Consider the following 143,845-nt stretch of genomic DNA (forward strand, 5'->3'; position numbering starts at 1 on the left):
ATTAACCTACACAATGCATTTGCTACAACAGGTAGGAGGGGGGGCAGGGGGTACATTTCAGCATAAACAGAAATATCTATAGTTTCATCCAACTTATACAGTTTGTTATGTCACATTTCTCCCCCTTCCCAATAGTGAGCCTGCTGGGGGCCTACACAGGTTCCCAGCAGCCTCACTAGCCAATTCCCATAAGGCAAAATATCCATAATAAGAAAGAAAAATGTTACTTTAGAGTCCTAATTTGTATCTGTCCCAGAGTTACTGTATTCTCTCCCCCTCCCAGACAGCCCTTAGTGGCTGGGCCCCTTACACACAGTAGGGGGCAGCAGTTGGTGCAGTTTCCCAAAGTCACTTAGCAAAAGTCTTTAGTTCCTTGGGGGGGTGCATATTGGCAAAACAGGAATAACAAGATGGGGTGTAAACAGAACCCACAGGATCTAAGAGGGATATTTCAGGGCGGCCATCATTAACCCTCTCTCCTCCATATGGGCGACCCTGTAATGTCACAGTTCTGGCCTCCAGGACAATAAAGGGGCCTTCCAGGGAGAAGGGAACAATCCCAGGTGGTACAGTCTGTATTCCCCCCCCAAGCAGTCAGGCCAAGGTGACTCATCTTCAAGTGACCCCAATGACCAGTGGACCCCAAAGAGTATTAGACAAATGTTTACCCCCCTGTCTTTTCTTTAATTCTAAGTTCCACCCAACCTCTCTCAAGGCCCCGGTCCCTGTAACATTACACAATGGGGGACCCCTCCATCTGGGAGATATTGTAGGGACAGCACGGGGACTCACCAGGGTTTTATTTCTCTGTGGGGTAATTCTCTGGCCTTGTTGTCTGCCAGAGGGGGTTTCCGGAACAACTGCCCTGGTTACACGTTGTGCTTTTGGGGTGCCCCTTACTCCATTCCCAGAACTGACTGCTCTGATAGACATTGGGGAATCCTGAGCAATGCTTTCCTCTTGGTCCTGTTCCTGGTCCTCTCCAGCCAGCAACAACTCAGGTAGTGGGGAATCCTCATCTCTTCCCTCCTTGGAGCTTTTTTCAAACTGAGCAGCTCCAGGCTCCACACAATTAGGGATTTCACTTGGGGAGGCCTCAGCCTCTGCCAAGCCTTTAAAGTGGCAGCACCCACTCTCCGGTTCTGCCAGCCCAGGGGCAACACAACCACTGGACTCCTCATAAACAGGGATTTCACTTGGGGAGGCCTCGGCCTCTGCCAAGCCTTTAAAGTGACAGCACCCACTCTCCGGTTCTGCCAGCACAGGGGTAACACAACCACTGGACTCCTCACAAACAGGGATTTCACTTGGGGAGGCCTCAGCCTCTGCCAAGCCTTTAAAGTGGCAGCACCCACTCTCCGGTTCTGCCAGCCCAGGGGTAACACAACCACTGAACTCCTCACAAACAGGGATTTCCCTTGGGGACCATAATAAAGTTGTTTGGGAAGCTTCTTGTTCCTCCCCCACCCCGGCACTGACTGTACTGGGGGGTAAGTGAAAGTCTTTTGGACCTACAGTACCAAGACATGGCTGTGCCTGCTGAAAACCACAAAAAGATGGTGCACATACCCTCAGTGCTTCCTTGCGTTGGTTTTCCAATTCCTGGATACTCCCATACTCTTTTATCAATTCCAGTTCCTGATACACCAGGTCAGCAAGCCAGTCCCTCCGTTCCTCTGTATCATTCATTCCTATATAAAAGAAGCGCTGTGCATAGAGGGTATGGAATTCCCCCTCTGGGTTACCCACAAAGGTGCTATAGTCACAGAAATTCAGCCTCTCCCATTGGCCGTGCCATTCCGCCAAGCTACAGGGAAGCGGGAGCACTGTATAGGGACTGTGCCAATATCTCCCACCTGGTTGGTGCATGGTGCGCTGCAGAACATAGTACCCATCCTCCAGGTCTGCCTCTCCTGCCACTAACTGCCCTACTCCATATGCCAGCCCTCATCCCCAGATAGTCCCAGTGACTCACATCTCAGCCAGAACAGGGTCCTCTCTCTGGGATCAGTAGGGATCTCTGGAGTCCAGGAGTAATCCATGCGAGCGAAGAGATCCAATGGGTCAGCGTAGAATCCAGGTGGGGTGCTCATGGTGCCTTTTGGGTCCTGGGATCCTATGCCACTGCTTGCCACCAAATTATGTCACAACCTCAGGGCCGTGAGTTCCCAGACATAGGGCAGGACCCAAAGAGCAAACAGTTGGTATCACAGGATGAGGCGTTTATTGGAGAAATGGCAAGTAGCCATCAGCAGGTTCCCATAAGCCAGTAGGTGGTAGCCAGCCTGCACTCTTGTTCCTTAGGGAATAGGGAAATACACACAGTTGGGGGGAATCTTCTTGCCGCAGCTAAGGTAGATTCCAGGGGAACACAGGGGAGGGGGTCCTGCCGTAGCTAAGGTTACACCCCAGACAAAAGGCTCCTTGGAACTCTTGGCAGCCACCTTTGTAGCCAGAAAGGGAACAGCCCCTGTCGTAAAACCAAAACAGGATTTGGCTCCTTCTGCCAACCCAAAGGCAGCTTCCAGAGGGGCCAATCATAGCTAATCCCACTGGGCCTATGGGAAGCCCCCTAGTGAGCATGCCCAGTTCAGTCTTTTGCATTTACTAGACAGAGCACTGCTCTCACAAGGGGTAACTATGTGTATTGTGTCACTATGGGGTCTGGCTCTGTGTGCCCTCACAATAGGGGCAATTACATGGGGAGGGCCAGACAGAGCCGGCTGGCTACACACAATACACACCTAGATGAGATTAACCTACACAATGCATTTGCTACAACAGGTAGGAGGGGGCAGGGGGTACATTTCAGCATAAACAGAAATATCTAATAGTTTCATCCAACTTATACAGTTTGTTATGTCACAAGCGGGGCACACAGTATGGAATGTAGGGAGGGAATGAGGGGAGAGAGTGGGGCACACAGTATGGAATGTAGGGAGGGAATGAGGGGAGAGAGTGGGGCACACAGTATGGAATGTAGGGAGGGAATGAGGGGAGAGAGTGGGGCACACAGTAGGGAATGTAGGTAGGGAATGAGGGGAGAGAGCAGGGCACACAGTAGGGAATGTAGGGAGGGAATGAGGGGAGAGAGCGGGGCACACAGTAGGGAATGTAGGGAAGGAATGAGGGGAGAGAGCGGGGCACACAGTATGGAATGTAGGGAGGGAATGAGGGGAGAGAGCGGGGCACACAGTAGGGAATGTAGGGAGGGAATGAGGGGAGAGAGCGGGGCACACAGTATGGAATGTAGGGAGGGAATGAGGGGAGAGAGCGGGGCACACAGTATGGAATGTAGGGAGGGAATGAGGGGAGAGAGCAGGGCACACAGTATGGAATGTAGGGAGGGAATGAGGGGAGAGAGCGGGGCACACAGTAGGGAATGTAGGGAGGAAATGAGGGGAGAGAGTGGGGCACACAGTATGGAATGTAGGGAGGGAATGAGGGGTGAGAGCGGGGCACACAGTATGGAATGTAGGGAGGAAATGAGGGGAGAGAGCGGGGCACACAGTAGGGAATGTAGGGAGGGAATGAGGGGAGAGAGCAGGGCACACAGTATGGAATGTAGGGAGGGAATGAGGGGAGAGAGCGGGGCACACAGTAGGGAATGTAGGGAGGGAATGAGGGGAGAGAGCAGGGCACACAGTATGGAATGTAGGGAGGGAATGAGGGGAGAGAGCGGGGCACACAGTATGGAATGTAGGGAGGGAATGAGGGGAGAGAGCAGGGCACACAGTATGGAATGTAGGGAGGGAATGAGGGGAGAGAGTGGGGCACACAGTATGGAATGTAGGGAGGGAATGAGGGGAGAGAGCGGGGCACACAGTATGGAATGTAGGGAGGGAATGAGGGGAGAGAGCAGGGCACACAGTATGGAATGTAGGGAGGGAATGAGGGGAGAGAGTGGGGCACACAGTATGGAATGTAGGGAGGGAATGAGGGGAGAGAGCGGGGCACACAGTAGGGAATGTAGGGAGGGAATGAGGGGAGAGAGCGGGGCACACAGTATGGAATGTAGGGAGGGAATGAGGGGAGAGAGCAGGGCACACAGTAGGGAATGTAGGGAGGGAATGAGGGGAGAGAGCGGGGCACACAGTATGGAATGTAGGGAGGGAATGAGGGGAGAGAGCGGGGCACACAGTAGGGAATGTAGGGAGGGAATGAGGGGAGAGAGTGGGGCACACAGTATGGAATGTAGGGAGGGAATGAGGGGAGAGAGCGGGGCACACAGTATGGAATGTAGGGAGGAAATGAGGGGTGAGAGCGGGGCACACAGTATGGAATGTAGGGAGGAAATGAGGGGAGAGAGCGGGGCACACAGTATGGAATGTAGGGAGGGAATGAGGGGAGAGAGCGGGGCACACAGTATGGAATGTAGGGAGGAAATGAGGGGAGAGAGCGGGGCACACAGTATGGAATGTAGGGAGGGAATGAGGGGAGAGAGAGGGGCACACAGTATGGAATGTAGGGAGGGAATGAGGGGAGAGAGCGGGGCACACAGTATGGAATGTAGGGAGGGAATGAGGGGAGAGAGAGGGGCACACAGTATGGAATGTAGGGAGGGAATGAGGGGAGAGAGCGGGGCACACAGTATGGTACTAAAGGTATGTACTTGTTACAGAGTTTTGTTATATACAGATTTCAATTCTAAACTCAGCACTTTATTACCAAAGAGATTTTCATCAATAATGGCTTTGAGGCTGTGCTCTATCAGACAAGTGAATTAGGCTGTTGCTTATATTCTATTTCTGTAGATAAAGACAGTCGTATCAGATAAGTTGGATATGGATATGGTCAGGAGTTCCTATGATGATCAGTATGAAAATTGCCCTAAGGATGTAGAGGACATGATCCCCAATTTATTGAAGTCAGAGTTGAAACATGTGAAGTTTAATGAAGTCTGGAATAAAGCCATTGAAAGATGGATAGATATAAAGGGAGAGACAAATGTTCCCAAGGAATTTACTGAAAAGCATGCCATAGCAACACTGGCCTACACCAAGGAGGTAGGAGGCATTTACACAGAATTCAACACGGCAGTGCGCCAGGCTGGGCAGTCCAGAGACCACTCTCTAAATAAATTCCATTACAAGGCTCTACATTACTACCTGACCAGGGCCGTTCAGATGCTGAAAGCTGAGGAAACAGTTAAATGTTACAGAGTCTACAGAGGAACGAGGGTTCCATTCAGCGCTACGATAGGGAAGGAAGTACGTTTTGGCCAATTTGCATCTTCATCAACAGATGAAAATGAAGCAGTTGTGTTTGCCAAAGACCCTGACACTGGCGCCCCTGGCACCAACTTTACCATCACAACCTGCCACGGGGCCAGCATTAGTGACTTATCCTTCATCCCCGATGAGAAGGAAGTGCTTATCCCTCCCTATGAGACATTCAAGGTCACTGAGGCTATAACAGAAAGTGGATATAATAATATTACACTTGTGTCTGTGGGAACCCATAGTAACTACAATTGTTTTAAAATTAAAGGTAAGATTCAACTTTCCATTAATAATCTCCCCCTGTGGGTCTGACCCACACAAACCCTTCATTCTCTTCTACCTCTAGTAACTCCCTGGGGTATCAATGCTCAGTGTTATGGAGAGTAATTAGTTACCTTTAGTGATTTTAATCTTCAAATGGAAGCTCCGTTCCTCTAATCTATAGGGGGGGCCTCTGGTGCGTTGATTGTTTTTATGGGAAAAAAGATCCCCCCCAACTGCCTATAATCCCCTCTAATGTACTTGTACAGAGTAATCATGTCCCCTCGCAAGCGCCTCTTTTCCAGAGAAAACAACCCCAACCCTGACAGTCTCACCTCATAGTTTAACCCTTCCATCCCCTTAACCAGTTTAGTTGCACGTCTCTGCACTCTCTCCAGCTCATTAATATCCTTCTTAAGGACTGGAGCCCAAAACTGCCCCCCATACTCACTGTTACTGCCCCCCATACTCACTGTTACTGCCCCCCCATACTCACTGTTACTGCCCCCATACTCACTGTTACTGCCCCCCCATACTCACTGTTACTGCCCCCCCTACTCACTGTTACTGCCCCCCCATACTCACTGTTACTGCCCCCATACTCACTGTTACTGCCCCCCATACTCACTGTTACTGCCCCCCATACTCACTGTTACTGCCCCCCCATACTCACTGTTACTGCCCCCCATACTCACTGTTACTGCCCCCCATACTCACTGTTACTGCCCCCCATACTCACTGTCACTGCCCCCCCATACTCACTGTAACTGCCCCCCCATACTCACTGTAACTGCCCCCCCATACTCACTGTTACTGCCCCCCATACTCACTGTAACTGCCCCCATACTCACTGTTACTGCCCCCCATACTCACTGTCACTGCCCCCCATACTCACTGTCACTGCCCCCATACTCACTGTCACTGCCCCCCATACTCACTGTAACTGCCCCCCATACACACTGTTACTGCCCCCCATACTCACTGTTACTGCCCCCCCATACTCACTGTTACTGCCCCCCATACTCACTGTTACTGCCCCCATACTCACTGTTACTGCCCCCCATACTCACTGTTACTGCCCCCCATACTCACTGTTACTGCCCCCCATACTCACTGTAACTGCCCCCCATACTCACTGTAACTGCCCCCCATACTCACTGTTACTGCCCCCTGTCACAACCTCAGGGCCGTGAGTTCCCAGACATAGGGCAGGACCCAAAGAGCAAACAGTTGGTATCACAGGATGAGGCGTTTATTGGAGAAATGGCAAGTAGCCATCAGCAGGTTCCCATAAGCCAGTAGGTGGTAGCCAGCCTGCACTCTTGTTCCTTAGGGAATAGGGAAATACACACAGTTGGGGGGAATCTTCTTGCCGCAGCTAAGGTAGATTCCAGGGAACACAGGGGAGGGGGTCCTGCCGTAGCTAAGGTTACACCCCAGACAAAAGGCTCCTTGGAACTCTTGGCAGCCACCTTTGTAGCCAGAAAGGGAACAGCCCCTGTCGTAAAACCAAAACAGGATTTGGCTCCTTCTGCCAACCCTAAGGCAGCTTCCAGAGGGGCCAATCATAGCTAATCCCACTGGGCCTATGGGAAGCCACCTAGGGAGCATGCCCAGTTCAGTCTATTGCATTTACTAGACAGAGCACTGCTCTCACAAGGGGTAACTATGTGTATTGTGTCACTATGGGGTCTGGCTTTGTGTGCCCTCACAATAGGGGCAATTACATGGGGAGGGCCAGACAGAGCCGGCTGGCTACACACAATACACACCTAGATGAGATTAACCTACACAATGCATTTGCTACAACAGGTAGGGGGGGGGCAGGGGGTACATTTCAGCATAAACAGAAATATCTAATAGTTTCATCCAACTTATACAGTTTGTTATGTCACATTTCTCCCCCTTCCCAAATAGTGAGCCTGCTGGGGGCCTACACAGGTTCCCAGCAGCCTCACTAGCCAATTCCCATAAAGCAAAAGTCTTTAGTTCCTTGGGGGGGGCAGATTGGCAAAACAGGAATAACAAGATGAGGTGTAAACAGAACCCACAGGATCTAAGAGGGATATTTCAGGGCGGCCATCATTAACCCTCTCTCCTCCATATGGGCGACCCTGTAATGTCACAGTTCTGGCCTCCAGGACAATAAAGGGGCCTTCCAGGGAGAAGGGAACAATCCCAGGTGGTACAGTCTGTATTCCCCCCCCAAGCAGTCAGGCCAAGGTGACTCATCTTCAAGTGACCCCAATGACCAGTGGACCCCAAAGAGTATTAGACAAATGTTTACCCCCCTGTCTTTTCTTTAATTCTAAGTTCCACCCAACCTCTCTCAAGGCCCCGGTCCCTGTAACATTACACAATGGGGGACCCCTCCATCTGGGAGATATTGTAGGGACAGCACGGGGACTCACCAGGGTTTTATTTCTCTGTGGGGTAATTCTCTGGCCTTGTTGTCTGCCAGAGGGGGTTTCCGGAACAACTGCCCTGGTTACACGTTGTGCTTTTGGGGTGCCCCTTACTCCATTCCCAGAACTGACTGCTCTGATAGACATTGGGGAATCCTGAGCAATGCTTTCCTCTTGGTCCTGTTCCTCTCCAGCCAGCAACAACTCAGGTAGTGGGGAATCCTCATCTCTTCCCTCCTTGGAGCTTTTTTCAAACTGAGCAACTCCAGGCTCCACACAATTAGGGACTTGGCTTGGGGAGGCCTCAGCCTCTGCCAAGCCTTTAAAGTGGCAGCACCCACTCTCCGGTTCTGCCAGCACAGGGGTAACACAACCACTGAACTCTAAACAAACAGGGTTTTCACTTGGGGAGGCCTCAGCCTCTGCCATTGGCCGTGCCATTCCGCCAAGCTACAGGGAAGCGGGAGCACTGTATAGGGACTGTGCCAATATCTCCCACCTGGTTGGTGCATGGTGCGCTGCAGAACATAGTACCCATCCTCCAGGTCTGCCTCTTCTGCCACTAACTGCCCTACTCCATATGCCAGACCCTCATCCCCAGATAGTCCCAGTGACTCACATCTCAGCCAGAACAGGGTCCTCTCTCTGGGATCAGTAGGGATCTCTGGAGTCCAGGAGTAATCCATGCGAGCGAAGAGATCCAATGGGTCAGCGTAGAATCCAGGTGGGGTGCTCATGGTGCCTTTTGGGTCCTGGGATCCTATCCCACCGCTGCCACCAAATTATGTCACAACCTCAGGGCCGTGAGTTCCCAGACATAGGGCAGGACCCAAAGAGCAAACAGTTGGTATCACAGGATGAGGCGTTTATTGGAGAAATGGCAAGTAGCCATCAGCAGGTTCCCATAAGCCAGTAGGTGGTAGCCAGCCTGCACTCTTGTTCCTTAGGGAGTAGGGAAATACACACAGTTGGGGGGAATCTTCTTGCCCCAGCTAAGGTAGATTCCAGGGAACACAGGGGAGGGGGTCCTGCCGTAGCTAAGGTTACACCCCAGACAAAAGGCTCCTTGGAACTCTTGGCAGCCACCTTTGTAGCCAGAAAGGGAGCAGCCCCTGTCGTAAAACCAAAACAGGATTTGGCTCCTTCTGCCAACCCTAAGGCAGCTTCCAGAGGGGCCAATCATAGCTAATCCCACTGGGCCTATGGGAAGCCACCTAGGGAGCATGCCCAGTTCAGTCTATTGCATTTACTAGACAGAGCACTGCTCTCACAAGGGGTAACTATGTGTATTGTGTCACTATGGGGTCTGGCTTTGTGTGCCCTCACAATAGGGGCAATTACATGGGGAGGGCCAGACAGAGCCAGCTGGCTACACACAATACACACCTAGATGAGATTAACCTACACAATGCATTTGCTACAACAGGTAGGGGGGGGGCAGGGGGTACATTTCAGCATAAACAGAAATATCTAATAGTTTCATCCAACTTATACAGTTTGTTATGTCACACCCCCCCATACTCACTGTCACTGCCCCCCATACTCACTGTTACTGCCCCCCCATACTCACTGTTACTGCCCCCCATACTCACTGTTACTGCCCCCCCATACTCACTGTTACTGCCCCCCCATACTCACTGTCACTGCCCCCCCATACTCACTGTTACTGCCCCCCCATACTCACTGTTACTGCCCCCCATACTCACTGTTACTGCCCCCCCATACTCACTGTTACTGCCCCCCATACTCACTGTTACTGCCCCCCCATACTCACTGTTACTGCCCCCATACTCACTGTTACTGCCCCCCATACTCACTGTAACTGCCCCCCATACTCACTGTAACTGCCCCCCACACTCACTTTTACTGCCCCCCCATACTCACTGTTACTGCCCCCCCATACTCACTGTTACTGCCCCCCATACTCACTGTTACTGCCCCCATACTCACTGTTACTGCCCCCCATACTCACTGTTACTGCCCCCCATACTCACTGTTACTGCCCCCATACTCACTGTTACTGCCCCCCATACTCACTGTTACTGCCCCCATACTCACTGTTACTGCCCCCCATACTCACTGTTACTGCCCCCCATACTCACTGTTACTGCCCCCCCATACTCACTGTTACTGCCCCCCATACTCACTGTTACTGCCCCCCATACTCACTGTTACTGCCCCCCATACTCACTGTTACTGCCCCCCCATACTAGTCAATACCCTTTTTTATGCAATGCATAGAAAAAGGAAATAGACTGCAGTTAAGCGAATTTTGGCTGGGGAGCTATACTCATTTATTCTGCTAGTGTACCACACAAAATCAGCGTTTCGGGGGGCCCTCCCTCCCTTCGTCAGGAAGGAAATTTGCTTCAGTCCAGTCTCTATTTCCTTTTTCTATGCATTGTTGGTGCGTTACCATATGTACCACAGAAATTTGCTTAGGGTGAAGCAGCTTGTTACATGCCATCCTTATAGATGCCCTGCCTCATACCTGCCATGCTTATAGATGCCCCGCCCCATACCTGCCATGCTTATAGATGCTCCGCCCCATACCTGCCATCCTTATAGAGGCCCTGCCCCATACCTGCCATCCTTATAGATGCCCCGCCCCATACCTGCCATCCTTCTAGATGCCCCGCCCCATACCTGCCATCCTTATAGATGCCCTGCCCCATACCTGCCATCCTTATAGATGCCCCTCCCCATACCTGCCATGCTTATAGATGCCCCGCCCTATACCTGCCTTCCTTATAGATGCCCTGCCCCATACCTGCCATCCTTATAGATGCCCCGCCCCATACCTGCCATGCTTATAGATGCCCCGCCCCATACCTGCCATGCTTATAGATGCCCTGCCCCATACCTGCCATTCTTATAGATGCCCCGCCCCATACCTGCCATGCTTATAGATGCCCTGCCCCATACCTGCCATGCTTATAGATGCCCTGCCCCATACCTGCCATGCTTATAGATGCCCCGCCCCATACCTGCCATGCTTATAGATGCCCTGCCCCATACCTGCCATTCTTATAGATGCCCTGCCCCATACCTGCCATGCTTATAGATGCCCTGCCCCATACCTGCCATGCTTATAGATGCCCCGCCCCATACCTGCCATGCTTATAGATGCCCCGCCCCATACCTGCCATGCTTACAGATGCCCTGCCCCATACCTGCCATCCTTATAGATGCCCTGCCCCATACCTGCCTTCCTTATAGATGCCCTGCCCCATACCTGCCATCCTTATAGATGCCCTGCCCCATACCTGCCTTCCTTATAGATGCCCTGCCCCATACCTGCCATCCTTATAGATGCCCCGCCCCATACCTGCCATCCTTATAGATGCCCTGCCCCATACCTGCCTTCCTTATAGATGCCCTGCCCCATACCTGCCATGCTTATAGATGCCCCGCCCCATACCTGCCATCCTTATAGATGCCCTGCCTCATACCTGCCTTCCTTATAGATGCCCTGCCCCATACCTGCCATCCTTATAGATGCCCTGCCCCATACCTGCCTTCCTTATAGATGCCCTGCCCCATACCTGCCATCCTTATAGATGCCCTGCCCCATACCTGCCATCCTTATAGATGCCCCGCCCCATACCTGCCATCCTTATAGATGCCCTGCCCCATACCTGCCTTCCTTATAGATGCCCTGCCCCATACCTGCCATCCTTATAGATGCCCTGCCTCATACCTGCCTTCCTTATAGATGCCCTGCCCCATACCTGCCATCCTTATAGATGCCCTGCCCCATACCTGCCATGCTTATAGATGCCCCGCCCCATACCTGCCATCCTTATAGATGTCCTGCCCCATACCTGCCATGCTTATAGATGCCCTGCCTCATACCTGCCTTCCTTATAGATGCCCCGCCCCATACCTGCCTTCCTTATAGATGCCCTGCCCCATACCTGCCATGCTTATAGATGCCCCGCCCCATACCTGCCATGCTTATAGATGTCCTGCCTCATACCTGCCTTCCTTATAGATGCCCTGCCCCATACCTGCCATGCTTATAGATGCCCCCGCCCCATACCTGCCATGCTTATAGATGCCCTGCCCCATACCTGCCATGCTTATAGATGCCCCGCCCCATACCTGCCATGCTTATAGATGCCCTGCCCCATACCTGCCATGCTTATAGATGCCCCGCCCCATACCTGCCATGCTTATAGAGGCCCTGCCCCATACCTGCCATGCTTATAGTGCCCCGCCCCATACCTGCCATGCTTATAGATTGCCTGCCCCATACCTGCCATTCTTATAGATGCCCCCGCCCCATACCTGCCATGCTTATAGATGCCCTGCCCCATACCTGCCATGCTTATAGATGCCCTGCCCCCATACCTGCCATGCTTATAGATGCCCGCCATACCTGCGCATGCTTTATAGATGCACCTGCCCCATACCTGCCATGCTTATATAGATGGCCCCGCCCCATACCTGCCATGCTTATAGATGCCTCTCCCCCATACTCTGCCATCCTTATAGCATGCCCTCCCCCATACCTGGCCTGTCCTTATAGATGCCCTGCCCCTATACCTGCCATCCTATAGATGCCTCCGCCCCATATCCTGCATCCGATTATAGATGCCCTGCCTCATACCTCCCTTCCCTTATAAGATGCCCTGCCCCATACCTTGCCCAATTGCTTATAGGATGCCTAATCCGCCCCATACCTGCCATCCTTATAGATGCCCTGCCTCATACCTGCCTCCCTATAGATGCCCCTGCCCTCATACCTGCCATCCTTAATAGATGCCCCGCCCCATACCTGCCATGCTATAGATTTGCCTCCGCCCCATACCTGCCATGTTATAGATGCCCTGCCCCATACCTAGCCATCCTTATAGACTGCCCCGGCCCCATACCTGCCATGCTTAATAGATGCCCCGCCCATACCTGCCTTCCTTATAGATGCCCTGCCCCATACCTGCCATGCTTATAGATGCCCCGCCCCATACCTGCCATCCTTATAGATGCCCTGCCCCATACCTGCCATCCTTATAGATGCCCTGCCTCATACCTGCCTTCCTTATAGATGCCCTGCCCCATACCTGCCATCCTTATAGATGCCCCGCCCCATACCTGCCATCCTTATAGATGCCCTGCCCCATACCTGCCTTCCTTATAGATGCCCTGCCCCATACCTGCCATGCTTATAGATGCCCCGCCCCATACCTGCCATCCTTATAGATGTCCTGCCCCATACCTGCCATGCTTATAGATGCCCTGCCTCATACCTGCCTTCCTTATAGATGCCCCGCCCCATACCTGCCTTCCTTATAGATGCCCTGCCCCATACCTGCCATGCTTATAGATGCCCCGCCCTATACCTGCCATGCTTATAGATGCCCTGCCCCATACCTGCCATGCTTATAGATGCCCTGCCCCATACCTGCCATGCTTATAGATGCCCCGCCCCATACCTGCCATGCTTATAGATGCCCTGCCCCATACCTGCCATGCTTATAGATGCCCCGCCCCATACCTGCCATGCTTATAGATGCCCTGCCCCATACCTGCCATGCTTATAGATGCCCTGCCCCATACCTGCCTTCCTTATAGATGCCCCGCCCCATACCTGCCATCCTTATAGATGTCCTGCCTCATACCTGCCTTCCTTATAGATACCCTGCCCCATACCTGCCATGCTTATAGATGCCCCGCCCCATACCTGCCATGCTTATAGATGTCCTGCCTCATACCTGCCTTCCTTATAGATGCCCTGCCCCATACCTGCCATGCTTATAGATGCCCCGCCCCATACCTGCCATCCTTATAGATGTCCTGCCTCATACCTGCCATCCTTATAGATACCCTGCCCCATACCTGCCATGCTTATAGATGCCCCGCCCCATACCTGCCTTCCTTATAGATGCCCCGCCCCATACCTGCCATGCTTATAGATGCCCTGCCCCATACCTGCCTTCCTTATAGATGCCCTGCCCCATACCTGCCATGCTTATAGATGCCCCGCCCCATACCTGCCATCCTTATAGATGTCCTGCCCCATACCTGCCTTCCTTATAGATGCCCCGCCCCATACCTGCCATCCTTATAGATGTCCTGCCCCATACCTGCCATGCTTATAGATGCCCTGCCCCATATCTGCCTTCCTTATAGATGCCCCGCCCCATACCTGCCATCCTTATAGATGTCCTGCCCCATACCTGCCATGCTTATAGATGCCCTGCCCCATATCTGCCTTCCTTATAGATACCCTGCCCCATACCTGCCATGCTTATAGATGCCCTGCCCCATATCTGCCTTCCTTATAGATGCCCTGCCCCATACCTGCCATGCTTATAGATGTCCTGCCTCATACCTGCCTTCCTTATAGATACCCTGCCCCATACCTGCCATGCTTATAGATGCCCTGCCCCATATCTGCCTTCCTTATAGATGCCCTGCCCCATACCTGCCATGCTTATAGATGTCCTGCCTCATACCTGCCTTCCTTATAGATGCCCTGCCCCATACCTGCCATGCTTATAGATGCCCCGCCCCATACCTGCCATGCTTATAGATGCCCTGCCCCATACCTGCCTTCCTTATAGATGCCCTGCCCCATACCTGCCATGCTTATAGATGCCCTGCCCCATACCTGCCATGCTTATAGATGCCCTGCCCCATACCTGCCATCCTTATAGATGCCCTGCCCCATACCTGCCATGCTTATAGATGCCCCGCCCCATACCTGCCATGCTTATAGATGCCCTGCCCCATACCTGCCATGCTTATAGATGCCCTGCCCCATACCTGCCATGCTTATAGATGCCCTGCCCCATACCTGCCATGCTGATAGATGCCCCGCCCCATACCTGCCATGCTTATAGATGCCCTGCCCCATACCTGCCATGCTTATAGATGCCCTGCCCCATACCTGCTATGCTTATATATGCCCTGCCCCATACCTGCCATGCTTATAGATGCCCTGCCCCATACCTGCCATGCTTATAGATGCCCTGCCCCATACCTGCCATGCTTATAGATGCCCTGCCCCATACCTGCCATGCTGATAGATGCCCCGCCCCATACCTGCCATGCTTATAGATACCCTGCCCCATACCTGCCATGCTTATAGATGCCCCGCCCCATACCTGCCATGCTTATAGATGCCCTGCCCCATACCTGCTATGCTTATATATGCCCTGCCCCATACCTGCCATGCTTATAGACAATGTTTTTTTGTAGTTACATGACACATCTGCTCTGTACAAATGCAAGGTCTGTATTAAACTGAAATTCTTTCATTCCCAGCCAAACGTCCCCAAGAGGATCTGGATGTTGAATTTCCCCAGAAGAAACAAAAATATAGTGCCTGTAGTCTCCGTGATTCTGCCCCAACCTGGGAGCAAGACCAGCGCACTGAGTTGCTATTTGGGCTCATACAGGAGGTCAATGAAATGAGGCAGAAGCTGCAGGAGATAAAGGACACCCTGCTCACTTTCAGGGACAACCCTCCTCCTCCTCCTTGTTTCTAAATGTTTATGATTAGCGCCATTGTTTTTCTTTATTAAAAACGTTTTCCTGTCTTCTGCATTTGGAGTTTTTTCATGTAACTACTAATCAGATGGAACGTGAAGTTGTTGGGATTATATAACACAAGTGTGACTATTCCCCATGTCAGGCATGTAACGTTACATTACATAGTATTCTGGATTCATTACATTTACACTATAAATATACGGGTTATTCATGTTAATGTGGGATACAAAGCACCCCGATATTACCTGTTCATACTAATTACTAGTTGTGTCTGTGTCTGTAAGCTAGTGGGAATATATAAACTATAGACGGTACTTTTAGGTAATATTTTAGTGCAGTAGTAGATACCATTACCTGTCAACCAGAAGTAAAGTAAAAAATCACAGACATGTTTATAACAAACTGGGAAAATGGGAGCTTTTTCCGCCGAGCGGATAGGAGGTTCTGTAACAATGTCGGGCCTGTGTGTAGCAGGCAGTATACTCTGCCAAACTTCTAAATTTAACACATTGAACAAAGCTGGAAAGTAAGGGAAATGGTTTATTGGTTGTCCCAAAGCACAAAAAGGTGCCCCCCACAAACAAAACTCCCCTAGAATCTAATTTAATTTCACCCAAATGCTTTGCACAATGAAAAAAGTATTTCCATTGCAAGAACCTCTAGCGCCGTCTGTCTTTATCTGTAAAACAGAAAGGAACCCTCACCCTCTGCCCCTTAGCCAAGCCCCATTCTGGGTGAGAGGGACCAGTGTGACCCATGTTCTACTGGTACCAGTCCGGGAAGGCAGCTATTGGGCTGAAATAGAGGTTAAATGTGTAACTAGAAAGGGACGTTTGAGAACAAACAAACATGTTGGTTTGAAAAACAAGTCACCGAGTGAAATCTGATTGGATGTTGCTGGCTCCACCCAGTTTTTCTAACCTTGGACCCCAGTTATACAGTAAAAACCACCGTGCAAAATTCGGGGACCCTGGTTTTATTAGTGTCTGACTGGCAGCAACTTATATTTCCCCACTGAAAGTCAACGAGTGATGTCTGATTGGCAGTTGGTGGCTGTGAAGTTTGACATATTATCATATATTCATATACTCTGAGGCTTAGCATATCATACTCCATTTTACAATGTATCTCCATTTTGTAACTGCAAACAGCAAGGCTTGAACATCCCTTAATAGTTTGTTTTTTCCCAAATAGTACCCTGCTCGGCTTGCACATTATGAAATACATATTATGTATCTTATCGGTTCCATTCCTGCCCGGTACAGGCCATCCTTGATATCACAATGGTCTCTGTCTATTTACTATAATACACCCCTATGTATTTGAATGCACACAGAAGGTATAAAAGCTATGAGCATGTAACAATAAATTGAACAAGTTTGAACTGCCTCCGTGGTTGTGTCCTTCTTGTTCCGCATATACATTTTTCGTGGCAGGAGGGCTCCTACAGGTCCCTACACTTACAGTCTGCGGTCAGGAACCCTAACAGTGGCTCCACCCACTTTTTCTAACCCGGAACTGCAGTTACCCAGTGACTTACTATGCGAAGTTTAGGGACCCCGGGATTAATAGTAACAGAACGGCAGCAGTTAAAATTTAAACCAATAAAAGTCAATAGGTGAATTTTGATTGGTGGTTGGTGGCCCCACCCACTTTTTCTAACCCGGAACTGCAGTTACCCAGTGACTAACTCTGCACAGTTTAGGGGCCCCGGGATTAATAGTTACAGAACGGCAGCAGTTAAAATTTAAACCAATAAAAGTCAATAGGTGAATTTTGATTGGTGGTTGGTGGCCCCACCCATTTTTCTGACCTTGAGTCAAAGTCACCCAACAGTGGGCACCCTGGCATAAATAGTATGAGAATGACAGCATTTTATATTTAAGCCAATGAAATTGAATGGATGAAATCTGATTGGCTGTTAGTGGCCCAACCCACTTTTCCTATTTTTGAACTGCAGTCCCCCAGGGACCAACTCTGCAAGGTTTGGGGGCTCAGGCATAAAATTATGGGACTGACAGCATTTTACACTTCCCCATCAAAAGTAAATTGGTGCAATGTGATTGGCTGTTGGTGGCTCCGCCCACTTCTAACTTTGAATCGCAAATACCCCCGTGACTAACTCTGGAAACTTTAACAACATTTAGAATTAATACTTAATAATGGCATCAGTTTAAATATAAACCAATGAAATTTGATGGGTGGAAATGGATTGGCTGTTGGTGGCTCCGCCCACTTTTTCTAACCCTGAATATGTAGTCAGCCAGTCACTGACTGTGCAAAGTTTGGGAACCCCAAGATAAATAGTGTGAGAGGCAGCATTTTATATATAAACCAAAATAATTCAATAGGGGAAGTCTGATTGGCTGTTGGTGGCTCCACCCACTTTTAAAAACCTAAAAATGCCATCCCCTAGTGACCCTGGTGTTAATACTGTGAGAATGGCAGCAGGTTGGATTTCCCCCATTAAAAGTCAATAGGTAAAATCTGATTGGCTGTTCACAGCTCCGCCCACTTTTGGGCATCCAACAATCATCACATTTTCATTCAGGCTGAGCCCATGACTGTGATTCCAGTTTAGGGGGTGTGGCCTCAGGGCTGTAAGTGTGGGAGCAGTTTGAGAATCTTCCCTGTCAATGGGAAAATTGGGGGGTTCAGAGGGGCGCCACAAAAAGACGGGGGGCGGGATCACTTAGAAACGCACAAGCAACCTGCTCCGCTATAGGGCGAAGATTTGTGGGGAGTTTGGGAGTTGTACCCCTAAACCTGTAGGGGGAGGAGCGTTTAGAAAATGGGGGGCGCTAAGAATAAGAATAAGAAGAGAAAGAATAGTTTGTGGGTTTTTCACCCCAACATAATGACAGAATATAATACAATGCAACTGTTCCCTTATATGGCAGAGAGATTTGCCCTTCATACCCCTGCTGGGGGTATTATCCTACTGGGATTATCACAGGTATGTAGGAATCTCCCCATGATCAGGGAATTACAGGGCGACCATGATGGAAATATTCTATCTGCCCCCAAGGAACAAGATTAGCCCCTCCTCCCTTTGTGCCCCCAGGGGCAGTGCCGGATAATGGGTGGGGCGGGGGGAGCCTGTGAGGGGCGGTACTTGGGCAACACGCAGGAAATGGACCTCACTGGAGGCCAAGAAGCAGGGTGCACCAGTCTATAGGGGAGCACAGGACAAGGTTGCCTTGGGGTGGCAGGGGCAGAAGCTCAGTTTGCCCCAGTCAGACCTACCCCAGGGCTTCCATGGGAATTGCCCTGCTTGTCTGCACTGACAAACACTTCCCTGGGGGGGCTATTGCACCATTTCCATTACAAAACATTAACTGGCAGAGGCTCTCCAGCTCTTCCCACCAGAATACAAAGTGCTTTATAGGGGGATATGGGATGTGGGGGATAAGCCCCCCAGTGGGTCAGACCCTGTTATACACTTTGGCCAGTTCAACTCGCTTATCCATAATACTGCCCCAGGGTTTGGCCAGGATTCATTCTTTCACATAACTACCCCCCCTGGGGTGAACATTGGGTTCTAATGTGGCCCCTCGTTCAGGATTGTCTGATTTCCACTAGAGGTACGGGAGCCTGTGAGGAAATGCTCAGGCTACAGCAGAAATACTTCCAGCCTGGAAAGAGCCAAAACCTCAAGAGCCAACAAGATCTCCGTCTGGCTAAACTGATCGCTGAGGATCATATTGAATCCTATATCACCAGGTCTGAAAGAGTTGCCAAATGCCTTTGGCCCAAAGACCAATGGGTGATACGTCTTGCTCCGTATTTCACTGGCAAAGCGCAAAAAGCATAAAGCAGTTTAAATGCCACAAATACTCATGGTTATGACTGTGTGAAAAATGCCATATTCAGGGCCGCCATCAGAAATCATGGGGCCCTTCCCAACAAAATTTTCTGGGCCCCCCTCCTCCCACGCCCTGCCCCCCAGTGACCCCTCCCATCAGTACAAAGGACGCACAGACATTGGTAGCCAGGGCCCCCCTAAAACATTTGTAGCCAGCATCCCCCCAGCATCCTCCAGTTACCCCCCTTTTTTTATGTTCTTCAGCTCCCCCCCCAGCATCCTTCCCATTATCCTCCAGCTGCCACCCCTCCAAGCATCTTCTGGCTCCCCCCCTGCTCCCACCAGCCTTCTCCAACTCCCCCAGCGACTTCTTGTGGCTCCCCCCTCTTGATATGTGCTCCGGCTCCCCCCTGCATCTGCACAGCTCCCCCCAGTGTCCTCCTGTGGCTCCCCCCAGCATCCTCCGGCTCCAGCCCCCCAAGTGACTCCCTCTGGCTCCCCCCAGCGGCTTCCTCGGGCATCCTCCAGGTCCCCCCACCAGCGAATTCTTCTGCGTCCTGTAGATGTGTGCCCGGCTCCCCCCTGCATCTGCACAGCTCCCCCCAGTGTCCTCCTGTGGCTCCCCCCAGCATCCTCCGGCTCCAGCCCCCCAAGTGACTCCCTCTGGCTCCCCCCAGCGGCTTCCTCGGGCATCCTCCAGGTCCCCCCACCAGCGAATTCTTCTGCGTCCTGTAGATGTGTGCCCGGCTCCCCGCTGCATCTGCACATATTATATGGTTGCGCCCTGTGCGTACGGATGCAAGGGGCGCAACCAATCGAATTTCCCGCTGGCCACCAATGACAGGGTCTGTAGTTCTTTAAAGAGCCAAAAAAAAACAAACTGTATCAGGGCTGGGGTCCTCAGACAAAGATTCAGAGGCTACAGGTACAGCAACTCTGATGGTCCTCGCGAGGCATATGCCCAGCTGCATGAGCTGCTCTTACAATGGATTCAGCCAGAAAGGAAAACTGGTGAGCAAATCCCTGAAATGATTGAACTGGAGCAATTACCACGCACAGAAATGCACTGTACTCCGGTGGATGGGGCCGAAACCCCCCAAAAGAACACTGTGCATTAAGTTAATGGGGTCCTGCCCTCTATCAAACTAACATATCAGAGACTGGACACAGAGAGCTCTGAAGCCTGTAGGATTCATTAATCTTCTGAGCTAAATCCATGGTTACATAGTTACATAGGGTTGACAAAAGACCATTGTCCATCAAGTTCAACCCTTCCAAGTAAACCCAGCACACAACCTATACTAACCAATCTATACACTCACATACATACACTATAAATACAACCACTAGTACGAACTGTAGGTATTAGTATCACAATAGCCTTGGATATTCTGATTGATCAAGAACTCATCCAGGCCCCTCTTATAGGCATTAACAGAATCTGCCATTACCCCATCACTAGGGGGGGCATTCCCCAACCCCCTCACTGCCCTCACCGTGAGGAACCCCCTACCCAACATCCCCCGCAGGGCATTCCCAACCCCCTCACTGCCTCACCGTGAGGAACCCCCTACCCAACCATCCCCCGGCAGGGCATTCCCCAACCCCCTCACTGCCCTCACCGTGAGGAACCCCCTACCAACATCCCCCGGCAAGGCATTCCCCAACCCCCTCACTGCCCTCCCCGTGAGGAACCCCCTACCCAACATCCCCCGGCAAGGCATTCCCCAACCCCCCTCACTGCCCTCACCGTGAGGAACCCCCTACCCAACATCCCCGGCAAGGCATTCCCCAACCCCCTCACTGCCCTCACCGTGAGGAACCCCCTACCCAACATCCCCCGCAGGGCATTCCCCAACCCCCTCACTGCCCTCACCGTGAGGAACCCCCTACCCAACATCCCCGGCAGGGCATTCCCCAACCCCCCTCACTGCCCTCACCGTGAGGAACCCCTACCCAACATCCCCCGGCAGGGCATTCCCCAACCCCCTCACTGCCCTCACCGTGAGGAACCCCCTACCCAACATCCCCCGGCAAGGCATTCCCCAACCCCCTCACTGCCCTCCCCGTGAGGAACCCCCCTACCCAACATCCCCCGGCAAGGCATTCCCCAACCCCTTCACTGCCCTCCCCGTGAGGAACCCCCTACCCAACATCCCCCGGGCAAGGCATTTCCCCAACCCCCCGCACTGCCCTCACCGTGAGGAACCCCCTACCCAACATCCCCCGGCAGGGCATTCCCCAACCCCCCTCACTGCCCTCACCGTGAGGAACCCCCTACCCAACATCCCCCGGCAGGGCATTCCCCAACCCCCTCCCCCGGAAACCCCTACCCAACATCCGCCGGCAAGGCTTCCCCCCCCCCTCACTGCCCTCCGTGAGGAACCCCCTACCCAACATCCCCCGGCAAGGCATTCCCCAACCCCCTCACTGCCCTCACCGTGAGGAACCCCCTACCCAACATCCCCCGGCAGGGCATTCCCACCCCCTCACTGCCCTCACCGTGAGGAACCCCCTACCCAACATCCCCCGGCAGGGCATTCCCCAACCCCCTCACTGCCCTCACCGTGAGGAACCCCCTACCCAACATCCCCGGCAAGGCATTCCCCAACCCCCTCACTGCCCTCACCGTGAGGAACCCCCTACCAACACCCCCGCAGGGCATTCCCCAACCCCCTCACTGCCCTCCCCACCCAACACCCCCCGTGAGGAACCCCCTACCCAACACCCCCGGCAGGGCATTCCCCAAACCCCCCCTCACTGCCCTCACCGTGAGGAACCCCCTACCCAACATCCCCCGGCAGGGCATTCCCCAACCCCCTCACTGCCCTCCCCTGAGGAACCCCCTACCCAACATCCCCCGGCAAGGCATTCCCCAACCCCCTCACTCCCCTCCCCGTGAGGAACCCCTACCCAACATCCCCCGCAAGGCATTCCCCAACCTCCTCACTGCCCTCACCGTGAGGAACCCCCTACCCAACATCCCCGGCAGGGCATTCCCCAACCCCCTCACTGCCCTCACCGTGAGGAACCCCCTACCCAACATCCCCCGGCAGGGCATTCCCCAACCCCCTCACTGCCCTCACCGTGAGGAACCCCCTACCCAACATCCCCGGCAAGGCATTCCCCAACCCCCTCACTGCCCTCACCGTGAGGACCCCTACCCAACACCCCCCGGCAGGGCATTCCCCAACCCCCTCACTGCCCTCACCGTGAGGAACCCCCTACCCAACACCCCCGGCAGGGCATTCCCCAACCCCCTCACTGCCCTCACCGTGAGGAACCCCCTACCCAACATCCCCCGGCAGGGCATTCCCCAACCCCCTCACTGCCCTCACCGTGAGGAACCCCCTACCCAACATCCCCGCGGCAGGGCATTCCCCAACCCCCTCACTGCCCTCACCGTGAGGAAACCCCCTACCCAACATCCCCCGGCAGGGCATTCCCCAACCCCCTCACTGCCCTCACCGTGAGGAACCCCTACCCAACATCCCACGGCAGGGCATTCCCCAACCCCCTCACTGCCCTCACCGTGAGGAACCCCCTACCCAACACCCCCCGGCAGGGCATTCCCCAACCCCCTCACTGCCCTCACCGTGAGGAACCCCCTACCCAACATCCCCCGCAGGGCATTCCCCAACCTCCTCACCGTGAGGAACCCCCTACCCAACATCCCCGGCAGGGCATTCCCCAACCCCCTCACTGCCCTCACCGTGAGAACCCCCTACCCAACACCCCCCGCAGGGCATTCCCCAACCCCCTCACTGCCCTCACCGTGAGGAACCCCCTACCCAACATCCCCCGGCAGGGCATTCCCCTACCCCCTCACTGCCCTCACCGTGAGGAACCCCCTACCCAACATCCCCCGGCAGGGCATTCCCCAACCTCCTCACCGTGAGGAACCCCCTACCCAACATCCCCCGCAGGGCATTCCCCAACCCCCTCACTGCCCTCACCGTGAGGAACCCCCTACCCAACACCCCCCGGCAGGGCATTCCCCAACCCCTCACTGCCCTCACCGTGAGGAACCCCCTACCCAACAACACCCCCGGCAGGGCATTCCCCAACCCCCTCACTGCCCCACCGTGAGAACCCCCTACCCAACATCCCCCGGCAGGGCATTCCCCAACCCCCTCACTGCCCTCACCGTGAGGAACCCCCTACCCAACATCCCCCGGCAAGGCATTCCCCAACCCCCTCACTGCCCTCCCCGTGAGGAACCCCCTACCCAACATCCCCCGGCAAGGCATTCCCCAACCCCCTCACTGCCCTCACCGTGAGGAACCCCCTACCCAACATCCCCCGGCAAGGCATTCCCCAACCCCTCACTGCCCTCCCCGTGAGAACCCCCTACCCAACATCCCCCGGCAGGCATTTCCCCAACCCCCTACTGCCCTCACCGTGAGGAACCCCCTACCCAACATCCCCCGGGCAGGCATTCCCCAAACCCCCTCACTGCCCTCACCGTGAGAACCCCCTACCCAACATCCCCGCGCAAGGCATTCCCCACCCCCTCACTGCCCTCCCCGTGAGGAACCCCCTACCCAACATCCCCCGGCAAGGCATTCCCCAACCCCCTCACTGCCCTCACCGTGAGGAACCCCCTACCCAACATCCCGCAGGGCATTCCCCAACCCCCTCACTGCCCTCACCGTGAGGAACCCCCTACCCAACATTCTCCCCGCAGGGCATTCCCCAACCCCCTCACTGCCCTCCCCGTGAGGAACCCCCTAACCCAACATCCCCCTCAAGCATTCCCCCACCCCCTCACTGCCCTCACCGTGAGGAACCCCCTACCCAACACCCCCCGGCAGGGCATTCCCCAACCCCCTCACTGCCCTCACCGTGAGGAACCCCCTACCCAACCACCCCCGGCAGGGCATTCCCCAACCCCCTCACTGCCCTCACCGTGAGGAACCCCCTACCCAACATCCCCCGGCAGGGCATTCCCCAACCCCTCACTGCCCTCCCCGTGAGGAACCCCCTACCCAACATCCCCCGGCAAGGCATTCCCCAACCCCCTCACTGCCCTCCCCGTGAGAACCACCCTACCCAACACCCGGCAAGGCATTCCCCAACCTCCTCACTGCCCTCACCGTGAGATCCCCCTACCCAACATCCCCCGGCAGGGCATTCCCCAAAACCCCTCACTGCCCTCACCGTGAGGAACCCCCTACCCAACACCCCCGGCAGGGCATTCCCCAACCCCCTCATCCCTCACGTGAGGAACCCCCTAACCCAACACCCCCCGGCAGGGCATTCCCCAACCCCCTCACTGCCCTCACCGTGAGGAACCCCCTACCCAACATTCCCCGGCAGGGCATTCCCCAACCCCCTCACTGCCCTCACCGTGAGGAACCCCCCTACCCAACATCCCCGGCAGGGCATTCCCCAACCCCCTCACTGCCCTCACCGTGAGAACCCCCTACCCAACAGCCCCGGCAGGGCATTCCCCAACCCCCTCACTGCCCTCACCGTGAGGAACCCCCTACCCAACATCCCCCGGCAGGGCATTCCCCAACCCCCTCACTGCCCTCACCGTGAGGAACCCCCTACCCAACACCCCGCGGCAGGGCATTCCCCAACCCCCTCACTGCCCTCACCGTGAGGAACCCCCTACCCAACATCCCCCGGCAGGGCATTCCCCACCTCCTCACCGTGAGGAAACCCCCTACCCAACATCCCCCGGCAGGGCATTCCCCAACCCCCTCACTGCCCTCACCGTGAGGAACCCCCTACCCAACACCCCCGGCAGGGCATTCCCCAACCCCCTCACTGCCCTCACCGTGAGGAACCCCCTCCCAACATCCCGGCAGGGCATTCCCCAACCCCCTCACTGCCCTCACCGTGAGGAACCCCCTACCCAACATCTCCCCCGGCAGGGCATTCCCCAACCTCCTCACCGTGAGGAACCCCCTACCCAACAATCCCCCGGCAGGGCATTCCCCAACCCCCTCACTGCCCTCACCGTGAGAACCCCCTACCCAACACCCCCCGGCAGGGCATTCCCCAACCCCTCACTGCCCTCACCGTGAGGAACCCCCTACCCAACATCCCCCGGCAGGGCATTCCCCAACCTCCTCACCGTGAGGAACCCCCTACCCAACATCCCCCGGCAGGGCATTCCCCAACCCCCTCACTGCCCTCACCGTGAGGAACCCCCTACCCAACACCCCCAGCAGGGCATTCCCCAACCCCCTCACTGCCCTCACCGTGAGGAACCCCCTACCCAACCACCCCCGGCAGGGCATTCCCCAACCCCCTCACTGCCCTCACCGTAGAACCCCCTACCCAACATCCCCCGCAGGGCATTCCCAACCCCCTCACTGCCCTCACCGTGAGGAACCCCCTACCCAACATCCCCCGGCAGGGCATTCCCCAACCCCCTCACTGCCCTCACCGTGAGGAACCCCCTACCCAACATCCCCCGCAGGGCATTCCCCAACCCCCTCACTGCCCTCACCGTGAGAACCCCCTACCCAACACCCCCGGCAGGGCATTCCCCAACCCCCTCACTGCCCTCACCGTGAGGAACCCCCTACCCAACATCCCCCGGCAGGGCATTCCCCAACCTCCTCACCGTGAGGAACCCCCTACCCAAGCATCCCCGGCAGGGCATTCCCCAACCCCCTCACTGCCCTCACCGTGAGGAACCCCCTACCCAACATCCCCCGCAGGGCATTCCCCAACCCCCTCACTGCCCTCACCGTGAGGACCCCCTACCCAACATCCCCCGGCAGGGCATTCCCCAACCTCCTCACCTGAGGAACCCCCTACCCAACATCCCCCGGCAGGGCATTCCCCAACCCCCCACTGCCCTCACCGTGAGGAACCCCCTACCCAACACCACCCCGGCAGGGCATTCCCCAATCCCTCACTGCCCTCACCGTCGAGAACCCCCTACCCAACATCCCCCGGCAGGGCATTCCCCAACCTCCTCACCGTGAGGAAACCCCTACCCAACATCCCCCGCAGGGCATTCCCCAACCCCCTCCTGCCCTCACCGTGAGGAACCCCCTACCCAACATCCCCGGCAGGGCATCCCCAAACCCCCTCACTGCCCTCACCGTGGGAACCCCCTACCCAACACCCCCCGGCAGGGCATCCCCAACCCCCTCACTGCCCTCACCGTGAGGAACCCCCTACCCAACATCCCCCGGCAGGGCATTCCCCAACCCCCTCACTGCCCTCACCGTGAGGAACCCCCTACCCAACACCGGCAGGGCATTCTCCAACCCCCTCACTGCCCTCACCGTGAGGAACCCCCTACCCAACATCCCCCGGCAGGGCATTCCCCAACCCCTCACTGCCCTCACCGTGAGGAACCCCCACCCAACACCCCCCGGCAGGGCATTCCCCAACCCCCTCACTGCCCTCACCGTGAGGAACCCCCTCCCAACAATCCCCGGCAGGGCATTCCCCACCCCCTCACTGCCCTCACCGTGAGGAACCCCCTACAAACATCCCCGGCAGGGCATTCCCCAACCCCCTCACTGCCCTCACCGTGAGGAAACCCCCTACCCAACACCCCCCGCAGGGCATTCCCCAACCCCCCACTGCCCTCACCGTGAGGAACCCCTACCCAACATCCCCCGGCAGGGCATTCCCCAACCCCCTCACTGCCCTCACCGTGAGGAACCCCCTACCCAACATCCCCCGGCAGGGCATTCCCCAACCCCCTCACTGCCCTCACCGTGAGGAACCCCCTACCCAACATCCCCCGGCAGGGCATTCCCCAACCCCTCACTGCCCTCACCGTGAGGAACCCCCTACCCAACACCCCCGGCAGGGCATTCCCAACCCCCTCACTGCCCTCACCGTGAGGAACCCCCTACCCAACATCCCCCGCCAGGCATTCCCCAACCCCCTCACTGCCCTTACCGTGAGGAACCCCCTACACTGCTTCAAATGGAAGCTCCGTTCCTCTAATCTATAGGGGGGGCCTCTGGTGCGCTGATTGTTTTTATGGGAAAAAGAACCCCCCCATCTGCCTATAATCCCCCCTAATGTACTTGTACAGAGTAATCATGTCCCCTCGCAAGCGCCTCTTTTCCAGAGAAAACAACCCCAACCCTGACAGTCTCACCTCATAGTTTAACCCTTCCATCCCCTTAACCAGTTTAGTTGCAGTCTCTGCACTCTCTCCAGCTCATTAATATCCTTCTTAAGGACTGGAGCCCAAAACTGCCCCCCATACTCACTGTTACTGCCCCCCATACTCACTGTAACTGCCCCCATACTCACTGTTACTGCCCCCCATACTCACTGTTACTGCCCCCCTACTCACTGTTACTGCCCCCCCATACTCACTGTAACTGCCCCCCATACTCACTGTTACTGCCCCCCATACTCACTTACTGCCCCCCAATACTCACTGTTACTGCCCCCCATACTCACTGTTACTGCCCCCCATACTCACTGTCACTGCCCCCCATACTCACTGTTACTGCCCCCATAACTCACTGTTACTGCCCCCCATACTCACTGTAACTGCCCCCCATTACTCACTGTTACTGCCCCCCATACTCACTGTTACTGCCCCCCATACTCACTGTTACTGCCCCCCACTCACTGTTACTGCACAACCCCCATACACACTGTTACTGCCCCCCCATTACTCACTGTAACTGCCCCCCATACTCACTGTTACTGCCCCCCATACTCACTGTTACTGCCCCATACTCACTGTTACTGCCCCCCATACTCACTGTTACTGCCCCCCATACTCACTGTTACTGCCCCCCCATACTCACTTTACTGCCCCCCATACTCACTGTCACTGCCCCCCATACTCACTGTTACTGCCCCCCATACTCACTGTTACTGCCCCCCATACTCACTGTTACTGCCCCCCATACTCACTGTTACTGCCCCCCATACTCACTTACTGCCCCATACTCACTGTTACTGCCCCCCATACTCACTGTTACTGCCCCCCATACTCACTGTTACTGCCCCCATACTCACTGTTACTGCCCCCATACTCACTGTTACTGCCCCCCATACTCACTGTTACTGCCCCCCATACTCACTGTAACTGCCCCCATACTCACTGTTACTGCCCCCATACTCACTGTTACTGCCCCCCATACTCACTGTTACTGCCCCCCATACTCACTGTCACTGCCCCCCATACTCACTGTTACTGCCCCCATACTCACTGTTACTGCCCCCATACTCACTGTTACTGCCCCCCATACTCACTGTCACTGCCCCCCATACTCACTGTTACTGCCCCCCATACTCACTGTTACTGCCCCCCATACTCACTGTTACTGCCCCCCATACTCACTGTTACTGCCCCCCATAACTCACTGTACTGCCCCCCATACTCACTGTTACTTGCCCCCCATACTCACTGTAACTGCCCCCCATACTCCACTGTACTGCCCCCCATACTCACTGTTACTGCCCCCCCCATACTCACTGTTACTGCCCCAATCACTGTCACTGCCCCCCTACTCACTTTACTGCCCCCCATACTCACTGTTACTGCCCCCCATACTCACTGTTACTGCCCCAACTCACAGTTACTGCCCCCCATACTCACTGTTACTGCCCCCCATACTCACTGTTACTGCCCCCATACTCACTGTTACTGCCCCCACCCACTGTACTGCCCATACTCACTGTTTACTGCCCCCATACTCACTGTTACTGCCCCCCATCCGCACTGTTACTGCCCCCCCATACTCACTGTTACTGCCCCCATACTCCACTGTTACTGCCCCCCCATACTCCACCTGTCACTGCCCCCCATACTCACTGTTACTGCCCCCCATACTCACTGTTACTGCCCCCATACTCACTGTTACTGCCCCCCCATCCGCACTGTTACTGCCCCCCCATACTCACTGTTACTGCCCACCATACTCACTGTTACTGCCCCCCATACTCACTGTCACTGCCCCCCATACTCACTGTTACTGCCCCCCATACTCACTGTTACTGCCCCCATACTCACTGTTACTGCCCCCCATACTCACTGTTACTGCCCCCCATACTCACTGTTACTGCCCCCATACTCACTGTTACTGCCCCCCATACTCACTGTCACTGCCCCCCATACTCACTGTTACTGCCCCCATACTCACTGTTACTGCCCCCCATACTCACTGTTACTGCCCCCCCATACTCACTGTTACTGCCCACCATACTCACTGTTACTGCCCCCCATACTCACTGTCACTGCCCCCATACTCACTGTTACTGCCCCCCCATACTCACTGTAACTGCCCCCCATACTCACTGTTACTGCCCCCCATACTCACTGTTACTGCCCCCCATACTCACTGTTACTGCCCCCCATACTCACTGTTACTGCCCCCATACTCACTGTTACTGCCCCCATACTCACTGTTACTGCCCCCCATACTCACTGTTACTGCCCCCCATCCGCACTGTTACTGCCCCCCATACTCACTGTTACTGCCCCCATACTCACTGTTACTGCCCCCATCCGCACTGTTACTGCCCCCCATACTCACTGTTACTGCCCACCATACTCACTGTTACTGCCCCCCATACTCACTGTCACTGCCCCCCATACTCACTGTTACTGCCCCCCCATACTCACTGTTACTGCCCCCATACTCACTGTTACTGCCCCCCCATCCCACTGTTACTGCCCCCCCATACTCACTGTTACTGCCCCCATACTCACTGTTACTGCCCCCATACTCACTGTCACTGCCCCCCATACTCACTGTTACTGCCCCCCATACTCACTGTTACTGCCCCATACTCACTGTTACTGCCCCCCATACTCACTGTTACTGCCCCCCATACTCACTGTTACTGCCCACCATACTCACTGTTACTGCCCCCCATACTCACTGTCACTGCCCCCCCATACTCACTGTTACTGCCCCCTACTCACTGTTACTTGCCCCCATACTCACTGTTACTGCCCCCCATACTCACTGTTACTGCCCACCATACTCACTGTTACTGCCCCCATACTCACTGTCACTGCCCCCCATACTCACTGTTACTGCCCCCCATACTCACTGTAACTGGCCCCCCATACTCACTGTTACTGCCCCCCATACTCACTGTTACTGCCCCCATACTCACTGTTACTGCCCCCCATACTCACTGTTACTGCCCCCCATACTCACTGTTACTGCCCCCCATACTCACTGTTACTGCCCCCCATACTCACTGTTACTGCCCCCCATCCGCACTGTTACTGCCCCCCATACTCACTGTTACTGCCCCCCATACTCACTGTTACTGCCCCCCATCCGCACTGTTACTGCCCCCATACTCACTGTTACTGCCCACCATACTCACTGTTACTGCCCCCATACTCACTGTCACTGCCCCCATACTCACTGTTACTGCCCCCCATACTCACTGTTACTGCCCCCATACTCACTGTTACTGCCCCCCCATCCGCACTGTTACTGCCCCCCCATACTCACTGTTACTGCCCACCATACTCACTGTTACTGCCCCCCATACTCACTGTCACTGCCCCCCATACTCACTGTTACTGCCCCCCCATACTCACTGTTACTGCCCCCCATACTCACTGTTACTGCCCCCCATACTCACTGTTACTGCCCCCCCATACTCACTGTTACTGCCCACCATACTCACTGTTACTGCCCCCCATACTCACTGTCACTGCCCCCCATACTCACTGTTACTGCCCCCATACTCACTGTTACTGCCCCCCATACTCACTGTTACTGCCCCCATACTCACTGTTACTGCCCACCATACTCACTGTTACTGCCCCCCATACTCACTGTCACTGCCCCCCATATCACTGTTACTGCCCCCCCATACTCACTGTTACTGCCCCCATACTCACTGTTACTGCCCCCCATCCGCACTGTTACTGCCCCCCCATACTCACTGTTACTGCCCCCCATACTCACTGTTACTGCCCCCCCATACTCACTGTTACTGCCCCCCATACTCACTGTTACTGCCCCCCATACTCACTGTTACTGCCCCCCATACTCACTGTTACTGCCCCCCCTATACTCACTGTTACTGCCCCCATACTCACTGTTACTGCCCCCCATACTCACTGTTACTGCCCCCCATACTCACTGTTACTGCCCCCCCATACTCACTGTTACTGCCCCCCGTACTCACTGTTACTGCCCCCCATACTCAGTGTTACTGCCCCCCATTACTCACTGTTACTGCCCCCCATACTCACTGTTACTGCCCCCCATACTCACTGTTACTGCCCCCCCATACTCAAGGTGAGGCCTTACCAGGGACCTATAAAGGGGCAAAATGATGTTTCATCCCTTGAGTCAATGCCCTGTTTATACAAGACAGTAAGTTCATTAGTTCTAATTCAACTTCTCTTTGGAACAGGGACCCAGTTGGATCTGTAGGCTGCGCCGGGTGAAACCTGGACATGGGCTTAAAGTTTTGAATTCTAGTGTCAACTCTGCCGGCACCGTTACCTGTTCCCCTATGTCCAACCTGTTATTGTTAAACCCAACAAACATCTGTAATTGCAGAAAATTCTGACTGTAGTAATTCAGCCGGAAACCTCTTTGGCTCCTTGTCTATTGTGACCTTATTATCATGAACAGAATGTCCCTCAGCCAGGCCCAGAGCCAGGCCCAGATCTGTGGAGAGGCCATAAAGGCCCGGGCCTAGGGCGGCAGGAGTTTAGGGGTGGCATGCCATCCGCCGCAATGTATGGGAGATGAAATGTATGTGCACTGGCGCTCGCTGCTGCGGGGGGGGGGCGGGTCTTGGCGATTCACCCATGTGCACGGGGGGGTGGTGTCATGGAGAAGGAAAGGCATTTTGGCCTTTTACTGCCAATAGATTTGCCACATTAGTGCCACCTAGTGCCCTATATTTATTTTGCAGAAACCATTACCATAGTAACAGCCCTAAAAGCTCCCTCTGATAGCAGCTGCCATTTTAGCTTGGTCTTGGTACAGTAGCTTCCTGCTGCAGCTATAGCCATTGGAAGCTCAGATCACTCATTCCTAAGGGAGGGAGGCAGTTCTTATGCATTCTTATGGAAGGGGGGAGCAGGAGAGGGGAGGGACTGAGCAGACTCAAGTCTGAAAGAGCTCTAAAAGAGAGGAAGTCTGATACTGAAGAACATGTGACACAAAGGAAGACAATAAATCCTGTGTTTCTTTTGATAGAGGACTCAGTGCAGTGTTTCTATGAATGCTTATGGCTGTATTTACATAGACCTTTCTGATAAAGTCTCTTTGGAATTCCCCCCGAGTGACCCATGTATCAGTAGTTATAGCTGATGAGGGATTTACCCTCCCTCCCTGACCCTGTGGTTAATGCCTGTGTTTGACTCTATTGCAGACTGAAGCCCCCATTAAATACCCGGAGGTGCATGGATCCTGGGGTACAGCCTGTAAGGAGTCAGGAAGGAATGTTTCCCTTGAAGAGGATTGACCCAAACATCACAGAGGCTTCTTCATCTTCCTCAGGTCCTGATGCCGCAGAGCCATTAGTCTGATTAACTTGCAGCCAATGGGGTGCAGCTCGTGTCCCCCCAGTTCTATTAATTACCTGGCTTTCTAGACTCGGCTCTGGGGGGGCTGCCGGTTATTGTATGGAAATAAAACTGTGACTCCCATGACTTTATTGTGAGTTGATTGTTTCAGAGTGTGAATGTTCTGTAGAAATGGCCGGTACTGACTGATTTCCTTGTTCCAGAAGCAAACGGAGCCAATGAGACCTCCTGCTTATTGTAGCCATTTCACATTGGCATGGGGTGCCCCCCCTTATATTAGTGGGGACCTGAGCTGGGACACCCTACATTTGACCAATAGCCCCAGTTTGTGTCCCCAGTATAGATCGGCCTAAGAGGAATGTCTAATCATGCAGTAAAGGGTTAATAATAAACAAGTGATCGAAACCTCAGGGTCAGGAAACACAGAGATAGTTAAAAGAGATAGGTCTAGGGGTGCCCCCCCCCCCACACTTGGGTAACAGCTGAGCCTCCATTTCTCAAGAAACAGGTTTAGAGATAAACATCTTAGAAGATTGGCAGGAAACCATAGGTTGGACGATGGGCTTCTCTGGAAATAATTGGGCTTTTTAATGTACAACGGTCACGTATTCACTGTCTATAAAAGCCCAGAGCAACACTGGGGCCTCTCGTATCCGACTGCAGAGAGACCACTCCCACTTGTCTCTTTGCCCAATACCTCAATCAGCCTTTCTGAGGGAACCTTGTCTCGGGGTCTTGTTGTAGGAGAATGTTGGGTTAGATAATTACCAACAAGTTGGGTGATCCCTTCCCTTCTGCTGCAGGACCCCCATCTAATCAGTGGAGCAGAACTGTAACTCACCACCTACTGTAAGTACAACATACACAGCCATGTGGGTCACAGTGCCGCTCCAATGAATGATCAGACCTGGGGCAATTGCTTTGTGTAGGTTACGGTTACCTTGGGAAGGGCCGGGCAAAGTTGTCTCTGCCTTGGGAATGGGGGTACAAATAAACACAGAGTAAGTTGTTATTAAGGGGCATATATCTGCTTAGAACCAGGGATTGAGTGGAGATTAATATTCTGAGACAATTTGCAACTGGTCTTCATTTTTCATTATTTGTAGTTTATTTAGTTATTTCATTTTTAGTCCAGGAGCTCCTCACTTTGGTGTTTCAGCACCTATTTGGTTGCTAGGGTCCAAGGTACCTTAGCAACCCGGCAGTGGTTTAGATTAGAGACTGGTATATGAACAGGAGAGGGCTTCAATAGAGAAACAAGTTACAAAAAGTAACATTAACAAATTAAAAAACTACAAAAAGTTGGAAGAAGGCAAATAATTAAAAACCATAACAAATAAATAATGAAGACCAATTGAAAAGTTACTTAGAATTGGCCACTCTATAACATACTGTACTTAAAGGTAACGTAAACCCCCATTTAAGGTTGGTGTTTGAGATATTCCCGCCACATGAAGAGCAGCTCAATGAGTAACTTCCACGCAATGTTTCTCTAGACTTTTTTCTCTGCTTTTAGATACTTGGGTTCCATTTGGGTTTCTTGAATAGAGACAGACAGAGCGCTGACTCCTATACACCCACAGGCCTCATTTGCACCAGGTACAATGATACAAACGAGATAAAATGGCAACAGATTCTATCAAATGACATGTGTGTCTTCACCAAATCCAATGGAGACCCCAATAGTCCTATCAGTAAATACAGTTACTGGGGCTGTTTCAGTACAACATGTTCCAGGCAAGTGGGGAGTCTTCCTCTTGTACAAGTTGGACCCAACGAAGATCCCTAGTGATCCGAAACATGTTGTACTGAAACAGCCCCAATAACTGTATGTACTGATAGGACTATTGGGGTCTCCATTGGATTTGGTGAAGATACAGTATATCACTGTGTAGCGATGTCTGGGTGAGGAATAAGCTCATTATTGCACAGTGGGACTATGGGAATGATTGGGCAGTACCTATGGGCGGGGCATAAGGGGCTGAATTGGGTTTATTATCTACTAGTAGAGAAATGCTGTGAGTGTAACTGCCCCAAACTCTGCGGCAGGGACATTACTGGGCTCCCAACGCTCCGGGGCCCCTTCCAGCAAGGGTTCCATTGCTCTGTTCATCTGCTCCTCAGTTGTTCTGTATAGTGAGTGGCCCCTCTGGGGAGGAGGGATTGGGGCCTTGGGTTTGGGTGCTGTAACTATAACCCCACCGGCCGGGAAACTGACTCCTCACTGCCTTGTGCTTTTAGAAACAAACTATGAGGATAAGGGCCGGAAACCCTGATATCAGCATGACTTGGGCACTCGCTCTGATCCCAACCTTGGCACTGATGCACCTCTGTGAGGTAGGTTATCCCTGCTCTTGGCAATGGGGCATTACTGATAAATCTGTTGTGGGAATGAGGGGAGAGAGCGGGGCACACAGTATGGAATGTAGGGAGGGAATGAGGGGAGAGAGCGGGGCACACAGTAGGGAATGTAGGGAGGGAATGAGGGGAGAGAGCGGGGCACACAGTAGGGAATGTAGGGAGGGAATGAGGGGAGAGAGTGGGGCACACAGTATGGAATGTAGGGAGGGAATGAGGGGAGAGAGCGGGGCACACAGTAGGGAATGTAGGGAGGGAATGAGGGGAGAGAGCGGGGCACACAGTACGGAATGTAGGGAGGGAATGAGGGGAGAGAGTGGGGCACACAGTAGGGAATGTAGGGAGGGAATGAGGGGAGAGAGCGGGGCACACAGTATGGAATGTAGGGAGGGAATGAGGGGAGAGAGCGGGGCACACAGTAGGGAATGTAGGGAGGGAATGAGGGGAGAGAGCGGGGCACACAGTATGGAATGTAGGGAGGGAATGAGGGGAGAGAGCGGGGCACACAGTAGGGAATGTAGGGAGGGAATGAGGGGAGAGAGCGGGGCACACAGTACGGAATGTAGGGAGGGAATGAGGGGAGAGAGTGGGGCACACAGTAGGGAATGTAGGGAGGGAATGAGGGGAGAGAGTGGGGCACACAGTATGGAATGTAGGGAGGGAATGAGGGGAGAGAGCGGGGCACACAGTATGGAATGTAGGGAGGGAATGAGGGGAGAGAGCGGGGCACACAGTAGGGAATGTAGGGAGGGAATGAGGGGAGAGAGCGGGGCACACAGTATGGAATGTAGGGAGGGAATGAGGGGAGAGAGCGGGGCACACAGTAGGGAATGTAGGGAGGGAATGAGGGGAGAGAGCGGGGCACACAGTACGGAATGTAGGGAGGGAATGAGGGGAGAGAGTGGGGCACACAGTAGGGAATGTAGGGAGGGAATGAGGGGAGAGAGTGGGGCACACAGTATGGAATGTAGGGAGGGAATGAGGGGAGAGAGTGGGGGCACACAGTATGGAATGTAGGGAGGGAATGAGGGGAGAGAGTGGGGCACACAGTGTGGAATGTAGGGAGGGAATGAGGGGAGAGAGTGGGGCACACAGTAGGGAATGTAGGGAGGGAATGAGGGGAGAGAGTGGGGCACACAGTAGGGAATGTAGGGAGGGAATGAGGGGAGACAGTGGGGCACACAGTATGGAATGTAGGGAGGGAATGAGGGGAGAGAGCGGGGCACACAGTATGGAATGTAGGGAGGGAATGAGGGGAGAGAGCGGGTCACACAGTGTGGAATGTAGGGAGGGAATGAGGGGAGACAGTGGGGCACACAGTATGGAATGTAGGGAGGGAATGAGGGGAGAGAGTGGGGCACACAGTGTGGAATGTAGGGAGGGAATGAGGGGAGAGAGTGGGGCACACAGTATGGAATGTAGGGAGAGAATGAGGGGAGGGAGCGGGGCACACAGTAGGGAATGTAGGGAGGGAATGAGGGGAGAGAGTGGGGCACACAGTAGGGAATGTAGGGAGGGAATTAGGGGAGAGAGCGGGGCACACAGTATGGAATGTAGGGAGGGAATTAGGGGAGAGAGCGGGGCACACAGTATGGAATGTAGGGAGGGAATGAGGGGAGAGAGTGGGGCACACAGTATGAAATGTAGGGAGGGAATGAGGGGAGAGAGTGGGGCACACAGTAGGGAATGTAGGGAGGGAATGAGGGGAGAGAGCGGGGCACACAGTATGGAATGTAGGGAGGGAATGAGGGGAGAGAGTGGGGCACACAGTAGGGAATGTAGGGAGGGAATGAGGGGAGAGAGCGGGGCACACAGTAGGGAATGTAGGGAGGGAATGAGGGGAGAGAGTGGGGCACACAGTATGGAATGTAGGGAGGGAATGAGGGGAGAGAGTGGGGCACACAGTATGGAATGTAGGGAGGGAATGAGGGGAGAGAGTGGGGCACACAGTGTGGAATGTAGGGAGGGAATGAGGGGAGAGAGCGGGGCACACAGTATGGAATGTAGGGAGGGAATGAGGGGAGAGAGTGGGGCACACAGTAGGGAATGTAGGGAGGGAATGAGGGGAGAGAGCGGGGCACACAGTATGGAATGTAGGGAGGGAATGAGGGGAGAGAGCGGGGCACACAGTATGGAATGTAGGGAGGGAATGAGGGGAGAGAGTGGGGCACACAGTATGGAATGTAGGGAGGGAATGAGGGGAGAGAGCGGGGCACACAGTAGGGAATGTAGGGAGGGAATGAGGGGAGAGAGCGGGGCACACAGTATGGAATATAGGGAGGGAATGAGGGGAGAGAGCGGGGCACACAGTATGGAATATAGAGTGGGAATGAGGGGAGAGACATCAGGTAGTGCAGGTATGTACTAGTTACAGAGTGTAGTATTATTCAAATTTAAATTCTAATCCCAGCCTTATCATAACAAAGAGATTTTGATCAATAATGTGTTTGAGGCTCAGCTGGGGGAGAAGGGAAACAGCCGGTGATTATATTGTATCTCTGTACAGGGGGACAGGACCCAAATGCCCAGGAGAGACGTGTTCCTATCAGAGGAGATTGTGTTGGATATGGCCCCTAAATCCTATGATGATCAGTACAGGGGGTGCGCTGAGGCCATGGAGGCCAAGATCCCTCAACTCTTTCAAAATGAGAAATCCTTAATCAAGACCTTTGTTGATGCCTGGGGTAACGCCAGTAAGAGATGGATTTCTATGAAGGAAACCACTATGGTTCCCCCTGGATTTAGGGATGCGTACGCCATAGCAACACTGGCCTACACCAATCAGTATCCAGCCATTTACAAACCCTTCGGTGACGCAGTGCGCCAGGCCGGCCAGTCCAGAGACTTCTATCTCAGATACTTCCATTTCAAGGTCCTAGACTTCTGCCTGACCCGGGCCCTTCAGATGCTGAAAGCTGTGAAACCAACAATTTGTCACAAAGTCTTCAGAGGAACGAAGGTTCGATTCAGCGCTAAGATAGGGAACAGCGTCCGGTTTGGCCAATTCACATCTTCATCAACAGATGACAGAGTAGCTGTGGCCTTTGGCCCTGACACCATCTTCATCATCACAACCTGCCACGGGGCCAGCATTGAGCACTTATCCTTCTTTCCCGATGAGAAGGAAGTGCTTATCCCTCCCTATGAGACATTCAAGGTCACCGATGTCAGATCAGGGAGTGGATATAATAATATTACACTTCAGTCTGTGGGAACCCAAAGTAACCGCAACTGTTGGTATTTTAAAGGTAAGATGCAACTTTCCATTAATAATCCCCCCTGTGGGTCTGACCCACACAAACCCTTCATTCTCTTCTACCTCTAGTAAACCCCTGGGGTATCAATGCTCGTTTTACCATTGCCTGTAATATCGGCCTCTTCTCCTACATTTTCAGCAACAGACTTGTCTTGGCTGGTGGCCAATGTACCCCCTGTCGTAACATATATGGATATTTCTAAGTCACCAATTTCATGACCATATAAAGGTTTGAGGCCAAAGGCCGAATGCTTTTGTACAGTGCCTGCAGCTCTGAGGTGACTTCTAATATCCTTATACAGTATTTAACCTGAGGGGGTGCAGTATTTATTATGATAAGTTTCAGTAAATCATGTGACAGAAATGACATCACTAGCCTCCAGTTATAAATGATGACATCACTGAACACTGTTTATATTGTTATTATGAACAAAAGCAGTCACTGGGAGAGGCAGAGGGGGGTCCCCTGGAGTTTCCCCTTCAAGCAGGAACAGAACAAGGGCCCCAGGTCCCCATAATGGTGGGGGGGCTGCTGATTCTGTTCCTCTGCCCTTAGGGCCACAATCAGGGGTACAGGGGGGATTGTTCTCCCAGGCCCAGTCACACTTTGACCCAAGGATGGCCTGGCCAGCTGACACAACTTTGTGTAACTTCTGCCTTGGGGGGCCCTGCGCCCCCCAATGGGCCCCATTGCAGCCTTTCAAGCCCCCCCTCCACAGGCCCTGCACCCCCCAATGGCCCCCATTGCAGCCTTTCAAACCCCCCCTCCGCAGCCCTGCACCCCCCCAATGGGCCCCATTGCAGCCTTTCAAACCCCCCCTCCGCAGCCCTGCACCCCCCCAATGGGCCCCATTGCAGCCTTTCAAACCCCCCCTCCGCAGCCCTGCACCCCCCAATGGGCCCCATTGCAGCCTTTCAAACCCCCCCTCCACAGGCCCTGCACCCCCCCAATGGCCCCAGTCGCAGCCTTTCAAACCCCCCTCCGCAGGCACACCCCACACATTTGACCCCCTCCCCCAGCATGCCTAAATTAAACTTACAGTGCCCTTCGGGGATCGGGTCTGGGCCCAGTCCGGCCCTGTCTACATCCCTGCTTTTCAGTAAGATGATTGGTGAATTTGAATCCCAGTAGCTGTGATTAAATAAACACATGCATCAAGTCCAACCTTTTGTTCTACCAAAACCTATGAGAGGGCCCAAAATTTTGGTTTCCATTTGGGTTCATGGGCAGTCCCAGACCTGAAACATCTGATGGTGGCGCTGTCTCTCCTGATAACACTGCAGGTCTCTCTGGCGTCTGCACCTGTCTCATACTTGTTCCATTGTCTCTTCTCCGAGTCTCAGCCTGGACTAGGGTTGCCAGTTGGCCTGTATTTTATTGGCTGGCTGTGTACTCTATCCTTCAGCCAGTTCTCTATCCAATTACAAATATTATGTTCTAGGCCAATATTCCTTAATTGGATCATTAACCTTCTGTGAGGTACTGTATCAAACGCAAGATCTGTTACCCATAAACCCCTGTGGCACAAACTGCAATGTATACAAGTACCCTATCCCTTATTACCCCTTCCAGAAGCTTTCCTACTACTGATGTCAGACTAACAGGCCTATAGTTTTCAGGCTGAGAACGGGATCCCTTTCTGAATTCTCTAACACCTCAGTCTGAGCTCATAAACAACCTCATTATGTAATGAACTGCTCTCTCTTTGCTCAGGACCAATGGGTGAGATACTCTCTCCCTATCTCTGAGCTGTCTCTCCTACAACCATTGGGCCAAATGGACAATATAAAGCTGATACAATAATATTAATATTTCCCCTAGAAACTGATTTCACTACCTGGGCATTTGATTTTATATCCATTATGTTGGGGAAGATGTTTCCAAGTATCGGTCTTGGTAGACTGCACACATTCTGTTGTTCTGATCCAATGCTGCATTTTGTGCCTGTGGGGATCTTGCAGTTGGTCTTTTATATATTGTCTCATATTTGTATTTTGTTTCTTTCAGCTGCGAGCCCCAGGATGGGAAATCAGCAGATTATTCCAGTGGATTAGCTTCTGCTCCTGTGGGGCCCTGTGGGGTCTCTGCTCTTGCCCCGACCCCCTGATTCCTACAGTCTGGAGAATGGCCCCATTCCCGCAAATGTAACGTAGCAGCATGCGGCGCCATCTTCTGCCCGATTTCCCTCTCATTTCTATTGTTTCTCAGCACATTGAGAATATCAACTGCATCTGCTGGGCCAAAACTGTGTTTTGTTCCTTAGGGGGAGGGGCTTAGGGGGAGGGGCTAAGTGTATATGAAATAAGTGTATTGCATGTTTGCATTTTCATTCCATCCCGTATCACTGTTAGTGAATGAACAATCTCGGGGGCCCCACTGCACCCCTGATATGATGAGAGGGAGCTCATTGGTTGCTGTTGTGCCAGTGGCGCTGCCCAGATCCCATATTACATGGTGATAGCCGGGGCGCCTCCTTGTAGGGGGGAACTCAAGCTCCTAGAGATGCACCCTAATCCTTAGGCTTTGCTGTGGCCCTTAGAATTAATCTCATAGGACCCATTACCGTGACTTCTTCTAGATTCTTTGGTCACAGGGAATTTATTGGAATCTGGTTGAATTCTCTATGCAAGAAACTCTGCATCACTATTTGCCAGATTTGTACCATGTGACTCATGGGGAGGGATAATATGCCCATAATACACCCTGAAACCATTCTTTGTGGCCAGTACTGTAGGGGGCAAATTTGAAACCTTGGTAGAACCTTGATGCCCTGTGGTTGCCCCTTACCCTCCTCTATTAAATACCCTATGGAGTAACCACAGCCTCTGAGACATGGGCATTTCCTAGGGGGCATCTCACATTATTTAGAGGGGAGCCCCGGGTGGGTGGATGAAAATACCCCATCGTTGGGTCTTCTGTGCTTGGCTTTGCTTCAATAAAGTCTGCCCTGGTTCATCCCATTAATGAGTGTCTGTTATATCTGCGCTGAGAGCCTTCATCAGTTAATAGAGCTTCTCCAGCCCAATCCTGCATTGTCATTTGTTTTTCCCATGGGGCTAGTCATATTCTTCATTTCCCAGGGTGCCACAGCCATGTGACCTGTGCTCTGATAAACTTCACTCACACTTTACTGCTGCGCTGCAAGTTGGAGTGATATCCCCCCCCCCCTTACCCCCAGCAGCCGATCAGCAGAACAATGGGAAGGGAGCAAGATAGCAGCTCCCAGTAGGTATCAGAATAGCACTCAATAGTAAGAAACCCAAGTCCGGCTTGGGACTCCTCCAGTTACATGGGAGTAGGAGAAACAATAGGTTAGCTGAAAGCAGTTCTAATGTGTAGCGCTGGCTGAAAGCTCAGACTCAGGCACAATGCACTGAGATGGCGCCTACACACCAATATTACAGCTACAAATACATTTGTTGGTTGAAGAATAAAAGGTTAAATCTGTTCCCAGTATAACTGTGTAAAATGTACAGTGACTATAGGAAAGGACACGTTGTCACAGATTGATTCTCTAAACCGATAGAGAGAAACAACATTTTGAGCCCAGGCAGCCGCCGTACCCCCAGTACAATTAAGGGCACATTTCTGTGGGTCAGAAGTCATGAACCGTTCTGGGGTTTTCTGGATAAGGGGTCTTTCTGTAATTAGGATCTCCTACCTTAAGTCTGCTAAAAAAATTATTTAAAATGTAATTAAACCCAATAGGACTGTTCTGCCCCCAATAAGGGGTAATTATATCTTAGTTGGGATCAAGTACAGGTACTGTTTTACTATTACAGAGAAAAGGGAATCATTTAACCATTAAATAAACCCAATAGGGCTGTTCTGCCCCAATAAGGGGTAATTATATCTTAGTTGGGATCAAGTACAGGTACTGTTTTATTATTACAGAGAAAAGGGAATCATTTAACCATTAAATAAACCCAATAGGGCTGTTCTGCCCCAATAAGGGGTAATTATATCTTAGTTGGGATCAAGTACAGGTACTGTTTTACTATTACAGAGAAAAGGGAATCATTTTTAAAAATTTTAATTATTTGCTTATAATGGAGTCTATGGGAGACAGCCTTTCCGTTATTCTTGTAATAACAAAATTAGGAAAGTCCGAGCCCCTGGTATATAAAGGGGCATCTCCTGCCCTCGCACAGATCGGTGCCAATGGCTCGGTGCCCTGCGGAGCTTGGGGTACGTGAGATCCATGTGCTGTTATTTACAGGCAGAGGGGGGGGGCACCTTTGGCTCCTCATTATTTCTGTGTAATGATTTGTGGGGATTAACAGAACTGGAGTAAGAGGGGAGTGGGCCCCCAAGTTTGAGAAATGCCCCCCAGCAGCTTTAGTAGCCGAGTAGGAACTTGTTTGTCCTTGTCACTATATCCCATAATATGATCATGTGTCCGTCTATAAAAAGAACAAGCCTCAACCCTTCTAAAATATCCCCCCAGCCCAGCAGCCCCCAGTGTGTCTCTGGCACGGGAGGAAGAGGAGGGTTACACAGAGGCAGGAGGAGAGGTAACGGGTGAGTTATTTACTGTATATTCTCCACACCCTGCGGGTTATAGGGAGAGGCCCGGGATTGGGGAACCCCCCCAAGGGCCCAACCTAAACCCCTAAACTAGTGTTCAACTTGTGTGTGTACCCCAGGGCTGGGAACCATAATGCCCCCCTATAAATATACAATGTGCACCCTGTGTATATCTGTGGCCCCCCCGTCTCCTACTGTATGTGCGGGGTGTGTGTACCCCAGGGCTGGGAACCATAATGCCCCCCTATAAATATACAATGTGCACCCTGTGTATATCTGTGGCCCCCCCGTCTCCTACTGTATGTGCGGGGTGTGTGTACCCCAGGGCTGGGAACCATAATGCCCCCCTATAAATATACAATGTGCACCCTGTGTATATCTGTGGCCCCCCCGTCTCCTACTGTATGTGCGGGGTGTGTGTACCCCAGGGCTGGGAACCATAATGCCCCCCTATAAATATACAATGTGCACCCTGTGTATATCTGTGGCCCCCCCCGTCTCCTACTGTATGTGCGGGGTGTGTGTACCCCAGGGCTGGGAACCATAATGCCCCCCTATAAATATACAATGTGCACCCTGTGTATATCTGTGGCCCCCCCCGTCTCCTACTGTATGTGCGGGGTGTGTGTACCCCAGGGCTGGGAACCATAATGCCCCCCTATAAATATACAATGTGCACCCAGTGTATCTCTGTGGCCCCCCCCGTCTCCTACTGTATGTGCGGGGTGTGTGTACCCCAGGGCTGGGAACCATAATGCCCCCCTATAAATATACAATGTGCACCCTGTGTATATCTGTGGCCCCCCCGTCTCCTACTGTCTGTGCAGGGTGTGTGTACCCCAGGGCTGGGAACCATAATGCCCCCCTATAAATATACAATGTGCACCCTGTGTATCTCTGTGGCCCCCCCCGTCTCCTACTGTATGTGCGGGGTGTGTGTACCCCAGGGCTGGGAACCATAATGCCCCCCTATAAATATACAATGTGCACCCTGTGTATATCTGTGGCCCCCCCGTCACCTACTGTACGACAGGCAACAATGTGCATTGGGGTAATTCAGTTCCCTGGGACTGTGAGTTCATCCTGGGAATAAAATGTTGTTACACTGGGTAGGAGGGGGGATAGTGAGTAGTATATTTACTACAGGAGTCTCTATGGACTGAGGTACATTATCCTGAGTAACTGTAGTTGAACATCTATCGTCATCCACTGAGAGCCTCCATCTGCCAGGGAATGCTGGGAGTTGTAGTCAAGTGAGAGGATTGTGTCATTTTTATTATGAAGTTTAGCAGAATGTAAAATCCATAAACTACATGAGTGATGTCACAACGGAATCTCTGAATCCCATATTTATATGAATGATGTCACAAGTGAGACTTTAGCTTGTCCAACATTTACCTGAGGGAATATCACTGGGTAGTGATGTCTGTGTGAGAAATAAGATCATTATTGTACAGTGGGACTATGGGAAAGGCTTGGGCAGTACCTATGGGCCGGGCATTAGGGCACAGGGCATTGGGGCACAGTATGAACTAGAAGGAAGGTCTTCTGATTCTCTAGGGTTTGCTTTGTATCATTCTGGTGCGTTTGTGTTGGGTTTGGACCCGGTACCTGTAAACCAAACAACTGGAAATCTGACTGGTGACTGCCTTGTGATTATAGAATCGTGAGGATGGGGCCCGGGCACCCTGGTACCAACATCAGCTGGGCACTCGCTCTGGTATCAACCCTGTCATTCATCCCCCCCAGTGAGGTACAGTATGGAATGTAGGGAGGGAATGAGGGGAGAGAGCGGGGCACACAGTATGGAATGTAGGGAGGGAATGAGGGGAGAGAGCGGGGCACACAGTATGGAATGTAGGGAGGGAATGAGGGGAGAGAGCGGGGCACACAGTATGGAATGTAGGGAGGGAATGAGGGGAGATAGCGGGGCACACAGTAGGGAATGTAGGGAGGGAATGAGGGGAGAGAGCGGGGCACACAGTAGGGAATGTAGGGAGGGAATGAGGGGAGAGAGTGGGGCACACAGTATGGAATGTAGGGAGGGAATGAGGGGAGAGAGTGGGGCACACAGTAGGGAATGTAGGGAGGGAATGAGGGGAGAGAGTGGGGCACACAGTAGGGAATGTAGGGAGGGAATGAGGGGAGAGAGCGGGGCACACAGTAGGGAATGTAGGGAGGGAATGAGGGGAGAGAGCGGGGCACACAGTAGGGAATGTAGGGAGGGAATGAGGGGGAGAGAGCGGGGCACACAGTATGGAATGTAGGGAGGGAATGAGGGGAGAGAGTGGGGCACACAGTAGGGAATGTAGGGAGGGAATGAGGGGAGAGAGCGGGGCACACAGTATGGAATGTAGGGAGGGAATGAGGGGAGAGAGCGGGGCACACAGTAGGGAATGTAGGAGGGAATGAGGGGAGAGAGCGGGGCACACAGTATGGAATGTAGGGAGGGAATGAGGGGAGAGAGCGGGGCACACAGTATGGAATGTAGGGAGGGAATGAGGGGAGAGAGCGGGGCACACAGTATGGAATGTAGGGAGGGAATGAGGGGAGAGAGCGGGGCACACAGTAGGGAATGTAGGGAGGGAATGAGGGGAGAGAGCGGGGCACACAGTATGGAATGTAGGGAGGGAATGAGGGGAGAGAGCGGGGCACACAGTATGGAATGTAGGGAGGGAATGAGGGGAGAGAGCGGGGCACACAGTAGGGAATGTAGGGAGGAATGAGGGAGAGAGCGGGGCACACAGTAGGGAATGTAGGGAGGGAATGAGGGGAGAGAGCGGGGCACACAGTAGAGAATGTAGGGAGGGAATGAGGGGAGAGAGCAGGGCACACAGTATGGAATGTAGAGAGGGAATGAGGGAGAGAGCAGGGCACACAGTATGGAATGTAGGGAGGAAATGAGGGGAGAGAGCGGGGCACATAGTATGGAATGTAGGGAGGGAATGAGGGGAGAGAGAAGGCACATAGTATGGAATGTAGGGAGGGAATGAGGGGAGAGAGCGGGGCACATAGTATGGAATAAAGGGAGGGAATGAGGGAGAGAGTGGGGCACACAGTATGGAATGTAGGGAGGGAATGAGGGGGAGAGAGTGGGGCACACAGTATGGAATGTAGGGAGGGAATGAGGGGAGAGAGCGGGGCACATAGTATGGAATGTAGGGAGGGAATGAGGGAGAGAGCGGGGCACACAGTATGGAATGTAGGGAGGGAATGAGGGAGAGAGCGGGCACACAGTATGGAATGTAGGGAGGGAATGAGGGAGAGAGCGGGGCACACAGTATGGAATGTAGGGAGGGAATGAGGTGAGAGAGCGGGGCACACAGTATGGAATATAGGGAGGGAATGAGGGGAGAGAGTGGGGCACACAGTATGGGAATGTAGGGAGGGAATGAGGGAGAGAGCGGGGCACACAGTATGGAATGTAGGGAGGGAATGAGGGAGAGAGCGGGGCACACAGTATGGAATGTAGGAGGGAATGAGCGGGAGAGAGCGGGGCACACAGTATGGAATGGTAGGGGGGAATGAGGGGAGAGAGCGGGGCACATAGTATGGAATATAGGGAGGGAATGAGGGAGAGAGTGGGGGCACACAGTAGGGAATGTAGGGAGGGAATGAGGGGAGAGAGTGGGGCACACAGTTGTGGAATGTAGGGAGGGAATGAGGGGAGAGAGTGGGGGCACACAGTGTGGAATGTAGGGAGGGAATGAGGGGAGGAGAGCGGGGCACACAGTAGGGAATGTAGGGAGGGAATGAAGGCGAGAGAGTGGGGCACACAGTATGGAATGTAGGGAGGAATGAGGGGAGAGAGCGGGGGCACACAGTAGGAATGTAGAGAGGGAATGAGGGGAGAGAGCGGGGCACACAGTATGGAATGTAGGGAGGGAATGAGGGAGAGAGCGGGGGCACACAGTAGGGAATGTAGAGAGGGAATGAGGGGAGAGAGCGGGGCACACAGTATGGAATGTAGGGAGGGAATGAGGGGAGAGAGTGGGGGCACACAGTATGGAATGTAGGGAGGGAATGAGGGGAGAGAGCGGGGCACACAGTGTGGAATGTAGGGAGGGAATGGAGGGGAGAGAGTGGGGCACACAGAAGGGAATGTAGAGAGGGAATGAGGGGAGAGAGTGGGGCACACAGTATGGAATGTAGAGAGGGAATGAGGGGAGAGAGCGGGGCACACAGTATGGAATATAGGGAGGAATGAGGGGAGAGAGTGGGGCACACAGTGTGGAATGTAGGGAGGGAATGAGGGGAGAGAGTGGGGCACACAGAAGGGAATGTAGAGAGGGAATGAGGGGAGAGAGCGGGGCACACAGTATGGAATGTAGGGAGGGAATGAGGGAGAGCGGGGCACACAGTAGGGAAAGTAGGGAGGGAATGAGGGGAGAGAGCGGGGCACACAATATGGAATGTAGGGAGGGAATGAGGGGAGACAGTGGGGCACACAAGTTTGGAATGTAGGGAGGGAATGAGGGGATGAGAGCGGGGCACACAGTAGGAATGTAGGGAGGGAATGAGGGGAGACAGTGGGGCACACAGTATGGAATGTAGGGAGGGAATGAGGGGAGAGAGCGGGGCACCACAGTAGGGAATGTACGGAGGGAATGAGGGGAGAGAGCGGGGCACACAGTATGGAATGTAGGGAGGGAATGAGGGGAGAAGCGGGGCACACAGTAGGGAATGTACGGAGGGAATGAGGGAGAGAGCGGGGCACACAGTAGGGAATGTACGGAGGGAATGAGGGGAGAGAGCGGGGCACACAGTATGGAATGTTAGGGAGGGAATGAGGGGAGAGAGGCGGGCACACAGTAGGGAATGTAGGGAGGGAATGAGGGGAGAGAGCGGGGCACACAGTATGGAATGTAGGGAGGGAATGAGGGGAGAGAGCGGGGCACACAGTATGGAATGTAGGGAAGGAATGAGGGGAGAGAGTGGGGCACACAGTATGGAATGTAGGGAGGGAATGAGGGGAGAGAGCGGGGCACACAGTATGGAATGTAGGAGGGAATGAGGGCAGAGAGCCGGGCACACAGTAGGGAATGTAGAGAGGGAATGAGGGGAGAGAGTGGGGCACACAGTAGGAATGTAGGGAGGGAATGAGGGGAGAGAGCGGGGCACAGAAGTATGGAATGTAGGGAGGGAATGAGGGGAGAGAGTGGGGCACACAGTAGGGAAGTAGGGAGGGAATGAGGGGAGAGAGCGGGGGCACACAGTAGGGAATGTAGGGAGGGAATGAGGGGAGAGAGAGCGGGGTACACAGTAGGGAATGTAGGGAGGGAATGAGGGGAGAGAGTGGGGCACACAGTAGGGAATGTAGAGAGGGAATGAGGGGAGAGAGTGGGGCACACAGTAGGGAATGTAGGGAGGGAATGAGGGGAGAGAGAGCGGGGCACACAGTAGGGAATGTAGGGAGGGAATGAGGGGAGAGAGCGGGTCACACAGTATGGAATGTAGGGAGGGAATGAGGGGAGAGAGCGGGGCACACAGTAGGGAATGTAGGGAGGGAATGAGGGGAGAGAGCGGGGCACACAGTCTGACCCGGGTGCAAGGGAAACAGCCGGTGATTATATTGTATCTCTGTACAGGGGGAGAGGACCCGAATGTCTAGGAGAGACGTGTTCCTATCAAAGGAGTCCGTGTTGGATATGGCCCCCTCTTCCTATGATGATCAGTACAGGGGGTGCATTGAGGCCATGGAGGCCGAGATCCCCAAACTCTTCCAATATGAATATTCTCTAAACAAGGACTTTGCTGAAGCCTGGTATTCTGCTACATTCAGATGGGAAGAGAGAAAGGGAAAGATGGTGGTTCCCCCTGGGTTTAAGGACCAGTACGCCATAGCGATATTTAGCTACACCAGCAATGGGCCCCTCCACAAAATCTTCAATGACGCAGTGCGCCAGGCCGGGCAGTCCAGAGACTACTATCTGAGAAGCTTCAATTTCAAGGTCCTACACTACTACCTGACCAGGGCACTTCAGATGTTGGATGCCGTGGAATCTCCAACTTGTCACAAAGTCTTTAGAGGAATAAAGGGGGTTCGGTTCAAACCAGAGCCCAGGAAGCCGGTGCGTTTTGGCCAATTCACTTCTTCATCGAAGGATGACCAGAGCGCCTTGTCCTTTGGAGAGGACACCTTCTTTAGCATCCATACCTGCTATGGGGTCAACATTAGGAACTTCTCGTTCTTCCCCAGCGAGGAGGAAGTGCTTATCCCACCCTTCGAGAAGTTCAAAGTGACGGATTTCAGTACAATGAGCAGAAAAAACATCATCACCCTTCAGTCTGTGGAAAAGTCCAGCGTGTACAACTGTGAGTTTGTGAAAGGTGAGGTTCAACTTCATTCAATGAGGTCAATGAGGCAACGTTGCACCCCTCAGTCTGTATCTTCACTTTAATATGAACCCCTTGTTCTCATCTTCCTACTGAATCCCATGGGTACCAATGCTGGTTGCCATGGTGAGTGAGATGGTGGGCTTAGTGTCGTTACCTGGCAAATACCCAAAAACACATGACTTTATTGGCCTTACGTCCTGTATTTTTAGGATCTGGCTTGGGCATGGCTGGGGGCATTTGTATGCAGGGGGTTATATTAATGTTAAGAACACAGGTGGGGCAAATTCTTTTGTGGTCACTGCATCGGACAGAGAAGGTGCAACAAGTAGATCTTTTCTCCATATTTGCAACTTGTACTGGATTCCTAATGAACATCCCCGTTCCTAATTGAAGGATCCTCCCCCCCCCGGCTACTAGCAAAGCCCCATTTGGGTTTGCCAATAAGTGCCCCCCACACACATTGAGCAGGGGTATTGGGGAGGCCAGTGACCCAGTCCTGCCCCATATAAAGTGCCTAATATCTGCCCTTGTGTTTTGCAGAGAGAAGATGCAAAGCCTCGTGGTGCCCATTCAATTCAGGTAATGGCAGCAGTTTGCCCAATGGAACAGTGTCTCCGCCTTCCTGGAGGGTTGGGATTGGTGGAAAGTTGTTGGAAAGTTACAAATTTTGACTTTTCCCAACTTAAAGTGTTTTATCCCAATAATGAATTAACTTGCTGTCTTCTCACTTTGCTCTATAATTAGTCAACTTTTTTGGTTAAGCCCCAAACATTGGAACATTAGTAAATACATGTTCATCCTAAATTGACCCTATTTGACCTTCTAGCTGAACCGCAGCTTCTTGTTTCCCCCAGGGGGTAGTTGGCCCACAGATTGGCCAATGACTGCCCAGGAGACATCTTGTTCCACTACAGTATTGTAATGGTCTCACCCAGCTCCAACCTGGCAACTTCCCAGTGTCTCAGAGTGGGAAACATTGGTACTGAACCCCCCAATGAGCAGGTTCTATGGGAGCAACATCCAGATTCTAAATGGGCGGAGATATTCTGTACTATGGGGGTCCCAGCACTACATACGTGGGGCAGTTGGTGCTCATAAGGATATTGTCCCACTGCCCCAGGACAGACAGATCACAGTCACATTTTAACTTCCATTTGCCTAGAATTTCCCATTAATCTGTCAGAGTCTGAGCCTTTATCACATGATTATGCCCCCCCCCATGGTCTGTCTCTACCGGGGCATTTGATATGACATCTACTGGGGTAATTAACAAAGCAAGGAAGGGGCACAATGAGCCAATGTTTTGCACTTTACACTTTATTTGCTGATAGAGTCTGACTATATTGTGTTTCTTCCAGCCTCGCACCCCGGGACGGGAATTCTGCAGATAATTCCGATTTGTTGGCTGATGCTCCTGTGGGGCCCTCAGCCTTGGATTCCCCTATTCTGATAGGCTGGAGAGGGGCCCCTTTCCCGCAAGGGCCCCCAGTGAATATAGACGTGTATGTCTTCTGCTGGAATTAATATTTGCTCAACAACCTGCAAGCCTGGAACTGCAGGGTAGTCTCTAAATAAGGGGGACCCAGTGCCTGCCCCATGGGGGGGCACCCCAGTATATTTGTATTACCTGTAATAATGGCACCACAAGGATAAAACAGGATCTCAAACTGATGGATCCCAGATAAGTGATGCCAGTTCATGGGTGGAAGGAGATTCCAGCTCCCGAGGGATTTGGGGGGCACTGGGAGCTCAGAGTATTCCATGTCTATATGCGCCGTATGGCCAAACGCACCCAGAGACGGCTTCTAACGTGTCCTCAAGTTGGAGCGCTCACTGATGGGTTCCAAACTGTCTCCGGAAGGGGTGTCTATGTTTTGGGAACCTGGGCTCTTGATGGGCAAGGGGCCACCCACAAACCCAACATGCCCAATTTGCAATGCCAAGTGTCGCCTGGAGTGGGGCAAATGGTACCGCCATTGGTTTCCCCATCTGCCAGTCTATTGGGAAAGTTTGGGTTTGGGAGATCCCAGGAGAACATGCCTCAATGTATGATGCCAGCGGTAAAGTTTGGTGCAGGAAAAATAATGATCTGGGGCAGTTACCATGGTCTGAGCCCCTGGAGGCAACTCCCAGCAACAATTATCCAAAACCTAATGGGAACTTTCCCAGAAGAGTAGGGGCAGTTATAGCAGCAAAGGGAGGGGCAACCCAGCTGAACCCCTGTGGGATGAATGGGAACCCCAACTGTGAGCCTGATCCCCCCATGAAAGATCAAAAGAACTAATATATGTGGTGTGTTATTCAATAAAACTGATGACTAGAAGGGACCCATGGGTTCTGCAGAGTGAAATTTGGACAAAGCCCAGTCCCTCGGGCCTGCAGTGATGTGTCAGAACCACAGTAAATAGTTGCCATGACTGGGAGCTGCCCTACTGGTCTTTGCCAGAGCTACCAGCCAATAAAGTGCCCCATAGCAGTTGTGCCTGTGGGGCAAATAGCAGGGGAGCTGGTGGTGCAAGTGCAGGGTATTGGGGTTATTATGAGCCGTCTCACCCTTATTGCCCCTGGGAATGTAGCCGGCTGCTCACTTACCTACAGGAGACACCACTGTGGGGTAACTCGGCCTACACCCGGAGACTTACTCCAACATGCAGGTTTTAGTCAGTGTAATGTATCCCCGGCTGAGCTCTATAATGCTTATTATTCATGTCATTATGCCAATTAAACATATTCACTAACGAGCCGTTACTGTATCGTTATTGCAATGTGTGCGGCACTGCCATGTCCTGGTGCCATTTTTATATGTTGGATCTTATTGGCCCTGGTCCCTATTGCCAATCCGGACCCCGGGGAAGCCCAAAGGATAAGTGCTCTGGGGCAGGAAGGCCGGGGGGGGGGGGATTTCCCAGCTGTGACCCTCTACATTTATACTGGGGGATATTTATACTGGGGCGGGAGGGTGAGATAGGGATATTTATACTGGGGGGCGAAGTTTAGATAAGGGTCTTTATATGAGGGGGGGGATTGAGATAAGGATCCCATGGGAGAAAAGCGCTTTACAAATGTTTGTTGTTGTTGTTGTACTGGGGGGGTGAGGGTGGGAACTGTGATAGTGAATGGAAGTCATTTTCATAGCAACTTGGAAGTGAATTCATTTGGGTTCTAATTTATGTTTTTGTTAATTATATATGGGATTGGGGCTGTTCCCATGGCAACGTACTGTTTGGGTCCCGGCAACTGTACAACAGTGGGTGTCTGGGTACCCCGGGGGCTGTACAGCTTCATTTAGGGAACCCTGGATATATTATTTCTACTTGTATTGTATGTGTTGGTACCCCTAAGCCCAGGTCCCCAACATTCTGGATAACAGATCTTGTATTGTATTGACTAATACCCCCAGATAACAGTTGCCTCTTCTGCCTACCCCTAGTTCCTGCCCTGGTTCTCTGCACAGAAAATGTGACCATAACGTCGAACAGCCATTTATTAGGGCCCCTCCCCATTAGGGAACATGGAAGAACAGCAGAGCAATAAGGCACTTCTATATTATAGAACATTCTGGAACTGCATCTCATGGTGCCCCTTCCCATCCTTCCCAGTCGGTGGCGCCTTATACAGATTGCAGCTGGATCAGGGCACCCTGGCGTAATCGCCCCAAAATGGTCACCAGGCTGAAGGCCGTAACAATGGCAATGGCAGCTGCACTGGAGCACTGGAACACAAAGAGAAAAACAATATGGAGTTGGCTCCTTGGTTTCTCATGGCCACCAAAAGTGCCCACAATCCGCCTTCTATCAGGAGAAGCAATGAGTGGTCCCACATGAATGTTCATGGTCACCAGTGGGTCTGGGCAGGTATGGGGCTGGTTCTCTATAATAAACCCCAGAGGGGGAGATGAATTCCAGTGGCTTTTCCTGATAGGAGGTAGATGGGCACTTTTGCTGGTCATGATAATCCAAGGACCCTGATCATCTCCCTTTGGAGCCAACTCATTGGGTTTTGCCAATTTGGAGGTTGAAGAGAGGCTGAATAGTCCTGAAATGGGAGTGGGACTTAGATCTTTAATTGCCATATGGTTACGGGGGGTTCTACATCTCACTGGTGATAGAAGAAAAGCTGAGAGGTGGCTCCAATAGATCTATTTGTGGTGCCTCCTACTTATGGGCAAATGTAACACGTGGAACTAGCGAGGGATCCTCCTACCCTGAGCATATGGGTGGGATTTGGGGCAGAACCCCGTTACCTTGAGCAGGATGCCATGGAAGGCCCAGATGTACTGGATTTGGGCATTGATGAGCGCCAGGCTGCAGGGAATGTAGGATTCATCACTCTCGTGGTCTCGGCACCTGAACAGCACAACAGCCATGTTTATTATTATTATTGGCATCCTGTGTGGCTTCCTGTGACCCAAATTCCCCAAAAGTACAATAATCTCTTCCATAAAGGCCTTATCCTTTATATTAATCCCCATAAGAACTGCTAATGGGTTGGTGTAGGATTGGGCCCCATCCTGAGGAGCAATCCCCAGAGGAACCACTAATGAGTTGATGTAGGATCGGGGCTCATTTTATATTATTATCTCTGGGGGACCTGCTAATGACCTGGTATGGGGCTGGTTCTCTATAATAAAACCCAGAGGAACTGCTAATGAGATGATGTAGTATTGGGGCCCATTTTATATTATTATCTCTGGGGGACCTGCTAATGACCTGGTATGGGGCTGGTTCTCTATAATAAAACCCAGAGGAACTGCTAATGAGATGATGTAGTATTGGGGCCCATTCTATGTAAAAAATACCCCTAATAACTTGGTGTATGGGTTTGACCTATTTTATAAAACAATCCCCCCTAAGAAATTCCTATATGGTTGGGCCCTGACCTATATAATAATCACCAGAGGAAGCTGGTATGGGTTTGGGCCTCAAGCTATAGAATAAACCCAAGAGGAACATTAATGAGCTAATGAGAGTTTTGGTTCCCTTTCTACGTAGTAATACCCAATGGAACCACCTATGTAGGGCTGGACCCATCTCATGTAACATCCACACATGAACTGCTAATGAGTTGGTTCATGATGGGACCCAGAGTTTAACGCCCAGAGGAATGGCTTATGGTCTTGTTTGTGGCTGGGCACCATTTTTTTTTAATAAATAATCCCTACAAAGGGAAACTAAAATAATTGCATCTCGTACCTTCTGTACAGTTCCATAGCGATGGTGTAGTTATTGCTGTACATGGATCTATTGAAGCCCAACTCACGAAGGGTGGACCACGGCACTGGGACTCCATCTTCTACCAGGATACCCAGGTTATAGAGACCCTGGAACAGCAAAGCAGGACCCATAAGCTCAGAGGTGTCTGCATGATATCGGCCTCAGAATTTTGATTGGCTCCTGTCAGCCGCCACTCGTGACATGTAGAACAGAGAAAGTCTCCCACAATCCAATGGCTACGGAAGGGGGGGACTTGCTTGTCTACCATATAAAACCTTCATATAAGATCCCCTATGGCTCAGTAAAGACAGAAGAACCCCAATTTCTGTTACAGAACAAGTGGGTGCCCATGTGGTGACCCTCAAACTGAGCATATAGGGAACTAGGGATGCTCAGAAACCCCTTGTTGTTGATGTGGCCCTTGAACCAGGGCCATTCCTGTGCCTTCTTCATGTTCTCCTGCTGTCTCTGTGCAAGACCCCTGGCCCCACTACGTAACACATTGATGCCATATGCATCCCAGAGAGGAACCCTGAGCAAGAGGGTCCGGTACCTGGGGGTCTTTCATTACTGGTACCTGGGGGTCTTTCATTACCGATACCTGGGGGTCTTTCATTACCGGTACCTGGGGGTCTTTCATTACCAGTACCTGGGGTCCTTTCATTAGCGGTACCTGGGGGTCTTTCATTACCAGTACCTGGGGGTCTTTCATTACCGCTACCTGGGGGTCTTTCATTACCGGTACCTGGGGGTCTTTCATTACCGCTACCTGGGGGTCTTTCATTACCGGTACCTGGGGGTCTTTCATTACCGGTACCTGGGGGGTCTATCATTACCGGTACCTGGGGGTCTTTCATTACCGGTACCTGGGGGGTCTATCATTACCGGTACTTGGGGGGTCTATCATTACCGGTACCTGGGGGTCTATCATTACCGGTACCTGGGGGGTCTATCATTACCGGTACCTGGGGGGTCTATCATTACCGGTACCTGGGGGGTCTATCATTACCGGTACCTGGGGGTCTTTCATTACCAATACCTGGGGGTCTTTCATTAGAGCGGCTGCTTTGTACATCTGCACGGCAGCCTGAACATTGCGCTTCCTCCTGATATGAGACGTGTACAGCAGGTCCCCCATCTTGATCTGGGCTGAGACAAAAGGAAAGAACCAGTATCACCCGATGCCATACAGGCGCCATCTCGGGGCAGTGGGAGGAGCCACAGCAGAACAGACTTACCATAGGATGATGGGGTGGAACTAGACACTGACAGGTTATAATATTTCCACATACAGTCTGTATGGACATAGCGACTCACTAGGCCGTCCTGTAAATAAACAACATGTAATGAGCGCCCTCTCATGGCCGTAGCTGCAATATCCCTGCCTGTATAGTCAGGGGGAGCTATACTCAATGGGGGGAGACTCCTCTATTTTATTTGTGTAAATGGGACACTGCACCCACCCCGGACTGTGTGACGGGCAGGGAGGGCACAGCTGGCATTTGGCTACACCTCCCCTGAGACTTTGTGCCAATCCACATCAACAGCCCAATAATATATTCAAATATATGTGAATAATTTACTTACACTTTTGTCCCCACAATGCACCATGCCCAGCATTGTAAGATGGTATTGAGGGTGCAGTGCCAACGGGACCCAGTATATGGGAATTGCCCACAATGTTCACCCTTCTCTGCTATCTTATTCACCCGATGCCCTGTGCCCGGTACCTACTTGCCCCACTGGCAGTGGGTGAAATGCCCACTATAGGGAACATAAGGCACTCACCGGGTCTCGCTCACAGATATACGCAGCATTGAACTGGGCAATCTCAAAGCCGGCCTCCGCTGCCTGGATGTAATGGAGAAGGGACTCCAGCCTGGCAGGAAAAGGGCAGAATTAGGGCATCTGGCTGGGTCAGTAAAAGAGCGCTACTACTGGTCAGTACTGGGAATCAAGGCAAATAGAGGCAATATGGCAGCTTCTATGTTTCACAGCCAGATAAGCGTTACTGTTCCTTTAAAATCTCAGCATGTTGGATTGGAACGTTAGAACTCACATCACTGACTGGGTCGGTGCCAACTCCGCGGGGTCCAATTTGAGGTTATCTGCCACCAGGAATGGGACCAAGAATGGGGATAGTCCCATTAGTAATGGCTCCTGTATGTCATGTTGTGAGCAATGGTACATTTGGTCATTGGGTCACTGCCCCCATAATATCTCTCTAATGGGGGCTTTAGCCTTAAGGGCAACTCATTCACACACTTTTGATGTAACAGGTCCCTTCCCATGATCCTCCCCTGTGATTAGTGCTGCCGCTTACCAGGAATGCTTGAGATACCCATCCAGGCCCTTCCGTAACGCCATCCCCAGGTACCCGTTCTGCTCTGCAGCCCATTTTGTCCACCTGGGAAATGAAGAGCAAAGGTTGGGAATCAGCCAATAGCATCACCAGCTGGAGCCAGAGGTCTCCTCAATGAGCAGCCACAGCCAATGAGCTGACAGTATTAATCATTGATACAATACTTACACAACTGCATCGCGAGGCTTCCGTGGTACCACCCCAGGGATCCCTTTGATCCAGAAAAATGAGACATGAACTGCTGCATCGATGTGGCCCCGGGTGGCGGACTTCAGGTAGTAGTGATACGCTGCAGTCTAAACGGGAGGAATGTGAGAAGTTCTGTCTCAGAGACCCAGGGGGAAATAGCCATACAGTATCTGTCCCATTGACCCAAGGGGAACATACCCAGGTCTATCCCAGAGACCCAGGGGGAAATACCCATATCTGTCCCAGTGACCCAAGGGGACATACCCTGTTCTGTCCAAGAGACCCAGGGGAAAATATCCAGGTCTTTTCCAAAGACCATGGGGAAGATACCCATGTCTGTCCCAGTGAACCAGGGGAAGATATCTAGGTATTTCCCAAAGACCAAGGGTAAGATAGCAATGTTTGTTCGAAAGACCTAAGGGAATATACCCAGGTCTGTTCTTTTGATCCATGGGAAGTTACCCAGGTCTATACCAGTGACCAAGGTGGAGACACCCATGTCTGTCCAGGGGATGATCCTCAGGTCTATCTCAATGACCCAGGGGGAAGATACCTATGTCAATCCCAGAGACCCAGGGGATGATACCCAGATCTATCTCAATGACCCAGGGGGAAGATACCTATGTCAATCCCAGAGACCCAGGGCCCAGGGGATGATACCCAGATCTATCTCAATGACCCAGGGGGAAGATACCTATGTCAATCCCAGAGACCCAGGGGATGATACCCAGGTCTATCTCAATGACCCAGGGGGAAGATACCTATGTCAATCCCAGAGACCCAGGGGATGATACCCAGATCTATCTCAATGACCCAGGGGGAAGATACCTATGTCAATCCCAGAGAGCCAGGGGATGATACCCAGGTCTATCTCAATGACCCAGGGGGGAAATACCTATGTCAATCCCAGAGACCCAGGGGATGATACCCAGGTCTATCTCAATGACCCAGGGGGAAGATACCTATGTCAATCCCAGAGACCAAGGGGATGATACCCAGGTCTATCTCAATGACCCAGGGGGAAATACCTATGTCAATCCCAGAGACCCAGGGGATGATACCCAGGTCTATCTCAATGACCGAGGGGGAAGATACCTATGTCAATCCCAGAGACCCAGGGGATGATACCCAGGTCTGTCCCAGATACCCTTGTGCCGTCTAAAACTTAATATAGATTAATGACAGTAAATGTGTGCTTGGTCGCTATGGGTTTATGCCCTTGGTTCAGCCTCACATTATTACTAAGCCATCATTCATTTGTTCCAGACCCCTGAAAGGAAACTTACGTAATTTTTGCCTTGGCCAGGATAATACCCATTAAAGTACATGATGCCAATGTTAAAGGGAGCTTCTGCATTCCAAAGATCATCGGCTTTTTCCCAGTATTCAATGGCTTTCTGGTAATTCCCCTCATACCTCTCGTAATACCAACCCAGGCTGTTAATGGCCGGGACAAAGTTCTAAAACAGAGAAAGAGGCAACGTGGCATTTACATACAGTAAGGGCACAGGTCATACAGAGTTCAGATACAGTAAGGGCACAGGTCATACAGAGTTCAGATACAGTAAGGGCACAGGTCATACAGAGTTCAGATACAGTAAGGGCACAGGTCATACAGAGTTCAGATACAGTAAGGGCACAGGTCATACAGAGCTCAGATACAGTAAGGGCACAGGTCATACAGAGTTCAGATACGGTAAGGGCACAGGTCATACAGAGTTCAGATACAGTAAGGGCACAGGTCATACAGAGCTCAGATACAGTAAGGGAACAGGTCATACAGAGTTCAGATACAGTAAGGGCACAGGTCATACAGAGTTCAGATACAGTAAGGGCACAGGTCATACAGAGTTCAGATACAGTAAGGGCACAGGTCATACAGAGTTCAGATACAGTAAGGGCACAGGTCATACAGAGCTCAGATACAGTAAGGGCACAGGTCATACAGAGTTCAGATGCAGTAAGGGAACAGGTCATACAGAGTTCAGATACAGTAAGGGCACAGGTCAGACAGAGATCAGATACAGTAAGGGCACAGGTCAGACAGAGTTCAGATACAGTAAGGGCACAGGTCACACAGAGTTCAGATACAGTAAGGGCACAGGTCAGACAGAGTTCAGATACAGTAAGGGCACAGGTCAGACAGAGATCAGATACAGTAAGGGCACAGGTCAGACAGAGTTCAGATACAGTAAGGGCACAGGTCACACAGAGTTCAGATACAGTAAGGGCACAGGTCAGACAGAGTTCAGATACAGTAAGGGCACAGGTCATACAGAGTTCAGATACAGTAAGGGCACAGGTCATACAGAGTTCAGATACAGTAAGGGCACAGGTCAGACAGAGATCAGATACAGTAAGGGCACAGGTCATAAAGAGTTCAGATACAGTAAGGGCACAGGTCATACAGAGTTCAGATACAGTAAGGGCACAGGTCAGACAGAGATCAGATACAGTAAGGGCACAGGTCATACAGAGTTCAGATACAGTAAGGGCACAGGTCATACAGAGTTCAGATACAGTAAGGGCACAGGTCATACAGAGTTCAGATACAGTAAGGGCACAGGTCATACAGAGTTCAGATACAGTAAGGGCACAGGTCATACAGAGTTCAGATGCAGTAAGGGCACAGGTCAGACAGAGTTCAGATACAGTAAGGGCACAGGTCATACAGAGTTCAGATACAGTAAGGGCACAGGTCATACAGAGTTCAGATACAGTAAGGGCACAGGTCAGACAGAGTTCAGATACAGTAAGGGCACAGGTCATACAGAGTTCAGATACAGTAAGGGAACAGGTCATACAGAGTTCAGATACAGTAAGGGCACAGGTCATACAGAGTTCAGATACAGTAAGGGGACAGGTCATACAGAGTTCAGATACAGTAAGGGCACAGGTCAGACAGAGTTCAGATACAGTAAGGGCACAGGTCATACAGAGATCAGATACAGGAAGGGAACAGGTCAGACAGAGTTCAGATACAGTAAGGGCACAGGTCAGACAGAGTTCAGATACAGTAAGAGAAAAGGTCATACAGAATTCAGATACAGTAAGGGCACAGGTCATACAGATTTCAGATACAGGAAGGGCACAGGTCAGACAGAGTTCAGATACAGTAAGAGCATAGGTCACATAGAGGTTAGGTACAGAAAGGGCACAGGTCACAGAGTTCAGGTACAGTAAGGGCACAGGTCATACAGAGTTCCGATACAGTAAGGGAACAGGTCATACAGAGTTCAGATACAGTAAGGGCACAGGTCAGACAGAGTTCAGGTACAGTAAGAGCATAGGTCACATAGAGGTTAGGTACAGAAAGGGCACAGGTCACAGAGTTCAGGTACAGTAAGGGCACAGGTCATACAGAGTTCCGATACAGTAAGGGAACAGGTCATACAGAGTTCAGATACAGTAAGGGCACAGGTCATACAGAGTTCAGATACAGTAAGGGCACAGGTCATACAGAGTTCAGATACAGTAAGGGCACAGGTCATACAGAGTTCAGATACAGTAAGGGCACAGGTCATACAGAGTTCAGATACAGTAAGGGCACAGGTCATACAGAGTTCAGATACAGTAAGGGCACAGGTCATACAGAGTTCAGATACAGTAAGGGCACAGGTCATACAGAGTTCAGATACAGTAAGGGCACAGGTCATACAGAGATCAGATACAGGAAGGGAACAGGTCAGACAGAGTTCAGATACAGTAAGGGCACAGGTCAGACAGAGTTCAGATACAGTAAGAGAAAAGGTCATACAGAATTCAGATACAGTAAGGGCACAGGTCATACAGAGTTCAGATACAGGAAGGGCACAGGTCAGACAGAGTTCAGATACAGTAAGAGCATAGGTCACATAGAGGTTAGGTACAGAAAGGGCACAGGTCACAGAGTTCAGGTACAGTAAGGGCACAGGTCATACAGAGTTCCGATACAGTAAGGGAACAGGTCATACAGAGTTCAGATACAGTAAGGGCACAGGTCAGACAGAGTTCAGGTACAGTAAGAGCATAGGTCACATAGAGGTTAGGTACAGAAAGGGCACAGGTCACAGAGTTCAGGTACAGTAAGGGCACAGGTCATACAGAGTTCCGATACAGTAAGGGAACAGGTCATACAGAGTTCAGATACAGTAAGGGCACAGGTCATACAGAGTTCAGATACAGTAAGGGCACAGGTCATACAGAGTTCAGATACAGTAAGGGCACAGGTCATACAGAGTTCAGATACAGTAAGGGCACAGGTCATACAGAGTTCAGATACAGTAAGGGCACAGGTCATACAGAGTTCAGATACAGTAAGGGCACAGGTCAGACAGAGTTCAGATACAGTAAGGGCACAGGTCATACAGAGTTCCGATACAGTAAGGGAACAGGTCAGACAGAGTTCAGATACAGTAAGGGCACAGGTCATACAGAGTTCAGATACAGTAAGGGCACAGGTCAGACAGAGTTCAGATACAGTAAGGGGACAGGTCAGACAGAGTTCAGATACAGTAAGGGCACAGGTCATACAGAGTTCAGATACAGTAAGGGCACAGGTCAGACAGAGTTCAGATACAGTAAGGGCAAAGGTCAGAAAGAGTTCAGATACAGTAAGGGCACAGGTCAGACAGAGTTAAGATACAGTAAGGGCACAAGTCAGACAGAGTTCAGATACAGTAAGGGCACAGGTCAGAAAGAGTTCAGATACAGTAAGGGCACAGGTCAGACAGAGTTCAGATACAGTAAGGGCACAGGTCATACAGAGTTCAGATACAGTAAGGGCACGGGTCAGACAGAGTTCAGATACAGTAAGGGCAAAGGTCAGAAAGAGTTCAGATACAGTAAGGGCACAGGTCAGACAGAGTTAAGATACAGTAAGGGCACAAGTCAGACAGAGTTCAGATACAGTAAGGGCACAGGTCAGAAAGAGTTCAGATACAGTAAGGGCACAGGTCAGACAGAGTTCAGATACAGTAAGGGCACAGGTCATACAGAGTTCAGATACAGTAAGGGCACGGGTCAGACAGAGTTCAGATACAGTAAGGGAACAGGTCATACAGAGTTCAGATACAGTAAGGGCACGGGTCATACAGAGTTCAGATACAGTAAGGGCACAGGTCATACAGAGTTCAGATACAGTAAGGGCACGGGTCAGACAGAGTTCAGATACAGTAAGGGCACAGGTCATACAGAGTTCAGATACAGTAAGGGAACAGGTCATACAGAGTTCAGATACAGTAAGGGCACAGGTCCGACAGAGTTCAGATACAGTAAGGGCACAGGTCACATAGAGTTTAGATACAGTAAGGGCACAAGTCAGACAGAGTTCAGATACAGTAAGGGAACAGGTCATACAGAGTTCAGATACAGTATGGGCACAGGTCATACAGAGTTCAGATACAGTAAGAGCACAGGTCATACAGAGTTCAGATACAGTAAGGGAACAGGTCATACAGAGTTCAGATACAGTAAGGGCACAGGTCATACAGAGTTCAGATACAGTAAGGGAACAGGTCATACAGAGTTCAGATACAGTAAGGGAACAGGTCATACAGAGTTCAGATACAGTAAGGGAACAGGTCAGACAGAGTTCAGATACAGTAAGGGCACAGGTCATACAGAGTTCAGATACAGTAAGGGCACAGGTCAGACAGAGTTCAGATACAGTAAGGGAACAGGTCATACAGAGTTCAGATACAGTAAGGGAAAAGGTCATACAGAGTTCAGATACAGTAAGGGCACAGGTTAGACAGAGTTCAGATACAGTAAGGGCACAGGTCATACAGAGTTCAGGTACTGTAAGGGCACAGGTCATACAGAGTTCAGATACAGTAAGGGCACAGGTCAGACAGAGTTCAGGTACTGTAAGGGCACAGGTCATACAAAGTTCAGATACAATAAGGGCACAGGTCATACAGAGTTCAGATACAGTAAGGGAACAGGTCATACAGAGTTCAGATACAGTAAGGGGACAGGTCAGACAGAGTTCAGATACAGTAAGGGCACAGGTCATACAGAGTTCAGATACAGTAAGGGCACAGGTCATACAGAGTTCAGATACAGTAAGGGCACAGGTCAGACAGAGTTCAGATACAGTAAGGGCACAGGTCATACAGAGATCAGATACAGGAAGGGAACAGGTCATACAGAGTTCAGATACAGTAAGGGCACAGGTCATACAGAGTTCAGATACAGTAAGGGCACAGGTTATACAGAGTTCAGATACAGTAAGAGAACAGGTCATACAGAATTCAGATACAGTAAGGGCACAGGTCATACAGAGTTCAGATACAGTAAGGGCACAGGTCATACAGAGTTCAGATACAGTAAGGGAACAGGTAATACAGAGTTCAGATACAGGAAGGGAACAGGTCATACAGAGTTCAGATACAGGAAGGGCACAGGTCAGACAGAGTTCAGATACAGGAAGGGCACAGGTCAGACAGAGTTCAGATACAGTAAGGGCACAGGTCGCATAGAGTTCAGGTACAGTAAGAGCATAGGTCACATAGAGGTTAGGTACAGAAAGGGCACAGGTCATACAGAGTTCAGATACAGTAAGGGCACAGGTCATACAGAGATCAGATACAGCAAGGGAACAGGTCAGACAGAGTTCAGATACAGGAAGGGCACAGGTTAGACAGAGTTCAGATACAGTAAGGGCACAGGTCAGACAGAGTTCAGATACAGTAAGGGCACAGGTCGCATAGAGTTCAGGTACAGTAAGAGCATAGGTCACATAGAGGTTAGGTACAGAAAGGGCACAGGTCATACAGAGTTCAGATACAGTAAGGGCACAGGTCATACAGAGATCAGATACAGCAAGGGAACAGGTCAGACAGAGTTCAGATACAGTAAGGGCACAGGTTAGACAGAGTTCAGATACAGTAAGGGCACAGGTCAGACAGAGTTCAGATACAGTAAGGGCACAGGTCAGACAGAGTTAAGATACAGTAAGGGCACAAGTCAGACAGAGTTCAAATACAGTAAGGGCACAGGTCACATAGAGTTTAGATACAGTAAGGGCACAGGTCAGACAGAGTTAAGATACAGTAAGGGCAGAAGTCAGACAGAGTTCAGATACAGTAAGGGCACAGGTCATACAGAGTTCAGATACAGTAAGGGCACAGGTTATACAGAGTTCAGATACAGTAAGGGCACAGGTCATACAGAGTTCAGATACAGTAAGGGCACAGGTCAGACAGAGTTCAGATACAGTAAGGGCACAGGTCAGACAGAGTTCAGATACAGTAAGGGCACAGGTCATACAGAGTTCAGATACAGTAAGGGAACATGTCATACAGAGTTCAGATACAGTAAGGGCACAGGTCATACAGAGTTCAGATACAGTAAGGGAACAGGTCATACAGAGTTCAGATACAGTAAGGGCACAGGTCATACAGAGTTCAGATACAGTAAGGGCACAGGTCATACAGAGTTCAGATACAGTAAGGGCACAGGTCATACAGAGTTCAGATACAGTAAGGGCACAGGTCATACAGAGTTCAGATACAGTAAGGGAACAGGTCATACAGAGTTCAGATACAGTAAGGGCACAGGTCAGACAGAGTTCAGATACAGTAAGGGCACAGGTCAGACAGAGTTCAGATACAGTAAGGGCACAGGTCACACAGAGTTCAGATACAGTAAGGGCACAGGTCATACAGAGTTCAGATACAGTAAGGGCACAGGTCATACAGAGTTCAGATACAGTAAGGGCACAGGTCACATACAATAAGGAGTAGAGGTTTTACCATATCGGCCGCTTTCTGCAGATACTCGAGGGCCTTCGGAATATCCTGTTTCACCCCGTGACCCTGCATGAGAAAATCTCACGTTGACACAGACCCCCAAAATTAATCAACAAAGCAGGAAAAGTTTGGGGTTCACACTATTGATGGAACTTTTGCGCCCAATCCCATGATTATTCCCACAGAAAAGGGAATCACAGAACTAAAGGAATTGTAACTCATAGGGGACACATATCTCAGTGCTGATTGGCTGCAGTCAGTGTGACAGTGGGAGGGCGGAGAGACGGCACATTTAGTATGTAGGTGATTTGCTCAGTATAGGGGTACAGTCTAGCAGGGAATTAAAAAAAGCAAAAACTCCATAGAGAAGCTAAAGATTTGGACACTCAACCCATAACAGACAGGGGAATGGAGCACTTACCCTGAGCAGCACCACCCCATAGTCATACATCAGTACTGGGTCCTTCTGCTGCACGGCCCCCTTCTCATAGAACCTTGCAGCAGCCTCTGGGTTGGAAGAGATTCCCTGCTGCCCCCAGTACAGCATTCGGCTCACACTTTGCTGGAAAGGCAAACACCGGGGGGAGTATCAGTGCAATGGGATGGGCACCAGGGGCAGTATAAGGGCAATGGGATGGGCACCAGGGGCAGTATCAGGCCAATGGGAGATGAGCACCAGGGGCAGGATCAGGGCAATGGGATGAGCACCAGGGGCAGTATCAGGGCAATGGGATGAGCACCAGGGGCAGTATCAGGGCAATGAGATGAGCACCAGGGGCAGTATCAGGGCAATGGGATGAGCACCAGGGGCAGTACCAGGGCAATGGGATGAGCACCAGGGGCAGTATCAGGGCAATGGGATGAGCACCAGGGGCAGTATCAGGGCAATGAGATGAGCACCAGGGGCAGTATCAGGGCAATGGGATGAGCACCAGGGGCAGTACCAGGGCAATGGGATGAGCACCAGGGGCAGTATCAGGGCAATGGGATGAGCACCAGGGGCAGTACCAGGGCAATGGGATGAGCACCAGGGGCAGTATCAGGGCAATGGGATGAGCACCAGGGGCAGTATCAGGGCAATGGGATGAGCACCAGGGGCAGTATCAGGCCAATGGGATGAGCACCAGGGGCAGTATCAGGGCAATGGTATGAGCACCAGGGGCAGTACCAGGGCAATGGGATGAGCACCAGGGGCAGTATCAGGGCAATAGGATGAGCACCAGGGGCAGTATCAGGGCAATGGGATGAGCACCAGGGGCAGGATCAGGGCAATGGAATGGGCACCAGGGGCAGTATCAGGCCAATGGGATGAGCACCAGGGGTAGTACCAGGGCAATGGGATGAGCACCAGGGGCAGTATCAGGGCAATGAGATGAGCACCAGGGGCAGTATCAGGCCAATGGGATGAGCACCAGGGGCAGTATCAGGCCAATGGGATGAGCACCAGGGGTAGTACCAGGGCAATGGGATGAGCACCAGGGGCAGTACCAGGGCAATGGGATGAGCACCAGGGGCAGTATCAGGCCAATGGGAGATGAGCACCAGGGGCAGGATCAGGGCAATGGGATGGGCACCAGGGGCAGTATCAGGGCAATGGGGATGAGCACCAGGGGCAGTACCAGGGCAATGGGATGGGCACCAGGGGCAGTACCAGGGCAATGGGATGAGCACCAGGGGCAGTACCAGGGCAATGGGATGAGCACCAGGGGCAGTATCAGGGCAATGGGATGAGCACCAGGGGCAGTACCAGGGCAATGGGATGAGCACCAGGGGCAGTATCAGGGCAATGGGATGAGCACCAGGGGCAGTCCAGGGCAATGGGATGAGCACCAGGGGCAGTATCAGGGCAATGGGATGAGCACCAGGGGCAGTATCAGGGCAATGGGATGAGCACCAGGGGCAGTATCAGGCCAATGGGATGAGCACCAGGGGCAGTATCAGGGCAATGGTATGAGCACCAGGGGCAGTACCAGGGCAATGGGATGAGCACCAGGGGCAGTATCAGGGCAATAGGATGAGCACCAGGGGCAGTATCAGGGCAATGGGATGAGCACCAGGGCAGGATCAGGGCAATGGAATGGGCACCAGGGGCAGTATCAGGCCAATGGGATGAGCACCAGGGGTAGTACCAGGGCAATGGGATGAGCACCAGGGGCAGTATCAGGGCAATGAGATGAGCACCAGGGGCAGTATCAGGCCAATGGGATGAGCACCAGGGGCAGTATCAGGCCAATGGGATGAGCACCAGGGGCAGTATCAGGGCAATGGGATGAGCACCAGGGGCAGTATCAGGCCAATGGGATGAGCACCAGGGGGCAGTATCAGGGCAATAGGATGAGCACCAGGGGCAGTATCAGGGCAATGGGATGGGCACCAGGGGAAGTATCAGGGCAATGGGATGGGCACCAGGGGCAGTATCAGGCCAATGGGATGAGCACCAGGGGCAGTATCAGGGCAATAGGATGAGCACCAGGGGCAGTATCAGGGCAATGGGATGAGCACCAGGGGCAGTACCAGGGCAATGGGAGATGAGCACCAGGGGCAGTATCAGGGCAATGGGATGAGCACCAGGGGCAGTACCAGGGCAATGGGAGATGAGCACCAGGGGCAGTATCAGGGCAATGGGATGAGCACCAGGGGCAGTATCAGGGCAATGGGATGAGCACCAGGGGCAGTATCAGGGCAATGGGATGAGCACCAATGAGATTCCTTAGATGCCAATGTCTGAGTTTCTGCAGCAGTCTCATAGTACCCATAGCAGTCAGTCATTCAGACCCCATAGCAGTCAGACCCCATAGCCGTCAGTGTGACAGTCCCTGCCCCAGTATGACAGTCTAATGGTACCTGTGCCGAGACAACGCCCTGCTTGGCCTGGTGCCGTAGCCACATGAAGAGATCATCATCCTCCTTTGTCTGCAGCTTCAGAACCTCCTCATCAATCAGGCGGATGTTCTCTACATAGGACTGTGCGGATATTGGGTCAGTACTGGGCCCAGGTTCTGGGTAGAATTTCTACTGTGGGTATTACTGTACCTGGTCCCTGTTTGGCTGCAGCCGATCTTCCGTAGACTGGAAGGCGATATTGGCGTAGTAGGCGTAGGAGAGGTCATAGTCTACCGGGTAACCGTCGCCCCCCATGTGGTGTTTGTGGCCGAGAGACATGACGGAGAGACGCTCGTCCCTTTGGGCAGCAACGAGCTTGAGCATTAGTGCCTGGGGGGGCGGTAAATACACAAAATACCCAGTCATATCCAAGCATTAACATCCCTTGAACCCCCTCATGGTGGGTACTGAGTCTGATACTATAGGGCACCCCCCTCATAGCGTGGATCAACTAGCAGTTAGGCAGGTTATATATAGGCATTATGGTTGAACATGGACGTATGTCTTTTTTCAACCCAACTTACTATGTTACTATGAATAGAACATTTCCTGAAAGGTGTACTTCCCCTTTAACTTCCATTTGTAATGTTTCTGACCTCCCTGTGGATATTGCAATGAAAGAAATAAAGGCAAGAGTTGGGCCAGAATAGTGCATTTACCTTGGACGGGTCCATTTTAATCCCAAAGCCGGTCTGGAACAGAACCGAGGCGAGATACAGGGCCGGGTCGTATCCCAAGCAGCCCGCCTGTAACAGCAGGATGATGGAGCCCTTGATACGAGCCAAGCCATTGGGCGAGAGGATGTTCCTCAGGTAGATATAATACAGCGCTCTGCCGATCCGCTTCATGTTCAGGTACCGCCCACCTGGCAGAATAAACACAACCTATTGGTGAAGAAACCTTCCAGCAGCTACCGGATGAAAGCTGATTACTGATTGGTTGCTATGGGTAATTTGCAGTAGATCAGTAAGGTGCCCCCCCACAGAGATAAAGATACCCCCATCGGGGCACTTACCCTCCAGTTCCGCACTCCTTCTCAGAAGCCTGGTGACGGTGGCTCTTTTCGGCATTGGGGGGGCCTCCATCTCGGTGCACATTGGCCCAGAGGATATTGTGCTGTAGTGGGTGATGAGTTCCTGGAACACATCTCGGCAGGTCCCTGGGGGAGAGAACGATCAGGGGGGGCACAAGAATGGGACCTGGGGGGGGGGTGTACCGGGTATCTCTGGGTATGGAGCAATGGAGCTCATCCCCTCAGTGGAACACATTGGTACCAAAAAGGGGGGCGCATGTCTTCTCTTCTTCTTCTTCTCTTTCCCACCCTGTTTCTCCTTTCTGCCCCCCCCCCCAATTTTTGGACCCAGGAAAAAAACCCTTCATAGGGCGTATACTGTAGTTCCCTTACTCTTACTCTACTATTTAGATTCATGTTGTCTATGACATGGAGACTTGATATCCTACTGGGGCCCAGAGTTCTAATTGGGTTTCTGATGGGACCCACACTCCGAGCATAGAAGCACGCCACGCTGTGATTGGACAAGAGAACCACACTGTAAGAAGGAGATCCCAGGTGCTGAGAGGGGATTTGGGCCAAGTGTGAAGACTACAGTTGCCATTGAGGACCAGTCTAGGAGACTTCCTGGTCGCCAGTTCAACACTGTGTTTCCCTACTGAATTAAACAAGGTGCCCAACCCTTGAGATGTTGGGGTTCTCGCCCGTAGTAACCGTAACTGTGCCATACCTGGTGCCGGTTGCCATTCTGATGCTGCCAGGAAGGACTGGTATCGGGTTTTTACATGGTCCTGGAATTCTCGGCACATGTTGTGCCAGTGGGGCAGTTGGAGGCTTTGGATAAGCTTGGGGGGGCTTGCCTTGGGAAATAAAGAGACAGAACCCCCATCAAACAGCAGAATGAATGAAAATGAATCAGCGCTGCTTCAAGTTGTGGCTGCCCCTGGGGTAGGACCACCTGCCCCCCAACGGTGGTAACTGGCGATGTGCAGGGAGGAAGGACTCACCTTTTCAGTGAAAGTGATCTTGTTCCTGTGATACGCGGTGGGACCCAGGAACCCATTGATCCCAGAAACAAATTGGGATCCGGTCAGACTAAAGTATCCCACAGTGTCATCCAGTAGGACGCTGTCTGGGAATCTACAGATGGACAAGGAGAAATAAGGTGAATTCTCTTCATCAGAGTGCAAGCTCTTTGGGACAGGCACCTCTTTCATATACATTACTCTAATATGCCCCCCACATCCTTCTACCTACTCTTCTAGCATTGCCCAGGGCTACAGGCTGATGGCAAAGGGGGGCATCAGAGGGGGGTCAGTTGATTGATGAGAGCAGGGAATGAAGCAGGAAGGGGCGGGACCCTTAGTATCAGAGGGGGGTCAGTTGGTTGATGAGAGTGGGGAATGAAGCAGGAAGGGGCGGGACCCTTAGTATCAGAGGGGGGCAGTTGGTTGATGAGAGCAGGGAATGAAGCAGGAAGGGGCGGGACCCTTAGTATCAGAGGGGGGTCAGTTGGTTGATGAGAGCGGGGAATGAAGCAGGAAGGGGCGGGACCCTTAGTATCAGAGGGGGGTCAGTTGGTTGATGAGAGCAGGGAATGAAGCAGGAAGGGGCGGGACCCTTAGTATCAGAGGGGGGTCAGTTGGTTGATGAGAGCGGGGAATGAAGCAGGAAGGGGCGGGGCCCTTAGTATCAGAGGGGGGTCAGTTGGTTGATGGGAGCAGGGAATGAAGCAGGAAGGGGCGGGACCCTTAGTATCAGAGGGGGGTTGATGAGAGCAGGGAATGAAGCAGGAAGGGGCGGGACCCTTAGTATCAGAGGGGGGTCAGTTGGTTGATGAGAGCGGGGAATGAAGCAGGAAGGGGCGGGACCCTTAGTATCAGAGGGGGGTCAGTTGGTTGATGAGAGCAGGGAATGAAGCAGGAAGGGGCGGGACCCTTAGTATCAGAGGGGGGTCAGTTGGTTGATGAGAGCAGGGAATGAAGCAGGAAGGGGCGGGACCCTTAGTATCAGAGGGGGGTCAGTTGGTTGATGAGAGCAGGGAATGAAGCAGGAAGGGGCGGGACCCTTAGTATCAGAGGGGGGTCAGTTGGTTGATGAGAGTAGGGAATGAAGCAGGAAGGGGCGGGACCCTTAGTATCAGAGGGGGGTCAGTTGGTTGATGAGAGCAGGGAATGAAGCAGGAAGGGGCGGGACCCTTAGTATCAGAGGGGGGTCAGTTGGTTGATGGGAGCGGGGAATGAAGCAGGAAGGGGCGGGACCCTTAGTATCAGAGGGGGGTCAGTTGGTTGATGGGAGCAGGGAATGAAGCAGGAAGGGGCGGGACCCTTAGTATCAGAGGGGGGTCAGTTGGTTGATGAGAGCAGGGAATGAAGCAGGAAGGGGCGGGACCCTTAGTATCAGAGGGGGGTCAGTTGGTTGGAAACCAATGGGCTGGAATATGAGTACAAACAGTAATGCTGCTTATTGGGGGAAGGGGGGCTCCCATCCCAGTGTCACCATTGGATAAGAGTGTTGGGGAGTTGGGGAGACAGGTAGCGTTGGGGGGGCCCTAATGAGCTCTGAATGAATAGGAAGAAGCCATGACGGTACCTGTAGGACATCAGGCTGGGTTTGCCCTCGCACATCACTGTCAGGTTGGCCTGGGGAAGGAATATAGAGAGATTATACGGACAACTGCAACTCTCCTGCCCAGCCGGTCTCTCTGCCCTGCCCCTCTGCCAGTCTATGTGTGGGGCAGAATGATAGATGGCTAAGAGGGCACCTGACTTGAGTTGGATCTTCCTGGGATTCTTACCAAGTGGCTGTCGAAAGTGAGGTGGATCTGGCACCATTGCCTCAGGGGCAGCGCCACGTAGCTCTGGAAGGCGTAGGTTCTCCCCGAGACCAGTTGGACCTGAACGTGCAAGAAACCTGCGCAGGGGCAACGGGAAAGGGTTAATGGGGACAAGACTTTTATCTATGGATATATCTCTGGGAAGAACACCTATTTGTACTGGGATTATCAGCCAATGAGGAGCAGGGAAACGTGGACAAGAAGCAGGTATGTAGTGCAGAAAGCAAAGGGGAGGAGACTGAGCTGGGGGCGGTCTCTAATACAGAACCAGGAAGCAGAGCAAGGAGAGAGAGTCAGGAAGCAGGTAAGTACTGCCCAACCAGGAAGCAGGTAAGTACTGCCCAACCAGGAAGCAGGTAAGTACTGCCCAACCAGGAAGCAGGTAAGTAATGCCCAACCAGGAAGCAGGTAAGTAATGCCCACCCAGGAAGCAGGTAAGTACTGCCCAACCAGGAAGCAGGTAAGTAATGCCCACCCAGGAAGCAGGTAAGTACTGCCCAACCAGGAAGCAGGTAAGTACTGCCCAACCAGGAAGCAGGTAAGTACTGCCCAATCAGGAAGCAGGTAAGTAATGCCCACCCAGGAAGCAGGTAAGTACTGCCCAACCAGGAAGCAGGTAAGTACTGCCCAATCAGGAAGCAGGTAAGTACTGTCCAACCAGAAAGCAGGTAAGTACTGCTCAACCAGGAAGCAGGTAAGTACTGCCCAACCAGGAAGCAGGTTAAGTACTGCCCAATCAGGAAGCAGGTAAGTAAGGGGCGTTACCTTGTTTGTTCATGAGCATGGAGGGAGACGCATAGTCACCATCGGTCCCAACGTGGTAGAAGAGGCCACACGTCTGTATGGGGCAGTGCCACATTAGGTAGAGCCACATGGAGAAGGTGCATCTGGATAGAACATGGGCAGAACCATCAGAGATCCATTTGGGCAGTGCTGGTACTGGGGCTACACCTCCCCCTTAGGGAGGGGGGTTCCATAAACTCCTGTACTGCACAGCGGGTGTCATATTGGGGTGAAAGACCCCATAGGCACCAACAGACCATATTAACCCCCTTTATAGTCATTTAACCCCCCTTTGTGGGAATTTCCATTCTTGTTCAGAAGGTGTCAGACCCGAATCCCTATTATAATAGTCAGCTTTATGGTTCCGAGGCTCAGACTTTCCAGTGGAACACAAATATTACATCACATTTACCTTTCCATGTGCGTCAAACCCCACAAACACATTCTGTCACCATCAGCGCAGGCTCCGCCCATCACCCCATGAGGTTTTGGGAAAAAACTAAACTGACCAAATAAATCGGCTTGGACCATTGGGAAGAGAATAAAGTGACCCGGAACAAGCTGGAGAGTCACTTACCGTGGGGAGATGATGGAGGCTTTCCTCTGTCTCTCTAGAACCGGGTTCTTGTAGGGCTCCAGGGTTCTTAGCACCCCAAAGTCCTCCCCGGTCGATGCATAAACAAACTCCATGAGGTGGGCAATCTCTGCAAAGACACAAGCCAAGGCTCAGGGAAATGGGAGGCAGATTCTACAGCCATTTGTGATTGGCTGATTTGGAACCAGGGTTTCAAGTGATCTGGTCACCTTGGGTGGGGATCCATATCAGGAACCCTAGGGAGAAGGTGTCCTACAACCAGTGGGTCAGGCCTTAGAGTTCCCATGGTGGAGAACAACAGCCAATGGTTTCCTTCCTTCCTAAGTGATGGACTAGCAGTGATGCCCAGTCGGGGCCCAGGGGCTACATATGGTTCCTCTATGCTCAGTGGTGGTCTCCATGCTATAGGACACCCAACAATGCCTTATTTACCATTTAGTTGGACAACCTAAGCCCCAAGAAAGTTGGGGTTTTTCCATATTTTTTCCAAGGAATTGTGTTCTAACATAAAACACAACGTGGGGCCCTTCTAAACAGTCAGGGGCCCTTCTAAACCGTCAGGGGCCACATGTTGTACATCCGTGATCTGAAGACCTCAGTGGTACTCAACGTTCTCTTCAGCAAAGAGCCAGTCCTCATTTATTGATGGTCACCACCAGTATCGGAGGATTCACTCTTTGCTGAACTCACTATGGATGACCAAGCAGGGTTCGTTAGCGTAGCCCCTCCCACCCTGGAAATAACCTGGAGCAGCAAATTTGCTAATTTACCCCACAACATAATATTGTGGCGCTAATACCCACCTGGCTCAGCCGGACATTGGGGCAATTGATCTTTTCTCAGGTTCCAGATGAGCTGCTGATCCCACCGTAGGGACCTGCGAGGGGGTTTGTAGGGGCGGCTGTAGGGGGGCACAGGTTCTACATTGTGGTTCCTCCGTACCAGCCCTCTGCTGTAAGAGAGCCAATCAGCTTTTCTGATATAATGGGGGGCATAATCCGAGATCCAAGCTCTCAGAACCACATCGTGTACAAATATGGAATTCCTGAGGAAGAAGTCTTCTCTGTAGACCATCTGGTCTGGGAAGTCCAAGCGGACCTTCTTTACAGTCTTTTCCTCTCCGGGGCCACAAACCCATCTCCTCCTAAATACAGACACAGACGAGGCCGTGAGGGAGGAGGCAATTATATCGATATGGACCAGCTGCCTCTCCTCACAGTGGTACCGAACTTGTAGAACATATCCCTCAACAACCTTGTCTGGTGGGTTCAGGAACTCAAGAGTAGATACCCTGAGGGACCCGAGGGCAATTCCAGGTTGGGCCGCCACAAGCTGCAGTACAACAAAGTACAAAGTGATCTGTTAAACCTTCATTTCCTTCACAAAGACACACTTACCCCCCACACCCATCAACTTGGCCAGTCAGATTGCTACACACAGAGTAGCTACACACAGAGCAGTTACACACAGAGTAGCTACATACAGAGCAGTTACACACAGAGTAGCTACATACAGAGCAGTTACACACAGAGTAGCTACATACAGAGCAGTTACACACAGAGTAGCTACATACAGAGCAGTTACACACAGAATAGCTACATACAGAGCAGTTACACACAGAGTAGCTACATACAGAGAAGTTACACACAGAGCAGTTACACACAGAGTAGCTACATACAGAGAAGTTACACACAGAGCAGTTACACACAGAGTAGCTACATACAGAGCAGTTACACACAGAGTAGCTACATACAGAGAAGTTACACACAGAGTAGCTACATACAGAGAAGTTACACACAGAGCAGTTACACACAGAGTAGCTACATACAGAGAAGTTACACACAGAGCAGTTACACACAGAGTAGCTACATACAGAGAAGTTACACACAGAGCAGTTACACACAGAGTAGCTACATACAGAGCAGTTACACACAGAGTAGCTACATACAGAGAAGTTACACACAGAGCAGTTACACACAGAGTAGCTACATACAGAGAAGTTACACACAGAGTAGCTACATACAGAGAAGTTACACACAGAGTAGCTACATACAGAGAAGTTACACACAGAGTAGCTACATACAGAGAAGTTACACACAGAGTAGCTACATACAGAGAAGTTACACACAGAGTAGCTACATACAGAGAAGTTACACACAGAGTAGCTACATACAGAGAAGTTACACACAGAGTAGCTACATACAGAGAAGTTACACACAGAGTAGCTACATACAGAGAAGTTACACACAGAGTAGCTAAATACAGAGAAGTTACACACAGAGTAGTTACATACAGAGAAGTTACACACAGAGTAGCTACATACAGAGAAGTTACACACAGAGTAGCTACATACAGAGAAGTTACACACAGAGTAGCTACATACAGAGAAGTTACACACAGAGAAGTTACAGACTAATTACACACAGAGTAGCTACATACAGAGAAGTTACACACAGAGAAGTTACACACAGCCATATGGGGGGCATCTGCTGGTTCTCTCCGGGGGTCTCATCAGGGGATTATCCCCTAATCTTCTCTAATACCCCCCCTTGCAAAGCAACCCCCCCCTTCAGTCCTACCTGGCAAAGCAAGATGAATGCAGCTCCAGATGTGCCAGACACCATGGTGCCCGGGGGTGAGGCAATGCTGTAGGTGCCCCCGTTATCTGCTGTTCATATTTGGTCCCAGATGTAGTAGTGGGGGGGGGGTCAAAGACCCCTAGTACCAATCTCAGTATCCGCTTTAGCTCTTATGCCCCCAGTGCCCATCAGTGCTCAGTGCATCCTGCGCCAACGTCTCCTCCCTGGGTATCCAACCAATGCCAAGGCTTCCCCTTGCCCCTAGCTAACGCCCTATGCCTGTCGCCTAGCAAACCCCGAGTGCCTTCCCTAGTCAAGCCAGCGGCCCCAGCTTGCTTGCCCAGTGTGACGCTGCCCCAGGGCTTTAGGGTGGCCCGAATAAAACCACACACAGGCAGGGTTTGAGTAGGCGGACTAGCGTGGCAGCTTGCCTGAGGTTAGGATGCGCAGGCCCTCGCCTGCCCTTAGCCCCTAAGCTACAAGCCCCCCGGCGCCTCCCGCGCCCATGCCATGTTGGCCGGAGGAGTCAGTGTGACCAGTCGCACAGGGAACCTGGTTCCTTCTCCAATAGGATGTGCAGCTGCCGCTGAGCAAACACCAATAACAAACAGCAGCCGGTCACGCTTGTGCCACTGGCCTTGTGTACTCACCGCTCACTGTCACACACTCACTGTTACATACTCACTGTCACACAGCTCAACTGTCACACAGTCTCGTACTGTCACAACAGACTCACGATGTTAACACTCTGACTGTCACTACACTCACTGTCACACAGCTCACTGTTAGGACACACTCACTCTCACGACACTCTATGCTGTCACACACTCACCTGCGTTACACACGTCAGACGTCACACAGCTCACGCTCACAACACTCTACTATCACACACTCACTGTTACACACTCACATACAGGCCTTGCACAAGCGCCCAAGAACTTTGTCTATAGCACTCTGAGAGGGCGGCCGCCCCCGAGTCTGTATAGTAAATGCACGCGTTGCTGCCCACTGGCCGCTGTGGTGTAGCTCAACCGCGCTCACTGTACACACGTCGTACTGATTACGTACACGTTCACATACAGCCCTGCAGACAAGCAGCCCAAAAGCGTTTCGTATAGCACGCTGAGCGGGGGGCTGCAGGGGCGGGCCCCCCTAGTCTGGTGTATAGCTAAGGTATGGCGATTACTTTGCTTGCCCACTGCGCCTTGTTGTTACTTCACCGCTCAGCTTACAACTACTCTACTGTCACACATCACGTTAAACATCTGGTCACACACACACAGGCGCTGGCTTACCAAGCCAGGCCAATAACTTCTTTCAGCACGCTGCTGGGTATGGCCGGACGCGTGGCTGTGATTGTCAGGCTCCCTCTCTTAGTTCTGCTTATATATATATCTATCTTGAATCAGGACGCATGTCCGCGTTGGCAATCACCTCTCAACACTGTTAGTCCTTCTCCAGTTGGCCCACCGAGATCCTCAGTGTCTATCGGCCCGATGCCCAACCAGCTGGTTGTGGTCCTCTAGTACCACTAGTAATCTCTAGCACTACTTACCTCTAACACACTAGAATGAATGGCCACTAACACTACTACCTTTTATCTAATCTCTAGTAACACTACTAACCTTACTAACAATACCACTACTTTCTTCTAACAGTACTAACCGCTAATACAAATCTTTAGTAAGACTACTAATCTCTAGCACTATTTACATTTAACTCTACTACCCCCTAGTAAAAGTAGTAAAAGTACCCCCTAGTAACACTAGTAGTGTGGCCCCTATAGGCCGTTCTGTAGGGCTTGGGGTGTAAATACGCCAATAAAACCCCCCGCGGCTGATTATATGCGCGGCGCCTCAGCCTGTCCTTTCCTTTTCCCAACATGCATTGCAGATTTTTAATGACGCCACTAGATTACAGTGACGCGAATGCCCATAGGCCCAATCCAGCTTGCGCGACTTTCCCGCCATATTGGAACGACATAGTGGCGCCATGTTGTTTGCCCCGCGGGAATTGCTATAGTGCGTATTCCATTATTTTCAGTAGGGCTTCACTTTAGGGGAATTTACACCCAAATCCACTTTTTTTAAAAATGTGACATAAAAACGCCCCATGTGACCTCAAGCAGCGACGGCAACAAAAGGAAGTGATGTCACAAGGGCCAGACGTGATGTAATGAGGCAGCGGGATAATATCTGCCAATCACAGCTCTACCTACTGGCTGGGCAGTTTGTTGCACTCACAGATAAACTATATAGCCTCAGCCCCTTACAGGAGACATATTGGATAAACAAACCCCTAACCCTGTAGGCAATTATGAATAATATCCGGTGCTGGTTTCCCTTTGGGCTAAACATTAACCCTATCTGTACCAATGGCCCCTTTATTGGAGCTCCCTATAGATCCTCTCACTTCTCTGTCTGAGTTTGAAATGGAGAGTGGGCGTGGCCTACCGGTCCCTGCCAGAAGCACAGCAGGAGGGGGAGAGCCAATCACAGCCCTGTGGCGCGTCAGGTGACACGGAGTTACACTGCCCCCTGTAGGGTGCGTTTTGTCTGCCCGACACCTTCCTATAACGTCTCCCAGGGATTCAGCCCTCACTCACCCCCATACAGTATAATTTGCACTTGGGGGGCACAGGAGCTCTCCCATTGGCAGTTACACCGGAAGCAGCTCTGACTCTCCCATGTGACCCTGGGGGAGGAGCCTCCAGCTCTGACGCACCTACACAGCAGGGAGGGCGGTAGGTTCCTGGCTACTTCCGGGCTCTGCCGCAAAGCATTACTGGGAGCTGCTCTGCTGCGCTGGGGAGAGAGGAACGGAGCCACAAACTGGCACAGAGACAGGGCATCTGGGGTAGTACAGCCCCGGCTCACTGTCAGGCAGGGGGGCATCTGGGGTAGTACAGCCCCGGCTCACTGTCAGGCAGGGGGGGGTATTTGGGGTAGTACAGCCCCGGCTCACTGTCAGGCAGGGGGGCATCTGGGGTAGTACAGCCCCGGCTCACTGTCAGGCAGGGGGGCATCTGGGGTAGTACAGCCCCGGCTCACTGTCAGGCAGGGGGGGTATTTGGGGTAGTACAGCCCCGGCTCACTGTCAGGCAGGGGGGCATCTGGGGTAGTACAGCCCCGGCTCACTGTCAGGCAGGGGGGGTATTTGGGGTAGTACAGCCCCGGCTCACTGTCAGGCAGGGGGGGGTATTTGGGGTAGTACAGCCCCGGCTCACTGTCAGGCAGGGGGGGGTATTTGGGGTAGTACAGCCCCGGCTCACTGTCAGGCAGGGGGGGTATTTGGGGCAGTACAGCCCCGGCTCACTGTCAGGCAGGGGGGGGTATTTGGGGCAGTACAGCCCCGGCTCACTGTCAGGCAGGGGGGGGTATTTGGGGCAGTACAGCCCCGGCTCACTGTCAGGCAGGGGGGGGGTATTTGGGGCAGTACAGCCCCGGCTCACTGTCAGGCAGGGGGGGTATCTGGGTAGTACAGCCCCGGCTCACTGTCAGGCAGGGGGGGGTATTTGGGGTAGTACAGCCCCGGCTCACTGTCAGGCAGGGGGGGTATTTGGGGTAGTACAGCCCCGGCTCACTGTCAGGCAGGGGGGGTATTTGGGGTAGTACAGCCCCGGCTCACTGTCAGGCAGGGGGGGTATCTGGGGCAGTACAGCCCCGGCTCACTGTCAGGCAGGGGGGGTATCTGGGGTAGTACAGCCCCGGCTCACTGTCAGGCAGGGGGGGGTATTTGGGGTAGTACAGCCCCGGCTCACTGTCAGGCAGGGGGGGGTATCTGGGGTAGTACAGCCCCGGCTCACTGTCAGGCAGGGGGGGGTATTTGGGGTAGTACAGCCCCGGCTCACTGTCAGGCAGGGGGGGGGTATTTGGGGCAGTACAGTCCCGTCTCACTGTCAGGCAGGGGGGGGTATTTGGGGCAGTACAGCCCCGGCTCACTGTCAGGCAGGGGGGGTATTTGGGGTAGTACAGCCCCGTCTCACTGTCAGGCAGGGGGGGGTATTTGGGGTAGTACAGCCCCGGCTCACTGTCAGGCAGGGGGGGTATCTGGGGTAGTACAGCCCCGGCTCACTGTCAGGCGGGGGGGGTATTTGGGGCAGTACAGTCAGTGACATATCACAGTGAATGGACAGAGCAGTGAGAAGGAGACACAGGGGAGGGGGGCAGGGGGTATGAGACCAGACCCAACATGGCACAGACAGGGACAGACTCAGGACTCTGGGGCTGCCTATAACTGAGCCCCCCCCCCCCCCAGAAAGCCATTGGGACGATGAGACCCCAGCCGGACAGAGGCCTGAACTGGAAGAGACATCAGTCAGTGCCAAGTCCCACAACTGTAAGTTTGTGTCCAACCATAAATGAACTACACATCCCATGATTCATAGCGACATATCCCCTCAGCTACTGTCCCTGCCAGTGCAATCCCACAATGCCCCTCTCTCCCTGCTTTCCAGGACCCAGTCACATTTGAGGACATTGCTGTGCGCTTTTCAGAGGAGGAATGGAAGGGGTTACAGGAGGGGCAGAAGGAGCTGTACCGCGAGGTGATGCAGGACAATTACCAGAACCTGACTGCTCTGGGTGAGGAGCCCCCCCGCAGGGTAGCCGGGAGTTGTAATGCACCCCAAATTGTAACAAATATGTACCCAGTGTTTCCTTCCTTTCTACTCGGGACCCCAACTCTCACTTCCTGTTCAGCTCATTCCCAGGGAGCTCTGCAACTTGACTGCCCTTCCAGTAAGGATCCCTTTCTATGCTGATGGTATCACCCCTCCACCCCCTCTCCTCATTGGCTCTTTTATTCACTGCAGTTTGTTTCCTTTTTAGTGGGAGGCTAACTCTTTCTTCTTCTACCCCTGCAGGACTTGTTATCACCAAACCAGAGATTGTGCTAAAGATTGAGAAGGGGGAGGATCCAATCATCGGCGTCTGTCTGGCTCCGGCACACAAACGTGAGTGAGAGACAGTGCAGTCTATTAACCCCTTGTTGCCTGCCTGGGCTGTTATTAGGGCACTCACCTTACAGATTAGCATTCAGCATTGTACAGCTGGGCGTGGCTTAATGTATGCTTTCCTACAGATCAGAGCTGCCATACTGCTTCCATAGAGCAGTGGTTGTTTTACTCTTGTTTGGTTCAAGCCCCCCTCCGTGGAGGTCCAACCTTTAGGCAGGGCCCCCGCAGCTAATAACCAGGTCACGGACTTCCCCCCTCCTGGGGGCCGGACCCTCAGTTTAGAAATCACTGCCTATATTCTGGTGTAACCCTTTGGTTATGGAGTAAGGGCAGACCCTGATGGGTGCAGTAGACTAGGGATTTATACTGATTATAACCAATCACTGACTGAGTATGGTTTCCCCAACTTCAGGTCCCACACACATGGACGGAGCCCCAAAAGCAGCTCTAGGGCCCAAACATTCCAAATACCCACTAAGAAGCCACAGAGCCCCCCCTGGTTCCGCAGAGCGAGTCAGGAGCCTTGGGCAGAAGCAGCCGCCAGAGGAACCGAGTGCCAAGCGCTGTCCGGTGAAGAGGAAACCAACCCAACGGTCTCTGAAGCTGTTGAGAAGGTCTCCAAAAGTGGTCATGGACACTGGGCTGGGGAACCACGTTACCCACGGGACACTGAACCAGCCTCAGCCAGAGAAACCCCAACATGGGCCGGCTGGTGCCAGTGTGCCACGTAATACCCGGAGGGGGCAAGGTATTGTGTGCAAGAGAGAGGAGCTCTCTGAGGAGAATGCCCACATTCCAGGCCTTGGCGTTGGGAAGCCCTATAGATGTGCCCGGTGTGGAGAGACTTGGAACAATCTGCTCGACTTCTTGTCCCACGAGGCGGGAAGCTGCCAGTATCGCCCCTACGTCTGTAACATCTGCTCCAAGACCTTCGTGAAGAAGCAGCACCTGAGCTCCCACCGCAAAGTCCACACCGAGGAGAGACCCTTCACCTGCCCCCAGTGCGGCCGCAGCTTCCGCCAGAGCTCCACTCTCACTACCCACCTATGGAGCCACGCCGGCCACAAGCCCTTCCACTGCTCCTGCTGCCCCAAGAGCTTCAGCCGCAAAACCGACCTAGTGGCTCATATGAGGAGGCACACCGGGGAGCGTCCCTACGAGTGCCCCTACTGCTGGGAGAGGTTTATCCGCAAGAAATCCCTGCAGAGACACCTGCGCAAACACGCCGGCGAGAGTCTGCAAACCTTCTGGGAAACGCACTGTGCCACGGGCAGTCCCACGGATGGGTCTACAGAGAGGAACCCAAAACTGGAGCTGTTAGCTACAGATGGAGCATTCCGTCTCATACAGGCTGATGCCAGCAAAGAGGTAACCAATTTAAATACCCCACATTAGGTGTGTACTGGGATAGGGTCTGTACTGGGATAGGGTGCCACCTAGTGGAATAGTGGGAGCAGTACAGCTTGGCCAGGTGAGCATTTGCCCTTAAAGAAAAGTTACTAGGGCTGATTCACAAACAAATGTGTTGTTGCCAATAGCAGCCAATGTGGAATTAGTTTTAAATAGTCTACTGCAAGCTGAAAAATGAAAGCAACAACCTGATTGGTTGCTATTGGCCACTGCACTAGGGCAAGTTGTTAATAAAGCAGCCCTGTTGTTTTGTTACATTTAAAAGGCAGAGAGACAGAGGGGGTGTCCGTAATTCAGGGCAACTGGGGGCCACACAGGAAGGAAACTTTGGGTCGCTGCCATGTAATGCCCCCTAGGAAGGATTATATTGGCACGGGGCCTTTATAAATGGAATATCCTGTGCTGACTCTCATACTTTTTATTTTCCAGTTTCATTTCAGAGGGAAGAATGAGCTGGAGGGATTAGAAGAAAGGAATTTAGAGCAATGTGACAGGAAGCTAAAGGGAGGAGACAGAAGGAAAGCTGAGCGGTGGGACAGGAAGTTGGAGGAGGGAGACAAACAGGAGGATCACCAATGGGACAAGGAGCAGGAAGGAAGGAAGGATCATGAGTTGCACAAGGGGCAGGGGAAATCAGAAGGAAGGAAGAATAAGCAGCAGGACAGGGGGCAGAGGGAAGGAAAAGGACAGGACTATGAGGCATGTGATATCCAACTGGAGAAAAGAAGCAGAAAGAGGGGTGAGAAGCAGTTGGAGAGAGAGCTCCCGGGGGCAGACAATAGTGGGGGGGAGTCTGAGGGCAGAAAGCCAGAGGGAGCAGATAAAGGGGATGGAGATCATCAGGACAAGGGTAGAGATGAGCAGCAGAACCCGGAGCCCGGAGGAACAGAAAAAAGGATGGATCAGCACCAGAATAGGAAGTTGCAGAAAGCAAACAAAGGGAAGAATGAGCAGGGGGACAGGAAGTTACAGGAAGCAGACAAAAGGAAGGATGAGCAATTGGACAGTAAGTTACAGGAAGCAGACAAATGGAAGGATGAGCAGGGGGACAGGAAGTTACAGGAAGCAGACAGAAAAAAGGATGAGCAATTGGACAGTAAGTTGCAGGAAGCAGACAAAGGGAAGAATGAGCAGTGGGACAGGATGTTGCAGGAAGCAGAGGGAAGGAAGGATGAGCAGTGGGACAGGAAGTTGCAGGAAGCAGACAAAGGGAAGAATGAGCAGTGGGACAGGATGTTGCAGGAAGCAGAGGGAAGGAAGGATGAGCAGTGGGACAGGAAGTTGCAGGAAGCAGACGGAAAGAAAGGCGAGCACCACAAGAGGAAATTATCTGACGCTGAGAGAGGGAACTCTCCAAGAGGGCAGGAAAAACAAGAAATTGTTGCTGACGTGGAAAAAGAGGAGGAGCCAGGACAGAGCTCTCCTAATAAGGGGGAAGTTAAAGTGAGGGACCAGGACACACAGACAGAGGTAAGGCAGCGGGTAGATCTGAGCTTATAAATGGCTGTAAGTTGGAAAAACACTGATCCAACAGTCCCACTGTGACGGTCCCGAAGGGGTGGAAATGGTACCAACCTACTTACTAAGTTGGACCCTGATTTTCTCCTTTACGACAACCGAGACTTGGGGGGTCACTATATAATACGGGTTGTAACAAGCTTTCCCTATTCATATAGAAGTCAAGGCCCTGCCATAGAATGAGATGAATTTTATGTTTGGGGGCCATTTCCATATATAATACCCCAGAACCCACAGCGGGATAAATACAGTGCCAATTCCATGTATAATACCCCAGAACCCACAGCGGGATAAATACAGTGCCAATTCCGTGTATAATACCCCAGAACCCACAGCAGGATAAATACAGTGCCAATTCCATGTATAATACCCCAGAACCCACAGCGGGATAAATACAGTGCCAATTCCATGTATAATACCCCAGAACCCACAGCAGGATAAATACAGTGCCAATTCCATGTATAATACCCCAGAACCCACAGCAGATAAATACAGTGCCAATTCCATGTATAATACCCCAGAACCCACAGCGGGATAAATACAGTGCCAATTCCATGTATAATACCCCAGAACACACAGCGGGATAAATACAGTGCCAATTCCATGTATAATACCCCAGAACCCACAGCGGGATAAATACAGTGCCAATTCCATGTATAATACCCCAGAACCCACAGCGGGATAAATACAGTGCCAATTCCATGTATAATACCCCAGAACCCACAGCGGGATAAATACAGTGCCAATTCCATGTATAATTCCCCAGAACACACAGCAGATAAATACAGTGCCAATTCCATGTATAATACCCCAGAACACACAGCAGATAAATACAGTGCCAATTCCATGTATAATACCCCAGAACCCACAGCGGGATAAATACAGTGCCAATTCCATGTATAATACCCCAGAACCCACAGCAGATAAATACAGTGCCAATTCCATGTATAATACCCCAGAACCCACAGCGGGATAAATACAGTGCCAATTCCATGTATAATACCCCAGAACCCACAGCGGGATAAATACAGTGCCAATTCCATGTATAATACCCCAGAACCCACAGCGGGATAAATACAGTGCCAATTCCATGTATAATACCCCAGAACCCACAGCGGGATAAATACAGTGCCAATTCCATGTATAATAGCCCAGAACCCACAGCAGATAAATACAGTGCCAATTCCATGTATAATACCCCAGAACCCACAGCGGGATAAATACAGTGCCAATTCCATGTATAATACCCCAGAACCCACAGCAGATAAATACAGTGCCAATTCCATGTATAATACCCCAGAACCCACAGCAGGATAAATACAGTGCCAATTCCATGTATAATACCCCAGAATCCACAGCAGGATAAATACAGCGCCAATTCCATGTATAATACCCCAGAACCCACAGCGGGATAAATACAGCGCCAATTCCAAGTATAATACCCCAGAACCCACAGCGGGATAAATACAGCGCCAATTCCATGTATAATACCCCAGAACCCACAGCAGATAAATACAGTGCCAATTCCATGTATAATACCCCAGAACCCACAGCGGGATAAATACAGAGCCAATTCCATGTATAATACCCCAGAACCACAGCGGGATAAATACAGTGCCAATTCCATGTATAAATACCCAGAACCCACAGTAAATACAGCGCCAATTCCATGTATAATACCCCAGAACCCACAGCGGGATAAATACAGCGCCAATTCCATGTATAATACCCCAGAACCCACAGCGGGATAAATTGTATAATACCCCAGAACCCACAGCGGGATAATACAGTGCCAATTCCATGTATAATACCCAGAACCCACAGCGGGATAAATACAGTGCCAATTCCATGTATAATACCCCAGAACCCACAGCGGGATAAATACAGTGCCAATTCCATGTATAATACCAACCCACAGCGGGATAAATACAGTGCCAATTCCATGTATAATACCCCAGAACCCACAGCGGGATAAATACAGTGCCAATTCCATGTATAATACCCCAGAACCCACAGCGGGATAAATACAGTGCCAATTCCATGTATAATACCCCAGAACCCACAGCGGGATAAATACAGTGCCAATTCCATGTATAATACCCAGACCCACCAATTCCATGTATAATACCTGTATAATACCCCGAACCCACAGGGGATAAATACAGTGCCAATTCCATGTATAATACCCCAGAACCCACAGCAGGATAAATACAGTGCCAATTCCATGTATAATACCCAGAACCCACAGCAGGATAAATACAGTGCCAATTCCGGGTATAATACCCAGAACCACAGCAGATAAATACAGTGCCAATTCCATGTATAATACCCCAGAACCGCAGGATAAATACAGTGCCAATTCCATGTATAATACCCCAGAACCCACAGCGGGATAAATACAGTGCCAATTCCATGTATAATACCCCAGAACCCACAGCGGGATAAATACAGTGCCAATTCCACGTATAATTCCCCAGTCCTGTTTGTTGTTGGAAATTCTTCGGGGTTGGTTTAGGGAAGGCTTAGGGTCGCCATGGTTTGATTTAACTCCTCCTAGGGGTATTATTCTTACATTTACAGCCTTTTTAACCCTTTGTTATAATTGCTGAATGTTTGCCTGGAAATTTCAGAGCAAAGATCCCACAATATGATGTTGGGGTGCTCCAAGACGTTCACAGATTTCCTTGCATCTCCCTAGTTCCCAAGGCAGAAGAAGGCGACCGGGGTGCACCTACCAATGCTGAGAGAGCTGAGAAGATTCCGCAGGATGTCCGATAGGCTCCAGCAGGAATGGGACAGCATGAGGGCCACCATGGACCTATTTACTCAGGAGATGAGGGAGCTGAAGGAGATGGTGGCGACTGTATGTTCTGTGAGGGACCCAGTGCGAATTTGCCCCTCTGGCACAGAAGCTCCCACCTTGGCCGAGCCTCCCTCACATCCAGCTTGGATCAATGCAGAGAGGACTTCACCCCAGCAGGGAGCAGACAGGTTTTCCATCTCTTCCAGCAGAGCCTCACCAGAGAGCAGCCCCCAGTATCCTCCTCCTTACCCTCTGGAGAACCTGTCTGACCAGAGTAGGGACGGGACATCATGGATGTACCTGGCGTCTTCCCATGAAGACTTACTCCCATCAACAACTGACACAATTCAGGTCAAAAGGGAAGGTGAGGCGGAAGGGTGCACCTCCCCTGAGGGCCCAACGCTCTATGATGAGTGCCGGATGGGGGACCGGCTGCCCAATATCCCCATGATGCCCCTCAGCGCCGAGCGGGAATGGTCTCTGCTGGCCAAGAGTGGAGGCAGGGCGGGGAGGTTTGCGGCTCTGGTGTTCCGCGCCCTCGTTCCATTTGACATATACAAAGGGTGGGTCAACCACGTGAACCTGGATGGGTTGAGGGGCAGGAGGGGGATCCCGATGAACGTCAAGAGGCGCCTGATGGCCGTTGTGGAGCGTCACTTCACCCTGAGGAAGGGCGATCACAGCGAGATACGCAACAGGTTGAACGAGCAGCTGAGGACCCGGCGCAAAAGCGACAAACACCCTCACTGGTTCTTCTGACCCCTCAGGGGCTTTTCATTGGACAGAAGTTTATTTTTTTATTACGGTTAAATAAAGTATATAAAGAAGTTGTTCTACATATAAAATATATATATTATATAGGGACCAGCTGTAGATACCCAATCAGATATTATCTTTCTGCATGTAAGGAGTGCATCACAGAGGGCCTGAAGCAAGGTATGCTGGGAAAGCCAGCAGCCAGCCAATCAGGGCAGACTGAGCCCAACTTATTGTTCCGATAGAATGAAAGTGATGGATTCTGTGGCTGCACATTAAAGGGAAAGTTACCCACGAGTCCCCCTGTCCCACTGCTGTTTCGTGGCTCCATTTCTTACTATCTAGAAAGCTGAGCTGGGGGAGGTCACACCTTGTGAGCAAAGAAACGCTGCCCATAATGATCTTTCCCACAACCATTGGTCGTAGGTATCTCTCTGTACAGGCTATGAGCAAACTTAGGGGCTGTTCCTGCTGAATTGTGATTAGTACAGGGGAATCCCTATGTGCCATAGTTTTATGGTATCTCTCTGTACAGGCTATGGGCAAACTTAGGGGGCTGTTCCTGCTGAATTGTGCTTAGTACAGGGGAATCCCTATGTGCCATAGTTTTATGGTATCTCTCTGTACAGGCTATGGGCAAACTTAGGGGGCTGTTCCTGCTGAATTGTGCTTAGTACAGGGGAATCCCTATGTGCCATAGTTTTATGGTATCTCTCTGTACAGGCTATGAGCAAACTTAGGTGGCTGTTCCTGCTGAATTGTGCTTAGTACAGGGGAATCCCTATGTGCCATAGTTTTATGGTATCTCTCTGTACAGGCTATGAGCAAACTTAGGGGGCTGTTCCTGCTGAATTGTGCTTAGTACAGGGGAATTCCTATGTGCCATAGTTTTATGGTATCTCTCTGTACAGGCTATGGGCAAACTTAGGGGGCTGTTCCTGCTGAATTGTGCTTAGTACAGGGAAATCCCTATGTGCCATAGTTTTATGGTATCTCTCTGTACAGGCTATGGGCAAACTTAGGGGGCTGTTCCTGCTGAATTGTGCTTAGTACAGGGGAATCCCTATGTGCCATAGTTTTATGGTATCTCTCTGTACAGGCTATGGGCAAACTTAGGGGGCTGTTCCTGCTGAATTGTGCTTAGTACAGGGGAATCCCTATGTGCCACAGTTTTATGGTATCTCTCTGTACAGGCTATGGGCAAACTTAGGGGGCTGTTCCTGCTGAATTGTGCTTAGTACAGGGGAATCCCTATGTGCCATAGTTTTATGGTATCTCTCTGTACAGGCTATGGGCAAACTTAGGGGGCTGTTCCTGCTGAATTGTGCTTAGTACAGGGGAATCCCTATGTGCCATAGTTTTATGGTATCTCTCTGTACAGGCTATGAGCAAACTTAGGGGGCTGTTCCTGCTGAATTGTGCTTAGTACAGGGGAATCCCTATGTGCCATAGTTTTATGGTATCTCTCTGTACAGGCTATGAGCAAACTTAGGGGGCTGTTCCTGCTGAATTGTGCTTAGTACAGGGGAATCCCTATGTGCCATAGTTGTATGGGATCTCTCTGTACAGTTTGCTCATCCCCAAACTTTTCACAGTTGGTCACTAGGGGACTGCAGTTTTAGTTTTGAAAAAGTGGGCGGAGCCATCAACAGCCAATCAGATTTCACCTATTGAATTTTATTGGTTTGATGTCAGGGTTCCCAAACTTTACACAGTCCGTCACTTGGTGACTTTGTAGTCAAAGTTATACAAAGTGGGCGGGGCTGCCAAAAGCCAATCACATTTCTTTCATTGTTTTTATTAGGGACATTTTTGCTGCTGCCATTCTCACATGTTTAATGTCAGGGTTCCCAAGCACAGTTTGTCACTGGGTGACTATGTTCCAAGTTTAGAAGTGGGCGGAGCCAACTCCAGCCAATCAGATTTCACCTATAGACTTCAAGTTTAAACTGCTGCCATTCTTTAAATATTAATACTAAGGTCCCCAACCTTTGCAGAGATAGTCACCAGGTAACTGCGGTTCAGAGTTAGAAAAAGTGGGTGGAGCCACCAACAGCCAATCAGAAAGTTCATTTTTAATTCTAGAGGAAATTACAGAGAGCAATGAATGGGTGGTTCCCTCTGCTCAATTTGTCCTGGTCATTAGCCAAGCCCTGTTAGGCCCTGTTAGGCTCTGTTAGGCCCTGTTAGGCCCTGTTAGGCCCTGTTAGGCTCTGTTAGGCCCTGTTAGGCTCTGTTAGGCCCTGTTAGGCTCTGTTAGGCCCTGTTAGGCCCTGTTAGGCTCTGTTAGGCCCTGTTAGGCCCTGTTAGGCCCTGTTAGGCCCTGTTAGGCTCTGTTAGGCTCTGTTAGGCCCTGTTAAGCTCTGTTAGGCTCTGTTAGGCTCTGTTAGGCCCTGTTAGGCTCTGTTAGGCCCTGTTAGGCCCTGTTAGGCTCTGTTAGGCTCTGTTAGGCCCTGTTAGGCTCTGTTAGGCCCTGTTAGGCCCTGTTAGGCTCTGTTAGGCTCTGTTAGGCCCTGTTAAGCCCTGTTAGGCTCTGTTAGGCTCTGTTAGGCTCTGTTAGGCCCTGTTAAGATCTGTTAGGCCCTGTTAAGCTCTGTTAGGCCCTGTTAGGCTCTGTTAGGCCCTGTTAAGCTCTGTTAGGCCCTGTTAGGCCCTGTTAGGCCCTGTTAGGCCCTGTTAAGCTCTGTTAGGCCCTGTTAGGCTCTGTTAGGCCCTGTTAGGCCTGTTAGGCCCTGTTAAGCTCTGTTAGGCTCTGTTAGGCCCTGTTAGGCTCTGTTAGGCTCTGTTAGGCCCTGTTAGGCCCTGTTATGCTCTGTTAGGCTCTGTTAGGCTCTGTTAGGCCCTTAGTGCAGTAATATTATGGGTCCGAACCTTAGAGGCAATGAAACATCTAGAGATGCACCGATTACAGGATTTAGTGGAATCCCATGAATTGATTCGGGTTCCGGTGAGTAGCGCCAAATCTGAACCCTTCGTGTGACTTTGGGCTTTGGAAACTGTCGGATGCAATTTGCGTTCCCCAATAATGCAGTTGTGTGTTTGGGAGAATGGGGCAAAATAACTTAAATAAACGACCCTGACCCTTAGGGCAGTCACATACGCGCAATATCATGTTTGGGTCAGTGTAGCTACGTGTCTGCAAAGCCTGGAACCTCCAGTCCCACCCACCGTAACGGCTTAGTTCCCCTTTACTATACCACCCGCTTGGCCACTGGCCCAGTGCAGTCCGGTTACATTGTCTGGCAGTTAGAAGAAGCAGCTTGTCGTATTCATAAAAAGTCTATATTTAAATCCATACATAAAATGACAGATATAAGCCTTACGCGTTTCATGCCTGGGGGGGGGGACACTTTCCACAACCAATTGTCTAAGCTAATGAGCCGTACAATGTGATTGGTCTGTTTTGGATTTTTTTTTACAACTGACTATTCAGTTAACGAGATGTATAATGTGATTGGCCTCAGCGTGAAAAACAACCTGTGATTAAGTGCCCCCCCCCCCGGCACGAAACGCGTAAGGCTTATATCTGTAAGTTTATGTATGGATTGAAATATCGACTTTTTATGAATACTACAAGCTGCTTCTTCTAACTTTTTGAGAATTATGGATACCCCAGAGTGCCTGCTGTTTCTTTTCCCGTTAAACCCCACATGGCTCCTTAAGCTGAAGGTCTGGGGCATGAGCACCTGCACCCACTCCTATTGGGGGGGGTAAGCATTCACTTTCATTTATAACATTAGTAACATATATTTATAGATATTTTGGCACTGGCACCAAATCAAAAAAGAAAAGGAACCAAGGAGTGAGGAGCTATAGTTCCTCTCCGAATGCTCCCTGGCCGAGTCTGTAGATAAGGACACGCCCACTTAACGCATCACATTCGGAGTATTGTTACTAAATATCAAACACTGACTTTATTTTCCCTTTAGATTCGGTGCCACTAAATAATGTTGGTGTTTACGATACACCCGAGGGTATAAACACCCTTAAAGGGGACCTGTCACCCTAAAAACTAATTCCAAATCCTTTCCTATCACGTTAGTTGAGCAAAATGAACTTTACTTACTCTGTAAAAACAGTTTCATTTTTTTTTCCCTTCAGTCTTGGAATTGACAGTCACAGCCAGCAGGCCGGCGCCATTTTGGGAACACTGTTATTAAGGCGGAGCTTTGTATCCCCCTCAAAATCTTATGCATTTTCCATCTAGGTGATATCTAGGAAGTGCTGAATGGAAAGTGAAAGTAATTGTAATTAAAAATCTGAGCTGTCAATCATGTATTGGCTGCCCCGCCTCTATGCCTTCAGTTAGTATTAGTGGGTGTATATATAGTTATGTATGTGAGTGTATAGATTGGTCGGCATGGGGTGTGGGTGCTGGGTTTACTGGGAAGGGTTGAACTTGATGGACTCTTCTAGGATTCTAAGCCTCCATAGGACTCGATGGTACCCGACAGATCGAAACTGCCAATTTTTATTTTTTTTTGACAAAAAAGTTAACTAAACATTAATAAATCGCAAATTATGGGAGTTATTTTTGAAAAACTTAAATTTTAAAAATTAAAAAAAAAATCTCAATTTTTATGAGAAACAATATCATCGAGTACTGGCGAAAACCCATTTGAACATATCTCGAAGTAAAAAAAAAATAAAAATCGACTTTTTTCAAAATTGCTTAGTAAATATGCCCCTAAGCGTAAGAGATGTTTTGGTATTTGTGATATATGTGTCCTTATGTGCTGCGTATCTGTCAGGGACAGATTTACTAACTGGCAGATTTTTTTTGAAAAAAATCACAACTTTTTTTTTTTTTACTATGAGATTTACTATGCGCCCAAATGGCTAAAAATCCAAATCCAACAATTCCGGTTCTGAATGCTGTTTTTTGTGTGCGACAATTTGAATCGCACTTTTGTGACTTTTTTCACACAGAATTTTTCAGTTCAGTACATTTTAGAAAATGTCATTTGTGGCCGTGAGTTCATTCAAATTTTGAAAAAAAAAAAAAAATAGAACTGTTTTAGTAAATCTGCCTCCACATCTGCAATTTCTTCTGATTTCCATGGGTTTTTCAGCCTCATCCCTTTATATGGGGGGCACAGAACCCCTAAGTGACTGCTAATATCCTTATCATTTACAGTAGGGGGTACATTATCCCTTATAATACATGAGTGATACTCAGAGTTCCCTGTATAACTCAGCCTGCAGCCTTGTGCCTTTATATGGGGGGCACAGAACCCCTCAGTGACTGCTAATATCCTTATCATTTACAGTAGGGGGTACATTATCCCTTATAATACATGAGTGATACTCAGAGTTCCCTGTATAACTCAGCCTGCAGCCTTGTGCCTTTATATGGGGGGCACAGAACCCCTCAGTGACTGCTAATATCCTTATCATTTACAGTAGGGGGTACATTATCCCTTATAATACATGAGTGATACTCAGAGTTCCCTGTATAACTCAGCCTGCAGCCTTGTGCCTTTATATGGGGGGCACAGAACCCCTCAGTGACTGCTAATATCCTTATCATTTACAGTAGGGGGTACATTATCCCTTATAATACATGAGTGATACTCAGAGTTCCCTGTATAACTCAGCCTGCAGCCTTGTGCCTTTATATGGGGGCACAGAACCCCTCAGTGACTGCTAATATCCTTATCATTTACAGTAGGGGGTACATTATCCCTTATAATACATGAGTGATACTCAGAGTTCCCTGTATAACTCAGCCTGCAGCCTTGTGCCTTTATATGGGGGGCACAGAACCCCTCAGTGACTGCTAATATCCTTATCATTTACAGTAGGGGGTACATTATCCCTTATAATACATGAGTGATACTCAGAGTTCCCTGTATAACTCAGCCTGCAGCCTTGTGCCTTTATCTGGGGGGCACAGAACCCCTCAGTGACTGCTAATATCCTTATCATTTACAGTAGGGGGTACATTATCCCTTATAATACATGAGTGATACTCAGAGTTCCCTGTATAACTCAGCCTGCAGCCTTGTGCCTTTATATGGGGGGCACAGAACCCCTCAGTGACTGCTAATATCCTTATCATTTACAGTAGGGGGTACATTATCCCTTATAATACATGGGTGATACTCAGAGTTCCCTGTATAACTCAGCCTGCAGCCTTGTGCCTTTATATGGGGGGCACAGAACCCCTCAGTGACTGCTAATATCCTTATCATTTACAGTAGGGGGTACATTATCCCTTATAATACATGAGTGATACTCAGAGTTCCCTGTATAACTCAGCCTGCAGCCTTGTGCCTTTATATGGGGGGCACAGAACCCCTCAGTGACTGCTAATATCCTTATCATTTACAGTAGGAGGTACATTATCCCTTATAATACATGAGTGATACTCAGAGTTCCCTGTATAACTCAGCCTGCAGCCTTGTGCCTTTATATGGGGGGCACAGAACCCCTCAGTGACTGCTAATATCCTTATCATTTACAGTAGGGGGTACATTATCCCTTATAATACATGAGTGATACTCAGAGTTCCCTGTATAACTCAGCCTGCAGCCTTGTGCCTTTATATGGGGGGGACAGAACCCCTCAGTGACTGCTAATATCCTTATCATTTACAGTAGGGGGTACATTATCCCTTATAATACATGAGTGATACTCAGAGTTCCCTGTATAACTCAGCCTGCAGCCTTGTGCCTTTATATGGGATTTCACATGAAACAGCCGTGTCCCTGCGTGTTTTGCACCAACAGAAAGTCGTACTCAGCGGTGACACTTTACTATTTATATTTATACTGATGAATTTCTTCCCCTCCCTCCCCGTCTCCCCCAATATCATTCAGTTCCATCATGAGACAAACCCAGTCCTTCCACGTGTTACGGTTTCTGTTCCAGGATAATTCAGACGAAGCCGCCGTGACTCAAAACTCACATCCCCATTTTGCTTTGCTGGAAAAACAAATTTATTGGTAATTTTTTCTTGCCCCAAACATGGGAGTCAATGGGCAGAGTCAGTGTTTTATTGTGGTCAAACTAAACCCCCGGCAGAATTCTATCCCAGAAATATATACAGAGGTCTTTCTGTAATTTGGATCTCCATTCCTTAGGTCTACTAAAAAATGTATAAAACATTAAATAAACCCAATAGGGCTGTTCTGCCCCAATAAGGGGTAATTATATCTTAGTTGGGATCAAGTACAGGTACTGTTTTATTATTACAGAGAAAAGGGAATCATTTAACCATTAAATAAACCCAATAGGGCTGTTCTGCCCCAATAAGGGGTAATTATATCTTAGTTGGGATCAAGTACAGGTACTGTTTTATTATTACAGAGAAAAGGGAATCATTTAACCATTAAATAAACCCAATAGGGCTGTTCTGCCCCCAATAAGGGGTAATTATATCTTAGTTGGGATCAAGTACAGGTACTGTTTTATTATTACAGAGAAAAGGGAATCATTTAACCATTAAATAAACCCAATAGGGCTGTTCTGCCCCCAATAAGGGGTAATTATATCTTAGTTGGGATCAAGTACAGGTACTGTTTTATTATTACAGAGAAAAGGGAATCATTTAACCATTAAATAAACCCAATAGGGCTGTTCTGCCCCAATAAGGGGTAATTATATCTTAGTTGGGATCAAGTACAGGTACTTTTTTATTATTACAGAGAAAAGGGAATCATTTAACCATGAAATAAACCCAATAGGGCTGTTCTGCCCCAATAAGGGGTAATTATATCTTAGTTGGGATCAAGTACAGGTACTGTTTTATTATTACAGAGAAAAGGGAATCATTTAACCATTAAATAAACCCAATAGGGCTGTTCTGCCCCCAATAAGGGGTAATTATATCTTAGTTGGGATCAAGTACAGGTACTGTTTCATTATTACAGAGAAAAGGGAATCATTTAACCATGAAATAAACCCAATAGGGCTGTTCTGCCCCAATAAGGGGTAATTATATCTTAGTTGGGATCAAGTACAGGTACTGTTTTATTATTACAGAGAAAAGGGAATCATTTAACCATGAAATAAACCCAATAGGGCTGTTCTGCCCCAATAAGGGGTAATTATATCTTAGTTGGGATCAAGTACAGGTACTGTTTTATTATTACAGAGAAAAGGGAATCAGTCTTTAAATTCTGAATGATTTTATTATTTACCCCCCCAAGCTCCTCACCCCAAAGCTCTGCGGCTCCTTTGCATTTCCTGCTCTTCATTCCTTTTCCCAGTCGGTTGGAAGAAAGGGAACATTGGAAAGTTACACATTTATGGTCCATCATGGCGTATCTGCCCATTGAGCCTGTAGATCCATTGAGCACCACAGGGTACAGGCTGGCCCTGAATGGGCACCTGTGGGTAAGGATTGCCCCCTGGCAATGCCCCTGGATCAATCAAGGATTTCTGAAATGGAACCAAAACTGAAATGATGGTATTCCCAAAAAATATTTGGTGCAATTCAAACATATTAGGTTTTATTCAAAGACATGCACAGCCTGATGCGTTTTGTACCAAAAGGTGGTATTTAATCACAAAATTATTGCCTATAACTATGGCTGTGGAACTCCTCGGTGACTTGTAATATCCTTATATTGTACAACAGGGGGTACATTACACACACTATATTGTTGGACACTGCAAATGGAGCTTGTATCGCAAAGCAATCTTTTATTGCTTATAACTAAGTGCCCCTTTTTGGCATGAAACGCATCAGGCTGTTCATGTTTGAGATGTCTATGAATAAAACTTAATATGCACCAAATGTTTTTTGTATTTTGTTTTTCTTTGCTCCAGTTTCGTGCCGGCCCATACTGAAAGGCAGTTATACGCTGGGGAAGTGCAACTATTGCACAAGCGCTACTGTTGCACAAGCGCTACTATCTCACAAGCGCTACTATCTCACAAGCCCTGGGAAAAGGCAGTTGTAAAAGTTGCGGTTATGTTGAACTATAAAGTGAAGATGAGACCAAGAGAACAATTATTACACACAACTGTATTGGCCATAAATGCAAAGAGATTGCTGAGCCCAAATACACATATATTTACAGTATTTTATTCCAATGAAGTTCCCAATTCCATTTCAGTGTATACATGTCGGCATGGTGTATTCTGATTGGCTCACATGTATAAGGCTCAGAAGGCTTCAGTGTATATGAGAGACGGGGCAATGGCTGCTCTACCCCCCTATGTGCCCTCCTGGCTCACTTTCCTTCTCCTCCTACTGATTCCGCTCTCACTGCCTTTCCCTGACCTTTATACCCAGTTCTGATGTAACAATGTTCCCTACCCCTCCTGTTTTACTATCTATGTAATAAACCCTGATGCTATCACCATAACCCTTCGTTCCTATAGTTCAGTCTGCAACAAACTGACTTCTATTCACAACCTGTTTCCCTCCAATCAAACCATATATAATCAAACTATACTATATACTATAAACCAGTGCTGTCCAACTGGCGGCCCCCCTCTGTGTGGCCCCCCACCTGTCTGGCTGCTTTGATGTCTTACCTTTGAGTAAGCATTAAATGGTATCAGTACTGAGATTAACTGCCCCCCTGCATGGTTCTCACCTCAGATTCAGGCTGTAATCCCTCTGTATTGTTTAAACATGTAATCCCCTGTGTTTTTCACACCTTTTAATCCCTGCATTGTTCCCCCCTGCAGTGTTCACACCTCAGGCTCAGGCTGTAATCACCCCCATTGTTCACTTCTTCACACCTCAGACATAGGTACTGTAGGCAGAGTATGGCACATACAGCCAGCATAGGGCAGGGAGGGTATGGCACACACAGGAAGGGTAGGGCAGGCAGAGTATGGCACACACAGGCAGGGTAGGGCAGGCAGAGTATGGCACCCACAGGCAGGGTAGGACAGGCAGATTATGGCACACACAGGCAGGGTAGGACAGGCAGATTATGGCACACACAGGCAGGGTAGGGCAGGCAGAGTATGGCACACACAGGAAGGGTAGGACAGGCAGAGTATGGCACACACAGGAAGGGTAGGGCAGGCAGAGTATGGCACATGCAGGCAGGGTAGGACAGGCAGAGTATGGCACACACAGGCAGGGTAGGGCAGGCAGAGTATGGCACACACAGTCAGGGTAGGACAGGCAGAGTATGGCACACACAGGAAGGGTAGGGCAGGCAGAGTATGGCACATGCAGGCAGGGTAGGACAGGCAGAGTATGGCACACGCAGGCAGGGTAGGGCAGGCAGAGTATGGCACATGCAGGCAGGGTAGGACAGGCAGAGTATGGCACACACAGGCAGGGTAGGACAGGCAGAGTATGGCACACGCAGGCAGGGTAGGGCAGGCAGAGTATGGCACATGCAGGCAGGGTAGGGCAGGCAGAGTATGGCACATGCAGGCAGGGTAGGACAGGCAGAGTATGGCACACACAGGCAGGGTAGGACAGGCAGAGTATGGCACACACAGTCAGGGTAGGGCAGGCAGAGTATGGCACATGCAGGCAGGGTAGGACAGGCAGAGTATGGCACACACAGGCAGGGTAGGACAGGCAGAGTATGGCACACACAGACAGCATAGGACAGGCAGAGTATGGCACACACAGACAGCATAGGACAGGCAGAGTGCTGCCTGTGTGTGCCATACTCTGCTTGCCCTATGCTGCTTGTGGGAGGTGAACCTGGCAGGGGTTTGTTGTGGGAGTTTTTTAGCAGTTGGAAATAGCCATTAAATGGTCCCGAAGGTGTGTAATTATGTACTGGGGGTTGCTCTGCTATCCACAGGGGAGGAGGAGGCATATGGAATTTAAGGGTATATCTTAATATGACATAATTCTTTCACATATGAATGATGGTTGATATCCCCACAGTAAGGACCAAGCATTTGGGATTTTGCTGTGCTACCACCATTGTGATAAAATAGGTGTGGTTTGAAGTGGGTGTGGTTTCAAAAAGGGGAGTGGTCAAAACTGGCTTCCATTAGCGGCCCTCCACCATGTATGCTAGAGAAATTCCGGCCCTCGGCACCGCAGAAGTTGGACAGCACTGCTATAAACTATAACTGAAACTGCCTGCTGCCCTGTCCTATGGGGGGCTCCCCTGTACCCCCACTCACAGAGCCCGTGCAAGCGGCTTCTTCACTAAGTGGGATTCAGGGCATTTAACCCCTTGAGGGTAGCACAGTTACAGACATCCAATCACAACGGTTCCATTGATTCAGTTAGATGTTGGCTGGAACCCACAGAGGGGTGTAAGTGAGACTTCAAGGGACTATCCCCCCAAAACTCCTGTGAGTCTAACACTTTATTGCAAGAACAATAGAATATGCGGAAGGACCCAGCCTTCGGCCTGGTCCCTATATAGGGCCATGGAACTCCTCGGGGGCTTATAATATCCCTATATGTTACAATAGGGGGCACTTTATTCACTATATATTATAAGGAACTCCTCGGGGACTTATTATATCCCTATATGTTACAATAGGGGGTACTTTATTCACTATATATTATAAGGAACTCCTCGGGGGCTTATAATATCCCTATATGTTACAATAGGGGGTACTTTATTCACTATATATTATAAGGAACTCCTCGGGGGCTTATTATATCCCTATATGTTACAATAGGGGGTACTTTATTCACTATATATTATAAGGAACTCTTCGGGGGCTTATAATATCCCTATATGTTACAATAGGGGGCACTTTATTCACTATATATTATAAGGAACTCCTCGGGGGCTTATAATATCCCTATATGTTACAATAGGGGGTACTTTATTCACTATATATTATAAGGAACTCCTCGGGGGCTTATAATATCCCTATATGTTACAATAGGGGGCACTTTATTCACTATATATTATAAGGAACTCCTCGGGGGCTTATAATATCCCTATATGTTACAATAGGGGGCACTTTATTCACTATATAAGAAGATATAAAGAAATATAACCAGATTTATGTCAGTATCAAGTTGAAATTAGAATGGACCAAGTAGGATGGGGATCCCAGGAAATGAGGTATTCGGTATGGTAGCCCCCCCTCCTCAGCCTCATCCTCTCCTTTAGCTTGGGTACCACCCACAGCCACATAAGCAGGTAAGTGGGGGGGCACATTGTGGGGGGAGGCGCTACAAGAAGTTGCATGTTGGGCCTCTCCAAAGATTTTGTGGGGACGGCTGTGGGGCCTTTACAGTGTCGGACTGACCCACAGGGTACCAGGAAACTCCCGGGGGGCCCAGGGGTCAGGGGGCCCTCCTGCTTCTAACTATTCAGCCCATTCCTGTATGGGAACAAGGGAGCTTGATAGATGGAAGGATAGAGTGCAGTATGGAGAGAAAAGAGACGAGGATAATAACGAGTTTGTGGGAGGAGAGTGGGTCCCGGCTGTCTCAGTCCGACACGGGGCTGTCACACGGGGCTGTCACACGGGGCTGTCACACGGGGCTGTCACACGGGGCTATCACACGGGGCTGTCATATTGTGATTCCTATTCCTGAGCTTAAACAAAACTACAACTTTGATAACATTGTCTTTGTATTCACTTTATCATTTCAGCTTTAAAGTATTTGCCCAATGCTATTACATTCCCTGTCTGATCCCAGTGTTCCTCTATGAGGGGCGGCCATATTGGTGCAGTTGGGAAGGGACAGTTGGGTTGGAAAGGGACAGTTGGGTTGGGAAGGGACAGTCGGGTTGGAAAGGGACAGTTGGGTTGGGAAGGGACAGTCGGGTTGGAAAGGGACAGTCGGGTTGGGAAGGGACAGTCGGGTTGGAAAGGGACAGTTGGGTTGGGAAGGGACAGTCGGGTTGGGAAGGGACAGTCGGGTTGGGAAGGGACAGTCGGGTTGGGAAGGGACAGTCGGGTTGCGAAGGGACAGTCAAGTTGGGAAGGGACAGTCGGGTTGGGAAGGGACAGTCAGGTTGGGAAGGGACAGTCGGGTTGCGAAGGGACAGTCAGGTCGGGAAGGGACAGTCGGGTCGGGAAGGGACAGTCAGGTTGGGAAGGGACAGTCGGGTTGGGAAGGGACAGTCGGGTTTGGATGGGACAGTCAGGTAGGGAAGGGACAGTCAGGTTGGGAAGGGACAGTCAGGCTGGGAAGGGACAGTCGGCTGGGAAGGGACAGTCGGGTTGGGAAGGGACAGTCGGGTTGGGAAGGGACAGTCAGGGCTGGGAAGGGACAGTCGGGCTGGGAAGGGACAGTCAGGGCTGGGAAGGGACAGTCAGGGCTGGGAAGGGACAGTCGGGCTGGGAAGGGACAGTCGGGCTGGGAAGGCACAGTCGGGTTGGGAAGGGACAGTCGGGTTGGGAAGGGACAGTCAGGCTGGGAAGGGACAGTCAGGGCTGGGAAGGGGCAGTCGGGTTGGGAAGGGGCAGTCGGGCTGGGAAGGGACAGTCGGGCTGGGAAGGGACAGTCGGGCTGGGAAGGGACAGTCGGGTTGGGAAGGGACAGTCGGGTTGGGAAGGGACAGTCGGGTTGGGAAGGGACAGTCAGGCTGGGAAGGGACAGTCAGGGCTGGGAAGGGGCAGTCGGGTTGGGAAGGGGCAGTCGGGCTGGGAAGGGACAGTCGGGCTGGGAAGGGACAGTCGGGCTGGGAAGGGACAGTCGGGTTGGGAAGGGACAGTCGGGTTGGGAAGGGACAGTCAGGCTGGGAAGGGACAGTCAGGGCTGGGAAGGGGCAGTCGGTTTGGGAAGGGGCAGTCGGGCTGGGAAGGGACAGTCGGGCTGGGAAGGGACAGTCGGGCTGGGAAGGGACAGTCAGGGCTGGGAAGGGGCAGTCGGGTTGGGAAGGGGCAGTCGGGCTGGGAAGGGACAGTCGGGCTGGGAAGGGACAGTCGGGCTGGGAAGGGACAGTCGGGTTGGGAAGGGACAGTCGGGTTGGGAAGGGACAGTCAGGCTGGGAAGGGACAGTCAGGGCTGGGAAGGGGCAGTCGGTTTGGGAAGGGACAGTCGGGTTGGGAAGGGACAGTCGGGCTGGGAAGGGACAGTCGGGTTGGGACAGTTGGGTTGGGAAGGGACAGTCGGGTTGGGAAGGGGCAGTCGGGTTGGGAAGGGACAGTTGGGTTGGGATGGGACAGTCGGGTTGGGAAGGGGCAGTTGGGTTGGGACAGTTGGGATGGGACAGTCGGGTTGGGAAGGGACAGTCGGGTTGGGAAGGGACAGTCGGGTTGGGATGGGACAGTCGGGTTGGGAAGGGGCAGTTGGGTTGGGACAGTTGGGATGGGACAGTCAGGTTGGGAAGGGACAGTCGGGTTGGGAAGGGACAGTCGGGTTGGGATGGGACAGTCGGGTTGGGATGGGACAGTCGGGTTGGGAAGGGGCAGTTGGGTTGGGACAGTTGGGATGGGACAGTCGGGTTGGGAAGGGACAGTCGGGTTGGGATGGGACAGTCGGGTTGGGAAGGGGCAGTCGGGTTGGGAAGGGGCAGTCGGGTTGGGATGGGACAGTCGGGTTGGGAAGGGGCAGTCGGGTTGGGAAGGGGCAGTTGGGTTGGGACAGTTGGGCTGGGACAGTCGGGTTGGGATGGGACAGTCGGGTTGGGATGGGACAGTCGGGTTGGGAAGGGGCAGTCGGGTTGGGAGGGGGCAGTCGGGTTGGGATGGGACAGTCGGGTTGGGAAGGGACAGTCGGGTTGGGATGGGACAGTCGGGTTGGGAAGGGACAGTCGGGTTGGGAAGGGGCAGTCGGGTTGGGATGGGACAGTCGGGTTGGGAAGGGGCAGTCGGGGTTGGGAAGGGGCAGTCGGGTTGGGAAGGGGCAGTCGGGTTGGGATGGGACAGTCGGGTTGGGAAGGGGCAGTCGGGTTGGGAAGGGGCAGTCGGGTTGGGATGGGACAGTCGGGTTGGGATGGGACAGTCGGGTTGGGATGGGACAGTTGGGTTGGGAAGGGGCAGTCGGGTTGGGAAGGGGCAGTCGGGTTGGGAAGGGGCAGTCGGGTTGGGAAGGGGCAGTCGGGTTGGGAAGGGGCAGTCGGGTTGGGAAGGGACAGTCGGGTTGGGATGGGACAGTCGGGTTGGGATGGGACAGTCGGGTTGGGATGGGACAGTTGGGTTGGGAAGGGGCAGTCGGGTTGGGAAGGGGCAGTCGGGTTGGGAAGGGACAGTCGGGTTGGGAAGGGGCAGTCGGGTTGGGATGGGACAGTCGGGTTGGGATGGGACAGTCGGGTTGGGATGGGACAGTTGGGTTGGGAAGGGGCAGTCGGGTTGGGAAGGGGCAGTCGGGTTGGGATGGGACAGTCGGGGTCGGGAAGGGGCAGTCGGGTTGGGATGGGACAGTTGGGTTGGGAAGGGACAGTCGGGTTGGGAAGGGGCAGTCGGGTTGGGATGGGACAGTCGGGTTGGGAAGGGGCAGTCGGGGTTGGGAAGGGGCAGTCGGGTTGGGAAGGGCAGTCGGGTTGGGATGGGACAGTCGGGTTGGGAAGGGGCAGTCGGGTTGGGAAGGGGCAGTCGGGTTGGGATGGGACAGTCGGGTTGGGATGGGACAGTCGGGTTGGGATTGGACAGTTGGGTTGGGAAGGGGCAGTCGGGTTGGGAAGGGGCAGTCGGGTTGGGAAGGGGCAGTCGGGTTGGGAAGGGGCAGTCGGGTTGGGAAGGGGCAGTCGGGTTGGGAAGGGACAGTCGGGTTGGGATGGGACAGTCGGGTTGGGATGGACAGTCGGTTGGGATGGGACAGTTGGGTTGGGAGGGGCAGTCGGGTTGGGAAGGGGCAGTCGGGTTGGGAAGGGGCAGTCGGGTTGGGAAGGGGCAGTCGGGTTGGGAAGGGACAGTCGGGTTGGGATGGGACAGTCGGGTTGGGATGGGACAGTCGGGTTGGGATGGGACAGTTGGGTTGGGAAGGGGCAGTCGGGTTGGGAAGGGGCAGTCGGGTTGGGATGGGACAGTCGGGTCGGGAAGGGGCAGTCGGGTTGGGATGGGACAGTTGGGTTGGGAAGGGGCAGTCGGGTTGGGAAGGGGCAGTCGGGTTGGGAAGGGACAGTCGGGTTGGGATGGGACAGTTGGGTTGGGAAGGGGCAGTCGGGTTGGGATGGGACAGTTGGGTTGGGAAGGGGCAGTCGGGTTGGGAAGGGACAGTCGGGTGGGATGGGACAGTTGGGTCGGGAAGGGGCAGTCGGGTTGGGGATGGGACAGTTGGGTTGGGAAGGGGCAGTCGGGTTGGGAAGGGGCAGTCGGGTTGGGATGGGACAGTCGGGTCGGGAAGGGGCAGTCGGGTTGGGATGGGACAGTTGGGTTGGGAAGGGGCAGTCGGGTTGGGAAGGGGCAGTCGGGTTGGGATGGGACAGTCGGGTCGGGAAGGGGCAGTCGGGTTGGGAAGGGGCAGTCAGGTTGGGAAGGGGCAGTTGGGTTGGGAAGGGACAGTCGGGGTTGGGAAGGGACAGTTGGGTTGGGAAGGGGCAGTCGGGTTGGGAAGGGGCAGTCGGGTTGGGAAGGGGCAGTCGGGTTGGGAAGGGGCAGTCGGGTTGGGAAGGGGCAGTCGGGTTGGGAAGGGGCAGTCGGGTTAGGGAGTGCTGGTACCAGTTACACAGCCCTATCAGGGAACTTTACTGTATATTTATATTCTGAAAAGCAGTTTTTGGTGTCAGTGTCAGTTTACAAAAACAAAACTGCACAACTTTTCCCCTCCCTTCCCCACCCCCTCACCCCCTCAGTGACCCCCTCACCCCCTCAGTGCCCCCCTAACCCCCTCAGTGACCCCCTAACCCCCTCAGTGCCCCCCTAACCCCCTCAGTGACCCCCTCTCCCCCTCAGTGACCCCCTCAGTGACCCCCTAACCCCCTCAGTGACCCCCACACCCCCTCAGTGACCCCCTCACCCCCTCAGTGCCCCCCTCACCCCCTAACCCCCTCAGTGACCCCCTCTCCCCCTCAGTGACCCCCTCAGTGACCCTCTTACCCCCTCAGTGACCCCCTCACCCCTGCAGTGACCCCACCACCCCCTCAGTGACCCCCTCACCCCCTCAGTGACTCGCTCACCCCTTCAGTGACCCCCTCACCCCCTCAGTGACCCCCTCAGCAACCCACTCAGTGAGCCCCTCACCCACTCAGTGACCCCCTCACCCACTCAGTGACCCCTCACCCACTCAGTGACCCCCTCACCCACTCAGTGACCCCCTAACCCCCTCAGTGACCCCCTAACCCCCTCAGTGATCCCCTCACCCCCTCAGTGACCCCCTCACCCCTCAGTGACCCCCTCACCCCCTCAGTGACCCCTCAGTGACCCCCCTGAGCATTTCAGAAACCAAATTTCCACTCAGCAACCCCCCCCCCCCGATTGTGCAATAACTCCCCCCTGGCCGCCTGGCACCTCCCCTTCTATCCTTCTTCACTCCCCTCAAAGCTCCTCCCCCTGGAACTGAAGAGGAGGTGCTAAAATGTCTGCGGTACCTTCCCTCCGAGTCCCATTCCATCCAAACTCCCATCCAATCAAAGCCTTAAAGGGGAAATTCACCTTCATAGAAAACAGTGCAGATTCATTTCTGGGCACATAATAAGCATTTTTTTGCCTCAGTTCTTCATCCTTTCTGCTCTACTATTGGTCGTGTTGTGTCCCTCACTGTTTACAATTGTCTGTCTGTCCCACAAGCATCCACTAGGCAGCGCCACATAGCGCCTCAAAGCTCAGCCAATGGTCAGTGATGGAGTAAGCTCAGAGCCGCAGGAGGCGGGGCTAAGATAAGGCGTCGGCAGACCCATTCCTCTGAACGAGCAGGAATAGAAGTTAATGGGATTCAGTCAGTTTATTGGTTGAACATCATGGACTTTAGATAAAGTCAGCGGCAAAAACGCTCATTATGTGCCCAGAAAGGTGAACTTCCCCTTTAAACCTTCTGTTTCATCTTTCCCTTTGAATTACACAGTGGTCACTAGTGATGAGCAAATGGGTCTCATTTCACTTCGCTGGAACAGTTGCGAAACTGCTGGACGCAAGTGTTTTTGACACGACTGTGACCTTTTTGATGCGACCGCAACTTCTTTGGATGCAACTGAGAGTTTTTTTGACGTGACCACAATTTTTTTCTCCATTCAGTGAATTTGTGCTGCGCCAGATATTTGCAGCAATGGCAAAATGCCGAATTTCTCAGCAAATCAGACCCTCTGTTGATCTCACCTTCTCCCCTCCCCCTCCTGTTGGGTTCCTCAAGGCTCCGCCCATGGCCACCTAATCAATTCCTATGGCTTCCAGTAGAACACAGGTAATTACACGGGAGCACTTACCGCTCAAGCCCAAGTGTGAGACTCGCAGACCGGCTCCCTAAGGGCCCCCACAGCAAAAATAGCCGAGCACCACAGGAGGCTGAATTAAAAAAGCCGATCTTTATTCAACCATGTAAAAAAGAGGACACATGTACATCCATAGGGCCCGCGCTTCCGCATTTCCAGGGTCGGACTGGGCTGCTGGGACACCGGGAAAAATCTCGGTGGGCCCCAGCAGCCCAGACCCAATCCTTGCCGGCGCTCCCCCTGCCCAACTGTTCCTCCCCTGACGTGTTAAACTTATGCGTGCTCGGGGAGGACGTCGGGTGGGGGCCCTTGCGGGGGGGTTAGGGGACACGGCCGGTGTAACTTTCATGTAACTTCCGTGAATATTCACCGCGTGGCAAATTGGACGTGGCTACATCAACAAAAAGTGCGGGCGACAAATAAAAAGAAGTGAGCAAAAAAAAGACGTGGGCGTCAAAAAAAAGACACGGGTGACAAAAAAGACACGGGTGACAAAAAAGACACGGGTGACAAAAAAGACACAGACAAAAGGAGATGCGGGCAACAAAAAAGACGCGAGCGACAAAAAAGACATGGGCAACAAAAAGGACACGGGTGTCAAAAAAGATGCAAGCGACAAACAGATACGAGCAACAAAAAAAGACGCGGGCGAAAAAAAGACACGGGTGACAAAAAAGACACGAGTGACAAAAAAGACGCGAGCGGCAAAAAAGACGCAGGTGACAAAAAAGATGCAAACGACAAAAAGATACAAGCGACAAAAAAAGACACGGGCGAAAAAAAGACACGGGTGACAAAAAAGACACGAGTGACAAAAAAGACGCGAGCGGCAAAAAAGACGCAGGTGACAAAAAAGATGCAAACGACAAAAAGATACAAGCGACAAAAAAGATGCGAGCGACAAAAAAAGACGTGGGCGAAAAAAGACACGAGTGACAAAAAAGACGCGATCGACAAAAAAAAAACCGCAGGCGACAAAAAAGATACGAGCAACAAAAAAGACGCAGACGACAAAAAAGACGCAGACGAAAAGAAGATGCGGGCAACAAAAAAGACGCGGGCGACAAAAAAGATGCGAGCGACAAAAAGATGCGGGCGACAAAAAATCGTGCAACAAATGCATTTTGCGAATTTTCCGCTGTTTTGCGAATTTTATGGCGAAACGGAACAAATTCGCTCATCACTATAGGCCACCCTTCCTAATCAGGAAAGCTGGGTTGTCAGTTATCTGAAAAGCAAAATATCCATTCCCATCATGCCTCTCTATAACATGCCGCGACGCTGCCGATCTGATAACATACGTGTAGAGAGATTCCGTATGGTTTTCCAAAAAATTAGTCGCGGGTGACAAAAGTTTTTTTACACATGTCATTTTCGCCATTTCACTAATCTTTTGAAAAATTTTTCGGTGAAGTGAAACGGGACAGATTCGCTCATCACTAGTGAGAACAGGATCCTGCAATGGGCCCCCCCCGGAATTTACACTTATACGAATAGAATGGGAATCTTTATTATAAATCATGGAGAAATGTGTTTAGATGTGTATGGGTACTCGTAGGGTTAAGCAGGGCATCTCTATCACTGGCCCCCGGCCTCTCATATGCACATAGCCTCTCTCCAAAAAACCGTCCCATAATGCCATTGCCTGTTGTTGGTATCCCAGAGGCGCCGCAATCGGAGGAGCTGCCCAACCAGGATACCCCTCAAACAGCTTGATGAGCACTTTCTGTAATAATGTATTCCGAGTAGTGATGGGCAAAATGTTTCGCCAGGCATGCATTCACGAGGAATTTCTGCGTTACGCCATTGGCGGCTTGTTTCGCGAAACAGATGAAAAAATTTGCAGCGGAAAAATTCGCTGCGTGTCGAAAAATTGTCGAAGAATAGCCACGCGACAAAGGAATAGCCACACCCGACAAAATAATAGCCACAGCCGACAAAAGAATAACCGTGGCGACAAAAGAAAAGCTGCGGGCAACAATAGAAAAGTAGCGCGACAAAAGAATAGCCGCAGCCGACAAAAGAATAGTCGCGCAAGAAAAGAATAGCCATGGGCAACAACAGAATAGTCGCAGGCGTTGTTACACATTTTTTTGCTGTTTTATGGCACAGTGACCCCAGCATTTCATGACACAGTTACCCCAGCATTTCATGGCACAGAGACCCCATCATTTCATGACACAGTTACCCCAGCATTTCATGGCACAGAGACCCCAGCATTTCATGACACAGTTACCCCAGCATTTCATGGCACAGAGACCCCATCATTTCATGACACAGTTACCCCAGCATTTCATGGCACAGAGACCCCAGCATTTCATGACACAGTTACCCCAGCATTTCATGGCACAGAGACCCCATCATTTCATGACACAGTGACCCCAGCATTTCATGGCACAGAGACCCCAGCATTTCATGACACAGTTACCCCATCATTTCATGGCACAGAGACCCCATCATTTCATGACACAGTGGCCCCAGCATTTCATGGCACAGAGACCCCAGCATTTCATGACACAGTTACCCCATCATTTCATGACACAGTGACCCCAGCATTTCATGGAACAGAGACCCCATCATTTCATAACACAGTTATCCCAGCATTTCATGGCACAGTTACCCCAGCATTTCATGACATAGTTACCCCAACATTTCATGGCACAGTGACCCCAGCATTTCATGGCACAGTGACCCCAGCATTTCATGGAAAAGTGACCCCAGCATTTCATGACACACTGACCCCAGCATTTCATGACACAGTGACCCCAGCATTTCATGGCACAGAGACCCCAGCATTTCATGACACACTGACCCCAGCATTTCATGACACAGTGACCCCAGCATTTCATGGCATAGTGACCCCAGCATTTCATGGCACAGTGACCCCAGCATTTCATGGAACATTGACCCCAGCATTTCATGGCACAGTGACCCCAGCATTTCATGGCACAGTGACCCCAGCATTTCATGGCATAGTGACCCCAGCATTTCATGGCACAGTGACCCCAGCATTTCATGGCACAGTGACCCCAGCATTTCATGGCACAGAGACCCCAGCATTTCATGACACACTGACCCCAGCATTTCATGGAACAGTGACCCCAGCATTTCATAACACAGTTATCCCAGCATTTCATGGCACAGTTACCCCAGCATTTCATGGCACAGTTACCCCAGCATTTCATGACATAGTTACCCCAGCATTTCATGGCACAGTGACCCCAGCATTTCATGGCACAGTGACCCCAGCATTTCATGGAACAGTGACCCCAGCATTTCATGACACACTGACCCCAGCATTTCAAGACACAGTGACCCCAGCATTTCATGGCACAGAGACCCCAGCATTTCATGACACACTGACCCCAGCATTTCATGACACAGTGACCCCAGCATTTCATGGCATAGTGACCCCAGCATTTCATGGCACAGTGACCCCAGCATTTCATGGAACATTGACCCCAGCATTTCATGGCACAGTGACCCCAGCATTTCATGGCACAGTGACCCCAGCATTTCATGGCACAGTCTCCCCAGCATTTCATGGCACAGTGACCCCAGCATTTCATGGCACAGTGACCCCAGCATTTCATGGCACAGTCTCCCCAGCATTTCATGTGACCCCAGCATTTCATGGTACAGTGACCCCAGCATTTCATGGCACAGTGACCCCAGCATTTCATGGCACAGAGACCCCAGCATTTCATGGCACAATGACCCCAGCATTTCATGGCACAGAGACCCCAGCATTTCATGGCAGAGAGACCCCAGCATTTTATGCCACAGTGACTCCAGCATTTCATGGCACAGAGACCCCAGCATTTCATGGCACAGAGACCCCAGCATCTCATGTCACAGTGACCCCAGCATATCACGGCACAGTGGCCCCAGCATTTCAAAGCACAGTGACCCCAGCATTTCATGGCACAGTGACCCCAGCATTTCATGGAACAGTGACCCCAGCATTTCATGGCACAGTGACCCCAGCATTTCATGGCACAGTGACCCCAGCATTTCATGGAACAGTGACCCCAGCATTTCATGGCGCAGTGACCCCAGCATTTCATGGCGCAGTGACCCCAGCATTTCATGGCGCAGTGACCCCAGCATTTCATGGCACAGAGACCCCAGCATTTCATGACACACTGACCCCAGCATTTCATGACACAGTGACCCCAGCATTTCATGGCATAGTGACCCCAGCATTTCATGGCGCAGTGACCCCAGCATTTCATGGCACAGTTACCCCAGCATTTCATGGCACAGTGACCCCAGCATTTCATGGCGCAGTGACCCCAGCATTTCATGGCACAGTTACCCCAGCATTTCATGGCATAGTGACCCCAGCATTTCATCGCACAGTGACCCCAGCATTTCATGACACAGTTACCCCAGCATTTCATGGCACAGTGACTCCAAAATTCATGGCACAGTTACCCCAGCATTTCATGGCACAGTTAAACCAGCATTTCATGGCACAGTGACCCAAGCATTTCATGGCACAGTGACCCCAGCATTTCACGGCACAGTCTCCCCAGCATTTCATGGCACAGTCTCCCCAGCATTTCATGGCATGGTTACCCCAGCATTTCATGTGACCCCAGCATTTCATGGTACAGTGACCCCAGCATTTCATGGCACAGTGACCCCATCATTTCATGGCACAGTGACCCCAGCATTTCATGGCAAAGAGACCCCAGCATTTCATGGCACAGTGACCCCAGCATTTCATGGAACAGTGACCCCAGCATTTCATGGCACAGTGACCCCAGCATTTCATGGCACAGTTACCCCAGCATTTCATTGCACAGTTACCCCAGCATTTCATGGAACAGTTACCCCAGCATTTCATGGCACAGTTACCCCAGCATTTCAGGCATAGTGGGCCCAGCATTTCATGGCACAGTGACCCCAGCATTTTATGGCACAGAGGCCCCATCATTTCATGACACAGTTACCCCAGCATTTCATGGCAGAGTGACTCCAAAATTCATGGCACAGTTACCCCAGCATTTCATGGCACAGTTACCCCAGCATTTTATGGCACAGTGACCCCAGTATTTCATGGCACAGTGACCCCAGCATTTCATGGCAAAGAGACCCCAGCATTTCATGGCAGAGAGACCCCAGCATTTTATGCCACAGTGACTCCAGCATTTCATGGCACAGAGACCCCAGCATTTCATGGCACAGAGACACCAGCATCTCATGTCAAAGTGACCCCAGCATATCATGGCACAGTGGCCCCAGCATTTCAAAGCACAGTGACCCCAGCATTTCATGGCACAGTGGCCCCAGCATTTCATGGCACAGTGACCCCAGCATTTCATGGCACAGTGACCCCAGCATTTCATGGCACAGTCTCCCCAGCATTTCATGTGACCCCAGCATTTCATGGTACAGTGACCCCAGCATTTCATGGCACAGTGACCCCAGCATTTCATGGCACAGTGACCCCAGCATTTCATGGCACAGAGACCCCAGCATTTCATGGCAGAGAGACCCCAGCATTTCATGGCACAGTGACCCCAGCATTTCATGGCACAGTGACCCCAGCATTTCATGGCACAGTGACCCCAGCATTTCTTGGCACAGAGACCCCAGCATTTCATGGCAGAGTGACTCCAAAATTCATGGCACACTTACCCCAGCATTTCATGGCACAGTTACCCCAGCATTTTATGGCACAGTGACCCCAGCATTTCATGGCACAGTGACCCCAGCATTTCATAGCACAGAGACCCCAGCATTTCATGGCAGAGAGACCCCAGCATTTTATGCCACAGTGACTCCAGCATTTCATGGCACAGAGACCCCAGCATTTCATGGCACAGAGACCCCAGCATCTCATGTCACAGTGACCCCAGCATATCACGGCACAGTGGCCCCAGCATTTCAAAGCACAGTGACCCCAGCATTTCATGGCACAGTGACCCCAGCATTTCATGGCACAGTGACCCCAACATTTCATGGCACAGTCTCCCCAACATTTCATGGCACAGTCTCCCCAGCATTTCATGGCACAGTGACCCCAGCATTTCATGGCACAGTCTCCCCAGCATTTCATGGCACAGTGACCCCAGCATTTCATGGCACAGTGACCCCAGCATTTCATGGCACAGTCTCCCCAGCATTTCATGTGACCCCAGCATTTCATGGTACAGTGACCCCAGCATTTCATGGCACAGTGACCCCAGCATTTCATGGCACAGAGACCCCAGCATTTCATGGCACAATGACCCCAGCATTTCATGGCACAGAGACCCCAGCATTTCATGGCAGAGAGACCCCAGCATTTTATGCCACAGTGACTCCAGCATTTCATGGCACAGAGACCCCAGCATTTCATGGCACAGAGACCCCAGCATCTCATGTCACAGTGACCCCAGCATATCACGGCACAGTGGCCCCAGCATTTCAAAGCACAGTGACCCCAGCATTTCATGGCACAGTGACCCCAGCATTTCATGGCACAGTGACCCCAGCATTTCATGGCACAGTCTCCCCAGCATTTCATGGCACAGTGACCCCAGCATTTCATGGCACAGTGACCCCAGCATTTCATGGCACAGTCTCCCCAGCATTTCATGTGACCCCAGCATTTCATGGTACAGTGACCCCAGCATTTCATGGCACAGTGACCCCAGCATTTCATGGCACAGAGACCCCAGCATTTCATGGCACAGTGACCCCAGCATTTCATGGCACAGAGACCCCAGCATTTCATGGCAGAGAGACCCCAGCATTTTATGCCACAGTGACTCCAGCATTTCATGGCACAGAGACCCCAGCATTTCATGGCACAGAGACCCCAGCATCTCATGTCACAGTGACCCCAGCATATCACGGCACAGTGGCCCCAGCATTTCAAAGCACAGTGACCCCAGCATTTCATGGCACAGTGACCCCAGCATTTCATGGCACAGTGACCCCAGCATTTCATGGCACAGTCTCCCCAGCATTTCATGGCACAGTGACCCCAGCATTTCATGGCACAGTGACCCCAGCATTTCATGGCACAGTCTCCCCAGCATTTCATGTGACCCCAGCATTTCATGGTACAGTGACCCCAGCATTTCATGGCACAGTGACCCCAGCATTTCATGGCACAGAGACCCCAGCATTTCATGGCACAATGACCCCAGCATTTCATGGCACAGAGACCCCAGCATTTCATGGCAGAGAGACCCCAGCATTTTATGCCACAGTGACTCCAGCATTTCATGGCACAGAGACCCCAGCATTTCATGGCACAGAGACCCCAGCATCTCATGTCACAGTGACCCCAGCATATCACGGCACAGTGGCCCCAGCATTTCAAAGCACAGTGACCCAGCATTTCATGGCACAGTGACCCCAGCATTTCATGGCACAGTGACCCCAGCATTTCATGGCACAGTCTCCCCAGCATTTCATGGCACAGTGACCCCAGCATTTCATGGCACAGTGACCCCAGCATTTCATGGCACAGTCTCCCCAGCATTTCATGTGACCCCAGCATTTCATGGTACAGTGACCCCAGCATTTCATGGCACAGTGACCCCAGCATTTCATGGCACAGTGACCCCAGCATTTCATGGCACAGAGACCCCAGCATTTCATGGCAGAGAGACCCCAGCATTTCATGGGACAGTGACCCCAGCATTTCATGGCACAGTGACCCCAGCATTTCATGGCACAGTGACCCCAGCATTTCATGGCACAGTGACCCCAGCATTTCATGGCACAGAGACCCCAGCATTTCATGGCACAGAGACCCCAGCATTTCATGGCACAGTTACCCCAGCATTTTATGGCACAGTGACCCCAGCATTTCATGGCACAGTTACCCCAGCATTTCATGGCACAGTGACCCCAGCATTTCATGGCACAGTGACCCCAGCATTTCATGGCACAGAGACCCCAGCATTTCATGGAACAGTGACCCCAGCATTTCATGGCGCAGTGACCCCAGCATTTCATGGCGCAGTGACCCCAGCATTTCATGGCACAGAGACCCCAGCATTTCATGGCACAGTTACCCCAGCATTTCATGGCATAGTGACCCCAGCATTTCATGGCACAGTGACCCCAGCATTTCATGTCACGGTTACCCCAGCATTTCATGGCACAGTTAACCCAGCATTTCATGGCACAGTTACCCCAGCATTTCATGGCACAGTTACCCCAGCATTTCATGGCACAGTGACCCCAGCATTTCATGGCACGGTGACCCCAGCATTTCATGGCACGGTTACGCCAGCATTTCATGGCACAGTGACCCCGGCATTTCATGGCACAGTTAACCCAGCATTTTATGGCACAGTTACCACAGCATTTCATGGCAGAGAGACCCCAGCATTTTATGCCACAGTGACTCCAGCATTTCATGGCACAGAGACCCCAGCATTTCATGGCACAGAGACCCCAGCATCTCATGTCACAGTGACCCCAGCATATCACGGCACAGTGGCCCCAGCATTTCAAAGCACAGTGACCCCAGCATTTCATGGCACAGTGACCCCAGCATTTCATGGCACAGTGACCCCAGCATTTCATGGCACAGTCTCCCCAGCATTTCATGGCACAGTGACCCCAGCATTTCATGGCACAGTGACCCCAGCATTTCATGGCACAGTCTCCCCAGCATTTCATGTGACCCCAGCATTTCATGGTACAGTGACCCCAGAATTTCATGGCACAGTGACCCCAGCATTTCATGGCACAGAGACCCCAGCATTTCATGGCACAATGACCCCAGCATTTCATGGCACAGAGACCCCAGCATTTCATGGCAGAGAGACCCCAGCATTTTATGCCACAGTGACTCCAGCATTTCATGGCACAGAGACCCCAGCATTTCATGGCACAGAGACCCCAGCATCTCATGTCACAGTGACCCCAGCATATCACGGCACAGTGGCCCCAGCATTTCAAAGCACAGTGACCCCAGCATTTCATGGCACAGTGACCCCAGCATTTCATGGCACATTGACCCCAGCATTTCATGGCACAGTCTCCCCAGCATTTCATGGCACAGTGACCCCAGCATTTCATGGCACAGTGACCCCAGCATTTCATGGCACAGTCTCCCCAGCATTTCATGTGACCCCAGCATTTCATGGTACAGTGACCCCAGCATTTCATGGCACAGTGACCCCAGCATTTCATGGCACAGTGACCCCAGCATTTCATGGCACAGAGACCCCAGCATTTCATGGCACAGAGACCCCAGCATTTCATGGCACAGTGACCCCAGCATTTCATGGCACAGTGACCCCAGCATTTCATGGCACAGTGACCCCAGCATTTCATGGCACAGTGACCCCAGCATTTCATGGCACAGAGACCCCAGCATTTCATGGCACAGAGACCCCAGCATTTCATGGCACAGTTACCCCAGCATTTTATGGCACAGTGACCCCAGCATTTCATGGCACAGTTACCCCAGCATTTCATGGCACAGTCTCCCCAGCATTTCATGGCACAGTTACCCCAGCATTTCATGGCACAGTGACCCCAGCATTTCATGGCACAGTGACCCCAGCATTTCATGGCACAGAGACCCCAGCATTTCATGGAACAGTGACCCCAGCATTTCATGGCGCAGTGACCCCAGCATTTCATGGCGCAGTGACCCCAGCATTTCATGGCACAGAGACCCCAGCATTTCATGGCACAGTTACCCCAGCATTTCATGGCATAGTGACCCCAGCATTTCATGGCACAGTGACCCCAGCATTTCATGTCACGGTTACCCCAGCATTTCATGGCACAGTTAACCCAGCATTTCATGGCACAGTTACCCCAGCATTTCATGGCACAGTTACCCCAGCATTTCATGGCACAGTGACCCCAGCATTTCATGGCACGGTGACCCCAGCATTTCATGGCACGGTTACGCCAGCATTTCATGGCACAGTGACCCCGGCATTTCATGGCACAGTTAACCCAGCATTTTATGGCACAGTTACCCCAGCATTTCATGGCACAGAGACCCCAGCATTTCATGGCACGGTTACCCCAGCATTTCATGGCACGGTTACCCCAGCATTTCATGGCACGGTTAACCCAGCATTTCATGGCACAGTTACCCCAGCATTTCATGGCACAGTTACCCCAGCATTTCATGGCACAGTTACCCCAGCATTTCATGGCACAGAGACCCCAGCATCTCATGTCACAGTGACCCCAGCATATCACGGCACAGTGGCCCCAGCATTTCAAAGCACAGTGACGCCAGCATTTCATGGCACAGTGACCCCAGCATTTCATGGCACAGTGACCCCAGCATTTCATGGCACAGTTTCCCCAGCATTTCATGGCACAGTGACCCCAGCATTTCATGGCACAGTGACCCCAGCATTTCATGGCACAGTCTCCCCAGCATTTCATGTGACCCCAGCATTTCATGGTACAGTGACCCCAGCATTTCATGGCACAGTGACCCCAGCATTTCATGGCACAGTGACCCAGCATTTCATGGCACAGAGACCCCAGCATTTCATGGCAGAGAGACCCCAGCATTTCATGGCACAGTGACCCCAGCATTTCATGGCACAGTGACCCCAGCATTTCATGGCACAGTGACCCCAGCATTTCATGGCACAGTGACCCCAGCATTTCATGGCACAGAGACCCCAGCATTTCATGGCACAGAGACCCCAGCATTTCATGGCACAGTTACCCCAGCATTTTATGGCACAGTGACCCCAACATTTCATGGCACAGTTACCCAGCATTTCATGGCACAGTCTCCCCAGCATTTCATGGCACAGTTACCCCCAGCATTTCATGGCACAGTGACCCCAGCATTTCATGGCACAGTGACCCCAGCATTTCATGGCACAGAGACCCCAGCATTTCATGGAACAGTGACCCCAGCATTTCATGGCGCAGTGACCCCAGCATTTCATGGCGCAGTGACCCCAGCATTTCATGGCACAGAGACCCCAGCATTTCATGGCACAGTTACCCCAGCATTTCATGGCATAGTGACCCCAGCATTTCATGGCACAGTGACCCCAGCATTTCATGGCACGGTTACCCCAGCATTTCATGGCACAGTTAACCCAGCATTTCATGGCACAGTTACCCCAGCATTTCATGGCACAGTTACCCCAGCATTTCATGGCACAGTGACCCCAGCATTTCATGGCACGGTGACCCCAGCATTTCATGGCACGGTTACGCCAGCATTTCATGGCACAGTGACCCCAGCATTTCATGGCACAGTTACCCCAGCATTTCATGGCACAGTGACCCCAGCATTTCATGGCACGGTGACCCCAGCATTTCATGGCACGGTTACGCCAGCATTTCATGGCACAGTGACCCCGGCATTTCATGGCACAGTTAACCCAGCATTTTATGGCACAGTTACCCCAGCATTTCATGGCATGGTGACCCCAGCATTTCATGGCACGGTTACCTCAGCATTTCATGGCACAGTTTCCCCCATGTTTCTTGATGCCAAGTTGATCTGACATTTAATAATGCTGCACCCCCTGGATTTCATGGCACAGAGGCCCCAAGATTTTATCACACATCGGCCCCAGTAGTTTTTGGCACAGTATTCTCAGTATTTCATTGCCCCCAAGTGCCCCCCAGCATTGCAGCTACACACAGTGTCAGCACCAGGGAGAGTCGCACACTCACATTTCCGCTCGCACAGGAAACATAAGAGACAAAGGTATTTACACACACCTTGGCACGCACTAGTACGTTTCTGTGGAATCATTGCCTTCTGTAGATCCTGTGGAAGTTCTATAGATCTATAGAGACAGCAGAAAGGTAAATAATTGATTTTTATTGCCTGTGACGTGTCAACTAATGGAGTGAATTTCTGAGGAAAATCTACTTTCTAGAGAACTTGGGTAACAGTAAGAGGTCATGGGGCTGGACTTCTACTTTCACGGGCTGAAATCTCTATATAATGGCGAGCAGCCACCCACAGGCAGCCACAGGCACCCACAGGCACCTACAGCCACCTACAGGCACCCACAGGCACCCACAGGCACCTACAGCCACCTACAGGCACCTACAGGCACCCACAGCCACCCACAGGCACACACAGCCACCCACAGGCACCCACAGCCACCAACAGGCACCCACAGCCACCCACAGCCACCCACAGCCACCCACAGGCACCCAGGGAGAGACAAGTGAGAGAAATGCTGACTTATAAATTAGAAATAGAGACCGGCAAGGAACTCTGTGCTGGGACCATAAACACCATCTCAGTGGTTCTGGTTGGTTCCGGGGGAGAGAGCCCGAAGCACACACTGGATCACTGGGGGAGAGATTTCCTTCCGGGCGCTGTGAGTACCTTATTGCTGAATGGGAGTGGAGCCAGATTGTAGTTAACCTTTAGTATGGAATAGACTGTCCTATTCTTAATAAAATTTCAATTGGTCTTCATTTTTTTAGTTTTTAAATTATTAGCAGTTTTCAAATAGGGGTCACTGACCCCGGCAGCTGAAAATCCCATCCTAGTTATTGTTTATTATTTCTATTACTTATTTCTCTTTAGGCCCTCTTCTATTCATAGTCCTGTCTCTCTCTTTCCAACCCCCTGCCTGGTTGCTAAGTTATATTGGACCCTAGCAACCAGATAGCTGCTGCAAATTCCAAACCGCTTAACATAAAGCTAGATGATTTAAACATCAAAATAATAAGAAAATGAAGACCAATGGCAAATTGTCTCAGGATAGCAGTCTCTACATCATCATATAAGTTCATTTAAAGGTGAAGAGCCCATTTATTATCTATTGTTAGGAAATGGCTAACAGTGTATAACTGCATGTGATTGGCCAAAGGTGGCAGTCGCAGACCCCCATTAATTCTGCATGGAGAGAAAATGTATCAGGGACCCATGTTAAGAGTTAAAATGATAGGGTGGGGAACTTAGTTCTACTTTAAAGGGGAAATATACCCTCCCTGATTAGTGCATGTAACATTGCTCCGCTGAGCAGTAAAGGAATGTACTTTTTTGGATGAAATGATATTGGCAGATTTCCCATTACTGATATATATAAATAAATCACCTGACTGGGCGGGGCCGGACAGACAGACAAACATGTTACTTACTGATGCCGAGAGCATCTCCTGCGGCTCCTCTGCTCAGTCTCTCACTTGTGTCCCTATGAGCACCCTGGGGTGGCCAATGATGGCATTATTACCCTTACCCCTTACCTACAGAGTCAGGTACTGATCTAGAGACCCAGAGAGGGAACATTTATTGTGTTGATGTTACAGAGAGACGTGTATGAGGTGAGATGTGAGCAAGATATTGGGGAGATCCTGGTGTTGAGACTCTACAAGGAACCTTTCCGACATTTCCCCAAGGACGACTGGTTCTGCAACTCCATCACAGTGACCTGCCCCAATGGAGAGACGGCTGAATTCCCACTTTTTTTGTGGGTCTCAGACTACGGAACCTTTGAAATTCAGCAGGGAAAGGGTAAGTTCAACCGTGAACAAAGTAATTACAGAATCCTGGGGCAACAACTGCTCAAAGGGGCTAAAATACAAGGGCAACGACCCTCCTTTGCCTAAATCACCCACATACAGTGAAGATATTTTTAAGTGAACAATTGGGCATTATGAGCCTTAACTGCTTCCCTTTAAAGGAGAACTAAACCCTAAAAACGAACATGGCTAAAAACGCTGGTAGGAGTGTCAGTGCTCAGTGAGCTCTGGGCTGCTAGTGAGACGCTAAGCCTGGGGGGGGGGGAATCCTCAAGCAGATAGTTACATAGTTACATAGTTACATAGGGTTGAAAAAAGACCAGAGTCCATCAAGTTCAACCCATCCAAGTAAACCCAGCACACCTAACCCACACCTACCAATCTATACACTCACATACATAAACTATAAATACACCCACTAATACTAACTGTAGATATTAGTATCACAATAGCCTGGGATATATCACAGAATCTGATGCTACAGGGCTGATTGGGAAATTCTGATGCAGACTGCACTGAATTCAATGCTACCATGTAATGTGAATCTGGATTTATTACTAAGCTGCATGTATTGTGAATGTTATGTTGTGTATATGGGTATAGGACCTGTTATCCAGAATGCTTGGGACCTGGGGGGGGGGGGGGGGTTCCAGATAAGGGGTCTTTCTGTTATTTACTCAGCATATATTAAGTCTGTTAAAATTCATTTAAACATTAAATAAACCCAACAGAAGGGTTTAGTCTCCAATATGGATTCAAGCAGCTCAGTTACCATCAAGTACAAGGTTCTGTTTTATTATTAGAGAGAAAAAGGACATTTTTTTAATTTTAATTTTTAAAATTTAAATAGTTTGATTAAAGTTGGGTTTATGGGAGATCACCTTCCGGTAATTCAGAGCTTTCTGGATAAAAGTTCCCATACCTGTACACCTGTCCCCTTCCTGTCCCCCACCTGTCCCCTTCCTGCCCCCCAACTGCCCCCACCTGCCCCCTACCTGTCCCCCACCTTTCCCCTTCCTGTCCCCCACCTGTCCCCTTCCTGCCCGCCAACTGCCCCCACCTGCCCCCTACCTGCCCCCCACCTGTCCCATTCCTGTCCCCCACCTGCCCCCCACCTGTCCCCTACCTGTCCCTCACCTGTTTCCTACCTGTCCCCTTCCTGTCCCCCACCTGTCCCCTTCCTGCTCCCCAACTGCCCCCACCTGCCCCGTACCTGCCCTCCACCTGTCCCCTTCCTGTCCCCCACCTGTTTCCTACCTGTCCCCTTCCTGTCCCCCACCTGTCCCCCTCCTGCCCCCAACTGCCCCCTACCTGCCCTCCACCTGTCCCCTTCCTGTCCCGCACCTGCTCCCCACCTGCCCCCCACCTGTCCCCTTCCTGTCCCGCACCTGCTCCCCACCTGCCCCCCACCTGTCCCCTTCCTGTCCCGCACCTGCTCCCCACCTGCCCCCCACCTGTCCCCTTCCTGTCCCCCACCTGCTCCCCACCTGCCCCCCACCTGTCCCCTTCCTGTCCCCCACCTGCTCCCCACCTGCCCCCCACCTGTCCCCTTCCTGTCCCCCACCTGTCCCCTTCCTGCCCCCCAACTGCCCCCACCTGCCCCCTACCTGTCCCCCACCTTTCCCCTTCCTGTCCCCCACCTGTCCCCTTCCTGCCCGCCAACTGCCCCCCACCTGCCCCCTACCTGCCCCCCACCTGTCCCATTCCTGTCCCCACCTGCCCCCCACCTGTCCCCTACCTGTCCCTCACCTGTTTCCTACCTGTCCCCTTCCTGTCCCCCACCTGTCCCCTTCCTGCCCCCCAACTGCCCCCACCTGCCCCGTACCTGCCCTCCACCTGTCCCCTTCCTGTCCCCCACCTGTTTCCTACCTGTCCCCTTCCTGTCCCCCACCTGTCCCCCTCCTGCCCCCCAACTGCCCCCTACCTGCCCTCCACCTGTCCCCTTCCTGTCCCGCACCTGCTCCCCACCTGCCCCCCCACCTGTCCCCTTCCTGTCCCGCACCTGCTCCCCACCTGCCCCCCACCTGTCCCCTTCCTGTCCCGCACCTGCTCCCCACCTGCCCCCCACCTGTCCCCTTCCTGTCCCCCACCTGCTCCCCACCTGCCCCCCACCTGTCCCCTTCCTGTCCCCCACCTGCTCCCCACTTGTACCCTACCTGCTCCCCACCTGTCCCCTACCTGCCCCACCCATCCCCCACCTGTCCCCTTCTTACCCCTACCTGTGTCATACCCTACCGTACTACAAACAGAAAGGACAGGGTGCTCAGTGCGGGCAGATGTTGGGCAGAAGTGCTGCTGTTGCGCCCCCTAGTGCCCTTCTGCCTGGGGTTGCAGTAAATGAGCCCTATTGCCTTTCAGGGAACAGTAAGTACCATTAGTACAGAAGGTGCACATTTACATGAAATATGAATTTGCCCAAAGTACAAATGGCCGCTCTGTGTTGCAGGTGTAATACTGACGGAGAGTGTCAGCCCCATCATAAAGAAGCAGAGAGCAGCGGAACTGGAGCTAAAGAGACAGACACACGAGTGAGTGACGGGGGCACGGCATTGGCCGAGACAGACTGGCACCGGGTCCAACCCATTTCTCTGTACTCACAGTACTAACCCGAGAATCCGCTTTCCAGTAAATGATCAACTCTCACTCTTACAGAGGCACAAGCAGAGCTGACAGTTAGATGAGAGGAAGGAAGCAGAGCTGACAGTTAGATGAGAGGAAGGAAGCAGAGCTGACAGTTAGATGAAAGTAGAGCTGACAGTTAAAAAAAGAATATTTTTTATAAATTAATTGTATTTTGTATTTAGGTGGAAAATATACGCTGAAGGGGCCCCTCGCTGTATCAGCGCCGACAATGTTAAAGATCTGCCCCCCAATGATCGATTCTCCTTCCTGAAGACAATCAGCTTTGGCTTCGATTATCTGACCAGGTAATTGCACCTTAACTACCAAGGAAACCAGGGCTACTAGTAAGGGCCATTGGGCTAGGGGGGTATCAGTCCCATCTCCTGTATAGACTCCAGCAGTGAGTGGGGCAGGGGGGTATCAGTCCCATCTCCTGTATAGACTCCAGCAGTGAGTGGGGCAGGGGGGTATCAGTCCCATCTTCTGTATAGACTCCAGCAGTGAGTGGGGCAGGGGGGTATCAGTCCCATCCCCTGTATAGACTCCAGCAGTGAGTGGGGCAGGGGGGTATCAGTCCCATCCCCTGTATAGACTCCAGCAGTGAGTGGGGCAGGGGGGTATCAGTCCCATCCCCTGTATAGACTCCAGCAGTGAGTGGGGCAGGGGGGTATCAGTCCCATCCCCTGTATAGACTCCAGCAGTGAGTGGGGCAGGGGGGTATCAGTCCCATCCCCTGTATAGACTCCAGCAGTGAGTGGGGCAGGGGGGTATCAGTCCCATCTCCTGTATAGACTCCAGCAGTGAGTGGGGCAGGGGGTATCAGTCCCATCTTCTGTATAGACTCCAGCAGTGAGTGGGGCAGGGGGGTATCAGTCCCATCTTCTGTATAGACTCCAGCAGTGAGTGGGGCAGGGGGGTATCAGTCCCATCTCCTGTATAGACTCCAGCAGTGAGTGGGGCAGGGGGTATCAGTCCCATCTTCTGTATAGACTCCAGCAGTGAGTGGGGCAGGGGGGTATCAGTCCCATCCCCTGTATAGACTCCAGCAGTGAGTGGGGCAGGGGGGTATCAGTCCCATCTCCTGTATAGACTCCAGCAGTGAGTGGGGCAGGGGGGTATCAGTCCCCATCCCCTGTATAGACTCCAGCAGTGAGTGGGGCAGGGGGGTATCAGTCCATCTCCTGTATACTCAGCGTGGTGGCAGGGGGTATCAGTCCCATCTTCTGTATAGACTCCAGCAGTGAGTGGGGCAGGGGGGTATCAGTCCCATCCCTGTATAGACTCCAGCAGTGAGTGGGGCAGGGGGTATCAGTCCCATCCTTCTGTATAGACTCCAGCAGTGAGTGGGGCAGGGGGGTATCAGTCCCATCCCCTGTATAGACTCCAGCAGTGAGTGGGGCAGGGGGGTATCAGTCCATCTCCTGTATAGACTCCAGCAGTGAGTGGGGCAGGGGGGTATCAGTCCCATCCCCTGTATAGACTCCAGCAGTGAGTGGGGCAGGGGGGTATCAGTCCCATCCTCCTGTATAGACTCCAGCAGTGAGTGGGGCAGGGGGGTATCAGTCCCATCTCCTGTATAGACTCCAGCAGTGAGTGGGGCAGGGGGGTATCAGTCCCATCTCCTGTATAGACTCCAGCAGTGAGTGGGGCAGGGGGTATCAGTCCCATCTCCTGTATAGACTCCAGCAGTGGAGTGGGGCAGGGGGGTATCAGTCCCATCCCCTGTATAGACTCCAGCAGTGAGTGGGGCAGGGGGGTATCAGTCCCATCCCCTGTATAGACTCCAGCAGTGAGTGGGGCAGGGGGGTATCAGTCCCATCCCCTGTATAGACTCCAGCAGTGAGTGGGGCAGGGGGGTATCAGTCCCATCCCCTGTATAGACTCCAGCAGTGAGTGGGGCAGGGGGGTATCAGTCCATCCCTGTATAGACTCCAGCAGTGAGTGGGGCAGGGGGTATCAGTCCATCCCCTGTATAGACTCCAGCAGTGAGTGGGGCAGGGGGGTATCAGTCCCATCCCCTGTATAGACTCCAGCAGTGAGTGGGGCAGGGGGGTATCAGTCCCATCCCCTGTATAGACTCCAGCAGTGAGTGGGGCAGGGGGGTATCAGTCCCATCCCCTGTATAGACTCCAGCAGTGAGTGGGGCAGGGGGTATCAGTCCCATCCCCTGTATAGACTCCAGCAGTGAGTGGGGCAGGGGGGTATCAGTCCCATCTCCTGTATAGACTCCAGCAGTGAGTGGGGCAGGGGGGTATCAGTCCCATCTTCCTGTATAGACTCCAGCAGTGAGTGGGGCAGGGGGGTATCAGTCCCATCCCCTGTATAGACTCCAGCAGTGAGTGGGGCAGGGGGGTATCAGTCCCATCCCCTGTATAGACTCCAGCAGTGAGTGGGGCAGGGGTCAGCCCCCTTAACCCGTGGGGGCAGGGGGTATCAGTCCCATCCCTGTATAGACTCCAGCAGTGAGTGGGGCAGGGGGTATCAGTCCCATCTCCTGTATAGACTCCAGCAGTGAGTGGGGCAGGGGGGATCAGTCACATCCCTGTATAGACTCCAGCAGTGAGTGGGGCAGGGGGTATCAGTCCCATCTCCTGTATAGACTCCAGCAGTGAGTGGGGCAGGGGGGTATCAGTCCCATCCCCTGTATAGACTCCAGCAGTGAGTGGGGCAGGGGGGTATCAGTCCCATCCCCTGTATAGACTCCAGCAGTGAGTGGGGGCAGGGGGGTATCAGTCCCATCTCCTGTATATGACTCCAGCAGTGAGTGGGGCAGGGGGGTATCAGTCCCATCCCCTGTATAGACTCCAGCAGTGAGTGGGGCAGGGGGGTATCAGTCCATCTCCTGTATAGACTCCAGCAGTGAGTGGGGCAGGGGGGTATCAGTCCCATCCCTGGTATAGACTCCAGCAGTGAGTGGGGCAGGGGGGTATCAGTCCCATCCCCTGTATAGACTCCAGCAGTGAGTGGGGCAGGGGGTATCAGTCCCATCCCCTGTATAGACTCCAGCAGTGAGTGGGGCAGGGGGTATCAGTCCCATCCCTGTATAGACTCCAGCAGTGAGTGGGGCAGGGGGGTATCAGTCCCATCCCCTGTATAGACTCCAGCAGTGAGTGGGGCAGGGGGGTATCAGTCCCATCTCCTGTATAGACTCCAGCAGTGAGTGGGGCAGGGGGGTATCAGTCCCATCCCCTGTATAGACTCCAGCAGTGAGTGGGGCAGGGGGTATCAGTCCCATCCCCTGTATAGACTCCAGCAGTGAGTGGGGCAGGGGGGTATCAGTCCCATCTCCTGTATAGACTCCAGCAGTGAGTGGGGCAGGGGGGTATCAGTCCCATCCCCTGTATAGACTCCAGCAGTGAGTGGGGCAGGGGGGTATCAGTCCCATCCCCTGTATAGACTCCAGCAGTGAGTGGGGCAGGGGGGTATCAGTCCCATCCTCTGTATAGACTCCAGCAGTGAGTGGGGCAGGGGGTATCAGTCCCATCCCCTGTATAGACTCCAGCAGTGAGTGGGGCAGGGGGTATCAGTCCCATCCCCTGTATAGACTCCAGCAGTGAGTGGGGCAGGGGGGTATCAGTCCCATCCCCTGTATAGACTCCAGCAGTGAGTGGGGCAGGGGGGTATCAGTCCCATCCCCTGTATAGACTCCAGCAGTGAGTGGGGCAGGGGGGTATCAGTCCCATCCCCTGTATAGACTCCAGCAGTGAGTGGGGCAGGGGGGTATCAGTCCCATCTCCTGTATAGACTCCAGCAGTGAGTGGGGCAGGGGGGTATCAGTCCCATCTTCTGTATAGACTCCAGCAGTGAGTGGGGCAGGGGGGTATCAGTCCCATCCCCTGTATAGACTCCAGCAGTGAGTGGGGCAGGGGGGTATCAGTCCCATCCCCTGTATAGACTCCAGCAGTGAGTGGGGCAGGGGGGTATCAGTCCCATCCCCTGTATAGACTCCAGCAGTGAGTGGGGCAGGGGGGTATCAGTCCCATCTCCTGTATAGACTCCAGCAGTGAGTGGGGCAGGGGGGTATCAGTCCCATCCCCTGTATAGACTCCAGCAGTGAGTGGGGCAGGGGGGTATCAGTCCCATCCCCTGTATAGACTCCAGCAGTGAGTGGGGCAGGGGGGTATCAGTCCCATCCCCTGTATAGACTCCAGCAGTGAGTGGGGCAGGGGGTATCAGTCCCATCTCCTGTATAGACTCCAGCAGTGAGTGGGGCAGGGGGGTATCAGTCACATCTCCTGTATAGACTCCAGCAGTGAGTGGGGCAGGGGGGTATCAGTCCCATCTTCTGTATAGACTCCAGCAGTGAGTGGGGCAGGGGGGTATCAGTCCCATCCCCTGTATAGACTCCAGCAGTGAGTGGGGCAGGGGGGTATCAGTCCCATCCCCTGTATAGACTCCAGCAGTGAGTGGGGCAGGGGGGTATCAGTCCCATCCCCTGTATAGACTCCAGCAGTGAGTGGGCAGGGGGGTATCAGTCCCATCCCCTGTATAGACTCCAGCAGTGAGTGGGGCAGGGGGGTATCAGTCCCATCTCCTGTATAGACTCCAGCAGTGAGTGGGGCAGGGGGGTATCAGTCCCATCTCCTGTATAGACTCCAGCAGTGAGTGGGGCAGGGGGGTATCAGTCCCATCTCCTGTATAGACTCCAGCAGTGAGTGGGGCAGGGGGTATCAGTCCCATCTTCTGTATAGACTCCAGCAGTGAGTGGGGCAGGGGGTATCAGTCCCATCTCCTGTATAGACTCCAGCAGTGAGTGGGGCAGGGGGGTATCAGTCCCATCCCCTGTATAGACTCCAGCAGTGAGTGGGGCAGGGGGGTATCTGTCCCATCTCCTGTATAGACTCCAGCAGTGAGTGGGGCAGGGGGGTATCAGTCCCATCTCCTGTATAGACTCCAGCAGTGAGTGGGCAGGGGGGTATCAGTCCCATCCCCTGTATAGACTCCAGCAGTGAGTGGGGCAGGGGGGTATCAGTCCCATCCCCTGTATAGACTCCAGCAGTGAGTGGGGCAGGGGGTATCAGTCCCATCTTCTGTATAGACTCCAGCAGTGAGTGGGGCAGGGGGGTATCAGTCCCATCCCCTGTATAGACTCCAGCAGTGAGTGGGGCAGGGGGGTATCAGTCCCATCCCCTGTATAGACTCCAGCAGTGAGTGGGGCAGGGGGGTATCTGTCCCATCTCCTGTATAGACTCCAGCAGTGAGTGGGGCAGGGGGGTATCAGTCCCATCTCCTGTATAGACTCCAGCAGTGAGTGGGGCAGGGGGGTATCAGTCCCATCTCCTGTATAGACTCCAGCAGTGAGTGGGGCAGGGGGGTATCAGGGTACAGTTTAGCCCCTCTGTTTGTAAAACAGCCCCAGTGTTTCATATAAATGCCCTTACCCTCTCTGCCTGTCTGTGCAGTTCTATTGGGCCCAAGCTGAAAGGCTACCTACAGTGCTCCGACTCCTGGGCCGATATCAACGACATCAAGAGAGTCTTTTGCTGCCAGTGGACAGAAATCTCAGGTACATTGTTTGGGGGGGGGGAATAAACAGCAATTTGGGGGTCTTTTTGATAGTCCAGTTTAGTAGTTGTTGGTAAGTGATCAGATCCCCTTATACAGGGTTGGACTGGGGGTGTGGGACCCACTGGGGCTGCCACCCCACATACATAGACATGATCAGGGCAGAGAGGCCAAGTGGGATCAGGTCGGGGTTGGCGGGATTCACCCGTTTTTTTTCCAGTGTCCGGCTGGCCCAGTCAGACCGTGGCTTTATAAAAGATTATATAGAGAAGATACAGAGAATAAAGCTGATTTCTGGTGGGATCTCTCTAGATCTGGTGTCTGAGCTGTGGAAGGAGGACTCGTTCTTTGGGTACCAGTATCTGAATGGGTTAAACCCGCTGATGATCCAGAAATGTCTCCGGATTCCCGATAATTTCCCTGTTGATGATTTGACCGTGTCTGCGACTCTAGGGGAGTCCACAACCCTCCAGGCGGAACTGCAGGTAGGTGCCCCCTACTGACCTTCATCTGCCCCAATCTGCCCATAATTATCTGCCCTGACCACACAGACTAAGGGGCAGCAGGTACCTCCCTACACCTTTGTTCTACCCCAGCACTATAGATATCACTATTAATAAAGTAAAATGTTTTTTCCCTGACCTCCCCCTTTTCTCCACCTTTAACCAGGTTAATGGAGACAATGAGCTCTTCGTAAACAAACTCATCCCCTTCTAAGGCGGCAACCTTTTTTAAACTTTTTAAACCTTTTTTAAACCAGCCCAATACATGGGTGTTCTTGTGGGTTGGTGTGTTTTAAAACCTATTCCTATTATAACGGTAGACTTGGTAGAACCAGGAAGCTGGACAGGAAGTGACAAAGTGGAAGCCATGTTTAATGCACTCGCTGTGTGTTCCTTTTATTTTTCCTATGATGTCCCCTCAGGATCCTCATATCATCCCCAATTATTCAGCCATTGATCCCCACACCCAAACATCATGACTCTATTTTTTAAACCCATTGGCCCAAATGAGGAAATGTGACAGGAAGTGAGGAGGAGACACAACTTCCTACTCTGATAGCTCCATCTGTCCAGCAAGGAGGAACAAGAAAGTAAATTTAGAATTTCAGTTGGGAAAGACTGACTGAGATGGATCTCAGAATGGGAATTGGATCCTTTAGCCAACGGAGTCCAAGTTCTCAAGTTTATTGCAAACACAGTTAGGGAAAACATTTATTAGGATCAACTAATGTGGAACTGGACGGTGTATCTACTGACATAGACCATGGCCAGTTTGGGGTCCCACAGATGTTGCTATTTCTCTACTGCTTTAGATGCTTCTTAATTTGCCCTAAACCCATGACCCACATTGAATCTTCCCACCAAGCAATGAGACCTTTCCATGAGTATCTCTGCATGTCTCTCATTGGCCCTTCTGAACTTGCCCTTGAGATCAGGTTTATAGGCCGTGGGTGCAGCTGCTGGGGGGGATTACTAGATGAGAAAGGGAAACCTCTGTGAAGCCCACAAGGCTACCCCAGTCCATACCAGTTGGTAGTCCATCTCACAATGCAACATTCCAATATTCTATGGGATTAAGGCCCTTGGAATCTCATGGTCTTGGGACTTGGTAGTGGTGCAAAGACATAACAGACTGGGGCTCAATTCTGAATTCTTTTTTCCTATAAAGCCTCTCAGAAGGCCAAACTGGGTGGCAGAACCTTCATTTCTTCTCCTTCTCTTCCAACAGAACGGAAACATCTTCCTGGCAGATTACAAGATCCTTGAGGGGATCCCTACGAATGTTATTAATGGGGAAAGGCAATATCTCGCTGCCCCAATGTGCCTGCTCTGGAAATCCAAAAACAATTACATAGTTCCTATTGCAATCCAGGTAAATATGGGTGAGAACAAAGCTCATTAGTCAATGGATTCACACGTAGGGACCGATCCAGTTTGATGAGAAAATCTTATCTTCTCATTAAATTCCACATTTCCCCATAGAGCCGGGTGCAATTTAATGAGAAAAAATGTATCTCACTGTTTTTCACACAAAAAGTCTATGGGAAAAACTGGAACAGGATTAGGAGATATTTTCCTTCTCCTGAATTGGATCTTGGGCAGCTTTCCTGGCATGTTTGTGGCTTCTCCTACAGAGGGTGTAGGGGTAATCTGGGGGGGTATAAAATGGCACAGGATCAAAGGGCCACATTCAGTCCAATAAGAAGTATATGGGGAATTTTGGAATTCATTAGGGTAGTTTGTTTTTTTCTCATTGGACTGAATCAAACTGAGAGAAGATAATTACTCTATACTATAGAGTATACTATTTATTATAAGGAACTCCTCGGGGGCTTATAATATCCCTATATGTTACAATAGGGGGTACTTTATTCACTATATATTATAAGGAACTCCTCGGGGGCTTATAATATCCCTATATGTTACAATAGGGGGTACTTTATTCACTATATATTATAAGGAACTCCTCGGGGGCTTATAATATCCCTATATGTTACAATAGGGGGCACTTTATTCACTATATATTATAAGGAACTCCTTGGGGGCTTATAATATCCCTATATGTTACAATAGGGGGCACTTTATTCACTATATATTATAAGGAACTCCTCGGGGGCTTATAATATCCCTATATGTTACAATAGGGGGCACTTTATTCACTATATATTATAAGGAACTCCTTGGGGGCTTATAATATCCCTATATGTTACAATAGGGGGCACTTTATTCACTATATATTATAAGGAACTCCTCGGGGGCTTATAAAATCCCTATATGTTACAATAGGGGGCACTTTATTCACTATATATTATAAGGAACTCCTCGGGGGCTTATAATATCCCTATATGCTACAATAGGGGGCACTTTATTCACTATATATTATAAGGAACTCCTCGGGGACTTATAATATCCCTATATGTTACAATAGGGGGCACTTTATTCACTATATATTATAAGGAACTCCTCGGGGGCTTATAATATCCCTATATGTTACAATAGGGGGTACGGTACTTTATTCACTATATATTATTAGGAACTCCTCGGGGCTTTTAATATCCCTATATGTTACAATAGGGGGTACTTTATTCACTATATATTATAAGGAACCCCTCGGGGGCTTATAATATCCCTATATGTTACAATAGGGGGTACTTTATTCACTATATATTATAAGGAACCCCTCGGGGGCTTATAATATCCCTATATGTTACAATAGGGGGTACTTTATTCACTATATATTATAAGGAACTCCTCGGGGGCTTTTAATATCCCTATATGTTACAATAGGGGGTACTTTATTCACTATATATTATAAGGAACTACTCGGGGGCTTATAATATCCCTATATGTTACAATAGGGGGCACTTTATTCACTATATATTATAAGGAACTCCTCGGGGACTTATAATATCCCTATATGTTACAATAGGGGGTACTTTATTCACTATATATTATAAGGAACCCCTCGGGGGCTTATAATATCCCTATATGTTACAATAGGGGGCACTTTATTCACTATATATTATAAGGAACTCCTCGGGGGCTTATAATATCCCTATATGTTACAATAGGGGGTGCTTTATTCACTATATATTATAAGGAACTCCTCGGGGGCTTATAATATCCCTATATGTTACAATACGGGGTACTTTATTCACTATATATTATAAGGAACTCCTCTGTGACTTATAATATCCCTATATGTTACAATAGGGGGCACTTTATTCACTATATATTATAAGGAACTCCTCGGGGACTTATAATATCCCTATATGTTACAATACGGGGTACTTTATTCACTATATATTATAAGGAACTCCTCTGTGACTTATAATATCCCTATATGTTACAATAGGGGGCACTTTATTCACTATATATTATAAGGAACTCCTCGGGGGCTTATAATATCCCTATATGTTACAATAGGGGGCACTTTATTCACTATATATTATAAGGAACTCCTCGGGGGCTTATAATATCCCTATATGTTACAATAGGGGGCACTTTATTCACTATATAATTGCAGTCCATGCCAAGTAACTTGTGGAACCTCCAACCATCTATGGCTAACCTTATACAGGCAGGATAAATATCCTCCGAGGTGAGTCTGCATCCTTCCATACATCCTCCATCCATACCATGAGGTTTAGCTTGAGTATTTTAAAGTTAAATTTATTAAACAGGTAAGAACATGAGAAGGAACAGCCACCATTTCCAACGGTCACAGACTAGGACTAACCAATCAGATTCATGAGCCAGACATATATTGGCATTCGCCAACCACAAAAGATTTTAGAGTCTAAGACAACCTTGAGGCAACATTAACACTTTAACAAGTTATTGGCTTGAGTTGACCTATGGGCATATGATGACCACCTATTGGCCTACAAAATACTGATGTAGCCACATCAGCAACAAAATACCCACCTCACAGTCTATAATGATGATCATCATAAGCTATAAGGAAATAACCACCCAACAGTACATTGAACAACAATAATAACTTCCTATCAGAATCTGAGCAAGAGGAATACCCACCCATTGCACTGCTAGAGACAGGTAGCTAAGGGTAACTATTGGGATAACCGGGGCAGTATTGTTCTGTTTCTTACAGCTAAATCAAACCCCCGGGGAGGAGAACCCAATCTTTGTGCCCACTGACCCCGAATGGGACTGGACTTTGGCCAAGATCTGGGTGCGAAACTCTGAGTTTCAGGTCCATGAGGTTGTCTTTCATTTACTCCACACTCATCTGTGCGCTGAGGTCTTCAACATCGCTACCACCCGGCACCTCCCCATGGGCCACCCTGTGTATAAGGTGAGAGAAGGAGCCGGTACAGAAATGTTGCACCTCAGAAATAAACCCATATTTGATACGGGATTTGGCCAAATCCTGAGCTTTTTGCAGAATGTGGACTAAGTTTGGTGTTCAACCAAAACCAAATCCACTTCTTGTCCAACGGGGATGGCACTAGGGATGGGCAGGAGTAGCGATGTGTCATGTGAACAGGGAGTGCACTGAGTTGCTGATCAACCCCCATCTCATCAACCCCACTCTTCTTTTTATTGATTTATGGTGATACTGAATAAATCAGTATTTCTTATTGGCCAACATGAGGCCCCTACAATGAAAGGTACTTTATCTTGTCTTGAGGTTGTCACTGGGAAAGGCTCCTCATAGGGTTAAACCCAGAAGGGAAATGGAATATCTTTATAATGTTGCTTAGCAAGTATACAGGCGGAGCTAAGCCGAAGCTTTATGGTTGGATAAAAGTGTTAGTGTCGGGGTTGGGAAGAACATATGTGCTTTTAGGGTATTCAAGTTATCTGGGGCAGGTACAAGGGGGCAATAAAGCAGCAAAAACACTGTCAGGCAGCTAAAATAGAGATGGGAAGGGGTATTGCAGCTAGGGGTAAAGGGAACCCCAAATTATCCTATAAATATGTAAATAGTAAAAAAAATGAAGTGAAAACTGGACCCTTAGTATCACAGGGGGGTCAATTGTTGTGTTTTCTAATTTTCAGCTCATCCACCCGCATCTCCGTTACACCCTGGAGATTAATACCCTCGCCCGGCAGACTCTCATTGGCCCAAATGGCCTCTTTGATCAGGTGAGTGGATTCCCCTGGGCAATATAGGGAGTCGGATATTCCGAGAGTGAGGAATGAATGTTTTGAAACCAACCAATCAGACGTCGGTATCTGCAAATTATTGGCCACCATTTTGTATTTATTCTGTCACCAGTTACATTGTTTCCATAGCGATCCCAGTGCCCCCGCAACTGTCCCACCAATCATATGGTCCCCTTAACAATCACAGCTTTCACTCATCTACTGTATTTCAGAGACGACAGTGGGGTGCAAGGCCAAATGGGTGCAGGTCCAACGGGGTGCAATTTTGCCATGTTTAAACCTAAAATAAGGGATTGGGGGTTCAACAAATGCTACAGAAACCTATGGGACATAGTCAGACTTTCCCAAAAGTAGCTCCCTTAGGCCTCCTATGCATTTATATTATAAAGCATTAGAACTTAATATGAAAAGGGCATTTTGAATTTCATAGGTGGTCAATAAAGTCATGTGTGCAATATGTGGGAGGAGCCTCTCTTATTCAATCTTATCATTTCCCTTTGGGACCATGTGATAACAAAGTTACACAGAATGAGTGAAATGCACAATTTGCCCCTAACTGTTCCCATGTGAATCTGCCCCAGGCTGTGGTGACTGGGAATGGGGGAGTTCCGGTGCTACTTGCAAGAGCCGTGGAGAGTCTGACCTACAGCGCCCTCTGTCTCCCTGATGATATTCAGGCAAGAGGTGTTGAGTCCATTCCCAATTATTTCTACAGAGAAGACGGGATGAGGATCTGGAGAGCCATGGAAAGGTGCCCAGTCACTTTATTTGCTTTGATATAAGGGTATTTATGTAATGATGGGCCAGACTTGATTCCATGAGAAGAACTTATCTCAAGGTTTATCACCAAAAAACCCCATTGAAGTCTAGAGGCCAGACTCGATTCCATCAGAAGAACTTATCTCAAGGTTTATCACCAAAAAACCCCATTGAAGTCTAGAGGCCAGACTCGATTCCATGAGAAGAGCTTATCTCAAGGTTTATCACCTGAAAACCCCATTGAATTCTAGAGGCCATACTCGATTCCTTGAGAGGAACTTATCTCAAGGTTTATCACCTAAAACCCCCATTGAAGACTAGAGGCCATACTCGATTTCATGAGAAAACGTTATTTAATAATTTATCATATGAAAACATATGGGTGACATTCAATTTGAGAAGAAGACAACTTTTCTCTCAATGCAGTTCTAGTTTTTCCCCGTAGATTTCAAACGAGTTTTTATAGTGTTAGTGTTGAGGTTGGGGTTGCAGTTAGGGTTGTAGTGTATAAAGGTTAGGGTTACCAATCACATAGTGAATAAAACTCAGCTTATGATTGGCTGTAGTCCTAATGGCACAAACAGCAGGAGGTGCCACAATAGAGAGGGAACGTTTTGGACAACTGGTAGGGCTCAGCTCATCTAGATTATATATAAAGAATATTTTAAAAGTATATACAGAATCTGGGAGTAGAAGTTGGGCACCAGGCCCCCCAGAACCACCCTGAGAATTTACTTGTGATGTAAACCAAAATGAGTTACCTATTTGTTGCCCTAACAATATGGTTCCTCCCCCAGCTTTGCGTCGGACATTATTCATTACTATTACCCGAGTGATGAAACCGTCTCTGAAGATCCAGAACTTCAGGCTTGGGTGGCAGAGATCTTCCAGGAAGGCTTCCTGTCCAATAAAAACTCAGGTACGGCCCATAATTGGGAAATAAAGAGGAAGACTTGTCTTTAGAAAGACCTAGGGTATCTAGCAGGAATGTAGGTTTAGCCCCTATTTATTCACACATTTAGAAAGTTGATCTACAGCCATCATTGTCAGACTTTTTGCGGTTGCCTTGAAGGTCTAGTCCGGTGATCCCCAACCAGTGGCTCTTGAGCAACATGTTCTCCAACTCCTTGGGTGTCACTCCCAGTGGCCTCAAAGCAGGAGCTCATTTTTGAATTTCTGGTTTTTGGGCAAGTTTTGGTTGTATAAATACAAGTTGTACTGCCAAACAGGCTGCCAGTCCATATAGGGGCTACCAAATAGCCAATCACAGTCCTTATTTGGTAGCCCCAGGAACATGTTTTATAGTTGTGTTGCTCCCCAAGTCTTTTTACATATAAATGTTGCTCACAGGTAAAAAAGGTTGGGGATCACTGGTCTAGTCTATGGCCAGGAACACATAAACTCATTAAATGGTTAGATACAGAGGAAAATGTTGATGTATCCATCATTCAGCCATAGTTCCAGGCAAATACATCAGCAAATCTCACCCTAACTGACCTTTAAGTTGGACTTTCATGTGTATCTATGATCACAAATAGAGATATTCTCACCCCAATTCCATTCAGCCCCCCAACCTCTGCCTACAGTTTGGAAACCAGAACTCTTTACAAACTCCAACTGCATGTAGCCGCCATATTGGTCAGAGGCTGTAGGAACAAATCAGAACCTTCTGCTATAGAGGTGCCATGATATTGGGTGGGACCCTCACAGAGCAGCTCAGGTTGGAGAGGGCACAGATATACAGGACTATTCAGTCGTTTGTGAGCCCATGTAGCACCATGACCAGCAGAATTCCCCATAGACTGGTAATAGACCAGTAAGCAGTGTGTCTTTAAAAATGTTTAATATAAACAATATCCCTTTAAACATAGAAATACAAACTGCTCCGATGATAGCAAATATGTTTTCTTATTCTCATTGCTCCCCCAGGAATCCCATCATCCTTTGCCACCCGGGTGGAGCTGATCAAATACCTGACGATGGTGATGTTCACATGTTCTGCTCAGCACGCAGCTGTCAACAGTGGGCAGGTAAGTGGCACCTATGCACCCACTGTGGAAATTCTAATTATAATGTACCCCCTGTTGTAAAATATAAGGTTATTGTAAGTGCTTCTATAAAGGCTACTGTTGTGTGGCCACAAGTGTGGGTCTGACCCTTCCCTTCCTTGTCCTACAGTTTGACTTCTTCTCCTGGATGCCCAATGGTCCTTCCACCATGAGGAAACCTCCCCCCACCACTAAGGGCACCACCACCTACCAGAGTATCCTGGAGACGTTACCAGCCATAAACACCACCGCTACAGCCATGGTGGCTGTCAGCCTCCTTAGTAAGGAGCCACTCGATCAGGTGAGTATTTGGTGACTCTGCTGCATTTGTTTAAAGATACAAAACTGGAGAGAGGAGCCATTAGCGGTCTGTTATAATGGCCGCTGGCAAGGACATGTTGGCCAAATGATGGTTCTTTAGTGGCCTGAATACCAAGTTGGACCTCCCCAAGTCTATAACTATCACACCTTGTTATGGGCTAAGGGGGCCCAGCCTGAGGGCCAGTTAGGGGGGGATTTGGGGTGACTGCTTATTTGTGCCCTGGGTACCCCTGGAACTATAGCAGGGTGACTGTTACCCCAATGTTTCTATATATCTGTAACCTTGTTATGGGCTAAGGGGGCCCAGCCTGAAGGCCAGTTAGGGGGGGATTTGGGGTGCTTATTTGTGCCCTGGGTACCCCTGGAACTATAGCAGGGTGACTGTTACCCCAATGTTTCTATATATCTGTAACCTTGTTATGGGCTAAGGGGGCCCAGCCTGAAGGCCAGTTAGGGGGGGATTTGGGGTGAGTGCTTATTTGTGCCCTGGGTACCCCTGGAACTATAGCGGGGTGACTGTTACCCCAATGTTTCTATATATCTGTAACCTTGTTATGGGCTAAGGGGGCCCAGCCTGAAGGCCAGTTAGGGGGGGATTTGGGGTGAGTGCTTATTTGTGCCCTGGGTACCCCTGGAACTATAGCGGGGTGACTGTTACCCCAATGTTTCTATATATCTGTAACCTTGTTATGGGCTAAGGGGGCCCAGCCTGAAGGCCAGTTAGAGGGGGATTTGGGGTGAGTGCTTATTTGTGCCCTGGGTACCCCTGGAACTATAGCAGGGTGACTGTTACCCCAATGTTTCTATATATCTGTAACCTTGTTATGGGCTAAGGGGGCCCAGCCTGAAGGCCAGTTAGGGGGGGATTTGGGGTGAGTGCTTGTGCCCTGGGTACCCCTGGAACTATAGCGGGGTGACTGTTACCCCAATGTTTCTATATATCTGTAACCTTGTTATGGGCTAAGGGGGCCCAGCCTGAAGGCCAGTTAGGGGGGGATTTGGGGTGAGTGCTTATTTGTGCCCTGGATACCCCTGGAACTATAGCGGGGTGACTGTTACCCCAATGTTTCTATATATCTGTAACCTTGTTATGGGCTAAGGGGGCCCAGCCTGAAGGCCAGTTAGGGGGGGATTTGGGGTGAGTGCTTATTTGTGCCCTGGGTACCCCTGGAACTATAGCGGGGTGACTGTTACCCCAATGTTTCTATATATCTGTAACCTTGTTATGGGCTAAGGGGGCCCAGCCTGAAGGCCAGTTAGGGGGGGATTTGGGGTGAGTGCTTATTTGTGCCCTGGGTACCCCTGGAACTATAGCGGGGTGACTGTTACCCCAATGTTTCTATATATCTGTAACCTTGTTATGGGCTAAACATTCGACCTCCAAGGGGAACTTGGAATAAAAACCCTACAACAACTACTGATTACAGTTCTCAATACATTGGTCACAGTTCTGTTTTTCATGATCAGCACATTATCTTGTTACCCTTATTATTTTTATAAAGCATTTTCATGTATTTCTCCCATTTCTTTGTTTGATCTGGAATTCTTTGTTGTATTTCCAGAGACCCTTGGGAAAATACAAAAATGTGAACTTTGTTGAAGACGCGCCGAAGAAATGCATTGAGCAATTCAAGGAAAAGTTATCTGAGATTTCTAAGGATATCAAGGTGAGGAACAAGACCAAGAGGCTGACGTACCATTACCTGGATCCGGAGGAAATCGAGTGCAGCATCTCCATTTAGTTGAGACCCCTGAGGAGACCTGTCTCTTTCTATATTTCCTGCATAGATATTTCCCTTTTTCTTTCTGCTTTTTATACTGTGAAAAATAAAGATGTGAACTTTGAGGTTCTGTGTTCTTCATGTGTCTCTGGTCTGATGCTCAATGTGAGGCTGTTGACCCAAACTGAGCCCCTCACTTGTCCCTCAATAGAAGGGAAAGGCTAATAATGCCGAGGAGAAGGGGACATTTCTCATAACTGCCCATCTAATAGTTTTAACCAAATAGTTGAACTTCTATTTGTATCTGTGTTTACCCTTTTGGCGAGGAGCAAGTTCCCAGGGAGGGTCCAGACATCTAATGCTCAATAATGGGATTCCTAGTTGATTAGTTATTGGGCTACTGGATCAACCCCAAGATAAATAGCCCCATGGAATAACAATTACTGCCCCCTGATACCTTCCCAATCTTCGGTGCCCCCCCTCACATGGTGTCTGGACACGGTGAGACTAAATGTGAAAACTCACCGCCTGTATCTGTAAAGCCCCCCATGTGTAACAGTAGCTGGGCCTCATACCCCTCAGTTATACGGGGGGCTGGTTTGTACAAATCACCATGATCATTTCCTTTGTAACCTGTATCCCAGCTGAAATCTCTACCCAAAGGGGTTCCACACCCTCCCCAGTGCTGTGACCAGTAAGAAGATGCCTCTTTAACCCTTTTTAATCCCTGTCCCTCCAAAAGGGGTGTAACCATGTAAATTCCCCACTCAGTCACGTTTCATCCCTCCAGCTGGGATCTCAGTGATACCAAGTGTAGGGACCTCAAAGAATTGGGCCCCTTTAGTTGGTTCCCCTTTAGACAGGCACCAGAGGGTGGCCTTATGGATTTGGACACCTAAAGTTGGTCCTAGATGTTTATGTGTGAAAAGGGAGTTTCCCTGTTGTTCAGCAGCAACCACTAGGTGGCGGTGTGAAGCAATATAAAAAGGGCATGCAGCCATGTTCTGCAAGGTCTTAGTCCTGGGACCCCCCTCGTAAGAGGTTATCTACAGGCTTGAGAGATCAGAGAGATTCTGTAATGGATCACCTGGCGGGAGTACCGGGGTGAGTTCCTAGGTGGGATCATCCGGCGGGAGTACCGGGGTGAGTTCCTAGGTGGGATCATCCGGCGGGAGTACCGGGGTGAGTTCCTAGGTGGGATCATTCGGCGGGAGTACCGGGGTGAGTTACTAGGTGGGATCATCCGGCGGGAGTACCGGGGTAGCCCAAAGAGAGAGAGTGTGACTTGGGCCGTCTGTGTGACATCCTCTGAAAGTTCTGCTGCATGAACAATAAAACAAGTTCATCTGGTTCATCATTTTAACCGGTGTCTTGGCTGTTCATATAATGAGGATCCTCAACTGCCCAGTAAGCAGCTCCCCCAAGGGAGGGGCAAGGTACTGGGAGTTGCTGGGAGTCCGGGTCCAAGTAGGACCTCATAGAGTTTCCCAGGGAGGAGACATATAGTTCTACCTATACCTACTCTGGGTGGAGGCACACCACTCAACAACATTATACCTGTCCCCCATAATAAGTGGGGGCCCAGGGCTCCTGTAGCGCCACACGCAGGAGATTGCTTGATAAAAGTACAACAGTAGCCAAAATAGCATTACACAATTATATTATAATCGTCAGTTTATGCAATAGATTCCCGCTCTGATTTACCCGACAAGCTCCGAGCATTACCCAGCATGCAGCAGGGGGCGCTACTTTCTCCCTGATATTAACATTTCCTAACGGAGAGTTAGCGCTAAGGTTACTATTAGGCTGTAACATAGGAAGCTCCTTAGCTGTTAAACTATATACCCCCTCACTCTTCCCCAATGCCCCCCTTACTAACCCCACTGCCCCATCTACATAATCCTCTAGCTCACTCCCCCCCTTTAAACACTCCTCCAGCCCCTTAACCATTCTCTCCCCTAGCACAGCAGCCCCCCTTCCATTGAGGTGCAATCCGTCACGGCCGTATAGATTGTACCCCAAGGAAAAGTCAGCCCAGTGCTCTAGGAACCCAAACCCTTCCTTCCTACACCAAGACTTTAGCCCCACATTCAGCTCCCTAAGCTCCCGCTGTCTCCCTAAACTTGCCCGCGGCACCGGCAAAACTTCCGAAAAAATAAACCCAATAGGGCTGTTCTGCCCCAATAAGGGGTAATTATATCTTAGTTGGGATCAAGTACAGGTACTGTTTTATTATTACAGAGAAAAGGGAATCATTTAACCATGAAATAAACCCAATAGGGCTGTTCTGCCCCAATAAGGGGTAATTATATCTTAGTTGGGATCAAGTACAGGTACTGTTTTATTATTACAGAGAAAAGGGAATCATTTAACCATGTAATAAACCCAATAGGGCTGTTCTGCCCCAATAAGGGGTAATTATATCTTAGTTGGGATCAAGTACAGGTACTGTTTTATTATTACAGAGAAAAGGGAATCATTTAACCATGTAATAAACCCAATAGGGCTGTTCTGCCCCAATAAGGGGTAATTATATCTTAGTTGGGATCAAGTACAGGTACTGTTTTATTATTACAGAGAAAAGGGAATCATTTAACCATGTAATAAACCCAATAGGGCTGTTCTGCCCCCAATAAGGGGTAATTATATCTTAGTTGGGATGCAGCCTTGTGGATGGCACTAGTGTCAGGGGCAGGCACTGGTGCTACCATTTCCTAAGTGCCAACATTTCACAAGTGCTAGGAAGAAGGGAATGGCAGTTAAACAAGGCAGTTCATGGAACTAACTCATATCTCTTCTCACTTCTACAGGTAATTCTCATCTGTGTATCCCTCTGCTGTATACTGCCATATAAGCCACTATATTGCAGCCTCTTTATTAATGGTAATTCTCATCTGTGTATCCCTCTGCTGTATACTGCCATATAAGCCACTATATTGCAGCCTCTTTATTAATGGTAATTCTCATCTGTGTATCCCTCTGCTGTATACTGCCATATAAGCCACTATATTGCAGCCTCTTTATTAATGGTAATTCTCATCTGTGTATCCCTCTGCTGTATACTGCCATATAACCCACTATATTGCAGCCTCCTTATTAATGGTAATTCTCATCTGTGTATCTGCTATGCCAATAACTGTTTCTGTTAGGCCTACCTTGATTTAGTACTAGTGATAGCTGTGTCACTCACATCTGTGTCCCACTCCTCAGTGAGCAAGAGATATTTTTACAGCCCCAAAACTTGGTTCTGGTGCTTGTAAAAGTCTCACAGCCTGCTTACTTTGATCCCTGATTGCTTAACTGATTAATTAGTCAATTAGATTCTGGCTTTCCCCAATCAACTGCATATAAATTCAGATGCAGCCTTGGGGATGGCACTAGTGTCAGGGGCAGGCACTGGTGCTACCATTTCCTAAGTGCCAACATTTCACAAGTGCTAGGAAGAAGGGAATGGCAGTTAAACAAGGCAGTTCATGGAACTAACTCATATCTCTTCTCACTTCTACAGGTAATTCTCATCTGTGTATCCCTCTGCTGTATACTGCCATATAACCCACTATATTGCAGCCTCCTTATTAATGGTAATTCTCATCTGTGTATCCCTCTGCTGTATACTGCCATATAACCCACTATATTGCAGCCTCCTTATTAATGGTAATTCTCATCTGTGTATCTGCTATGCCAATAACTGTTTCTGTTAGGCCTACCTTGATTTAGTACTAGTGATAGCTGTGTCACTCACATCTGTGTCCCACTCCTCAGTGAGCAAAAGATATTTTTACAGCCCCAAAACTTAAAAGTCTCCCCCTCCCCACACAGCCTATTTACTTTGATCCCTGATTGTTTAATTGATTAATTAGTCAATCAGGTTCTGGCTTTCCCCAATCAACTGCATATAAATTCAGATGCAGCCTTGGGGATGGCACTAGTGTCAGGGGCAGGCACTGGTGCTACCATTTCCTAAGTGTCAACATTTCACAAGTGCTAGGAAGAAGGGAATGGCAGTTAAACAAGGCAGTTAAACAAGGCATTGACAAGGCTACAAACTATCTGCTATCAACACTGAACAACGTGGAATCGCAAGAAAACAACTTTGCTTATTCATTGTAGTTTGTTATTTCCTATCCCATAATGTTTTATCCTGCCCTCCTCCTCTTTGCACTTTCATGTTTCCTAAAACATCTCCAGCCGCTCCCTCCATCCAGTCAGAAAGGTATAACCATCACTGCCTCTCTCCTCTCCTTCCCTCTCAGCACATGGAGTCTTTAAATTGCTCTGCTCCGTAACCCCAGTTAACTCTTTTTCCTCATATAAAACAAAAACGTACAAATCCTGCTCTCACCTTGCATTCCTCTCCTTCCTGTTACTCGCTGCCAGTGACATTTCCCCCAACCCCGGCCCTTACCCCATCCCTGTTCTGTTAGGGACACGTTCCCCAAACCCACCCTGTACCCCTCTGAAGTACAGGACCCTTACCCCTATACCCAAACCCACCCTGTACCCCTATAAAGTACAGGACCCATACCCCTATACCCAAACCCACCCTGTACCCCTCTGAAGTACAGGACCCTTACCCCTATACCCAAACCCACCCTGTACCCCTATAAAGTACAGGACCCTTACCCCTATACCCAAACCCACCCTGTACCCCTATAAAGTACAGGACCCTTACCCCTATACCCAAACCCACCCTGTACCCCTATAAAGTACAGGACCCTTACCCCTATACCCAAACCCACCCTGTACCCCTATAAAGTACAGGACCCTTACCCCTATACCCAAACCCACCCTGTACCCCTATAAAGTACAGACCCCTTACCCCTATACCCAAACCCACCCTGTACCCCTATAAAGTACAGACCCCTTACCCCTATACCCAAAGCCCCTATTCACATTCCCTGTGCCTCTGGAATTCCCGCTCCGTCTGCAACAAACTCACCTCCATCCATGACCTTTTCATCGCTAAATCCCTTAACTTATTTGCAATAACTGAGACCTGGCTTTCCCCTACTGACACTGCCTCACCTGCTGCTCTGCCCTATGGGGGGCTACACCTTACTCACACTCCCAGGCCTGGAAACAGGGCAGGGGGTGGGGTAGGGCTCCTTCTCTCCCCCCGCTATTCATTTAAAGTCCTTCCACCTCCTCCTTCTCTTTCATTTTCCCCATTTGAGGGTCACTCTATTAAGCTCTTCGCCCCTGTTTCGCTTCGCATTGCGCCCATATACCGACCTCCTGGACCGACCTCACAATTCTTTGACAACTTTTCTGCCTGGCTTCCTTACTTCCTTTCCTCTGACTCCCCATCCATTGTACTAGGTGACTGTAACATACCTGTTAACAACCCTAATGCCCCTGCTGTCTCTAAACTCCTCTCACTAACATCCCCCTTTGGGGTATCTCTGTGCTCTGACTCCCCCTCTCACTCTAATGGAAACTCCCTGGATCTTATATTTACAAAATGTTGTTCTACCTCCAACTTCACTAACTCCCCTTTCCCCCTCTCTGATCCCAATCTGCTCACATTTCACCTCTCGCTAACTCCCCCTACACCCCCTGCTGCCCCCCAAACATACACATACCGACACCTGCAATCCCTAAACACGTCACATCTCTCTTCTTCCTTTGACTCTATTCATTCTAACATCCAAACTGTCTCTTGTCCTAATCAGGCTACCGCTGTCTACTACAGCACACTCACCACTGCCCTCAATGTGCTTGCTCCTGCCAAGACTAAACGCATGAGGCCCAAACCGCTCCAACCCTGGCACCCTGCTCCTACCCACCCTGGCACACTGCTCATACCCACCCTGGCACACTGCTCATACCCACCCTGGCACACTGCTCATACCCACCCTGGCACCCTGCTCATACCCACCCTGGCACCCTGCTCCTACCCACCCTGGCACACTGCTCATACCCACCCTGGCACACTGCTCATACCCACCCTGGCACCCTGCTCATACCCACCCTGGCACACTGCTCATACCAAATCCCTCCAAAAACAGTCACGTGCACTTGAGCGCCGCTGGCGCAAATCAAGGTCAGAGTCAGATTTCTGCAGCTACAAATCTGCTCTGCTCTCCTACAACACCCCCCTCTGCCAAGCTAAACAAACCTACTTCACTGCACTTATTAACTCCCTCTCTAACCAACCTGCACAACTCTTCTCTACCTTTAACTCTCTGCTGTCCCCTCCTCCCCCCCCCTCCGTGTGCTTCAGTCACTGCTCAAGCTATTGCCGAGCACTTTAAAAATAAAATTGACACCATCCGAAGTGACATTGCACAACTTCATCCCCATAACCATTCCCCTCCCTCCCTACATGCTCCCCAGTCTCTTCTTGGCTCCTTCTCCCCTGTGACTGAAGAGGAAGTCTCAAAACTGCTGTCTTCCTCCCACCTTACTACCTGCCCGCTTGATCCCATTCCTACCAAACTTCTACGCAATGCCAACCCCTGTCTTATCAAAGCCTTAACTCATCTATTCAATCTCTCGCTCTCTACTGGAATCTTTCCCTCCCAACTGAAACATGCACTTGTAACCCCTATTCTGAAAAAACCCTCCCTAGATCCTTCCAATCCTACTAACCTCCGACCTATCTCTCTGCTCCCATTCATCTCCAAACTGCTTGAGCGCCTAGTATACAACCGACTGACGCTATTCCTCTCTGACAATAACCTCCTGGATCCCCTACAATCTGGTTTTAGACAACAACACTCCACTGAAACTGCTCTAACCCGACTAACAAATGGCCTCCTTTCGGCTAAAGCCAAAAAACACTACTCGCTACTAATACTTCTCGATCTCTCTGCTGCTTTTGACACTGTGGATCACCCTCTTCTCCTC

The 143,845-nt window shown here is 51.0% G+C and overlaps 6 protein-coding genes and 1 pseudogene across 9 annotated transcripts; 5 read left to right on the forward strand and 2 right to left on the reverse strand.

The window, feature by feature from the left end:
• Nucleotides 1-179: 179 nt before the first annotated feature.
• LOC116408938 lies at nucleotides 180-2,217 on the reverse strand (annotated as a pseudogene).
• A 2,476-nt stretch (nucleotides 2,218-4,693) lies between these two features.
• LOC116408630 (erythroblast NAD(P)(+)--arginine ADP-ribosyltransferase-like) lies at nucleotides 4,694-15,381 on the forward strand. Its single transcript, XM_031896271.1, has 2 exons — nucleotides 4,694-5,490; nucleotides 15,158-15,381. Exons 1-2 carry the CDS (start codon nucleotides 4,785-4,787, stop codon nucleotides 15,379-15,381), a joined length of 930 nt encoding a protein of 309 aa, XP_031752131.1. The 5' UTR covers nucleotides 4,694-4,784.
• An 18,003-nt stretch (nucleotides 15,382-33,384) lies between these two features.
• On the forward strand, nucleotides 33,385-41,234 carry LOC100135185 (hypothetical protein). The gene is given in 6 exon segments (NM_001113888.1): nucleotides 33,385-33,507; nucleotides 34,175-34,257; nucleotides 34,900-34,995; nucleotides 37,523-38,264; nucleotides 40,281-40,811; nucleotides 40,878-41,234. Coding segments are annotated over 3 exon segments (843 nt in total). The 5' UTR covers nucleotides 33,385-33,507; nucleotides 34,175-34,257; nucleotides 34,900-34,941; the 3' UTR covers nucleotides 40,328-40,811; nucleotides 40,878-41,234.
• A 1,522-nt stretch (nucleotides 41,235-42,756) lies between these two features.
• On the forward strand, nucleotides 42,757-51,881 carry art1 (ADP-ribosyltransferase 1). Of its 2 annotated transcripts, none has more exons than XM_031896143.1 (5): nucleotides 42,757-42,787; nucleotides 44,463-44,553; nucleotides 48,389-49,130; nucleotides 49,680-49,718; nucleotides 50,498-51,881. In XM_031896143.1, exons 2-5 carry the CDS (start codon nucleotides 44,473-44,475, stop codon nucleotides 50,587-50,589), a joined length of 954 nt encoding a protein of 317 aa, XP_031752003.1. In that variant the 5' UTR covers nucleotides 42,757-42,787; nucleotides 44,463-44,472; the 3' UTR covers nucleotides 50,590-51,881.
• A 724-nt stretch (nucleotides 51,882-52,605) lies between these two features.
• On the reverse strand, nucleotides 52,606-75,591 carry LOC100497356 (protein sel-1 homolog 3). The gene is made up of 23 exons (XM_002943335.5): nucleotides 75,325-75,591; nucleotides 73,549-74,077; nucleotides 72,728-72,854; nucleotides 72,133-72,254; nucleotides 71,329-71,444; nucleotides 71,124-71,173; nucleotides 69,539-69,671; nucleotides 69,262-69,391; nucleotides 68,535-68,678; nucleotides 68,179-68,384; nucleotides 67,670-67,849; nucleotides 67,481-67,600; nucleotides 65,058-65,198; nucleotides 64,640-64,702; nucleotides 58,190-58,363; nucleotides 56,883-57,010; nucleotides 56,676-56,759; nucleotides 56,141-56,231; nucleotides 55,591-55,678; nucleotides 55,392-55,501; nucleotides 54,332-54,459; nucleotides 53,383-53,485; nucleotides 52,606-52,851 (listed from the first exon to the last, which is right to left on the reverse strand). Exons 1-23 carry the CDS (start codon nucleotides 75,367-75,369, stop codon nucleotides 52,750-52,752), a joined length of 3,114 nt encoding a protein of 1,037 aa, XP_002943381.3. The 5' UTR covers nucleotides 75,370-75,591; the 3' UTR covers nucleotides 52,606-52,749.
• A 2,354-nt stretch (nucleotides 75,592-77,945) lies between these two features.
• Nucleotides 77,946-87,065, forward strand: znf37a (zinc finger protein 37A). 3 transcript variants are annotated; one of them, XM_018090236.2, is made up of 6 exons: nucleotides 77,946-78,067; nucleotides 79,781-79,907; nucleotides 80,189-80,278; nucleotides 80,694-81,649; nucleotides 82,121-83,161; nucleotides 85,908-87,065. In XM_018090236.2, the coding sequence occupies exons 2-6, from the start codon at nucleotides 79,874-79,876 to the stop codon at nucleotides 86,769-86,771; spliced, it is 2,985 nt and encodes a 994-aa protein (XP_017945725.2). In that variant the 5' UTR covers nucleotides 77,946-78,067; nucleotides 79,781-79,873; the 3' UTR covers nucleotides 86,772-87,065. The 3 variants fall into 3 exon arrangements, with proteins under 3 accessions (XP_017945725.2, XP_012810025.2, XP_012810026.2); XM_012954571.2 differs by lacking the exon at nucleotides 77,946-78,067 and adding an exon at nucleotides 79,334-79,662; XM_012954572.3 differs by lacking the exons at nucleotides 77,946-78,067; nucleotides 79,781-79,907 and adding an exon at nucleotides 79,914-80,063.
• A 30,006-nt stretch (nucleotides 87,066-117,071) lies between these two features.
• On the forward strand, nucleotides 117,072-137,107 carry LOC100496875 (hydroperoxide isomerase ALOXE3). The gene is made up of 14 exons (XM_018090237.2): nucleotides 117,072-117,234; nucleotides 118,172-118,376; nucleotides 120,831-120,912; nucleotides 121,189-121,311; nucleotides 126,409-126,512; nucleotides 126,824-126,996; nucleotides 128,243-128,386; nucleotides 131,129-131,332; nucleotides 132,040-132,126; nucleotides 132,729-132,898; nucleotides 133,704-133,825; nucleotides 134,836-134,936; nucleotides 135,085-135,255; nucleotides 136,838-137,107. The coding sequence occupies exons 1-14, from the start codon at nucleotides 117,088-117,090 to the stop codon at nucleotides 137,015-137,017; spliced, it is 2,013 nt and encodes a 670-aa protein (XP_017945726.2). The 5' UTR covers nucleotides 117,072-117,087; the 3' UTR covers nucleotides 137,018-137,107.
• Nucleotides 137,108-143,845: the final 6,738 nt, after the last annotated feature.

This window comes from Xenopus tropicalis, chromosome 2, assembly GCF_000004195.4.
Source record: "Xenopus tropicalis strain Nigerian chromosome 2, UCB_Xtro_10.0, whole genome shotgun sequence".
Classification (NCBI taxonomy): domain Eukaryota; kingdom Metazoa; phylum Chordata; class Amphibia; order Anura; family Pipidae; genus Xenopus; species Xenopus tropicalis.

Coding starts and splice junctions, on each gene's coding strand:
- LOC116408630 (XM_031896271.1), top strand. CDS start 4,785: ATGGATATGGTCAGGAGTTCCTATGATGATCAGTATGAAAATTGCCCT. Junction 5,491..15,157: donor CAATTGTTTTAAAATTAAAG/GTAAGATTCAAC, acceptor TTTCATTCCCAG/CCAAACGTCCCCAAGAGGAT.
- art1 (XM_031896143.1), top strand. CDS start 44,473: ATGGGGCCCGGGCACCCTGGTACCAACATCAGCTGGGCACTCGCTCTG. Junction 44,554..48,388: donor CATTCATCCCCCCCAGTGAG/GTACAGTATGGA, acceptor ATCTCTGTACAG/GGGGAGAGGACCCGAATGTC. Junction 49,131..49,679: donor CAACTGTGAGTTTGTGAAAG/GTGAGGTTCAAC, acceptor TGTGTTTTGCAG/AGAGAAGATGCAAAGCCTCG.
- LOC100497356 (XM_002943335.5), bottom strand. CDS start 75,369: ATGGTGTCTGGCACATCTGGAGCTGCATTCATCTTGCTTTGCCAG. Junction 55,679..56,140: donor ATATCTGTGAGCGAGACCCG/GTGAGTGCCTTA, acceptor GTTTATTTACAG/GACGGCCTAGTGAGTCGCTA. Junction 53,486..54,331: donor GCTATGGAACTGTACAGAAG/GTACGAGATGCA, acceptor TGTGCTGTTCAG/GTGCCGAGACCACGAGAGTG.
- znf37a (XM_012954571.2), top strand. CDS start 79,597: ATGAGACCCCAGCCGGACAGAGGCCTGAACTGGAAGAGACATCAGTCA. Junction 79,663..79,780: donor CAGTGCCAAGTCCCACAACT/GTAAGTTTGTGT, acceptor CCTGCTTTCCAG/GACCCAGTCACATTTGAGGA. Junction 83,162..85,907: donor ACCAGGACACACAGACAGAG/GTAAGGCAGCGG, acceptor GCATCTCCCTAG/TTCCCAAGGCAGAAGAAGGC.
- LOC100496875 (XM_018090237.2), top strand. CDS start 117,088: ATGCTGACTTATAAATTAGAAATAGAGACCGGCAAGGAACTCTGTGCT. Junction 121,312..126,408: donor GGCTTCGATTATCTGACCAG/GTAATTGCACCT, acceptor CTGTCTGTGCAG/TTCTATTGGGCCCAAGCTGA. Junction 133,826..134,835: donor CCTGTCCAATAAAAACTCAG/GTACGGCCCATA, acceptor TTGCTCCCCCAG/GAATCCCATCATCCTTTGCC.